Genomic DNA, 144179 nt, shown 5'->3' on the forward strand with positions numbered 1-144179 from the left:
TAGAGCCTAGGAGTTCAAAGCCAGCCTGGCAACAAAGCAAGACCTTATCTATCTATCTACCTATCTATCTATCTATCTATCTATCTATCTATCTATCTATCTATCTATCTATCTATCTATCTCTGTCTGTCTGTCTGCATGCTTGCCTGCCTCCCTGCACGCCTACCTCACTGTCTGTCTATCTATATCTCTGTATATATGGATGAATATGTATATGAACATATATATATATATACACATATATTCTTTTGATTCTGCGCCTTCAAAAGTAATTTGTGAAGGCGAAGAGAGACTGGCATGACATAGTCTTTACATTGAGCATTTTGATCACTTTAAATTAATGCAAATCTAAATATCATCATCTGATCCTATTCACTATAATACATTAAAAGAAATACATTGCTGGGTACTGATGGCTAATGCCTATAATCCTAGCTACTCAGGAGGCTGACATCTGAGGATTGTGGTTTGAAGCCAGCCCAGGCAGGAAAGTCCATGAGACCCTTATCTCAATTAACCACCAGAAAACCGTAAGTGACACCGTGGCTCAAGCAGTAGAGTGCTCGCCTAGAGCTGATGAGCTCAGGCACAGTCCCCAGGCCCAGAGTTCAAGCCCCATGACCGACAAAAAAAAAATCCATGATGAAATGGTATGTTTTGTTATTTTTTTTTCATTGTGATCCATAGATACCATATCTTGGTATTTTCACTTTCAGAAGCATCTTATATCTCTGCACATGTTGGAGAATATAATTTGACAGGTTAATTTGAATGCCAAAGATTGTCATAATTTAATATTACCAGGGAGAAATGAATATTCACTTTTCCAAAAATACAGAAGGAAATGATTTACTCTTGGAGAACTTAAGAAATGATACACATGAATATTTTAAACTTAATGTCATTTCTATGAATCATAGCTGAATATTGTAAATTTATAGACTAGTGTTGAAAATGTTTAGATTTGGGGAAATCTTCGATATTTTTCCCCTTCGATATTTTTCTTCTTGGACCATGAATCTGAGCTTTTCACCTTACTTCTGAGCAAAGGTTCAATAGGAGTAGGTAAACTAAGTTTGTGTACTACTAAAACATCATTAATTTTATAAAGTTACTACATGTATTTTTGTCAGTGCAATATTCAAAAAAGCCAGGAAAATGTTAAATTAAGGCATACTTAAAATAATTTTGCTAAGTGTTGTTCATGAAAACAAGCCCTTGATATTTGACTTTAAGTAAATCAGTGTTTCTTCGAGTTGTCAATATTATTCTACAAATAATTAGCATTCTTTAGGGAAACTTTATTGCTGGTTCACCATAGAGAAAAGCTGTAGAATCTTATTATTCAGTGTCCTTTTTAAACATAAGGTTCTGATTATTTTGAAATGTGTAATGCCTTGAAATTTCTTCCTCTTCTCTTTTAAAATCTTTGACGACTGAGTTCCTGAAAATTATTCCTATGAAATTTGTACTCATTTTCAGTGGTAATTGCCTAATAGTCTTAACAACCAGTCTTGAAAAATAGACAGGAAAATAGCTTCTATACAAGTGGTTTTAGAGTGAATAGCTTTTTATGGAGCTGGGCGCCAGTGGCTCACGCCTGTAATCCTAGCTACACAGGAGCTTGGGATCTGAGGATCATGGTTCAAAGCTAGCCTGGGTAGGAAAGTCATGAAACACTTATCTCTAATTAAAAACCAAAAAGCCAGAAGTGGAACTGCGGTTCAACTGGTAGAGTGCTAGCCTTGAGCACAAAAGTTCAGGGACAGTGCTTAGGATCTAAGTTAAAGCCCAAGGACTGGTTCAAAGAAAAAAAAAAAAGAAGGAAAATATGGCCTTACTGCCTCTATCTATCCTGTTATTTGGAGTCTTATATATTTCACACATAAGGACTAACTTTTTTTGAGTTATCTCCTGAGTTGGAGACTACTGTGGTTTGAAGGTCCATATGTTAAAAGCTTGTTTTCTAGCCTGTGACACTACTGGGAGGTGGTAGAACCTCAAAGCAGTGAGGCCAGTGGAAGGAAGTTAGGTTATTAGTGTATGGCGTTGAAGGGGCTATTGGACTTTTGACCTCGGTCTCCTTCTATCTCTCTTTTATTTTGCTTCTCTTACCATGAACTGGACATTATTTTTTTTGTCACTGAAGGCTCCAACAGATGGGGTCAAGTGACCTTCGAAACTGTGAGCTAAAATAAATTCTTCTTCCTTATAAGTTGATTACCTTACGGATTTTGTGACAGGGACAAAAATATGACTAACAGAGATCAGGCTCATGTTATAGCTTGAATACTACAGTATTTTGTTCTTCAAGAAGATTCTATCATGATGTCCAAGATGATAAAAGTTTCTTAAACTACTTCATATTCCATCCTTTTCATGTATGTAATAAATAGTCAATATAAATATGCTGAGTTAGTGTTTTAGTTGTTGCTTTTACAATTACTAATAACTAATGAATTTCTAGACCCAACTACCAACTTAGAGAAAATAAAGAACAGAGGAAGATGTTAGTTCACCCAAAACTGTGATGAATTTTGAGTCATTAACCTATGTGTTTAATATAGTTTACATAAAAGTTTTTTAGCTTAGTTTTTTTTTAAACAATGGCTTTACAAAATTGCTGAAAATTTAACAATGAGTTTGAGCAAGCTAGGTATGAACTGTTCAGCATATGTGTAATAATTCTGCTTTCTTGTGTTTTCATTTTAGTTGTTTTTTTTTTTGTGTGTGTGTGTAAGTCCTGGGGCTTGAACTCATGGCCTGGGTACTGTCCCTGATCCTCTTTTACTCGAAGCTAGTCTCTACTACTTGAGCCACAGCTCCACTTCCAGGTTTTTTTTTGGTAGTTTATTGTAGTTAAAAGTCTCACAGAGGGGCTGGGAAGGTGGCTCAGTGGTAGAGCTCTTGCCTTGCATGCATGCGGCCCTGGGTTCGATTCCTCAGCACCACATAAGCAAAAAGAAAAAAGCTGGAAGTGGCGCTGTGGCTCAAGTGGTAGAGCGCTAGCCTTGAGCTGAAGAGCTTATATTGTCCTCTTCTAGTATGGAACTACATGGCAAAAGGATAGCCAACGTGGAGTCAGGAAGCAGGCTTTCCTCACCAGACACTGAATGTACCTGGTGTCTTGATCTTGAACTTGCAATTTCCACAACTGTATGCAATCAACTTCAGTTTGTTTATAAGACACCTACTCTCTGATATTCTGTTGTGGTGACCCAAATCAACCAAGATAGGCATCATCTATGGCTTCTCATTATGAGAGAAAAGAATTAAACTTTTTCATTCCAAACTCAATTCTACAATGACACTCACACACATTTCCCATCTCCAGTCTTCCCGTGTGGCTATATGCTAATTTTGCCTCTATCGGTGCATGGGAATGTTATTTAATGCTCATATATATAATATGTTAGGATGACTTTTCCTTTCCTTTAAGATTGCTTGGGATTTCTTTAGGTTAATAAGTATCCTAGCTAGGCATTTTGTGGTTCATACCTGTAATCCTAGCTACTCAAGGAGGCTTGAGATCTGAGGATTTCAGTTTGAAGCCAACCCAGTCAGGAAAGTCATCTCAAATTAACCACCAAAAGGCCAGAAGTGGAGATGTAGCTCAAGAGGTAGAGCACTAGCCTTGAGCACAAAAGCTCAGGGAACAGCACCCAGGCCTTAAGTTCAAGCCCCAAGATGGGCACCCCCTCAAAAATTAAAGTGTCCTATTTTTCATGTTTGGTTTCTAAAGTACAAATCCTCTGACTTTTGGTTAAGGACCTCTCCTTTCCTATTCAGACACATCAGAGTTTTTTTTTTGTTGGTCATGGGGCTTGAACTTTGGGCCTGGGTGCTGTCCCTCAGCTCTTCAGCTCAAGGCGAGCGCTCTACCACTAGAGCCACAGCGCCACTTCCAGCTTTTTTTGCTTATGTGGTGCTGAGGAATCGAACCCAGGGCTTCATGCATGCAAGGCAAGCACTCTACCACTGAGCCACATTCCCAGCCTACACATTAAGATTTTTATTTCATCTTCCTAAGAAGTCTATTGTGGAGCCCCCTTTCTTGCCCCAATCCAGATTTGTTTCTCCAGCCGGGCTCTGTAGTTGCTTGAGATTTCTTTCCCTTTTATTGTGTTCAGATTCCATTTTTTGGCTCCTGTGTTCATCTTGATTTGTTCATATTCCCATGTTAGTGAAACAATACTCTCCAGTGTTTCCTGAGAAACGCTATGGAGGGTACAATTTCTCTAATCTGGCATGATTGAGAAATGTCCTAGTCTACCTATTTGGCTTATTTGGGGATTCTAGGTAGGGAATTTATATTCCTCTGAATTTTTTTTTTTGTCAGTTGTGGGGCTTGAACTCAGGGCTGGGTGCTGTCCCTAAGCCTCTTTGTGCTCAAGGCTAGTGCTCTACCACTTGAGCCACAGTGCCACTTCTGGTTTTTGAATAGTTAATTGGAGACGAGAGTCTCACAGAGACTTTCTGCCCGGGGCTACCTCTGAACTGCCATCTTTAGATCTCAGCTTCCTGAGTAGCTAGGATTACAGGCGTGAGCTGCCAACACCGGGCTTATTCTTCAGAATTTAGAAAGCATTGCTTTATTATCTTTTAGCTTCTATGTTGCAGTTGAGAAGACTGATGTTGGTCCTTCAGGGAAAAGTGGTTTCTCTTCTCTGAAAATTTATGGGATTATTATTCATTTCTTTGTCCCTAGTACTCTAAAATATTGCAGTGAAATCTTGTAGTTTTGATTTTCTTCTGGGAGACAGTCTAAAATTCAAATTCATCTCTTCGTATTGAAGCTTTAAAACTCAAATTTCTCTAGTTATGTATACACATATATACACATATATATTCATTCTATTATTTTGTAAATGTATTTTGCGTGTGTATATGTGTGTGTGTGTGTGTGTGTGTGTGTGTGTGTGTGTGTGTGTGTGTGTGTGTGTGTGTGTATGGGCTTGAACTCAGGGCCTTGGCATTGTCCTTCAGATTTTTCGCTCAAGGCTAGTGCTCTACCATTTAAGTCACAGCTCTATTTTTAATGGCTTTTTGGTGTTAATTAGAGATAAGAATCTCACAGACTTTCCTGCTCAGTCTGACTTTGAACAATCCTCAGATCTCAGCCTCCTGAGTCACTAGCATAATGGCATGGCTCTGAACTCTTATTAGTTGCATTTTTTGGGGGGGAGGGGTCTGGTCATGGGGCCTGAACTCTGGGCCTGGGTGCTGTCCCTCAGCTCTTCAGCTCAAGGCTAGCGCTCTACCACTTGAGCCACAGCGCCACTTCCGGCTTTGTTCTTTTTGCTTATATGGTGCTGAGGAATCGAACCCAGGGCCTCATGCATGCAAGGCAAGCGCTCTACCACTGAGCCACATTCCCAGCCCATTAGTTGTATTTTTGAGGCCTCTACACTTGGTCTATTTTCTTCTGTTTTTTTTTCCCCCTCTGCTTGTACCTGTGTCTTTCATGCTCACAACTTTCCTCAGATGTTCAGTGATGGCTTTCTTTTTTTTCCTCTGGTTTTTTTTTTTTTTTGTCAGTCATGGGGCTTGAACTCAGGGTCTGGATGCTGTCCCTGAGCTTTTTCCACTCAAGGCTAGTGCTCTACCACTCTGAACCACAGCACCACTTCTGACTTTCTGGTGGTTAATTGGAGATAAGAGTCTTTGGACTTTCTTTCCCAGGCTGGCTTTGAATTGTGATCCTAAGATCTCAGCCTTCTGAATAGCTAGGATTATAGGTGTGAGCCACCAGCACCTGGTGGACTTTCTATCTTTAAGAATGAGGCCCCAGGGAAGTGGTGCTGTGGCTCAAGCAGTAGAGCGCTCTCCTTGAGCTGAAGAGCTGAGGGACAGCGCCCAGGCCCAGAGTTAAAGCCCCACAACTGACCAAAAAAAAAAAAAAAAGAATGAGGCCCCAGAAAACGTGATCAGAGGCTTCACGCAGAGTGAAGCTAATTGTCTGTAGGATGCTCTGTCTGAGCCATTAGTTGTGGAACTACCTTGCCCAATACTAATTTTTTGAGGTTTTTTTTCTTTTTTGGGTCAGTCGGGGGCTCGAACTCTGGGCCTGGGCGCTGTCCCTGTGCTCTTCAGCTCAAGGAGGCGAGAGCTCTACCACTTGAGCCATCGCACCACTTCTGGCTTTCTGAGTGGTTAATTGGAAAGAAGAGTCTCACGGACTTAGGGACTTTCCTGCCTGGGCTGGCTTTGAACCGAGACCCTCAGATCTCAGCTTCCTGAGTAGCTAGGATTACAGGCATGAGCCACCAGCGCCTGGCTTTTTTTGAAGTTTTTTTTTTCTTTGTTAGTCAGACTTTCCCAAGAAGTCACTTCTAAACTTCCAGCACAATGTAACTCTAACTTCCAGCATGATGAGTACCTCAACAGGGCAAAAGGCAAGAGGGTTCGACATTGAGCATGAATGCTTTTGCTTAATTCCCATTTGGTATTGTACCCTGGTGTATCCTTAGGTGTATCTTTTGCTTTCTAGTCCATAGAAGTATTATTTTGCCCTTTCCATGCAGGGATGTCTAGCCTTATACTTAAATGAAGGAAGGGCATTTGATTGACTACAAGCAAGGTGCATTAGTTTCCCAGGGCTGCTGTAATTAAATATCCCAAACTAGATGAGTGAAAACAACAGAAATGTGTATTAGCTCAACAGCTTGAGAGGCTAGAAATTCAAGGTCAAAGTCTGCAAGCTCATGCTCCCTCTGGTGGCTTGCTGGTAGTCTTTGACATCCTTGGTTTATTTAAAAGCCACTTCCATCAGAATCACATGGAGTCCTTTACATGGCTGTCTTCTTCTAAGGACAACAGTCAGACTGGATTGGAGTCCGTTACTCAAATAGGACTTCATTTGAACTCACTACAGTTGTAATTAGGACCTCAAGCATATTCTTTGGAGGGGAAGATACAGTTCATCTCCCTAATGAGAGGAAAGGATTTGCTATTCTAATTTTTCCTTCTCCTTTGTTGCTGGGGATGGAAGCCAAGGCCTTGCACTTGCTAGGCAAGTGCTCTGCCACTGGGCTGCAGTCTGTGTCCTCTGTTTCCCTTTCCCCTTAGTTTTTTTCTTAAATAGTAACCTTTGTTTTTAGTGGTACTGGGGTTTGAATTCAAGGCCCCAGGCTTGCTAAGCCGCTGCTGTCCGGCTGAGCCCTGCCTTCAACAGATTTCCTCCCTGCACCTTTCGTCTTACCTTCTCAAGCAGCACCTTCTTTCTAAATTCTTCAAATTAGATCTCACCTCACAATAAAATCTTTAAGGAGAAGAATCTTTCTAATCCCTCTGTAAGTGAAAAGTGGAGAGAGATGGAGGGAGGGGGAGAGGCAAGGGGAGAAGCGAGTTGCTGATAAAGCCCATTCTGTATTACAGCTCTCTACCTCCGAAGTGGATGAATGATCATCAGTTTAGTCCTCAGCGCTCACAGAAAGAATGGCTGAAAGCAATGTGAAATGCATACAGACGGCTGTATAGAAAATGGTAGAGACATAAAATTGAACAGAATGAAGTGACAATGGATACTCTGGCTCATGAGAAAATAACAGACTGATCATTCTGAAAGATTATCTTACTTCAAGACTCACAGAACCAGAAAGCAATAAGCAAAAATACAGCGGATTTTATTTTTTTACAGGGGAGTGCCAATCCTAGGGTTTGAATTCAGGGCCTGGGCACTGTCCCTTGAGCTTTTATGCTCAAGGTTAGCACTCTACCTCTTGAGCCATAGCTCCACTTTTGGATTTGTTTATCTTTTTTCTTTTTTTTTCCTGCTGGTTCTGGGACTTGAACTTAGAGCCAGGTACTATCCCTGAGTATTTGTGATCAAGGCTAGCACCCTATTATGTGTGCCATAGCTCCACTTCCAGCTTTTTGGTGGTTAATTGGTGATAACAGTCAGATGGTGGACTTTCTTGCCCAAACTGGCTTACTGCAATCCTCTGATCTCAGCCTTCTGAGTAGCTAGGATTACAGGCGTGTACCACCAGCACCCAGCTTATGTCTTTAAATTGTTATACCTATCTTAGTTAACAATGCAAAAAAAGTCTTTTAAAAGGCACAGTTGGTGGGGCTGGGAATGTGGCTTAATGGTAGAGTGCTTGCCTAGCATGAAACCTTGGGTTTGATTCCTTAGTACCACTACACAGAAAAAAGCTGGAAGTGGTGCTGTGGTTCAAGTGGTAGAGTGCTGGCCTTGAGCACAGAGAGGCTTGGGGATGGTGCCCAGGCCCTGAGTTCAAGCCCCAGGACTAGGAAAAAAAGGCACAGTTGGGCTTATAAGGAAAATCCTCAGACGTTCAAAAGAGAAGCTATAAATTAGCAAGGGTGGTATGCAACGGATGCCCTGAACACATTTGCTAACACTCGCAACCTCAAGTTGGGGGTATCAATGGCCTCATATATGTGGAAGACAAGATCTTGGGCTTAGGGAAAGTAGGGGGTTGGAATTGAGACATCTGAATAAGGTCAGACTTGCAAAGGCCAGTAAGGTCAAAGAAATGGAAATCAATGTAGCTCAGTGGCAGATGCTTTCCTAGCATGCATAGGGCCCTGGGTTCAGTCACTGATAACACACACAGACACAGACACACAGACACAGACACACAGACACACACAGACACACACACACACACACACACAAAGAAAGCTATAAGTAAATGAAAACTGTTGTCATAGTGTGGTGATGGGACTTATGTGTAATTCTGCTTTTAATGGGATTTTCTGTGAGGTGGTTATGCTGTTTAATGTGTGTTACAATGAGACAAAATGATAACTCCATGGGAGGCATGGAAAGGGGGGTAGACAAAGGGTGAACAAATGAAGCAATGCTACTCGCTGGATACTAAGTTGAAAATGAGCTATACAAGTGTGGTAGAGGTGGAAGAGAAAATTTGGGAGAGAGCGAGGGAAGGGGTGACATTGTACAAAAAGAAACATACTCTTAATCTGACTTATCTAAGTGTAACCCCTCTGTCCATCACCTTTATTATAACAATATGCCTCCATCAGAAAGAATGACATTGCCCCATTTGTTAGGAAATGGAAAGACTTGGAAAAAATTCTATTAAGTGAAGTAAGCCAGGCCCAAAGAAACATAGGTCCCATGGTTTCCCTTATTTGCAATAACTAGTATATGTCTGAGACAAGCAGAAAAGGTCAGATAAGTTGATGTTAGTTGAAATGATGAACCCCAAGAGAAGGACTCAGATGGTTTTTCTTTCTTGCTATTTTCACTGTATTTGATGTTGGTATAATTTGGGGAGGGGAAGGGAAAAAAACACATTGTTTAAATAGTGACACAGGCGGACCTATTGCAACAATGAGATGTACAAGACGTTATGTTGAAAAACAAACTTTACAACTTTGGTGCAGGGAGCGGGGGGGACGTGGGAGAAGAGATAGAGATGGGCAGGGATGGGAAGGGGAAACAAAGGAGGAGGCAACAATGTTTGGTAAGAAATGTGCTCATTACCTTGCCCATGTAATTGTAACCCCTCTGTATGGTATTTTCACAATTAAAAAATTAAAAAATGATAGCTAATGAGCTATGAGACGTGGGTGCCCTGAAAAGTAGAATATGCCCATTTTCTTCAACTTTTTACTTATCTTGCTACCTGACATTTGCTTAGGTTTTTTTTGTTGTTGTTACATGTATAATGCACTACAGCTGACTGAGACTGACATTCAATTGATCAGATGAGGGACTATTTCACAAATTAATGGAGGAGAATTTGTGTGACTCCTGGGGCCACACAAGTGTTTTCCTATTCAACCATGGATCTAGGACACTTTGAAACAAGAGTATTCTTCTTGATTGGATACCAAAGGAGTCTATATTCATATTAAAGAGTACATGCCTATGTTAAATACTTCCTAGTGGGAATCATACACATTAGCTTCAATATTCTCCATCAGCTAATCAATGATTTTAGTAGAGGATAAAATTATTTTATAAGCAGCTGTGCCTGAGTTATATCAGAGTCAACCTCTGTGTCTACAATGTTAAGCAACTTTTTAAAATTATATTTTTAAAAGTTGGATAACTAGCCCGGCACTGGTAGCTCACGCCTGTTATCCTAGTTACTCAGGAGGTTGAGATCTGAGGATCTCAGTTCGAAGCCAGCCCAGGCAGAAAAGTCCCCGTGAGACTCCTATCTTAATTAACCACTCCAAAAAAACCCAAAAAACAAACAAACAACAACACAAAACTGGGAAGTGGTACCGTGGCTCAAGTGGTAGAGCGCTAGCCTTGAGCACAAAGTGGCTCAGGGACAGTGCCCAGGCCCAGAGTTCAAGCCACATAACTGACAAAAAAAAGTTCAATAACTGAACTCTGTTTACTTGCCACAGTCTCTGGTAAGATTTGCTACACATTCAGTAGCCTGCATCACAGAAGAAACCAATAATTTGCACTGTACTCAAAATGTGAATTCACCAATTCAAAAGGAAATTGGTAGATATGACTCAAAGCCATGTATATATTCGAAAACTATCCAAAATACAGTATTACAGCAGCTGCAGAGCTCTGGCTCCAGGTGCTTCTCATGTTCACTAATAATAAGTATGCTGCACCATGCCTATTGTAGGAACAAATCCGAGGTCATTTTTATTATAATTTAGAATAGGTCATTCACAAGCTGGGGGCTATACCAAGAAATGCCTTTCATGATGTGAATTCAGATATTTTTGCTAAGTATGGTCTGTTCAGATATTTGTTAAAATAAGAAAAAAAACTCATCATCTTTTTTGGGGGGAGGGGGGTCCGGTCGTGGGGCCTGAACTCTGGGCCTGGGCGCTGTCCCTCAGCTCTTCAGCTCAAGGCTAGTGCTCTACCACTTGAGCCACAGCGCCACTTCCGGCTTTTTTCTTTTTCTGCTTATGTGGTGCTGAGGAATCGAACCCAGGGCCTCATGCATGCAAGGCAAGTGCTCTACCACTAAGCCACCTTCCCAGCCCCCCCCTTTTTTTTTTTTTGCCAAGACTGGGGCTTGAACTCTGGGCCTGGGCACTGTCCCTAAGCTTTTTTTGCTCAAGGCAAGTGCTCTACCACTTGAGCCACAAATGCCACTTCCAGCCTTTTAGAGTAGTTTATTGGAGATAAGAATCTCATGGAGTTTCCTGCCCTGGCTGGCTTTGAGCTGTGATCCTCAGATCTCTGCTTCCTAAGAGCTAGGATTACATGCATGAGCCACTGGCTCATGGTATCTAGTTTGTAGATACCTAATAGAAGTTACTGATCACAATAAAGTCTTGTCAGTAAACAAAAAAGTGACACCTAACTGCACATTGATGGCTTATATCTATAATTCTAGTTACTCAGTAGACTAAAATCTGGAAGATTGAGGTTTGAGACCAGCCTAGCAGGAAAAGTTGTTAGACTCCATCTCCAAAATAACCAGCAAAAAGCAGGGCATGGCACAATTGGTAGAGCACCAGCTTAGCAAGCTTGAGATCCTGAGTTCAAATCCTAGTACTGCCCACCAAATATTTGCACCTCTGGTAATACAAAAGAGCTTACAAATATGTCATGGATTTGGTTAAAAGGATATTTTTATCTGTCCTTTATACACAAGTAAGCATTTTGGTAAACATTTTTTTTGGGGGGGTCTGGTCATGGGGCTTGAACTCTGGGCTTGGGCACTGTCCCTCAGCTCTTCAGCTCAAGGCTAGTGCTCTACCACTTGAGCCACAGCGCCACTTCCGGCTTTTTTCTTTTTGCTTATGTGGTGCTGACGAATCGAACTCAGGGCCTCAGGCATGCAAGGCAAGCACTCTACCACTGAGCCACCTTCCCAGCCCATGGTAAACATTTTTTGATTTTCTGTCAATTAGCTCTATACCATCCATCATAATTGTTAGATTAAATTAGGTAGCCAAAGAAGAGAACACCATGCGGTAATGAGATAGGATAGAGAACTTTATTCCGAACTGCTGCCCAGCTGTGCATTGTTGGAGACGCATGGCCAAAGAGGTGCAGAGCTGCTTAGCTTGGGGTTATCAAGGTAAGGGGTGGAGGAGAGGGTGTGGCTAGATGAGGGAAGGTGTGGCCACACTGGCAGGGAAAGGGGGGGGTAACTGCCTCCAGGTGTGCCAGTTACCTAGGTAGTGCAGGTATTGAGCGTAGACTTAGGAGCAGGGAGGTGCCATGGCCCCGGGCGGACCTTACAATAATGAACTCCGATGAACACTCAAGTCTTGATACCACTTAAATAACTTATTTTCTTCTTGTTCTGATTCGTCTGAAGTGGATCTTTCAACTTTCACAATATCAAAAGATGGCGTGGAGAAGACTGTCGTTCCTATTACTATTGGTTTTTCACTTGGTTTGACTGTTTTTTGCTCCTAGGTGGAATGATAAATAAAAGCAGAAAGTGCTTTATATTTGGCTTATATTACTATATATATGTATGTATCTATTTTGGCTAAGTATGGCCTGTTCAGATATTGGTTAAAATGTAAAAATTGAATAAAATTAATTAACTCATCATTTTTTTTTTTTTTTTGCCAGTCCTGGGCTTGAACTCTGGGCGGGGGCACTGTCCCTAAGCTTCTTTTCCTCAAGGCAAGGGTTCTACCACTTGAGTCACAGCTTACTTCTGGCTATTTTGTAGTTAATTGGAGAGAAGGGTCTCACTGACTTTCCTGCCTGGGCTGGCTTCAAACCTTGATCCTCCGATCTTAGCCTCCTGAGTAGGTAGAATTAGAGTTGTGAGCCATTGGTGCCTGACTTTTATGGTTATTTTTCAGATAGGGTCTTGTGTTTTTACCTAGCACTGGCCTTGGACCATGATCCTCCTACTTTGTGCCTCCTGTATAGACAGGATTACAGGTATAAGCCACCATACCTGGCTTGTTTGTTAACAGTTTGTCCTGGCTGGCCTCAAACTGAAATCCTCACAAGTAGGTAGCTGAGAAATTATAGTCATGTGCTAACACACCTGGTCCTTTAAGAATTTTTAAAAATATGTGTTAGAGTACTATCAAAGGTATATAGTATACCAAAGGTGTTTCGGCCTTGAACTTGTGGATTTGAAAAACCCTACTTACGAAAATAGAATTAGAGGCATTTAAACATATTGTCCAAAACAATGGCTTTAATGAAAGTGAAACTTACAGTCTTTGCATACATCTTTGCTTCCTTATCCTTTACATAACCTTTTTTCATTTTGTCAACTCTCATTTGAGCCAGTTTAGGATAACGAGTGGTTAGTTTCACATCAGCTGGCTGCTGATACGGACGATATAAACTACAGACTCTTGACAAGGATGAGCAGCTAGAAGACAGGAAGAAAGTACACACAACAAAGCGGACATGAAAGCAAGTTCCAAAGTGGATTAAATCAAATGCTCTCTAGCAAATATATCATACACCTCAATACATTGAACAACATTGCTTGTGAGCTTTTAGGTTAAAGTTCTCATTCCTGCTTGAGTTGGCATTGTTCTTTATCTGGCACTTGAGGCATATAGATGATAATGAAAAAGCTAAACCCTGGAATCAATTGAAAATAAGCTTTTCAGGAAAATACTGTGTAATGGCCATTATAATCTTATTTTTTAATATCATACACTAACATCAAAAATCTTTTATGCAAGGTACCGGTGGCTCATGCTTGTAACTCTAGCTACTCAAGAGGCTGAAATCTAAGGACTACGGTTCAAAGCCAACCTAGGTAGGAAAGTCTTTAAGACTCTTATCTCCAGTTAATCACCAAAAAGCTGGAAGATGAGCTGTGACTCAAGTGGTAGAGCACTAACTTTGAGCAAATAAGCTAAGAGACAGGGCTCAGGCCCTGAGTTCAAGCCCTAATACTGGTACACACACACACACACACACACACACACACACACACACACTTGGCTGTGTTCCCTTCTGTTTTGCTGCTCAGACTCCTTCTCACCAATGGATCCCAGATACTCAAACTCAAATCATTATCTAGAGGGTTTGCTTGTGGGAAATCCCAAATGAAAACTGCATTCAAAAATACCTTGATGATTTTTTTTTTTGTCAGTGGTGGTGCTTGAACTGTGGGCTTGGGCGCTGTCCCTGAGCTCTACAGCTCACGGCTAGCACTCTACCACTTGAGCCACTTCCGGTTTTCTGGTGGTTCATTGGAGATAAGAGCCTCATGGATTTTTCTGCCCGGGCTGGCTTTGAACCTGGAACCTCAAATCTCATTCTCCTGAATGGCTAGGATTACAGGCGTGATCCAATGGCACCTGGCTTATTTGGTTCTTTTATAAAATTAATTTTGTGAATTGTTATTAGAAAGGTGGGGCTGGGAAGGTGGCTCAGTGGTAGAGCGCTTGCCTTGCGTGCATGAGGCTCTGGGTTCGATTCCTCAGCACCACATAAGCAGAAAAAAAAAAGAAAGGTGATATACACAGGGGTTACAATTTTATAAGTCAGGTAAGGAGTACCTTTCTTTTTGGACTATGTCACCCCTTCTCTCGCTCTCTCCCAGTTTTCTTCTCCCATCCCTGCCCACAATTCATATAGTTCATTTTCAACATAACGTCTAGGGAGTAGCACTGCTGCGTTGGTTCACCCCATGTCCCTCCATTTCTCTGCCCCCTTTTCCCCCAAAGACAGGTAACGAACTAACAAGACAAAAAAAATCCCTTGTTTCCATGTCCTGGAGTTCATTTTGATAAATAATATTTTATATGATCAGAGGCACACCCTTGTGTTCTTCCCCTAAGAATTTCCTCCTTTGGTCTCACTGTGTGTGACTGTCTAGCTTATTTGGTTCTTACATGACTCATTCTGGGACAATCAGTAACATGAATCCAAATAGCTGGAAACCCAGGGCTATAAATGGTGGCAAAGACAGTTATATCATTTATTTGACCTTGGTGATAAAAGGATTAAGTTCTATATTAGATGATTATATGTTTGAGTTAGAAAAAAATCTGTTTTACAATTACAGACTGAGCCCTAAACCAGGCCATCTGTCTGGCAAACGTATATCATAAAATAACTGAGTTAAATTATGTTATTGGGTCAGTACTTCTTATCTCTGTTCTTCAAGAACTCTAGCATATTTGCTTGACAGCGGGTCATCAGTATCTTCTTCATGGTCTAAAGGAGTCTTTTTCATTTTAAATATGCATACGAGAATAATTACCAAGTACTTTTCTCTTTCATCATTGCTTGTTCTTAAGAAAGCCAGCTTCATTTGTAAATAAAATGGGCTATGAGAGTCGTACTAATGGAAAGGAACAGGAATGGAATTGGCAGTCACAGTCTGCCTGGGTTATTCCAGATCGAAACATATCTATTTTGCTGCAACCTACACCTTCAAAACGTGCATCGGTTCACATGCTATAAAGAAGGGAATTGTCCCTTTAATTTATAAGCAATTTATCCTAGGCCAGGGGAGCCAGAACAGCAAGAATGTAATTAGACTTCAGCAGAAAAGCAAAAGGCCCTTGGCTCTGTGCTGCATAGGCAGTGGGAGCCCTTTAAGTTATATTTATGAAAATAAATATTAACATCCGCACCCAGGGCTCTTACTAACCACACCCCATCCACCCTTACCACCTCCCCCACCCCGGTACCGGATGGCGCTTGCTTTCTGCAGGTTGCACTGCCTCTCACATCCACTTAAAAGTAGTTGAATAATAGGGAGGTAGGGAGAAGAAGGAAAGAGAGATCAATAGCGAGGGTCAATCTGACTAGGGTAGAATATACACGTGTGTGATATGCCACAGTGAAAAGCCTTTGTACAGTTACTATTCACTCACAATTGAATAGCAGCAATATAACACAGGATCTATGAGAGGGCTGGGTACCACTAGGGGTGGGGAGGGGAAGGAAAGCAAATATGGCTGAAGTGCTTTATACTCATGCATGAAATGGCACAATGACATGTGTTGAAATTGTTTTAAGAAGTGGGAAGGGAATTAAAAGGAGAGTGATAGAGGGGTAAGTTTGATCAGGGTGGGCATGTATGAAATAGCACAATGAAACTCCTTTGTACAGTTAACATATGTCATAAGGAACGCAAATGTGTTTTCTTTCTTGCTATTGTGTCTAACGTATTTATAAGATGATTTCTGTGTTGCTTTGTATGTCCCTCCCCCACGGTATAACCCCTGCTTTCACTGTATATGATGTTGGTATAATTTGTGGAGGGGAAGGGAAAAAACAAATCGTTTAAATAGAGATACAGGTGGACCCACTGCAACAATGAGATGTACAAGTCGTTATGTCAAAAATGAACTTTACAACTTTGGTGTGGGGGGGGCAGGAGGATTGGGTGGGGGTGCGGGGGGAGGATGGGAAGGGATGGGAAGGGGAAACAAAGGAGGAGGCTACAATGCTTGATAAGAAATGTACTCATTACCTTGCCCAGGTAATTGTAACCCCTCTGTACGGTATTTTCACAATAAAAAAAACAATTAACATATGCCAATCAAAGTGTAAACAGAAAAGAAAAATGAGCCAATAACTGATTGAACTCATAACATTTATAAATCACAAATTTATAAAATCTATACATTACAAATATGCAAAATTTGAAAATGTGATTTCTTTCTCTTCCCTCTACAACTCCTTCCTTTTGTCCCTTCCTTTCTTTCTTTTGTGCCAGTACTGATTTCTTTCTCCTCTCTCCCTCCTTACCTCCCTGCCTTCGTTCATCCCTTCCTCTCTTTTATGCCCGTACTCAGGACTTGGGCACTGTCCCTGAGCCTTTTAGCTAGAGGCAAGCCCTCTACCACTTGAGCCACAGCTCTACTTATAAATGTTTGCTGCTTAATTGGAAATAAGAGTCCGCCCAGGCTAACTTTGAACTGGGGTTCTTAGATCTCAGCCCTTCTGAATGGCTAAGGTTTCAGGTATAAGTTATGAAAATGTTGTGATTTCTAGATAGAAAACAACCCAAGGCTCTATGTCTATGTGCACTCTGTCTACTATCTGTTCTACCTAAAGATTTTCCCTCAATCCCTGAACAGTTTTTCTATTTGCTGTCAGCCTCCAGCCATCCTGAATTGCTCATTTGGTAGCACAAGTTATCTCCCTGGGTACTGACTGACCTTTTTTTAAGGGCTCTGTTTGTGAGATTGCATACTTTTTTTTTTTTTTTTTTTTGGTCAGTTGTGGGACTGAATTCTGGGCCTGGGCGCTGTCCCTGAGCTCTTCGGCTCAAGGCTAGCGCTCTACCACTTAAGCCACAGCGCCACTGCCAGTTTTCTGGTGATTAGTTGGAGATAAGAGTCTCACAGACTTTCCTGCCCAGGCTGGCTTTGAACCTCCATCCTCAGATCTCAGCCTTCTGAGTAGTTAGGATTACAGGCGTGAGCCACCGGTGCCCAGCCGAGATTGCATACATTTTAAGCAATCTGCCTCAACTGTCTTTTCCCACATAGGCCTTATTGTTATCACTAGTGAGTGCTTCGGAAGAATGTGAGCACTTTGAAAAATGTAACACCAAGGACAGTTTTCTTTTACCTCATACCAGAAACCACCTGCATCTGCTGCTGACGCATCTCTTCTGTCTGTGGTTTCTGTAACAGATACTTCATTTTTTTCTGTAAACGCTCTGAGATGACACCAGTCTCCACATAATTAAGTATGTCATACATCATCATTGCCTTGGGAATGTTTTGAAGGGTTAATCTTCGCCAGTAGTTATTCCTGCCACCAGATGAGGCAGGGATTTCATCAAGAAGACTATTATACTGCATAGGAAAAAAACAATTTGGGGATTATTGGTTTGTGTACTTTATAATGGTTTCATACACAATTCCCAAGGTTCCATTTAAAGATATTCCTTTGTCTTTTCTCTGAACTCTATGGACAGTTCTATAATTCCTACCAACTAAATATCTCAGTTATGTCTATAACTTAGATCTCGACAGGAATGCAGGATTCAGGTCACCTAGTTTATGCATGTAGGAATATGTTCATTCAATGTATAAACATATTATAGCCCATAAACTGGGCACTGATGGTCCATGCCTGTAATTCTAGTTACTAGCAAAAAAAAAAAAAGTACTTCACATGAAAGAAACTCTAATGCATTTTGTAACACTTAGGGATATGACAATTCATCAAGGAATAGGGGGAGAAATGCTTGTTCCCCACTATAACTTACAGAAGAAAAACAAGAACGCAAGCATTCTTCAAGTTTCTTTCCATATCTATAAGCTGATTTTTCCCCCCACAACCTTTTGTTTCTGGTTATGGGTTAAACTCAGGGCCTCACTCATGCTGGGCAAGGACTCTACCACTAAACCTCAGTCCCAGTTCATCCCCCCCACCCCCCCAGCCACCAGCTTCACTGAGATTCATATAGCATTCAATTCACCCAACATGGATGGCTTTAGTATATTTAGTGTGCTAAATGTGTTGAGATTTCTTTCATTTGCTTATGTACTAATAACGCAGTAGAAGGTTTAATGTTTATTTTTAATTTAGTCTAAATATATATTTTGAGGCAGGGTCTCACTATATAGCCAAGGCTGACTTGAAATTCCCTACAAATCCTGGTCTGGCCTTGAGCTCACAATCCTCTGACTTTGGCCTCTTGAGTGCTGGGATTACAGGCATGCACTACCAAATCCAGTTATCTTTATTTTATTTTTTTGGGGTCCGGTTGTAGGGCCTGAACTCTGGGCCTGGGCACTGTCCCTCAGCTCTTCAGATCAAGGCTAGCACTCTACCACTTGAGCCACAGAGCCACTTCCAGCTTTTTTCTTTTTGCTTATGTGGTGCTGAGGAATTGAACCCAGGGCCTCATGCATACAAGGTAAGCGCTGTACCACTGAGCCATCTTCCCAGCCCCTCAAATCCAGTTATCTTTAATGAGTTGACAAAAATGTTTACAAGTCATGACACAATTACAATTTTCCCCCGCTGAGTATGTGTGCTTTGATTGATTTCAGTTTGCATGGTCACTGTTATAGTCCCACAGTGCTGTACAAAGTGAGAATGCCAGCCAGGTACTGGTGGCATTCTCATACCTATAATCCTAGCTACTCAGGAGGCTGAGCTCTGAGGATCGAAGTTTAAAGCTAGCCTGGCCAGGAAAATCCATGAGACTCTTATCTCCAATTAACCACCAAAAAGCTGGAAGTGGAGCTGTGGCTCAAGTAGTAAAGCACTAGCCTTGAGCAAAAGAGCACAGGGGCGGTGCCTAAGCCCTGAGTTCAAGCCCCAGACCAGCACCAAACCAAACCAAACCAAACCAAACCAAAACTGAGAATGCTTGTGTAGTTTATTTCTCAGCAGTGCCAGAGTAAAATGAGTCAACATCTCAGACCATCAACAACCTGCTTTGCCATTTGTTCACTGTGGGATCATGGGCAAGATTTTGGACATTGTTAAACTTCATTTTTTTTTCTCATTTGTATAAAGGTTCACATGATTTACAACCTCAAAGATTAATGGAGATAAACTGTGTGTTAAGAGTTAAAAGCAATTTCATCCATGGGCTCCAGAAATACCCATAATCATCTTATCTCTCTTTTCCAACATGTCTATTTGGAGACATCAATTCTTGACATATTCACAATCTGCAAGTATGTGACCCCTGTCCTTAGCAAATTGGCCTCCTTAGCACTATTTGTTTCCAGGTCCAATTTCCTAATCCCATAGGTTAAGTCTCTCTAAAAAAGAAAGAAAAGAAAAAGAAAACACACTTGAGTCTCTAAAGCACTGCATTAATTTTGTGGGTGTATAATGAAACAAGTGAGTTAAAGCTAAGGGCACATATGCCATTATGATAGGCCAGAATTTGGGGATCCCTTGTTTCTTTAGAACTTTCCAAATGAGAGTAATGACATCACCTGCCTCTTATGAGAATAAAAGATGTTAGTGTTACAGAAACATTTGTGATTACTACTACTGCTACCACCACCACCACCACCACCACCACCACCACCACCACCACCACACCGCTACTATTCCGTTTAAGTGTCCTGATTCAGCACTGTTATCCATCCAGTAATGCAAACCAACAACCTAGGAGCTACAAAAGTCATCTTCCTTTAGTTTCCTTCTTAGTCTGTCACTCAGGCTCATTGCTTTTACTTTATTTATCTTTTGTATCTTCAGACTCACAGCCATAGATCATGCAACCACCAATTCTCCTAAATTCAAACAGGGGGAAGACTTGTTGATTTCATCCATTCTCTATACTGAAGTGAAAGGGACTTCTTTATTCTTTAGATTTAACCTTCCAACCTTCCTTTCCTTCCTTCTTTCCTTCTTTTCTTTCTTTCTTTCTTTTTCTCTCTCTCTTTTCTTTCTCTTTTTTCTCTTTCATTCTCTCTCTCTTTCTATTTCAATGCTGGTACTGGGTCTTGAACCAAGGATCTTGAGCTCCCACTTGTTTTTTTCTCTCATAACTGGTACTTTACCACTTCAGCCACACCTTCAGGCCAGAATTTTTTGGCTGGGTAACTGGAGATGGAGTCAAGGGAACAATTCTGTCTGGGCTGGCTTTGAACTACAATTCTCAGATCTCAGCCTCCTGTGTGGCTAGGATTCTAGGAGGGAGCCATCAGTGCCCAGCTTGATTATCTTATTTCTTCAAACACTTCACTACTCTTTGGCTCTCATATATCTCTTCTAGTAAATGTTTCTATCAGCTTTAAAAAAATTTTTCACTCGTTTCTCATTGAATGCAGAAAGAAGAAAATGTATCCTTGATTACAGCCCCAAAGCCCTTCGTGATCGCCTATCAGCCCTGTGGTAATCCGGTGTACTCTCAAGCCACAGTGACTTGCTGTCAGGCCCTGCTGCCATCTGCTCACCCTCAGACTGATATGCATAATCAATCATGCCCGGCAACCATTTCCCACTTTTCCCTTGCTCCTAGAGTCTTGACTCTTTTTTTTTTTGGCAGGTATGGAATAACAATACACTCAGGGAAGGAGAGCTCCAGCACATAAATCATGAATGTACTAAATCAATCATGGAAGAGATGCCATTTCTCTTTATCAGTGATTGGTGTAGAGGAGCCTATGATTCAGTTCTAAATAATGTGACCTGAATAGAAATTTGTTGGAGGCTTCTGGGAACTTTTATCTTTCTTGAGCTAGACAGCAAGATGCAGCTGGGCACCACTGGCTCACGCCAGTAGAATCCTAGCTACTCAGGAGACTGAGAACCTGAAGATGGTGGCTCAAAGCCAGCAGCCAATCAGGGCAGGAACATTCATGAGCTCCTCTTTCTTCCAATTAACCACCAAAAGCTAGAAGTGGAGTTATGGCTCAAGTGATGGTGTCAGCCTTGAGTGAAAAAAGCTAAGGGAGAGTGCCCAGGCCCTGAGTTCAAGCCATAGTACCTGCACAAAAACAGACCAGAACAAAAGATGAAAAACAAAACGAACAAAAGATAAAGAGCAAGATGCTAGAAGTTCCTGTCTTCTTGTCTTTGAATGGAGTTGAAGATGTGATGGTCATCTTGTAGCCATGTGAGAAAAACCAATAAACCTACATAGAAGCTGACTCAGAACACTGTTATCTTAAGCTACCGAATTAGCTAGCCCAGAAACCACCTATTCAGGTAATTCTTTCCTATTTGTTCAAGCCTAATGCAGTTGGACATATTCTGTTACACCAGAAAGCTTTGAAACAATAAGAAAACTTCCTTACTATGTCAAATCCTTATTATTTTAATCCCACGCAGATTTTTACTTTTATTTTTTATTTTTCCTAGGCTCTGTTACTGAGCTTCTTTACTCAAGGTTAGCACTCTACCACTTTGAGGACTGGCAAAAGAGAGACAGACAGACAGACAGAGACAGAAAGAGAGAGACAGAGAGACAGAGAGAGAGATGTGTGATTTTTTTCTTGGAGGATCAAGTCAGGAAGATTTTTGTCCTTTGTTTCTAAGTATGCAACTTGAAATTACTTACTTGCACATAATCTTTCTGGGTGACAATATCCTTTTGATCAGTTACTTTAAACTTCTGGTAATAACGTTCATCTTCCATAATCTGCTGATAAAATTTCTTTTTCCCCATCATATTGTAAGCACTGCACATTCCCTATAAGGAAAATAGGAACACATATTTTACAATGGTGGTATATTTCACTCTTTTGGAAGTATTAGGGTTTGAACTCAGGGCCTCATGTTTTCAAGGTAGGCATTCTATTACTTGAACCATGCTCTCAGCCCTATATTATTTTTTTTCAGGCACTGTCTTATCTTTTTTGCTCAGGCTGGTCTTGGACTGCAGGTCTCCTAGTTAAACTACCTGTGCAGAAGTGAATCACCACATCTGACTTTTTTGTGGAGCCTTGCTACTTTTTTCCCTAGCTGGCCTTAAACTATAATCCTCCTGATTCCTACCTCCCCAAGTAGCTGAAATTACAAATATAAGCCAGTGCATCCAGTTGAAGATAGTAGTATAATACTTTTTCTGATCAGATGTAAAGCACACACTCGATATATCCTGAGCCATTCGTCCAGCCTTTTGTCCTTAAGTTAAATCTATCTATCTTGTATGTATGTATGTATGTATGTATCTATTTTTATTGTGCCAATTCTGGGGATTGAACTCAAGGCCTGGACACTATCTCTGAGCTTTTGTGCTCAAGACTAGCACTCTATCACTTGAACCACAGCTCTACTTCTGGCTTTTTGGTAGTTAATTAGAGAGAAGAGTTTCATGGATTTTTCTTTTTCTTTCTTTTTTTTTTTGGGTCCAGTCGTAGGGCCTGAACTCTGGGCCTGGGCTCTGTCCCTCAGCTCTTCAGCTCAAGGCTAGCGCTCTACCACTTGAGCCTCAGTGCCACTTCTGGCTTTTTACTTTTTGTTTATGTGGTGCTGAGGAATCGAACCCAGGGCCTCATGCATGCAAGGCAAGCGCTCTACCACTGAGCCACCTTCCCAGCCCCTTTCATGGATTTTTCTACTTGGGCTGGCTTTAAACCATGATCCTCAGATCTCAGCCTTTTCAGTATCTAGGATTAAAAGCATGAGCCACCAAAACTTGACTGCTTATTTTTTTTAGCCATACTGAGGTTTGAACTAGAGCTTAGTGTTTTGCTAAGCACGCATTCTACCATTTGAACCAGCCCTCCAGCTCCTCCTTTGAAAATAACCCTTGTGTTGGTTACTTTCAAGCTCAAGTCTTGATGTATGCTTGGGGCAGCCTAAGCTTTGATCTTACCAGCTCATTCTCAGGTCTGAGGATGACAGCTATGCCAGGGCAACTAGCTATTGTGTTTCCCCTGTGGCTGGTATAACAGGTATGTACCACCATACCTAGCCATTGATGGAAATGGAGTGTTACAACTTCTATGTCCTGGTTAGCCTCAACCTATGATCTTTCATCACCCCCTAAGTCTCTAAGATGGCAGGCTTGAGCCACTATGGCCAGCAAATTATTTTTCAAATAGGGTTTCACATATATGCCTGGCCTAGCCAGGCCCAGCCTTCTATTTATGATTCCCACATAGCTGAGATAACAGATGTGCACCACCACATTGAGCTATTTATTGGTTGAGATGGGGTAGGGCGAGTCTCATAAACTTTGTGCCTGTCTTGTTTCAAACTGCAATACTCCTGACCTCAGGATCTTGAGGAGCCAGGATATAGGAGTGAATCACCACATATGGCATAGAGATTTTTATTTATTTTTGTGCAGGTCCCGGGACTTGAACTCGGTGCCTGGCCACTGTCCCTGAACTTTTGTGCTCAAGGCTAGCATTCTACCACTTGAGCCACAGCTCCACTTCTGGCTTTTTAGTGGTTAGCGTGTGTTGGAGGCTTTCCTGCCCTAACTGGCTTTGAACCATGATCCTCAGATCTCAGCCTCTTCAGAAGCTAGGATTACAAGTGTGAGCCACCAGCGTCCTGGCACAGGTGTTTTTAACCTACTTACTATTTGTTTCTATAGCTTTAGTTGCACAATTTTAAAATGCAGCTAGAGAATTAGAGTTCACAATCCTCAACAGATCAGTTTTGCTTTTAAAATCAATTTCTCTCCCTTTAAAACGTTCTTTCCCTTTAAAAGATGAAAAAAAAAACCCTATAACCTCATTTGTACTGTCGATGCAAGGAAAACTGATCTGGTGAGTAAGCAGGTTGCCCTAGGAGCTGCAGTAATACATAATACTAGGACTGACTCTTTTCTGTGTTAGTACATTGTTCTCAAATGGAAACATGTACGTTTCAAGTTGCTTAGGCCTCCCTCCCCTTCAGACTTCATTCTCAACCAAAGAGAAGCAGATAAAAGATTTTTTTCTTTTCTTCTCAAATGTCAACAGTTTCTATTCAAGGAAAGCATCTGGGAGATCAGAGACCAAAGAATGACAGAAAATAAGGAGGCTCAAATGCTGTCTCGATCTATTAGCACCCAGTCTTAGTTTCCCTATCCTTGTGCTGAGAACTGAACATAAGAGAGGGGGAGATTAAGTATTCCCCACATTTATAAGCACACGCTGACTCTTCTAACACATTTATGTTATCTGTTTGTGCTTCTGTCCACAAAGAGTCTGCTTATGTAGAAGGAGGCTGAAATTCAAGAAGAAAATACAAATATCTTTTGGTTCCAATTTCTCTTTCCCCTTGCATCTCAGAATGTGTTATTTGTGAAAGTATGGTGCTTCTGATAGGGAGGAAGTAAAAGAGTGCTTCAAAGATCAAAACCCAGAATTTATGTTCCTTTTACTTAGCACACATCACAATAGTTAGCCTGCACATATTTTCTACTCCAATTTTCACTTTTGTTATCTGGAATCTTCCTGATTATTTATTTTTTTGTGGGGTGGGGGAGAGCGTGGTAAGTGCTGGAGTTTGAACCCAGGACATGTCATTTGCTAAACTTGCTTGGCTTGTATTCTACCACTTGAGTTCCATCCCTAGTGTGACTTTTTGTTTTGTTTTGTTCTGGTCCTGGGGCTTGCTTAAACTCAAGGCCTGGGCACTGTTCCTGAGCTTCATTTTGCTCAAGGCTACTGCTTTACTACTTCAGCTATAGCTCTACTTCTGTTTTTTTTTCTTTTTCTTTTTTTTTTTTTATTACTTTGGTGGATATAAGAGTCTCACGGGCTTTTCTGCTGGGGTTGGCTTTGAACTGCAATCCTCAGATCTCAGGCTCTTGGGTAGCTAGGATTACAGGTGTGAGCCATTGACACTTTAGTTTGACTTTTTGATAGTTAATTGGAGATGGTGTCTCCTATTCTCAGACTTTTCTGCCTGAGGTGGCTTTAGACCATGATCCTCTAGGTCTCAGCTTCCTGAATAGCTATGATTGTAGACATGACCACCAGCAGCTCTTCCTGATTTCATTTTTTTCTTTCTAAATTCCAAAGCTGAGAAAACATGTATGGAAAATAAAAAGAAGGTATGCCAGTGCAATAATCCTAATGTGCTAAATTGAAGGGATAGAAACAGTTTACTGAAAATATGAGAGGGAACCTTCCTATACGTAGATCATTTTTGCCTTCCAATTCATTCGTTTCTTTATATAATAAACATCATAAGGAAATATAATATTGGCAAATCTCTCCATTATGCTTTCTTACAATTGATTTCCTGTGGGTTGCAATTAACCAGCCCTATAGTGACACTGAAGGTAAAACACAGTTCTTTGTACCCTGGACAGATAAGAAGACGTACTTTAAGACTTTCTTTAGGTGTAACTACATTTTATTTAGCTGAGATTACTTAGAAAAGATCATTATAGTGTGTTACTCCTACTGTCTTCCTCAGCAAACCAACACCCCGTACCAAGACCCAGTTTTCTTGTTTGTATATCACCTTAACTGTGATGGCCCGTTCCAGTCCCTTGGCTCAAGAAAACCATGCCCATTTTGAGAGGGTATTGGAAAAAAGTTTTCTGTCAATGCCAAGATGTCCTTTGTCAAAAATCTGCTGTGTATCCTGAGGTTCAGGAAAATAGAAACCAATGAGCAAGAAGAGCTGGGCCTTGGGAGAATAGAATGGGTGAAATCTAAGTGGGAATTCCAGGATACTAGTCAACATGAGTAGGATTCAAGAAGTCGGTTCTGTTCTTAAGGGGATTCTTGTCCATGCTGGCCTAGGCCTAAAGCAAGGAAGACTCTGTTTGGGAAAAAAAGCAAGGCAAAAGGGGCCTGATGGTGTGGTTCAAGTGTACAGTGCCTGCTTAGCAAGTTTAAGAGCTTGAGTTCAAACTCCAGTACCACAAAAATAAAAAAGAACAAAGAAAGTTTAAAAAATCTATGTGTGGATTATCGCCACAGATGCAGAAAAGGCCTTTGATAAAATTCAACATTCATTCATGCTAAAAGCTCTGGAGAAAATAGGAATAGAAGGAACATTTCTAAAAACAATAAAAGCCATTTATGACAGACCAATAGCCAATATTATACTTAATGGGGAAAAGCTACAACCAATCCTCCTAAAAACAGGAACAAGGCAAGGATGTCCACTGTCTCCACTCCTCTTCAACATAGTCCTAGAACCCTTAGCCAGGGCAATAAGGCAAGAAAAAGACATTAAAGGGATCCGCATAGGGAAAGAAGAAGTGAAACTATCCCTTTTTGCAGACGACATGATACTATACCTCCACGATCCCAAAAACTCCATCCCCAAACTTTTAGAAATCATAAGTCACTTCGGCAAAATAGCAGGATACAAAATAAACCCACAAAAATCAGTTGCCTTCCTATACACTGATAACGCACAGGAAGAGAGGGAAATAAAGGGAGCAACCCCATTCACAATAACCTCCCAAAAAATAAAATATTTAGGAATTAACCTAACCAAAGATGTAAAAGAACTATTTAATGAGAACTATAAAAAGTTAAAGAAAGAAATTGCAGAAGACACTAGGAAATGGAAAGACCTCCCATGCTCCTGGATAGGCCGACTTAATATAGTAAAGATGGTGATACTTCCAAAACTAATATACAAATTCAATGCAATTCCTATTAAAATCCCAATGACGTACATCACTGAAATACAGAAAACAGTCCAAAAATTTATATGGAACAACAAAAGACCTAGAATAGCCAAAACAATTCTAGGGGATAAAGACAATATGGGAGGGCTATCCATGCCGAACTTCAAACTCTACTACAGAGCTATAATCACAAAGACAGCATGGTACTGGCACAAAAACAGACCCGAAGACCAATGGAACAGAATAGAAGATCCAGATATAAATCCACAGGCCTACAGCCAGCTGATATTCGACAAAGGAGCCAAAGACATACAATGGAAGAAACACAGCCTCTTCAACCGCTGGTGCTGGGAAAACTGGGCAGCCACATGCAGAAAACTAAAAGTGGACCCCAGCCTATCACCATGCACCAACATCAACTCAAAATGGATTAAAGACCTTAACATTAAACCTGAATCTCTGAAACTACTGCAGGACAGAGTAGGAGAGACACTTGAACTAATAGGCACAGGAAGGAACTTCCTGAACAGAGTCCCAGGGTCACAACAAGTTGGAGAGAGACTCGACAAATGGGACTACCTTAAAATAAAAAGCTTCTGCACAGCTAAATCTATCGCAACTAAGCTAGAAAGACAACCAACTAATTGGGAAAAAATATTTACCAGCAATATATCAGACAAGGGGTTAACATCCTGTATATACAGGGAACTCAAGAAACTAATCCCTCCCAAACCTAACAAACCAATTACTAAATGGGCAAGGGAACTAAAGAGGGACTTCTCAAATGAAGAAATAAAAATGGCAAAGAAACACATGAGGAAATGTTCATCATCCCTGGTGGTGAAGGAAATGCAAATAAAGACAACCCTGAGATACCACCTTACCCCAGTCAGAATGTCCCACATCCACAAATCAGCCAACGACAAATGCTGGAGGGGATGTGGAGAAAGAGGAACCCTATTACACTGCTGGTGGGAATGTACACTTATACAACCACTTTGGAAAGCAGTCTGGAGGGTCCTTAGAAAGCTAAAGATTGACCTCCCTTACGACCCAGTCATACCACTTCTAGGCATCTACCCTGAACAACAGGAACCAATATACAAGGACACGTGCACCTCCATGTTTATTGCAGCACTGTTCGCAATAGCTAGGATATGGAAACAACCTAGGTGCCCCACCACAGATGAATGGATCCAAAAATTGTGGTATCTATACACAATGGAATATTATGCAGCCATTAGAAATGACAAAATAATGGCATTTGCAGGGAAATGGATGGAGCTAGAAGGAATCATGTTGAGCGAGGTAAGCCAAGAACGAAGAGACAAACGGTACATGGTCTCCCTCATAAGTGGATGCTAAATCCAAAAGGTTAGGTGATACGACAAAACAGGACTTAAGAAACAAAGAACTCCCGCTCATCTGGTTGAACCACTACTAAATATCCTCATGCTGCTGATCACAAATATGGTATATAACATGTGAACACTGTTATATATTACAGACTGTGGTAGACAATTTGCTCCAGGGAAGTTAGAATGAACTTGTGACTTTGAAATTATGTAATCATTTAATCACAATCAAAAAAAAAAAAAAGAACCTCGGGGAAGGGAGGGAGGGAGGGGATGGTAGGGGGAAAACAATGGAGGGGGTAACAATGTTCAAGAGGAAGTGTACTCATAACCTCACTCATGTAACTGTAACCCTCTGTATAGTAGCTTTACAATAAAAAAAAAAAATCTATGTGTGGATATATATATTTTTTTGTCGGTCATAGGGCTTGAACTCTGGGCTTGGGCGCTGTCCCTGAGCTCTTCAGCTCAAGGTGAGCACTCTACTGCTTGAGCCACAGTGCCACTTCCAGTTTTCTAGTGGTTTATTAGAGATAAGAGTCTCACGGACTTTCCTGCCCGGGTTAGCTTTGAACCGCAATCCTCAGATCTCAGCCTCCTGAGTAGCTAGGATTACAGGTATGAGCCACTGGCGCCCAGTTTATGTGTGGATATTTTTATGGGAAAAGTGAGGATATACAGCAAACCATTACTAATGATTAATCCAAAAGAGTGATATATCATGACCTATTTTCTTTGTAAATCTCTGGGCTAGTTCCATCATTTTCCAACAGTTCTTTCAGAATTTAAAGAAAAAAAGCCTGTTTCCTGGCCAGGGAACAAAAAAACCCCAACAAAATAAAAAATTTAATGAAGTTATAACACAATATTCTAATGAGTTCAAATGTCCACACAGTGATTTCCTGCCTCTAAGATTCTCAATTTCTCAAGCCTGGACACAGGAGAGGTTGGGCTGGAATTACCCAGGAGAATTTTAGTTCCTGGAAATGCTCCATTATACAACCTCAGGAAAGAAACAACTGATATTTTATAGGGACAACTGTTAGTTTATTCCATAAATGAATGTGGCATGAATTTATCCTTCAAATGTAAGCTAAATTTATACTATCCCATCAATCCACATAATGAAGAACTATTAATGTTTTTGAAGCAGTACATTGCATTATGAAAACATGCAGCTCATTTGATACATGTCCAAACCAGAGTTGATTGCTTGAGAACATGGAGCAAAGTAGCCCCTTTCCTTTTCTAATACTCTTCAGGGTCGAAATACTGCTATGTTGAATGGGACCAGATACTGCCAGGCCGTACAATCTTCAGCACTGAACACAGGTCACAACTCATGATTTCACATTGGCCAAACATTTTGTGTAAAATATATCCAGAAGAGGCTTTTTTTTTTTTTTTTGCATTACAAGGATTCAACCTAGGACCATAAACATGGTAGGCAAGTGCTCTACCACTGAGCTACAACTCCAGACATGGAAAAAACTAACCTTTGCTGTATGGGTTAGTAAATAGGAGAATTTCTACCTTTTAAACTCAATTACAGTTAGGTTAAAGATTAAAGGAATTAAACTTCTGCTAGAACTCCTTGCTACTAAAAGTATGGTTTGACTGGGTGCCAGTGTGTCATGCCTATAATCCTAGCTACTCGGGAGGCTGAGATCTGAGGATTGTGCTTAGAAGCCAGCCCCATGAGAAAAAAGTATCCCTGTGAGACTCTTATCTCCAATGAACCACTCAAAAACCAGAAGTGGCGCTGTGGCTCAAGTGGCAGAGAAGTAGTCTTGAGCTGAAGAGCTGAGGGACAGCGCCCAGGCCCAGAGTTCAAGCCCCACAACCAACAAAAAAAGAAGTTGAATTAACATAAAATGTACTTCATGGAATATCACCTCATTCGACGCCATTAATACGTTTTTCCCGCTGAAATACTTGCATTTACAGCTATCAGTCTGAAGAAAAATTTTAAACACTATGTAGGGTGGAAAATGTTCACCATTAAATCTGAAATAAAGACAAAAATGAGTTATATGCCATCAGTTTGGGGGTTTCATTATTTCTTCCCCTTGGACTTAAGGTAGTTCATACCATTTCTCAAATATAGAGCCAAAGCTATATGCCAAGAGTATGTAAAAATACAGTGATGAGCCAGTTTCTGGTGGTTCACACTTGTAATCCTAGCTACTCAGGAAGCTAAGAGCTGAGGATCCTGGTTCAAAGCCAGCCTGAGCAGACAAATCTGAGACACTCTTATCCCCAATTAACCAGCCAAAAGTCAAAAGTGGAGCTGTAACTCAAGTGGCATAGTATCAGCATTCAGCAAAAAGGCTAAGAGAGAGTGAGAAGCCCTAAGTTCAAGTTCCAATACTAGTACAAAAATCATAAGTAAAAATGCAGAGTGAAGCCAGGCCTGTGGTGGCTCACACCTGTAATCCTAACTACTCAGTAGGATGAGATCTGAGGATTACGATTGAAAGTCAGCCTTGGCAGGAAAGTTCATGAGATTCTCATCTACAACTAACTACCCAAAAGCCAGAAGCAGAGCTGTGGCTCAAGTGGTAGAGTACTAGCCTTAAACAAAGAAAGCTCAGGGGCATTGCTCAAGACTGAGTTCAAGCCTGGAACCAGAAAAAAAAAACCCACAGGATGAAAAGACCTACACGTTGGTGTGCTCACAACTATCCTCATACCTATGTCAGACCAGAAACAGAGTGGGAGATGAGACTTACTCTCATGGCAACTTTATTTCTTTGTTATTTTTGATGTGGTACTGGGTTTTAAACTCAGTACCTCATACTTACTAGGCAGGCACTCTACCACTTAAGCCATGTTGTCAGTCCCATCTTCCTTTATTGCTTCTGCTTTAGCTTTTTGGATAGAGTATCATACTTTCTTTTTTTTTTTTTTTTGTCCGGTTGTGGGGCCTGAACTCTGGGCCTGAGCACTGTCCCTCAGCTCTTCAGCTCAAGGCTAGTGCCCTACCACTTAAGCCACAGCACCACTTCCGGCTTTTTTCTTTTTGCTTATGTGGTGCTGAGGAATCGAACCCAGGGCCTCAGGCATGCAAGGCAAGCGCTCTACCACTGAGCCAACTTCCCAGCCCATCATACTTTCTTTTGCTAACTCCCCACCTCCTCTGGGCTGGGGAGGCTGTCATGAAACTGCCAACCTCCCAACCTCCGCTTCTCAAGTAGCTGGGCTTGCAAGTGTGAACCATGCCCATTCTCTCATGGCAACTTTTGGCCAGTGTCATGCCTTAGATTCTTCACATAACTGATGTAAATAAAGACAACACATTTACTTTATAATTATATCCTGAGAAGTTGTGAGGACTTAAAATAATTTCTAAGACTTCTTATTCACTATGTGCTCCTTGGAATAAATAAATCAGCATAGATATATTACCTGAATCTGACTTTATACTTCATGCTAGGATCTTTGACAAGTTGGGCCTCTAAAGGACTCACTTTCTTCAGTATTTCATATGATGCAAAATATTCCTGAAATAGATGATAGAGCTATAAATAGAAAATAAATACTGTCCTGACCAATTTGCTGACATAACAGAGGATGAGTGTCAAAGTGTTCAGAATACTGTCCTGGGCTTGGAATTCTGAAGAGGTAGTTTCCTTTGTTTGTTTTTTTGGGTCCGGTTGTGGGACCTGAACTCTGGGCCTGAGCTCAAGGCTAGTGCTCTACCACTTGAGCCACAGTGCCACTTCCGGCTTTTTTCTTATGTGGTGCTGAGGAATCGAACCTAGGGCCTCGGGTATGCAAGGCAAGCGCTCTACCACTGAGCCAACTTCCCAGCCCTGAAGAGGTAGTTTCCTATCTTGGCTCTTCCATTTATCATCAGTGCAGGCTTGAATCAGTCGATTAATTTTTTGGGTCCTCAAATTTGAGTATCTGTCCACAGGCATTTTTATCTCCCTAGGACAACACTTTACAATTTACTGTAATTACTTACAAACTTGCCCGTGTCTCTACTATAGACTTTAAGCATCATGAAAGCAGGGATAGTTTCTTTCTTCTTTCACTATAGTTCTAATGTCTAGTACAGTGCTTGAAATATACTAGATGCACAACAATCATTTGAGGTTGACTGAATCACTCTAACATGAGGATGGCTACTGTAAGCTACTTGATTTTTCTTTCTGTTTATGTGGTGCTGAGCAATCAAACCCAGGGCCTCATGCATGCAAGGCAAGTACTCTACCACTGAGCCACATTCCCAGCCCTACTAGACTTTTTTTTTGGGTGCTGGTCCAGGGGCTTGAACTTGGGGCCTGGGTACTATGCCTGAGAGTTTGTGCTCAACTTTAGCACTCCACCACTTGAGCTATAGCTTCACTTCTGGCTTTTTGGTGGTCAATTGGCGATGAGAGTCTCATGGACTGTGATGGCTTTGAACCATGACCCTCAAATCTCAGCCTCCTAAGTAACTAGGATTACAGGTGTGAGCCACTGGTGCCCAGCGAGTTACTAGATTTTTAGCACCCTTTAACATTCATAATCTTATTTAATTATAACAACAGTAATAGTATTAGAATACTATTACCCTTTTTACAAAGGAGAAGGTTGAGGCAGGGTGTTTTTTGTAATTTACACATCAGAATGAAGGTAGTAAAAGGGAAACTTAGATATTAGACTCTTGAATGCCCACTCAATGATAGTCAACCTTATGCTCATGATAATCACATAAGATGTGTAATAAAAGGCTCTTTATGACTGGGATTGTGGCTTAGTGGTAGAGTGCTTGCCTAGCATACATGAAGCCCTGGGTTTGATTCCTAAGAAAAAAGTCAGAAGTGGTGCTGTGGCTCTAATGATAGAGTGCTAGCCTTGGGCAAAAGAAGCTCAAGGACAATGCCCAGGCCCTGAGTTCAAGGGCCAGGATGGGTAAGAAAAAGACTTTTATAAGAGCTACCAGTGCCCAATAAAAATTATTTTACTGTGGCTATCATACTAATGTGGTTACTGGAATTCTGAATTATTTTACTAGGGGAATATATAGTATTATATAAGGAAGGCTTCATATTATGCTGGGATTGCTAGAGTTGTTTTTGAGGGAAGGTATCATATACATTAAAAAAAAACCTGTGGGGCTGGGATGTAGCTCAGTGGCAAAGCGCTTGCCTAGCAAGTGCAACGTCCTGGGTTCCATCCCCAGTACCAAAAAAGAAAAGACAAAAAAACCCAAAAAACCTGTGGAGGGGCTGGGAAGGTGGCTCAGTGGTAGAGTGCTTGCCTTGCATGCTCAAGGCCCTGGGTTCGATTCCTCAGCACCACATAAGCAGAAAGAAAAAAGCCGGAAGTGGCGCTGTGGCTCAAGTGGTAGAGCGCTAGCCTTGAGCTGAAGAGCTGAGGGACAGCACCCAGGCCCAGAGTTCAGGCCCCACGACCGGACAAAAAAAAAAACCAAAAAACAAAAAAAACCTGTGGACATGAAATCCAGAAAGCTCCTTTCTTTTTAAAAATATTTCTTTTTGTTAAGTACCTGTACAAAGGGATTTCAATTCTACAGGTGAGGTTGACTACAATGCATCTTGATTAATGTCACCTTTTTCATAATTCTCCCTACCTTTCCCTATCCCATACCTACCTTCAAGTTGTTTAGTTCAAGTTTTACATAATGTACATTGAATATAATGTCCCATTTGCTCACCCTTCTTCCTTAAATCCATGTGGACACCCTTAATGATCCCTTTTGAAGAACATGTTCCAGCTTCCTGGTATTGGTGTTGTTAAATGTTAGTTGTTCAAAGGAATTACACTGTTAGACTCCTCCCCTAAGTATAAATCCTTTACATGATTTGTTATTTACTCAACTGGGATTATATTCTTTATACTGTTCTGACATCTTTTTCACTAACAACCTATCTTGGTTATCTTTCTATTGCAGAGTCACATTAATTCTGTGAGGTTTAACACTGCCAAACTTCCTTGCCGTAACACTAAAGTTAAAATGAAATTGTATATATTATAGAATACATTCACAGAAATGGGATTGTTGGCAGAAAGCAAGAGCATTTTTATTTTATTTTTTGTGATTTTTATTTATTTTTGCCAGTTCTGGGGCTTGAACTCAGGACCTGGACACTATCCCTGAGCTTCTTTTGCTCAAGGCTAGCACTCTACACTTCCGGCCTTTTCTATTTATGTGGTACTGAGGAATCAAACCCAGGGCTTCCTGCATGCTAGGCAAGCACTCTACCACTAAGCCACATTCCCAGCCCACTTATTTTAATATACTGTCCTTTTTTCATATTAGCATCAATTAGTTGTACAAGGCAGTTTTGTTTTGACATACCCATATATGCATAAAAGTACTTTTAATCAGAGGGTTTTTGTTTATGTTTCTAGTGCAGAGGACTGAACCCAGAGCCTCATACATACTTAGCATACAATGCTACCAGTTAGTTACTCCCCCAGCCCCTAATTTAGAGGTTTTTATTGTTGGAAGATCACCGTCTCACATCTTCAAGTAAGTAATCAAATTAAAAAACTGAGAAACTAGTCAGTACTGATGGCTCAAGCCTATAATCCTAGCTACTCAGGAGACTGAGATCTGAGGATCACCAAAGCCAGTCCATGCAGAAAAGTCCCTGTGAGAGTCTTATTTCCAGTTCACTCCAAAAATAAAGAACAAAGAAACAACACTGGAAGTGGAACTGTGCCTCAACATGGTATAGCATTAGCCTTGAGCAAAAGAGCTCATGGACAGCAACCAGGCCCTGAGTTCAAGTCCTATGACCAACAAAAAAATACACACACACACACAAACGCAGACACAGATACACAGACACAGACACACAGACACAGACACACACAGACACACAGACACAAACACACACACACACACACACACACACACACACACACACACACACACACACACCAAAAGTAAGAAACTGTCAGGTGACAGTGGTTCACGTCTGTAACCCAAACTATTCAGGAGGCTGAGATCTGAGCCAGCCCAGGCAGGAATGTTCATGACACTTACCTCCAATTAACCATCCAAAAGCTGGAAGCAGAGCTATGGCTCAAGTGGTAGAGTGCTAGCTTTGAGCAAAAAAGGCTCAGAGAGAGCACTCAGGCCCTGAGTTCACACCCTAGAACCAGCACAATAAAAAATAATATATACATTTCAGAAAAAGAAGCAACAATCATTCATATTAAAAATAAATTCAAAAATATGCATTTAGACTTAACAAAAGAAGCAATTCCAGAACCTTACACATCATTATGTCTAAATAGCAGAGACAAAGATAGCTTGCTATTCTATCTTTAATGAACAGACCCTTCAGCTTGATAAGCAATTAAATCTGCCAGAGATTAAAGATAATAAAAATATAATTAAAAATAAGTCTGCCAGAGAAAATAAAAAGAAAAATACATACCGCTGCACAGATTGTATGTTTTAGAAGTCGAAATAATGATTTGTCCAAATAAGTGAGCCAATTTCTCTGTATTATTTGAGCTGAAAGTTTTCTAATAATTATGAGAAGAAAAAGTTAGTTAATATTACATACTTATCATTTTTCTAAAATCTTGGAGAACTTTCAATTTCTGCATCCTTCTCTTGTACTTCCCCATCTCCCATGCTCAGACTGACTTAATGAGGAACACTTGGATATGCTAGTTGGAATAGGTCATTTGCAGAATCTAGTCAGAATGAGATACAAAATACTTAGGACTATTTCCCTTGTATTAAAATTTTCTGGCTAAAACTTTATCAAAAAGCATATATATAATGAATGTATCATTAATAGGCAAAATTATTTATGCCTTAAGATGATTTCATTGCAGTTAGTACTTAACACTATCCAGCCTGCTGTTGGTGCCTCATGCCTGTATTCCTAGCTACTCAGGGGTTTGAGTCCAGCCCAGGCAGGAAAGTCTGTGAGATTTTCATCTACAAAACTACAAAAAAAAGTCAGAAGTAGCGCTGTGGCTCAAGTGGTAGAGCACTAGCCTTGAGCAAAAGAAGCTTAGGGTCAGTGCCCAGTCCCTGAATCCTAGCTGAGGACAGGCACAAAACAAATAACAACAACAAACATCCCCCCAAAGTCAGTGTCTGTCTAGTTCAAATGTAATGAAATACTAGGTGCAATAACCAAAGTTATAAGAGGCCTAGTTTTCTATTGCAAACTGATAAGCATGATGTAGAAGGTAAAACTTCCTTCCTTGGCTGGGTGCCAGTGGCTCACACCTGTAATTCTAGCTACTCAGGAGGCTGAGATCTGAGGACTGCGGTTTGAAGCCAGTCATGTAGGAAAGTCCATAAGCCTCTTATTTCCAATTAACCAAAGAAAAGCTAGAAGTAGAGCTATGGGTCAAGTGCTAGTCTTGAGCACAAAAGCTCAAGAGACAGTGCCCAGGCCCAGAGTTCAAGCCCAGGACTGGAAAAAGAAACATAAGGCTCATCTTGGTCAGGTCATAGAATTATTCCACTTTGGCTGGGTGCCAGTCTCTAATCCTAATATTCAGGAGGCTGAAAGCCACAGGCTCAAAGTGGCTCAAAGTGCTATCCTTGAGCAAAAAAAGCCACTCAAAAGTGCAAAGCCCTGAGCTGAAGCGCCAGTACCAGCATGCAAGGAATAGATAATAATAAAACTGTTCCACACATTGTAGCAGGATCAAATATGTGTGTGTTAGTGTGCTTTGTAAATTATAAAATAGTAAAATTCGAATAGCTATTCAACTTGAAGGTTTTTTTTTTGTGACATTGTGAATTGAACTAGGCTTTTGTGCTTTTAAGTTGGCAATCTGCCACTTGACCACATGCCTCCAGCCCCATTTTATCTCATGTGTGTGTGTGTGTGTGTGTGTGTGTGTGTGTGTGTGTGTTGGCATTATGACTTGAATGCTGAGCTCTTGCATGACTTGGTTGCTCTACCATGTGAGCTGGCTTTTTTTTTCTTTTTGGTTAGTTGGATATCGAGTCTCACTGACTTTCTGACCATGTTAACTTCAAACTGCATGTACTCCTCCAAATCTCAGCTTCCTGAGTAGCTAGGATTACAGACGTGAGCTACTGATATCCAGCTTTGTCTTCTTGGTTACTTTGAGGTGGGGGGAATTGCTTTCTGCCCAGGCTGGTCTAGGCTGTGATCCTCCTACTTGTGTTTTCCTGTGTTGTGTGCAGCTACACCCAACCACTAGTTGAAATGTGTGTATGTGTGTGTGTGTGTGTGTGTGTGTGTGTGTGTGTGTGAGCACACACATGTGTCCTAAGGCTTGAACTCAGGGCCTGGGTGCTGTCCTTGAGTTTTCTTTTGTTCAAAGCTAGTGCTCTACTACTTGAACTATAAGTCTACTTCCAACCTTTTTGGTAGTTACTTGTAGATAAAAGTCCCAAAACAAAGGAGGAGGCTACAATGCTTGATAAGAAATGTACTCATTATCTTGCCCATGTAATTGTAACCCCTCTATACAGTATTTTCACACACAAAAAAAAGTCCCAAAGGCTTTCCTGCTCAGGCTGGGTTTGAACTGCAATCCTCTGATCTGTCTCCTGAGTAGCTAGGATTACAGGTGTGAACCACCAGTGCCTAGTTAAATCTCACTAACTTTTATGCCTGGGCTGGCATCAAATAGAGATCCTATTTTGTCTCTCAAGTAGCTAACAGGCTTAAACCATCACACTCAGCTGAAGGTCATTTTAAAGCACAAACATCTTTCTAAACTTACCCAACAACACATTTTTGAAATTATCTGGGTAGATTTGGGTAAGTTTGGAAATTGTCCAGTTGTAGAAATGACAAAAGGCTAAAATGGGTACTTACTCTTGTTTTGCCTTTGCCTTTTCTAGTTTTGCTGTTTGTTGTTCCTGGCTTTCAGCTTCTGACTTCTGAACAGGAGTACGTGATTCTCTTGAGATTTTCACTTTCGGAGCAGGAGTATGTGATGCTCTTGAACTTTTCATTTTCCCTATAATACAGCGATTTGAAAATATTTAAAGTAATCCATTAAGGTCAGAATCTATATTCTTGCATCATTTGCACTAGATTCAAATGCTATATGATTACACTGCTAATTTTAGAACCTTTTCAAAAGAAAGGCAGTGTATGTCTACAGTTTTCATTTTTGTGCACTAAAAATATTCTGTGGTATGTGGGAAAATCTGTGAGCCTTCCTAAGTTGCCCTCTCTCCAATCACATCCTCTTTTTACCCCTCCTCCATCCTACAGCTAGAATTAACTTTCAAGCAATAATTCAATCTTATTGCTCTCCTCTTATTACTTCAACCAACTTGCTGGAGACAGGAGGCAGCTGGATAACTGTGAAATCCATAGGGCCTAGTGGAGGATTTTTATATTCTTTTTTTTTTTTGGGGGGGGGGGTCCGGTCGTGGGGCCTGAACTCTGGGCCTGGGCGCTGTCTCTCAGCTCTTCAGCTCAAGGCTAGTGCTCTACCACTTGAGCCACAGCCCCACTTCTGGCTTTTTTCTTTTTGCTTATGTGGTGCTGAGGAATCGAACCCAGGGCCTTAAGCATGCAAGGCAAGCACTCTACCACTGAGCCACCTTCCCAGCCCTGGATTTTTATATTCTTATTTGTAAACTTTTCATCCTAGTTTTGTCAAATAGCTCTGAGACTTGGGGCAAATCAATGAACCTCTTGGTGGTTCAATTCCCTTCTTGGAAAAGGAAGAGGCTGTGTGCTAAATTATGTGATTCTACCTCTAATTTTTTTAAGTTATGCTTTAAAGTATTCCTCTAATTTGGATACCGCCTCCCAAATTCTTAGTCATGATATCAAAATATTTTCAAAACAAAATTCTAGTAATATGAATCCTTTATGCATTTAATAAGAAAGCTAATACATCCTGTATTTTTGAAGTAGTCATGACCACAAATGGTATTTTGAACTACCTCTTATAACTAACACGGCATGAAAAACACCTCTGCTTTCAATTGGTGACAAAGTCACAGGTACTGCTAATGTTACTGTGGTTTGTTGCCTACACTATAATCAAAAGAAATGCTAATATTCAGTTAGAGGTTAGTGAAAATGAAATTGTCATTTTCCTCCCATCTGAGTTTACCCCTGTAAGTATAAGTGCTCCTGCTCAAATTTAGCACTGAGCTTCCCACGTTTATATGTCTGATGTGAGGCCTTCTAAGACTGCTGTTTCTCCTTGGGAATGGGGATGGAGATAGGGATTGGGATGGGGAAAGGGATGGCTTGGAAAATACAATTCTCCTAGGAACTAGAAAAACAGCCCTTAATTGACACCTGGGATTTGGCTTGGCACTTAGCTAGGTCTTAGTGTTTCCACTTCCTACTACAGCTCATACTTCTAACATCACAGCAAAGTTCTGCTTCCTTGAATTCACTCCCATATACTATGACAAATATAATACTCTTGCTAAAATGCCCTAGTTTCCTTGAAATGTGCATGTTTTTTCCTAGTAAGAAACTCAACCTCTTCTTTTCACAAAAAAAAAAAAAAAAAAAAAAGAACACAGGAAGAAGAAAAAAAAAGAAACTCAACCTCTTCAGGGACAAATGTGTTCCTACTGGACGTTTTTTGTTTTTGTTTTTGTTTTTTGCCAGTCCTGGGGCTTGAACTTGAACTTAGGGCTTGGGCACTGTCCCTGAACTTCTTTTGCTCAAGGTTAGCACTCTACCACTTGAGCCACAGCACCACTTCCAGCTTTTTCTGTGTACATTGTACTGAGGAATCGAACCCAGGGCTTCATGCATGCTAGGCAAGCACTCTATCACTAAGCCGCATTCCAAGCCCTCTACTGGTCTGGTCTGGGTACCTGTCTAGATTGAGCTTCCATTTTCTATAAGATTTTTTTTTTTTTTTTGCCAGTCATGGGGCCTGAACTCTGGGTCTGGGCACTGTCCCTCAGCTCTTCAGCTCAAGGCTAGCGCTCTACCACTGGAGCCACAGCGCCACTTCCAGCTTTTTCTGTTTATGTGGTGCTGAGGAATCGAACCTAGGGCCTCATGCTTGCAAGGCATGCACTCTACGGCTGAGCTACCTTCCCAGCCCTTCTATAAGATTATTATAGAAATAGACTGGAATATGAAATACACTGTTCTTATGAGACAGCCCAGGAATATTTTAGGCTACAGCACAGATTGCAAAGGGTTTGAATCCTGGCTTCTGACTTCATATAAGTGATTTTTTTGTGTGTGTGCCTGTCTTGGGGCTTGAACTCAAGGCCTGGGCACTGTCCCTGAGCTTTTTGCTCAAGGCTAGTGCTCTATCTCTTGAGCCACAGCTCCACTACTGTAACTTTTGGTTAATAAGTGTCTCTCGGAGTTTTATTCATGGGCTGGCTTTGAACCGTGATCCTTAGATCTCAGCCTCCTGAGTAGCTAGGATTTCAGGCGTGAACTAGCGGCTCCCAGTCATATTAGTGATTTTTATTCTAGTTAATAGCTATTAATTGCCATTCTTATACCATATTAACCAATAAGTGATTCCTAGTGAAGGACTTACAAGTGAAGAAAAAAATCTTGTCAAGAGCCTTTCACGGCTAAAGGACGTGGCAAATTGAAATTCAAGAAATACTCAGTCTGCAGCCAAAATGAAACGACCCTTTGTGAGGTCAATCCTAACGCTCAGAGCGTGGACTCTAAGAGGCCTTCCAAAGCCTTCCGGGATCACCCAAGCGCCCTTGCCGGGTCGATTTAGGCGCCCCGGAGTCCCAGCCCACGCCACTGGGCGTCCAATAGGACTGGCATCGAAGGCCAAGCCCCAGAGCCGCTGCGCACCTCCCTCCCCTTGTCTCTGCGCGCCGCCCGCGTAGAACGGACGCTTTGTGTTGCCTAGCAACAGCCAGCGAGAGAGGAGTTGAAGCTTCCTGGAGGGCGGGTCTTCCGAACGCCTGGCCACCTGGACGCGACAAATTGCTGCTGCGCGACGCTGCTTTCAGCCTACTTGGTTTGAAGAAATTCTTCATTGAATTGAACTGGCAGTACTGCCGTCACAAACACCTCAGCCCGCTTGCGGTCGAGGGAATCACGGCCCTACCGGGCCTCCGTAGTCGCTTTTCTATAGTAGGCGGGGCCGAGGCCGGGGTGACCCTGCCGGAGCCGCCGCTGCCAGCGACATGTTCAAGGTGAGAACGTGGAACGGGGTTACTGCTGTCATCGCCCCCTCCCGGCTGTCTGAAGTCCGTCCTACGCCCTCGTGGGGCTTCTGTGGGGACCAGGTCCGGCTCGCCGCAAGGCTGTTCCCGCCTCCGGGTCGGCGGCGTCCTGGCCCCGTGGTTCAGTCAAGAGTCGGTTTTGGGCGAGTGGCTGCCTGGTGGAGGCGTGACCGCCCGGGGTGGATGGGATAGGTGTTTTGGGGGGCCGTGCTTTTGTGAATAAAACTCTTGGAAAACTTCAAGTACTTCCCTCCACAGACCCCCCACCCCCGCCCCTGGCTTGCCCTTAGGGATCATGGGTAGGGTTAGGTCAGCTTTGGTTGCTTGGCAGGGTCTGGTTTCTAACCTGGAATGTGTGTGTGGGGGGGTCATCTTTGGAGGAGCTGCTGCAGGCTTTGAGGGGCGCTGGTCTGGAAATGGCTGGAGTCTTACTTTGCTTGCCAGTGAACTTTACTAATATGAACAAGTCGACTCCCTTAGGGCTTGAACTCAGGGCCTGGGTGCTGTCCCTGAGCTTTTTTTTTTCCCCCATTCCAGGCTAGCACTCTACGACTTTGAGTCACAGCTCCACTTCCTCGTTTAGGTTTTTGTCTTTTTTTTTTTTTTTTTTTAATTCGTCTCCTTTGAAAGAGGATTATTTGAGTCTTTCAAAAAACCATGGTATCCTAGTGCTAATAAAGTCCCCAAATTGTACCTTTCTCATTTAAAATTCCACCGAGCTTCAATATGGTTTTGGGCGCATTAGGAAATGCTACAGAATCGGATTGTGGCTGTCCATTTCTGGTATTGCCACTTTGTAGTCATGTAGTCTTGTTTAAGTCATTTGCCCTCTGCCTGTTTTACTATTGGTGAAATTAGGGTAATAACCTCCATGCCACAGTGTTTTTACAAGTAAGTTAGTTTATGTAAAGCCATCAGAAAAGGCCCTGGTATGTTGTCAGTTTTTACTTTTAAGTCAGCTAACTCTTTAGTCATCAATACAGATACCATAAGCAACTTACCATTCGTTTGATATTTGTGTTAAACACCAATTCATGCTAACCGTGCAGCTCGGTTTTAGGGTTACCCTGGGGAAGGCATATATTGTGGCCTGTTTCAGTTACATGGATACCAATAATGTAGTTTTGTAGTAAAAAGGAGATCCTCGATCCTTCAAAGGCTCTAATTAGAGCCCAGGAGGTTTCTAGGGCATTAAAAACTATTTTAGCCAATTACCAGCTGAAATTCAGCATTTCCTTCATTTAACAATGTGGGCAATGGTTTTGAGTTATCTACCAATAACTAAAATGAACCACTGAAAACCTTCAAACAGTAATGTCTCGTACAGTCTGTTAGCTGGCTGGGCAGTTATATTGGGAGTTATATTAGTGTTACCATAGTGGCTTAATTAAACTAGCTGCTTGGCTGAACAGTGCTCTTACTCCTTCTAGGGAGCATTGTGTTCCACCATGTGTCTAGTTTGGTTTCACATGGTTACTGGATTCTAGGAAGGCAGAACTCCATGCCCATTTATCTGCATCCTATTTGTTGATGATAAGCCACATCCAGAGTTGCTATGGTAGGGGACTATAAAAGGGCATAAATACAAGGAAGAGTGGTTGATTGGGGGCCATTGATTGAACATGATGCTACAGCAAGAAACCCCAGTCATATTAGCAGTACTTGCCACTGATAAAAATCACAGCACCAATTCAAAGCAGACATTTTCCCATCACATTACAGTTGTTGCAGATCTCAAAATACCGTTTATACTCATCGCTGCTTCGAAATTATAGAGGTTCTTAGGGTTTACTGTTTTTGCTAGTACTAGAGCTTGAACTCAGGGCCTGCACTTGCTTGGATTTTTTAGTTCAAGGCTGGCACTCTACCACATGAGCCACATCTCTGCTTCTAGCTTTTTGCTGGTTATTGGGAGATAGGAATCTCTTGGACTTGTCTTCCCTGCCTAGCTTCAAACTACAATCCTCAGATCTTAGCCTCTTGAGTCGCTAGGCTTATAGGTGATGTGAGCCTTCAGTGCCTGGCAGATTTTTAAAAATTTGATAGACTAATAAAGAAGCATATATCCTGTATCAGAAGCTTGGGTTTAAAAAAATCATATATAATTTAATACAATTGTTTTATGCAATTAGAAGTATTCTGATTGACTAAAAAGGCAAGAAATCCCTGAGGACTTTAGAGGAGGCTTCACAGAAGGAACATTTCAATTTAATTTTGAAAGATAGGTATGAATAAGTCAGCTGAGTAAGCCTAGGGGTGTAAACATCAACAGCGGTCCTTGATTTCAGGAAGTGTTTGTATCTTAGTTTGATCCATTAAGGGAAACCTAAAGTCATGCCTGCTGAATATGTATTTTGAATAGGAAAAGATCACAACAAACCTTAGAGGACACTAAAGTGTAAGGAGTAAGTGAAGGAGGAGGGGAGACCAGGAATGGGGGAACTCTTGAGAGGTAGATGCTTAGAAAAGTTTTTTAAAAAGAAAAATTTAGCCGGGCACCAGTGGCTCATGCCTGCAAGTAATCCTAGCTACTCAGGAGGCTGAGATCTGAGGATCTCAATTTGAAGCCAGCCCAGACAGAAAAGTCCCTGTGAGACTCTTATTTCCAATTAACCATTCAAAAACTGGAATTGGCACTGTGGCTCAAGTGGTAGAACACTAGCCTTGAGCACAAAAAGGCTCAGGGACAGTGCCCAGGCCATAAGTTCAAGCCCCACAACCAACCAAAAAAAGAAAGAATTTTTTTTAAAGCTCCTGTAATGAGATCAGTATTAGAATTAGTCCTCAGCACTGTGATTGGAGGAGAGAAAGGAGGGGAAGAAAACTAAAGGAGGAAAAGTTATAAGAAGAAAACTAACGGAGGAAAAGTTATAAGATCGATCATGTTAGGATGCTTTCAGCAGAGGAAACTTAGTTGTTTCAATAGTAAGGAAAATTATCTCACAAAGTCCAGAAGAAGGACAGACCCTGGGCTTATTGATTCAGTGATCAACAGTGCCATCAGGGACTGGTCTCTTGGCTTTCCACAGTAATATTGGTTTTCCTTATGGTTACGAGATGACTGTTAGTAACATGCACTTTTTTCATTCACTAGAGCAAGAGGAGAGAGGACAAAACTCCAATGCTTGGACTATGTTCTTCCTTCAGGTCTGATTGGACCACCTTGGCTTAAGTGTCTGCCCCTGATCCAATAGCAAGTGACTGGAGAAAGCCGTTCTCTGATTGGCTTAAGCCAAACACCAGTACTTTACCTTAATCACTTGAAATTCATGAACACCACGTGGTTCTTTTAGGAAGGAAGAGGTGTAGTCTACAGAGTAGATCTGAAACTAATTGTCCTTGTCTGTGAGATAAATTAGATGAGTGTGGGCAAGTGTTCATTGATTTGTGCACTTCAGAAAGCACTCATAACTCTTATATATATAGGTTTATTGTTTGGAATGAAAGATAAGCATAGATTGAGGAGTAACATAAGTAAATGGACCCACAGTTTACTGGCTAGGGAAGGAAAGAGAAGATGGCAATGAGAAGGAAATGGTAGATGAAGATTCTAGAGTTGTTTTGTGTTCGTTGGAATATACAGTATTTGGCTATGTTGACGTCTAGGGAGGAATGTAGTTTTGTTGTTGTTTTTTGTTTGTTGTTGTTGTGGGGCTTGCATTCAGGGCCTGGGTGCTATCTCTGAGCCTCTTTGTGCTCAAGGCTAGCACTCTACCCACTTGAGCCACAGCACCACTTCTGGTTTTTGAGTAGTTTATTGGAGGTAAGAGTCTCATAGGGAGTTTTCTGCCTGGGCTGGTTTCAAACCGAGATCCTCAGATCTCAACCTCCTAAGTAGCTAGGATTACAGGGGTGAGCCACTGGCGCTGGGCTATTGAAAGGAACTTCCTAAGGTGAGAGAAACTCCTTTTTGTGAGATGGAAAGAAGTATGGGAATGGTTAGAGTTTAGTGGTTCTCAGTTGAATGGAATCACCGCCTTTAGAGTATATTTTGGAAACTCCTTGGCTGGTTTTTTGTCTTTAATTTAGTTGTGTTGAGCATGTATTACATGAGCCATGTATTATACTGAAGAATAATTCTTTTTTTTTCTGGTCCTGGGGCTTGAGCTCTGGGCCAGGTCGCTATCCTACAGCTCCACTTCCGGCTTTTTGTGGTTAATTGGAAATAAGAATCTCACAGAATCTCTTTCCTGCCCAGGCTGGCTTAGAACTGTGATCCTTATAACTCAGCCTCCTGAATAGCTAGGAGTACAGGTATGAGCCAGTGCACAGCTGAAATAGAGGTCTTATAAATCTTTCCTTTTATTACCATCAAATCAGTCTGCTGGTATCTTTTTTTCAGGATTTAAGTGTGTATTTATTAGTGAATGAATGATACATTTTATTTCAAAATAGCAAAAGTAGCATTAGATGTTTGTTATATAATGGTGATTTTCAGCCTGTCAAATATTAATGTTTATATGACTCTTGTTAAAATCCAAATAACAACTGAGCAGGTCTGGAAATGGTGCCTCAGATTTTTTCTTTTTCAGTGAGTTTCCATATGGTAAGATGCTGCCTGTTCCCTATCATAATTTGACTAGTCAAGACTTGAGTCAAAGAAGTAATGGATGTTTGTTGTGGTTGTTTTTATTTTTTATTTTTTGGTTGGTCGTGGGGCCTGAACTCTGGGACTGGGCGCTGTCCCTCAGCTCTTTGGCTGAAGGCTAGCACTCTACTACTTGAGCCACAGTGCACTTCCGGCTTTTTCTGCTTATGTGGTGCTGAGGAATTGAACCCCAGGGCCTGATGCATGCAAGGCAAGCACTCTACCATTGAGCCATCTTCCTAGCCCTATTTTAATTTTTTATATAGGTTATATACAGAGGGGTTACAGTTACATAAGTCAGGTAAAGAATAGATTTCTTGGGGCTGGGAAGGTGGCTCAGTGGTAGAGTGCTTGCCTTGCATGCATGAGGCCCTGATTTTGATTCCTCAGCACCACATAAGCAGAAAAGGCCAGAAATGGCACTGTGGCTCAAGTGGTAGAGCGCTAGCCTTGAGCTGAAGAGCTGAGGGACAGTGCCCAGGCCCAGAGTTCAGGCCCCACAACTGGCAAAAAAAAAAAAAAGATTTATTTTTGGACAGTGTCAACCCCTTCTCTCATTCTCTTCCAGTTTTTCCCTCCTGTCCCCAAGTACATGTTGTATACTTTATTTTCAACATAGTGTCTAGTATCACTGCTGTATTTGTTTACCCTTTGCCACTCCATTTCTGTGCTCTCCTCTTACCCTCCTAGAAGTTCTTGTGTTTTTGATGTGGATGATTTTATGATTGTGGTAGGATTCATGACAGAAAAATAAGAAAAATAGAAGAAGAATAAAAAGGCCCGAGAGCACTGCTACCACACGTCTCTTCTGAGTGGAGACAGAGTAAATGGTAGAATTAATCTAGCTTTGGAATTAACAGCTTGGTGCAACTAGGCCCAGAGGGCAAAGGAATCGATAGTGTAAATGTTGGTGGAAAAGTACAATGTATGTAGCTAATTATATGCATATCTAATTAGAATATTTTAATTATAAGTTTTGATTTAGCTATTCATCCTGAGGCCAGTAGGGGGCATTTGTGGATTAAAAAAACATTTGAAAAGTTTCCCAGTATTTGCTTTCTGTTGTAGGAGGCAACTTCTGTGCTGCTACTAGAAGTTTGAATATTGAATACATATACCCAGTCCTACTCCACCCCAGATGCAAGTGATTAGATTTTACTCATTTTACTTATTACTCTTCAACTGTGTGCCAGGCATTATGCTGGGCCTTACTGAGTACAAGTGAAATGTCTAGGTTTTTGTTTAGAAGGTACTTCACCAATCTGCCTATGCATCAGAATTCTTATTTTATTTTGTTTTATTTTGGGTCCAGTCGTGGGGCCTGAACTCTGGGCCTGGGCGCTGTCCCTCAGCTCTTCAGCTCAAGGCTAGCATTCTACCACTTGAGCCACAGCGCCACTTCCAGCTTTTTTCTTTTTTCTTATATGGTGCTGAGGAATGGAACCCAGGGCCTCATGCATGCAAGGCAAGTGCTCTACCACTGAGCCACCTTCCCAGCCCCTGCATCAGAATTCTTTAAGGCCACAAATAGTCCACAAGGCCTTGTGCACATCTTTTATTACCCTTTCTTAGATGAGGTCTAGGAACCTATAGGGTTTTTTTTTTTTTTTCTTTTTAACCTAGGAGAATGTGAAACTTGTTTCAGAAGTTCACATGAGGTTATTGGCACAGATGTAATAAAAGCATTTCAGTGCAGTGAATCTCAACCTTGACTTCATGTTAGAGTTACCTGGGAAGCTTTAGAATATCTCCATGTCCTACCAGGATCCCAGAGAAATAACATAAGAATCTCTAAGGGTGGAATTTAGGCATGAAGTTTTTGGAGCAGTCATCCAAGCTTGAGAAATACCGATTTATAGGGAAGTGTACCAGCAGGGGGCATCAGAAGTCCTTAAAGAGAACATCATTGCACTGACTTTGAAGCTAGGAGCCAAGGTTAAAAAGATCTTTCAAGGAGAGAAGAAAAAAGCAAAGACACAGAAGAGGATTTAGTACAAGGTCAAGACCTTGTTAATGAAAGAAAAATACTAATAAAATTTTCATTATCTGCTGCCACAAGAGTCATACTAACTTCAAATTGTTGTGTAGATTAAATTCATTCAGATCCCAAATTTAGAACAGTGTTTGGCACAAAGTAAGTGTTCAGGACATGTTAGCTGTTTTTAGTTGCCACCTTATAGGAGGCTGGTAAAGTTGTGTTATGGTAGTGGCTTAAAAACTTGTGCTGGGTGCTGGCGGCTCATGCCTGTAATCCTAGCAATTCAGGGGACTCAGATGTGAGGATTGTGGTTCAAAACCAGCCCACGCAGTAAAGTCTGTAAGACTCAGCTCCAAAAAACTACCGAGAAAAAGGCCAGAAGTGGAGCTATGGCTCAAGTGGTAGAGTGCTGGACTAAAGAAAAAAAAAAACCTGAGGGATACCACGCAGTCCCTGAGTTCAAGCCCCAGGACGCCACAAGACAAAACCCAAACATAATAGTTGATTGGAGGTGGTGGAGGAGGATTCAAGGTTTTTGTCTTAAAACAATTGGATGATTGTTAAGTCTATCCATCCAGATTAAAAAAAGAAGTGTAAAGAAACTGTGGTTGTGGAAGGTAATAATTTGCTTATTGGGGTCATCAACAGTTGGTATCAGTTGATAGATCCCAAAACTCCAGATGGTCATTGTGGGCTTGTGATTTGGGAATCAGCCCAAGTTCTGTTAACTGAGAGGCCTCTGGGTTGAGAAGATAGTTTAGTGAAAGCTTGTGTGAGTCATTTCCTTCCTAAAGAGCAACCATGTGACCTGTGCTCTAAGCTTACCACACCATGTTGCTGGAGTGAACGTCGTTAGGTGTAAGTCATTATTACCTCACAAATTCTTTGTGGCTTGATTGGATGCCTGTATTTCTTGTCTTCCTGAAACTCATTTTCTTACCATGTTATTGGTATGTTACTAGTACAAAATAAGGGGAGAATTACAATGTTAAGTGGAAAGAGAAGTTATTTTCCAATTTAAGAAAGAACATGCTAACGTCTGTAGTTGAATATTATTTTAAGGGCTACATATTTTTTTTTGTCAGTTGTGACGCTTGAACTCAGGGCCTGGGCTCTGTCCCTAAGCTTTTTTGCTCAAGTCTAGCGCTCTACCGCTTTGAGCCAAAGCCACTTCTGGTTTTCTGGTAGTTAATTGGAGATAAGAGTCTCACAGACTTTTCCTGCCCAGGCTGGCTTTGAACCACAATCCGCAGATGTTAGTCTTGTGAGTAGCTGGTGTGAGAAACTGGTGCCTGGTTAGGACTACATACCTTGAAAGATGATTTCAGAGACTTTTATTTTCCTTACAATATCATCCTCTTGTGGGGAGGTCTTGGAAATATAGTGAATACCATTTTACTTGCATAAATCCCTTTTTATGGGCAGAATTGATTTTTTTCTATTGTACTCTATGAAGAAGTTGAATATAGATCATAAAGAAAAAAAATCTAACTTTAAGTGCTGGCCACAGTCTGAAAGCACAGGTTCAGATTTTGGTTGTGTTTTTGCTGACTTCTGACTGAACAACTCTGATGAAGTTTTTTTGTTTTTTTTTTTCTTTTCGAGTACTGGGATTGAACCCAGGACCATGAGTATAAGTAAGCACTTTACCACCCAGCCCTTTTATTTTTACTTTTAGAGATGGAGTCTCTCTAACTTTACCCTGCTTCTGCCTTCTTAATTGCTGGGATTATAAGAGTGAGCTAGCCTATCAAGCTTTTAATTTTTAGTGCTGGTACTGAGGCACTTGGCTGAAGTTCTGCCTTTTTGCTAGTTAACTATAGATAAGAGTCTTGGAGCCAGGCACTGGTGGATCACTCCTGTAATCCTAGTTTTCTCAGGAGACTGAGATCTAAAGAACGGGATTGAAGCCAGCCAGGGCAGAAAAGTCCATGAGACTTTTATCTTCAATAAACTACTCAGACAAAGCTAGAAATAGTGCTGTGGCTCAAGTGGTAGAGCACTAGCCTTGAGCAAAAGCAGCTCAGGGACAGCACCCAGGACCGCAAAAAAAAAAAAAAAAAAGTCTCGGATTTGTCTGCCTGAGCTGGCTCTGAACCTGGATCCTAAGATGTTGGCCTTTAAGTAGCTAGGATTATAGGAGTCAGCCATGAGTCTCCAGTTCATACTTGTAATAAGGTGTAATAAGGTTTCGTAAAGTCACCGCTGTACTGTGAGTATACTAATTTGCCCCTCTATATCTCCAGGGTTGTTGGGAGATTCAAATGGGATGGCATGTGTGGAAAGAATGGTGAACTACAAAGTATTTGTGATGTAAAGTATCTCCCCTTTCTCTCGCATCATATCCATCCATGAAGTGATTTATGGTTGCAAGTTAGTGCTTTGGACATAGGATGGCAAAATGTGGCTAAAACATGGATAAATCCACACATTACTTGGAGGTAAATTCTGCTTGGACACTATATTCTTCCATCTACCTCTAAAATTCAACTAGCCTTCCTATTGCAACTTACATTGGAGAAGAAGGAAGTTCATGAAAGATGCCTCAACAGAATTGGGGTGATCAGCAGATTTTAAGAAGATTTTTTTTAAAAAAGAAGAGACAAAATGAACAAAGGAATGGGGAGAGTAGAAATAAAATGGAAAAGCTAAATCATTTGCTAGATATTTACAAGAGACTTGTTGATGTTTGTGGACTTGAGACAATCTGTATGTGTGTGTGTGTGTGTGTGTGTGTGTGTGTGTGTGTGTTCTATTCCCATGTCCTTTCCAGGCTAAATTGGTACTTCTTAGAGGCTAAGAAATGAACTTTGATATTTGTGTGGTATATTTAAGTTTACTGCAAGTAGTTGTATTCACAATAGCCAATTTAAGAATCAGGCTAGGTGCCCATCAGGAAAATATGGGACAAATGTACAATGAGGAGAATTCAGCCAGAAAGAAAAATTAAATTATTATTTGAAGGAAAATAGAGGGAAGTTGAAACCATCAGGTTAAGCCAAATAAGCTAGACTAAAAGATAAATGTTGAGTGGTTTTTTAAAAAGAAATACATGCATGGAAATATGATAACGAAACCTAGTATATTGTATAATTGATATATGCTAATACAATTAAAAACAATAAAAGTATTATAAGCATTTAGATGTATAAGACATCTCTAAAGCTGGGTGTTGGTGGCTTACCCCTATAATCCTAGAGAACTCAGGAGCCTGAGATCTGAGGATTGTGGTTAGAAGCTAGCCTAAGCAGGAAAGTCCATGGGACTCTTTATCTTCTATAAACTAAGAAAAAAAAGCCAGAAATGGAACTGTTGCTCAAGTGGTAGAGCACTAGACTTGAGCAAAAAGAAAGAACATGGACAGTGCCTAGGACTTGAGTTCAAGACCTAGACTGGAACCAAAAGTCAAAAAAAAAAAATAAAGCAAATCTCTATAGCAAAATACCTGTTTCAGAAAGTTAAGGTTGACTTCATAATATGACAGAAAATGCATGCATATTTGTATATACATGTGTGTGTGTTTGTGTGTATATGTGTGTATATTGCCAGTCCAGGGGCCTGGACACTGCCCCTGGTCTTTGCCCAAGGCTAGCACTCAACCACTTGAGTCATCAGCTTCATTTCCAGCCTTTTAGTGGTTAATTGGGGAGATGAGTCTCATGGATTCTCCTGCCTGGGCTGACTTTGAAGCATGATCCTAAGTTCTCTGAGTAGCTAGAATTACAGATATGAGCCACACTGGCTTCTGGCTGAAAAAAGTATTTTTAAATAGGAATTGATGTTTGTCTCAGTTGATTTTCCTCAGTAGTACTTAAATGGAATTTTACAGTTAGTTAATACAATATGAAACTTTATGTAGTTTTTTTTTTTTTTTTATGGTACCTGTCCTGGGGCTTGAACTCAGGGCCTGTGTCCTTGAGCTTTTTTGCTCAGGGCTAGTGCTCTAAAACTTGAGCCATAGCTCCACTTTGGCATTCCCCCCCCCCCCTCCGTGGTTGGAGATGAGAGTCTCATGGACTTTTCTGCCCATAGCTGGCTTTGACCTGCGATTATGAGATCTGTCTCCTGAGCAGGTAGGATTACAGGCATGAACCCCAGCAGGTGGCTTATTTTATAGGAGAAAAAGAATTTCCATTTTTAGGTCTAGTTTAGAAATTGGTTTTTTTTTTCTATAGTTTTTACTTAGCTTCCTGCCAGATTCAGTTGGAAACTTCAGTAGAGCCAGTTCTTTTAGATTTGTGTTCATAGTACATTAAGTTTTTTGTTTTTGTTGGACCTGGGGCCTGAACTCTGGCCTGGGCACTGTCTCTGAGCTCTTCAGCTCAAGGCTAGCACTCTACCTCTTGAAACCACAGCGCCACTCTGGCTTTTTTCTGCTTATTTGGTGCTGAGGGAATTGAACCCAGGGCCTGATGCATGCAAGGCAAGCACGCTACCCACTGTGCCCCTTCCCAGCCCCTACATTAAGTTTTTGAGAAACAAGAGTTTAGATCAGGAGTCACAGAATTTTCAGTATGTTGAAAGTCTGTTACTTTAAATATATATTTTTATGATACAGTTTTAAGTATTGTGAATAGCCTAATTGTATTTGATGGAATTTTATTTTAGAGGCGATGGAGGTACAGTCATTCCCTTCAGACTTCTATCTGACTTTTGGGAGCAGCACACTGGCTCCCCATCAAGGATTTCTTTGCTTGGTTCTGTGAGGATGAGGAGACTCCCTGGGAAAAGTATCAGAGATTCTTTTCAAATAGTTCTATTTATTCTTCCAACAGTCTTTTCAAAATAGGATATGAAAATGATAAAGGTTCTTTTTTCCTCCTTTTCCCTCATTCCACAAACGTCAGTCTTTTGAAATAGCAGCTTGTTTACCTCTACGTTGGCTGATCTGAACCTCCTTTGGCTGGGCTGTGTCATGTGACTTAATGACGTAGGTTAGATGGGTGTGGCAAAAAGAGGCACAAAATGATTCAAGGACTGACTGGCAAGTCTCCTAACCTAAATTGTCTGTTGGTCGCTTATGTCACTTGAGAAATATTGACTTTTCGCCTGTTGTAGAGTCACACTGTTTAGGAGCTCTGTTAAAGTTGCTGTGTATAGTCCTAATATTTACTTCTCTTGTTTTACTTCCTTGTGTGTGTGTGTTTTTCGTGTGTGTCTACGACAGTCCTAGAGCTTGAACTCAGGCCTGGGCACTGTCCCTGAGCATTTTGCGACATACTACCACTTGAGCCACAGCTCTACTTTAGGCTTTTTCAGGTGGTTACTTGGAGATAAAAGAAGTCTCATAGATTTCCTGCCTGGGATGGCTCTGAACCTCATTCTTCAGATCTCAGCTTCCTGAGTAACTAGGATTATAGGTATGAACCACTGGCACCCGGTTTATTCCTTGTTTTTAGAGAGATTTCCCACTATAAGTATGCATTATCTTCAGCTGGATTGTCTTGTACGTAAGGTTCTTTTGTCCAGAATTTGCAGCTTGCTTGCTTTCCTTCTTCCTTCCTTCCTTCCTTCCTTCTTTCTCTCTCTCTCTCTCCCTCCCTCTCCCTCACCCTCTCCCCCCTCTCTCTCTTTCTCTCTTTCTCTCTCTCCCTTCCTTCCTTCCTTCCTTCCTTCCTTCCTTCCTTCCTTCCTTCCTTCCTTCCTTCCTTCCTTTCTTCTTTCTTTCTTTCCTTTCTTTCTTCCTTCTTTCTTTCCTTCCTTCCTTTCCTCTTCCTTCCTTCCTTCCTTCCTTCCTTCCTTCCTTCCTTCCTTCCTTCCTTCCTTCCTTCCTTCCTTCCTTCCTTCCTTCCTTCTTCTTTCTTTCTTTCATTCTTTCTTCTCTTTCTTTCTTTCTTCTTTCTTTCTTTCTTCTTGTTGATCGTGGGCTTTGATTCTGGGCCTGGGTGCTGTCTCAGTTCAAGGCTAGTGCTCTACCACTTAAGCCACAGCGCCACTTCTGGTTTTCTGGTGGTTGATTGGAGATGAGAGTCTCACGGACTTTCCTACCTGGGCTGGCTTTGAACCTCTATCCTCAGGTCTCAGCCTCCTGAGTAGCTAGGATTACAGGTGAGAGCCACCATCGCCAGCTTTGTAGTTTTCTTTAAAGAACAAAAAGCATAAAAATAACCAAAATGAGTTTGAAGCAATTTTCCTCAGAGTTCACAGTTCTCTGTGTAGGTTGTCTTTTTAAAATGAAACCTGGGTTGAAATAAATAATACATTGATAGGTAGTTCTTCTTATTAAATGATATACCTTTTCTAGTTGCTTGAAAATACAGGTGTATTTGCAAAGCAAGGCTTGAAGTAAATGTTCCTCTACATTTTTTTCTTTCTGTATTCCTTTAACTCAGAAAGATTTAGTGGGTCTTAGGATTCCATTTGAAGAGACAGAATATATATATATATATATATATATATATATGTATATAGTATATAGTATAATACTATATACTATAATTAAAAGTTATTTATATTATGTTATAGTATATATAATATATATTAATAGAGTTTAGGCACCGAGCAATCTATTTTTTTGTGGAATGAGGAAGTTAACAAATTTGGGGCCTGGTAAATTATGAATCCTCTGTGTTCCAAGTCTGGGAAACCAGTTCAGTCATACTGGATGACTCAAAACCTGCCTAAATGAGCAATTGTCTCATTCTTTGGCCCTAAGGTTTCTTTCCTGTTTATAACAGGAGTTTGTTATTTTTCCACATAAATTTTACAAAATTTGATAGAATAGAAAATAAAAGCTTGAAGTGAGATATATTTTCTTTGCTTCATTGGCCTCAATGTTCTCCAAAGATTAAATAGAACTTAGTTTTCTGAAAGGGAAAAAAGATGATTGTTATTCTTTAAAAAAATAGCCTTTTTTTTTCCTTTGCTTATCTCTTTAGATCATAGTCTGTTACTGCATAAGGAAGAACTTGGAAATATCAAGTACTCTATAACAAAAGAACAGAACTGAATGTTTTCACAGAATAGTTCTATGTTTATTATATTGGGAAGACAGCTTTTTCCCCTTGTTTAATGTATTATTGTACAATACTGGATTTGTATGTATGGCATCTGAGACAGGAAAATTGCAAATTTGATTCCATCTTGTGGTTTCTGTTATTGTTGATAAATGAGCACTCCCAAATTTACACATGCAAATCAGTGCCATCAAAAGTCATTCAGATATTTAATTTTTAATTTTGCTTCAGAATTGAATTATTAGTATAAATTTGTGTTATAAAGGGATTTTATTGTGGCATTTCTTTACATGTGCACATTGTACATCTTGAGAATACTCATAGATTCCGTTATAAACTTGTCAGTGATGAATCTATCAGAATATCACTGATCAAAAATTTGTACTCTCTTTATGTGGAATAATCTTCATACTTTGTGGCAAATTCTTTTTTGTTGTAATGATGATGGAGTTTGAACTCAGGCTTGCTAGGCAAGTCTTCTGCTACTCAAGTCACATGCTCCACTGGACCCTTTTTCACTTGAATTATTTTTTGGATAGAGTCTCATGTTTTTTGCCTGGACTGGTCTTGAATCACAGTCCTCCTATGTATGCATTTCAGGTAGCTCTGATACCAGTGTTTGCCATCCTGCTTAGCTTGTTTATAGAGATGGGGTCTCACTAACATTTTTCCTGGGCTGGTCTTGCATTATGGTCTTCCAGTCTGTACTATTTGACCTGAGATCTTTGTGGCAATTTTTAAAAAATATCTTCAGGAGCCAGCTATTTTTACTCTTTGCATATTAAAACACAAATCTTTATTGTAAAAGCTTAAGAAATTATGTATAATAATAATCACCTCTAATACCATCACTCATATACAACACTAATAACATGTTTTTGGTTTCTGAGCATACTTAAATATATCTTTCACATGTATGACATTTAAAAACTCAGTGGAATTACACCATAAATCTTTGTCTTCCTTTTTTAAAATAAGTGATTTGTGTGTGTGTGCTGGTGGTGCTGGTGCTTGAACTTGGGGCCTGGCACTCTCTTGAGTTTTTTTTTTTTAAATCATTTGTCTTTTTTTGTGTGTGTGAAAATACCATACAGAGGAGTTACAATTACATGGGCAAGATAATGAGTACATTTCTTATCAAGCATTGTTGCCTCCTCCTTTGTTTCCCCTTCCTGTCCCTTCCCATCCCCGCCCCCATCCCCCCATATCCCCCCTCCCCCTGCCAAAGTTGTAAAGTTAGTTTTTTCTACATAATGACTTATATTTCTCATTGTTGCAATGGGTCTACCTGTATTTTGTGCTCAAAACTAGTGCTCTACCACTTTGAGCTTTACTTCCAGCTTTTTGCTGGTTAATTGGAGATGAGTCTCACGGACTTTCCTGGCTTCAAACTATGATCCTCAGATCTCAGCCTTCTGAGTAGCTAGGATTACAGGCATTAGCAACCAGTGCCCAGCTACAAATGCCACTTTCTAATATGCTTTCTCTTCCTTATGTTAAGTATACTGAGACTGATACTTTGATATGTTTAATATTTGATGTGAAGTCATTTAGAAATGGAAGCCATAATTATATCTTAAAAGTCATAGGAGGGGCTGGGAAGGTGGCTTGGTGGTAGAGAGCTTGCCTTGCTTGCATGAGGCCCTGGGTTCGATTCCTCAGCACCACATAAGCAGGAAAAAAAAAGCTGGAAGTGGTGCTGTGGCTCAAGTGGTAGAGTGCTAGCCTTGAGCTGAAGAGCTGAGGGACAGCGCCCAGGCCTAGAGTTCAGGCCCCACGACTGGACCCCCCCTCAAAAAAAAGTCAGAGGAAATAACCAGGCAACTGCTACGTTTTAGTGGAAAATATGGATGGCTATCACTGAAATAAGTGGGGGAAAAAATCCATTACCTTTGTCATCTTTAGAGGATGTCTTGCTGTCTTTAGATTCCTTTGAAGCACTAGAGACAAATCATTAGAAGAAAATTGAAGGGAAAAAAAACCCCAAAACAAAAATCAAACAGTTTGATGTTGACTATATTGCAAACTAGAAGGCAGGGGCCACATTCGCTTAGTGTGCCTGACATGAAGTGAGGTATGCAACAAATATTTGTTTTTGAAATGAAATTCGAGTTGACCTCTTCTAATTGCTATGTCATATGTAATCCTGCTTAGCTGGCCAGATTTGTTTTTGTAATCATCAGCCTTTGGCAAGCTTCAGTGAGAAAGAGAGCAAGTTGATTTTTTTTTTTTTTTTTTGCCTGTACTGGGGCTTGGAACTATGGGCTGGGGTACTGTCCCTGAGCTTTTGCTCAAGGCTAGCACTCTGCCACTTGAGCCACTTTTGTCTTTCTCTGTGTTTAATTGGAGATAAGAATCTCATAGGCTTCCTGCCCAGGTTGGCTTTGAACTGAGATCCTCAGATCTCAGCTTCCTAAGTAGCTAGGATTACAGATGTGAGCCACCAGCCCCGCTAAATTAATGCCTTTAACATATGGCAGCTTCTATCTTTACATCACTTGTTAGTGCCCCATCTAAGCAAGTATAGCCCAGTTTCTCAGCTTCCGTTCTCTCTGTGGGCTGTGTGAAAAAAAGTTGATAATGTCCCACGGTATGATGATGTCTTACTGGGGAGTTGAATCACACCACACAGCAAAATTTAGCCACCATAGGCCAGAGAACTCAGTGACACTGCTCTTGAAGTTTGCAAAGGCTGAGGGTCTCCAGTTCACCTTTTTTTGAGCCAAAGTTTAGTTTTCCCTGCCACATGAGCTTTCAGCTGTACTCAAAACTGCAGACAAATCAACACATTAGGGTCATCTAGTAACTGAAGAGCATAGTCCCAGAAGGGCGGAATTGGGAAAAAAAAAAAAAAAAAACAGCCCTTAGATTTGGTCTGTAATTTAGCAGTCATTGGTGATGCAGCTCTTAACAGAGGAAAAATTGACTTTGAACTAGCAAACCAGACTCACATAATCCCACATACAGCATATATAATCAATTCTTGGAAAGGTGCATGTGCAATTACTTTTCTATGCCAAATTTGTCCTGAGTGGTAGAGTGAGCCCTAGCAACTAAGGATTCTCAAGGACTGTCACTTGAGACAGGGAGCACTCAGCCTAGAGATTCGAGTCTTCCACAAATGTCCAGAAGAGGTTTCACTTTCAGGACATATATTCAGAGGAGGCAGATCCGTGTTCATGTGTTTCAAGGCAGCCCCACAGGAGTACTGATGAAAGGAAAGCTGGTCAAAAGCAAGACTTTGTAATTATGCCCCATGTCTTAGGAGTTAGTGAAGCCCCTCCATCCTCCTTTCCCCTCTCCCCCTTCCATTACTTCCTCCCTCCTTTGATAAATGGGACTGAGCCCAGAGCTCCATGTATGCAAAGCAAATGCTCTACTACTTGATCCATCCATACTCACTTCTCCCATCTGCTCCCCTCTCCTCCCCCTTTTCCTTTCTTTCCTTTCTTTTCCATCTTTCTTCCTTTCTGGTCCTGGGGCTTGGGCTCAAGGCTAGTGCACTACCACTTGAGCCACAGCTCTTTGTGGCTTTTTGGAGGTTAATTGGAGATAAGAGCCTCATGAAATTTTCTGTCTGGGCTGGCTTTGAACCAAGATCCTCAACTCTCAGCTTCTGAGTAGCTAGTATTATGGACATGAGACTCTAGGTGTGTGTGTGTGTGTGTGTGTGTGTGGTGTGTGTGTGTGTGTGTGTGTGTGTGTGTGTGTGTGTGTGTGTGTGTGTGTGTGTGTGTGTGTGTGTGTGTGTGTGTGTGTGTGTGTGTGTGTGGTGTGTGTGTGTGTGTGTGTGTGTGTTTATACAAGATTTGAATTCAGGGCCTTTTGTTTGCTAGTGGGTACTCTAGCACTTGAGCCATTCTGCCAGTACCTGTGTGCTTTGTTTCTGAGACAGGATCTTGCTAAATTGCCAGGTCTGACCTTGAACTACTTCTTCAGTAGTGGTTTGTCTTTCTTCAAGTACCAGACTTTCAGTATTGTCCTTAGTTTTCTTTTTCTTTAGATTTTTCTTTGCCTTCCTTTTATGCTTTCCCACTTTCCAAGGGTGATTTCTGCCATTTTAACAGCCTCTCCTGAAATTCTATTTTTTCTTATTGTGAAAATATTGTACAGAGGGGTTACAATTACACGGGCAAGATAATGAGTACATTTCTTATCAAGCATTGTAGCCTCCTCCTTGTTTCCCCTTCCCATCCCTTCCCCTCCTCCCCCCCGCCCCCCCAATCCTCCCCGGTCCCCCCTCCCCCCCCCCCCCCCCCCCCCCCGCACCAATAACAACTTGTACATATCATTGTTGCAATGGGTCCACCTGTATCCCTGTCTCCTGAAATGCTATTTTTTAATGGGTTGGCTTAAGTAAAGACAGGGCACACCATGAACCCAAGCTCTGTGGACACTAGAGGTTTCAAATGCAAGGAGGGGATACCAGCTTGAGCAGATAAGAGAGGTATCAGAAACAAGGTCCTGGCGAGTGTCAGCTTGGCCTGGTGGAAAGTCCCCAGAAGGACAGAGAGCAGTGAGTCACATGCCTCCACTGGGCTTCAGGGATGGGGCTCCGTGGGAACTGCTGGGGACTCTGTCTGGGTCACTCAAGTTTCCGACGGGCTGGTTTCTTTTTTAAAAGAGCCAGAGTGGTTGGGGAAGAGCAGTGTGCTAAGTTGTGGATTTAAAACCCAGAGCCCTCTGAAGGTTGGAGCAGTTTTCTAGGAGGGATGTTGATCTCTTTAGTTATGGGTACAAAACCCTTAGTGGCCAGTGCCAGCTGTAGTTGGCTAAGTATTATTGCCTTGAGATTTAAGATGTTTCAGTATGGACATTTAATACTTAAGAGGCTATTACTTATTTTTAAACCAGTTAAAATGATAAAGCCACTGTGTGTGTGTGTGTGTGTGTGTGTGTGTGTGTGTGTGTGTGTGTGTGTGTCTGTGTGTGTGTGTCTGTGTCTGTGTCTGTCTGTCTGTGTGCCTGCTTGTCTGTGCACATGTGTGTGGGGCTCGTATGCACACCGGTTCCAGGACTTGAACTCAGGACTTGTACACTGTCGCTAAGCTGCTTTCCTCAAGGCTAGCACTCTACCACCTGAACCACAGCTCCATTCCCCACTTTTTGGTGGTTAATTAAATAGGAGTCTCATAGACTTCCTGCCTAGGCTGGCTTCAAACTGCTATCCTCAGATCTCAGCTTCCTGAGTAGCTAGGATTACAGGCATGAGTCACTGGCACCCAGCAATAAAGCCACATCTTGAAAAATAGATTTCAAGGCGGTTGCTGCTGTGCTGTTTATGCCTATAATCCTAGCTACCCAGGAGGCTGAGATCGCAGGATCCTGGTTCAAAGCCAGCCAAGTCAGGAAAGCCCGTGAGACCCTTATTTCCAATTAACTACCAAAATAGCTAGAAATGGAGCTATGACTCAAGGGGTAGAGCCCTAGCCTTGAGCACAAAAGCTCAGGGACAGTGTTCAGGCCTTAAGTTCAAGCCCCAGGACTGGCACAAAAAGAAATTATTTTCAATTCAATTTGCTCCTGAAATATAGAAATTTTCTTTTGTGTGTGCTTCGAGACATTTTTGTTACATTTTATCTAATATTGTATGTTTTATATTACAGAATAGCTTCGTCTTTTGCATTACAGAAATAGCAATTCTCAAAATACGATTTTCATACTACTTAATCATGCCTGACTAGACACAACAAGGTCAACCACTCTTCATTTGTCCCCTTTTCCATCCCATACCTATGTCTTATTGGAGCATCTCTTCTGTGCCAGGCTTTGCTATAGCAGTAGGGATGAGAGTGAGACACTTCATCCCCAAATGGACTCTAATCTGATAGGGAGAACTTGATAGATGCAAACAAAAGGTTGAATTCTCCCTACTCTTGGAAGTGGCGCTGTGGCTCAAGTGGTAGAGCGCTGGCCTTGAACTGAAGAGCGCAGGGATAGCGCCCAAGCCCAGAGTTCAAGCCCCACGACCAACCAAAAAAAAAAAAAAAAAAAAAAGAAGAAGAAGAAATGTCTCCCTACTCTTAAGTACTTCTACATAAAGATAGATCAAGGAGAGGTTATTTTAGACAGGAGTCCACATAAGTTTACCCAGGAAACTAGATAATAGCATGAGGAAAATATAGGGAGTTTATGGACAAGGGCAGAGTGAGAGAGATGAGGTTAGAGAAGGTGCTTATGGCTGCCCAGAACAGCTCTATGGTTCTAAAATCCTAGATAATGAATCCAAAATAATTTCAGCTGGGCACCCCATAGTTTATGCCTGTAATCCAAGCTGCTCAGGAGGCTGAGATCTGAGGATGGCAGTTTGATGCCAGTTTGAGGCAGGAAAGGCTGAGAGACTCTTATCTCCAATCAAACACCAAAAAAACCCCCCAAAAACCTGGAAGTGGAGCTGTGGCTGAAGTGGTAGAGTACTAGCCTTAGCAAAAAGGCTCAGGAACCTTTAAGCCCAAGGACAAACACACACACAAAATTTAAGCAAGGATAGAATATAATCAAGATTGTAGTTTAGAAAGATCATTCTTTTTCATGGTGTTTTGAATCTTTAGCAGACCAGAATACTGGTTAAGTTGCTGCTAAACAATTCAGGAAAGAAGTGAAAATCCAAGGAAAGATTACACAGGAAAGTATAAAGAGGAGAAAGTAGAACTGAAGTCATTTACTAGGCAAAACTAGCAGGCTTAGTGACCAATAAGATGAGGAAGGGCTATAAAGATGACCTCAGTTTCTTTTTATTATTACTAATTAATTAATTGTAAGTGGTCAAATAAAAGTCGTACATACTTCTTGTGTATAAACAGGACGTCTTAAAACATATATCCATTGTGGAATGCCTGAGTCAAGCTAATTAACTTGTACATTACCTCACATATTTACATTTCTTTGTGGTAACTAAAAGTGTTGAACTCATAGAAGCAGATAGTAGAGTGAGGAGCTGGGAGGTGGAGGAGAGAGTTGCAGAGATGTTGGTCCAAGTATATAAAAGTCATATTAGTTCTATGTAAAACTTAAACAGGAGGAGTAAGGTTGAGAAGTCTGTTGTGTACAATAGTGACTCTAGTTGATAAAAATAGATACTATATCCTGGAAAACTGCCGTCTAGATGGCAGGTGACCTTGAAGTTTCTGATGAGATTTTCATCGTTCCTGAGACTGCAAGTAGAGAAAGAAGGCTGGTCTGAGGGCCAGATGATGAGTTGGTTTTGGACTTGTTCCAAAGATTAAATGGACAGATACTACATATAGATTGATAATCTAGTTGTCTAGGTATAATTTTTTTTTGGGGGGTCCGGTCGTGGGCCTGAACTCTGGGTCTGGGCACTGTCCCTCAGCTTTTCAGCTCAAGGTTGGCGCTCTACCACTTGAGCCACAGCACCACTTCGGGCTTTTTTTTTCTTTTTATGTAGTGCTGAGGAATCGAACCCCAGGCCTCATGCATGCAAGGCAAGCGCTCTACCACTGAGCCACCTTCCCAGTCCCTGGCTTGAAATTTTAAGTCTGTGAGAACGTACATTTTATGTTCTGACTTCCTCAGTACTTCAGGCATGCACTTATTTCTCATAAAATGCAATATGCCTTTCAGGGCAGAAGTGAATGAAATTATGAATATGCTCCTGTTATTACTTCATAACTTGGGGAGAAGGCTTATGATGGCTTCTGTGTTTCAGGTAATTCAAAGGTCCATGGTGCCAGCCAGCCTAAGCCTGCTTACCTTCAAAGTCTATGCAGCAGCACCAACACCAAAAAAGGATTTGCTTCACAAAAATTCCATGAAGATCGATGAGGTAACGCCTTTTGAATGTCTGATTTTAGTTACTGTAAGGGTTTTTACAGGTTATAAATCAGTAGGACAGAAGATTTTGGTGTTTTTATTGGTGAAGTTCTGGAGATTAAATCCAGCACCTTGCAGATTCTAGCCCAGCACCCTATTCTTGAGCCCTCCCTTTAATCCAGATACTGTATATTTAAAAGGAAGAAATGTGTTTTCTTACACTTTGTTTTCTGTGTCCAGGTGTTGTGGCATAAGAGAGTGCGACTACAGAGTCCCACTTACTTGGGAAGCTCAAATAGGAGGGCTGAAAGTTTGAGGACAATCGAGCCTGCATAGTGAAGCCCTGTCTCAAAATAAAATTTAAGAAGGGTAGCGGGTATAGCTCAGCACACTTGGCTAGTGTGAGCAGTACTCTATTATTACAAAAAGGTTACCATTTCATAAGTCAGATGAATACGTACAATGTCACCCTGTTTTTCGCTTCTCCTCCACAGTATCCTCTGTAGTCTAATCTTACTGTTGCCAAGAAAATTACTAAGCTGATCCAGGCACCGGTGGCTCACACCTGTTAATCCTAGTTACTCAGGAGGCTGAGATCTGAGGATCACATTCGAAGTCAGCCCAGTCCTCAGAGACTCTTATCTCCAATTAACCATTCAAAACTCAGAAGTGGCGCTGTGGTTCAAAGTGGTAGAGCACTAGCCTTGAGTAAAAGAACTCATGAACAACACTCAGGCCCTGACTTCAAGATAATTACTAAGCTGTACCCTTGTCAGCAGATGAACTTTAATAATACTTAACTGAGAACATAATTAAGGAGTATTTTATAGATTTTTTTTTTTTGGTGTTGGTCCCGGGGCTTGAACTCAAGGCCTGGACACTGTCCCTGAGCTCTTTTTTGCTCAAATTGCTCAAGGCTAGCACTCCACCACTTGGGTCATAGCTCTACTTCCAGCTGCTTTTGTGGTTAATTGGAGATAGAGTCTCAGGGACTTTCCTGCCTGGGTTGGCTTCAAACCATCATCCTCAAATTTCAGCTTCTTGAGTAGCCAGGATTACAGGTGTGAACCACCAGTGTCCAGCCTTTTACAGATTTTTCTTTTTAGTGTGGAACCTGCCATATCACATTAGCTGATAAGCAAGACTCACTTTTCTAAGTAGCCTGACTGATTCTGGACCAATTATCAAAGCAAGAAAACGTTCACATTCTCCAAGAAACTAGAAACATGAATCCTTTCTGCTTCTTGTCTTTGAATTTGGCTATGGACAAAGCTACCTTCAGTCTCCCCTTTGGAGTTACTTGAATGATGTTTACATAAAGCTAATTAGCTTATCTTTTGCACTTTACTCTCTTCTCAAGCCTTGGGAACAATGGTTCAAATGACAGGGGTCAGAAGTCAGCCAGCAGTGGCTGTGAGAAGTTTCTACTCTGAGGGGGAACAAACTGTCTCTCCTACTTTTCATGAGTCCACACTGTTCATTCTCACTGACTAACCAGTTATTCATTTACTTTCACATGTTTTTTTAAACCTCCATATACCCTTTAGAGTAGGAATAAGGAACCTATTTTTCTGCCAAGAGCCATTTGAATATTGATAATAACATTTGAGGGCCATTACAAAATTACCAATATAGGCAAGAGGCTGTGAGCAGCAGATATTTCCTACCCTTGCATTAGAGTTATAGAATCATTTTTCCGAATGAAGTCTGAGGTACAATGCCACATAGCAGAATTAAAAAGAGTTAAGGGTGTAGTTCATGCTAGAGTGCTTGCCTTTTGTGCTCGAGGCCCTGCATTCAGTCCACAATACCACCAAAAAATACAACAAAAACAGATAGAAGGGAGCTGTTATGCTTCCTAGCAATGGATTTGGAGGGCATAGGACATTTTGGAGGCCTGCTCCCTTTTCCTTGTCCTTATCAAAGCAAGGTACAACGATCATCGGAAATCAAGTTATAGATTTCATATAACTCTTATGGTCACTGAAATTTATGGATTAACAGAAATATTATAGTATTTCTAATATTTGTATGTATACCTACAAATGATGGCTTATTATATGATCTCATTAATGGATATGATGTTTTGATTTTGTTTTAATATCTGCAGCTTTCACTCTACTCAACTCCTGAGACTCACTTTAAGTATGTGGAGAAACCAAGAACCCAACTTGAAGAAAACATCTCAGAGCTTCGACAGCAGTTTGAACCATATACAAGTTGGTGTCAGGTATGGCTCTTTACAGTCAGTAGTGAAAGTCTGCACTGAGAAGAGTCTTAAGTTGACTACATGTTTTTGGAAAATAGCAGAATAGAGCTGGGCATCCGTGGCTCATGCTTATATTCCTAGCTCAAATCTCAATATCATGGTTTAAAGCCAGCCTGGGCAAGAAAGTCCATGAGATTCATTTCCCATTAACTGTAAAATCTGGAAGTGCATCTGTGGTTCAAGTGGTAGAGTTCTAGCCTTGAGCACAAAAGCTTAGGGATAGCACTCAGACCCAGAGTTTAAGCCCCAGGACTAGCACAAAAAATGGCATAATAGAAGACCCAAATTAAGGGTTCCCAACTTGCCAGGCACTGGTAGCTCATGCTTGTAATCCTAAGATTACAAGAGGCTAAGATCTGAAGATCACAGTTCAAAGCCAGCCTGGGCAGGAAAGCCTATGAGACTCTTATCTCCAATTAACCATCAAAATGCTGGAAATAGAGCTGGGCAAAGTGGTGTATAGCCTTGACCAAAAAAGCTTAGGAACAGTGCCCAGGCACAGAATTTAAGCCCTAGGACTGGCACCCAAAAAGAAAGACAGATAGAGATAGACACGTAGACAGATAGACAAAGAAAGAAAGAAAGAAAAAGAACGAAAGAGAAAGAAAGAAAGTTAAAGAAAAGAAAGAAAGAAGAAAGGAAGAAAACCTACAAGTCAATGTCTAGAGTGACATCCTAATTCTTTTGCTAGCTTAATCCTTTCATTGTCCAAGTACTGGGATCATTCTTTTAAATGGCCTTAAATAATAAATGATGACCTTGCGGGAGAACTGAATATCACTTCATTAAAATCCAATATTATTTTTTTCCACCCATTAGAGAAAGAAAACCTACATATCAATGTCTTTTGCTAGCTTAATCCTTTATTTGTGATGGTACTCAGGTTTGAGCTCAGCCTTGCACTCTACTACTTGAACCACAGCTCCACTTCTGGCTTTTGTAGTTAACTGAAGAATCTCACAGACTTTCCTGCCCAGGCAGTCTTCGGACTGTGATCCTCAGATTTCAGCCTCCTGAGTAGCTAGGATTATAGCCATGAACAACTGGTTTCTGCCTGGTTTTTGTCCTTTTGTGGGTGGAAAACAGTTTGTAAGTGGTAAGTAGTTCCCTAGTGACAGACATATTCAAGTGATACCCCTGTGTCTTATTCACCTTCACTACAGAGTTCACTTATTTTCACTATAGAGTTCTTGAAGGTGGGTACAGTCTGGTTGTCCTCCAAACTGAGTTATTTGCTCTTATGTCACATTATAGTTGGTTATTCCTGCTTCAAGTGAGTATGTTCCAATTGTAGGCCCCCAAATGGGTAGGGAACCTTTTCTCCTAAGGGCCATTTGAATATTTATAACAGAATTATCAGGCTATATAAAGCTATCAATATCGGGAGATGGGTTATAGGTAGCCAATGAGAGCCAGCCAGAAGTGTACATGTCTGTCCTGCAATGTAACAAAAGGTTTTACAGACCTTATATGGCCCTTGGGCTGGACGTTCTCCCCCTTCCTCCCCATGCAATGACAAATTAGGAAATAGAGTTAGTAACAAAGACTGATTTAATCTCCTAGGGACAGAATTCGCTCTGTAATTATCAAGAGGATTGATTTTTCTGTTTCCTTCCGGTTTTTTAATTTTTATTTTTTTGGTTAGTCATGAGGTTTGAACTCAGGGTCTAGGCTCTGTTGCTAAGCTTTTTTTTGCCCAAGACGAGCAGTCTATCACTTCTGGTTTTCTGGTGATTAATTGGAGATCAGAATCTTTCAGACTTTCTGCTCAGGCTGGCTCTGAAGTGCCATCTTCAGATCTCAGCCTCCTGAGTAATAGATGACAGGCATGAGCTACCAATGTTCCGCAGTTTCCTTCAGCTTTTTGTTTTTTGGGGGGGGGGGGGATCCGGTTGTGGGGCCTGAACTCTGGGCCTGGGCGCTGTCCCTCAGCTCTTCAGCTCAAGGCTAGCGCTCTACCACTTGAGCCACAGCGCCACTTCTGGCTTTTTTTCTTTTTGCTTATGTGGTGCTGAGGAATCGAACCCAGGGCCTCAGGCATGCAAGGCAAGCGCTCTACCGCTGAACCAACCTTCCTAGCCCCTTCCTTCCGTTTTAAGAGTGAGAAGTCTGGCGGTGAGAAGGCTAATGAAGAGAGTGAATAGGATAAACGTCGTTGAAGTTCTTTATATACATATGGATGAAAATAGGACAACAAAAGCTGTTGAAATTATTTTAAGAAGGGAGAAAGTGATAGATTGAGATTGATGGAGTGCATTGTATACATGTGTGGACATGCCACCATGAAATCCCTCTCAGAATGAGAAGTTTAAAAGTTCTCAGAACCACCATCTTGGGCATCTTTGCTCCCTATGGCAATAGTAAGCCATTCTTCCAAGTAGTTTGTAGTGAATAGGACATTGCAAAAGAAAAAAAAAACCCAGAAAACAAGAAAATAGGTTTCTGTTCAAAAGCTGTTAATAACTGATGCTAGAACTTGATGGTAGAGTGCATGAATAGCCTGCCTGAGGCCCAGCACCAAGAAAATGTCAACACTTTAATAATATATTCAGTAAAGGCAAGTATTTGTATTTGTGCCAGTCCTGGGGTTTGAACAGTCAGGGCCTGGGCTACCACTCTACCACTTGAGCCACAGCTCTACTGCTGGCTTTTTTTGGTGGTTAAATAGAGATAAGGGTTGCACAAACTTTTCTGCTCAAACCTCAATCCTCAGATCTCAGCCTCCTGAGTAGCTAAGGTTAGAGGTGTGAGCTATGGCACTGGGCTAAGACAGGTATATTTATTCTGTTACTTTCTAATCAGCCTAGCCTACTTACTCCATTTCTTTTTATCTTCTTAGGATAGATACTGTGAAACTAAGCCCAAGGTGCTGCGTATGATTCAATGGGGGTTAGGTAAGTTGATTTTTAGTTAGACATAATGAGTTACTTCATTAACATTGAACTGTTTAACTGGTGTTCCATGAATGGGCTGTGGAAATTGTATGAAGAATTTTAGAGGAATGTGATTTTTTTTCTGGAAAGATCAATTATTCTCAGATTACAGAGGACTAATATCATCTAAATGGCTTCTGCATTATTAGGATTGTTGGGCTGGCAAGTACTGATACACTAGATTTTTTTTTTTAAAAATGAGACCAGAAGTAGTGGCTCATATCTGTAATCCCACCTACTTGGAAGGTGGAGAATGAGAGGCTTATGGTGTAAGGCTAGTCCCCACAAGAAGTTAATGAGACTCCCATCTCAACAAACAAGTGGGGTATGGTAACTCATGAAGTCTAAGCTATGAGGGAACCATTGGTGGGAGGATGACAGTCTAAGACTGCCCTGGGGGAAAAAAGCACAAGATTCTACCTGAAAAATATCCCACAAAAACAACACCCACAAATATCCCACAAAACACAACACTTTCCAAGTACAATGTACACACACTAAATCATTGGTATATTTTCATAATCACAGTAGTTCATTTGCACTACTGTTGTCACATGCTATAGAAGTTTAGAGGCAGAAAGGAACTGCCCTGGGATCCTGGGAAATATCTTATTGCATAATGAGAAGTGTGCTTACATGTTTTCCATTTGGTTTTCATTGCTCTTGATGGTTTCTCACTTATGGGCCACTTATTACATGCACTCATAAACTGAGTTTATAGTCTATGTTCTGAGCTCAGTCAGAACTAGTAAATTAATAGAGATAGTGATACTATTTCATTCCTCTTGCTAGGCATCTCAGCAAATCAAAACCTTGTTTGTACAAGGTTTTGTGTGTGTGTGTGTATGTGCGTGCGTGCGCGGGAGCACGCATATGCGCATGCCAGTACTGCAGCTTGACCTCAAGACCTTGTACTTTTACTTGGCTTTTTCACTCAAGACTGGTGCTCTACAACTTCAGCCATACCTCTGCTTCCATTTTGCGGGATTTGAACTGAGAGTCTCTCAGATCTCAGCCTCCTGAATAGCTAGGATTACAGGCATGAGCTGTTAGCACTGGTAAGATTTTAATCGTTTCTTGATGGAACAAAACAAATGTGTGACTAAGGAGGTCTCTTCCTTGTCACTTGTCTTTTTCCATTGATTCATCGCAGTAGACATTGTTTATAATATTTTGTCTTTTTTTCCTTCTCTTGAATTCTTTTTTTTAAGATTTTTATTAGCATTTATTAGCTGTGTAAAAGAGTTTCATTGTGTCAGGCACTAATGGCTCATACCTATAATCCTAGCTATTCAGGAGGCTGAAATCTGAGGATCGTGATTCAAAGCCAGCCTGGGCAGGAAAGTCCATGAGACTCTTATTTCCAGCTAACCCCAAAAAGCTTGAAGTGGAGCTATAGCTCAAATGGTAGAGTGCTGCCCTGAACAAAAGATGCTGAGGACAGAGCCCAGGCTCTTGAGTTCAAGTCCTAGGATCACCCAAAAAAGTTTCAATGAGATATTTCCATATATGCGTACAATGTGCCCCATCAAACTCACGGCCTTCATCACTCTTCCTCATCCCGTCCTCTCCCCCTTCTTAAAACAAATTTTACTAGATTTCATTGCTCTTTTTTCATGCACACAAAGACTCTTAAAGAAACATTTTATTATGAGTGGTGGTGTATGCCAGTATAGCCAGTCCATTTTCCAGCAGTCATAGCTAAGTTATGTTACCAGAAGCCAGGCTTTCGCTTCAAGTACTGTCTTCCCCAGTCTTTGTGATTTACCCACTTTGGCCTAGCTTGCCAAAGCCAATCTGGGTATCCTCCTATCAGCTGCTCTCTGTGCATGTTCAGAGTTCAGTAACACTTAACTAGTAAGAATAAAAGGAAGTAGGGAATTGCTTCAAAAGACCTAGACAAGAAGAATGAAAATTCAAAGTAGGTTAAAGGGCAAACAATTGAAAAAAACAGATGGGAATAATGCATGCAGAGCATGAAGTCTTATAATAGATTTAAAATAATTGCCACACTTCTCAAAGAACCTAGGGGAAAGAAAATTGCCATGTATCTGGGTTATGTGAGGGAAAGGATTACTATTCTAGTTATTAGTTCAGTTCAGCTGACATTTGTTAAGTCTCCATTGTGCCAGCCATTAAAGATCAAAGTTGATTAGGACTGTGGTCAAAGCCAAGCACCTATTATTCTAACACTTGGGAGGCTGAGGCAGGAGAAGCACAGTTCTAGGCCAGCCATAGCAAGATCCTATCTCAAAAAGTTATTTAATTATTTTAGTGTTGACCTGGGACTTCCCCTGAAGTCCTGGGTGCTACCCTTTAGCTTTTTTGCTCAAGGCTAGCACTCTATCACTTGAGCCACAGTGCCACTTCTGGCTTTTTTTCTGACTAATTGGAGATAAGACTCTCATGGATTTTCCTCCCTGGATGGCTTTGAACAGCGATCCTCAGATCTCAGCCACCTGTGCCTGGCTTCAAAAAAAAATGTTGAAAAGACAGCAGTCAATCATGGATATCGATGTACTCAGTCATTCTCAAGATATAGAGGAAGGAGACTAGTTGAGTAAAAATTGGGGAGACAAGCTGTTAGGGAAGGATTTCTGAGGTGAGTCCACAAAGAACAGTGTTAGCCACATCAGGGCTGTGAAGATGGGACACTGGGTATCAGTCTACACAGCCATCAAGGTGGGAGTTAGCACAGAATTTTCCAGAAGGAGGTGTAAGCAAATAGGCAGTGCTGAAGATGAGGTTGAGGAAGAGACATGACAGTTTTCTGCATCAGGACCTGGCTGATTTCATTTGTTAAGCCATCAGCTCTTAGAAGTGATTATAATAGGTACCTGTTGGATAATTGTCCACTATTACCGCTGGGAGGAGATATGCGTAGGTCTATGCAATCTACCATTAAGGAGCTTATGTTCTCTGTGAGGAGTCACAGAACATACACCTGAATAATTAAATGTGAGGAACCAAATATGAGTTGCTGAATATAATTAAATGTGAGGTACTAAAGTCAACTGGGACTTTAGAGGAGGAGGAGGAGAGGCTGATGAGATAAGGACCCACACTGGCTCTTATTTGGTGAGATTGGTCCAGAGGAGAGAAGAGGAAAGGAAGCATCATGCAAATTATCCTAAGGTATGCTTAGGCACAGTAAGAGGCTCACATGTTGTATTTTCTTTTATTTATTACTTATGCTGTTATCACCAACAGTGGCTACTTCCTACATGAACTTGTACACCATAAGGATACTGATTTCTCCAAGTTTAATGTATTTGGTTCCTGAAAGAATATGTTGAAGAATTTGAGCAGATCTAGGCAGGATAGCACATGCCTGTAATCCTTACACTCAGGAGGTAGAGGCAAAAGTGTTGTGAGTTTGAGGCCAGCCTGGGCCGCATAATGAGCCCCTGTCTGAAACAACACCAACAATGACCAAAAAAAAGTCTATTAGCAGAAAGCAAAGAATGTATGGTTTGCATCCATTAGATACTGTATATACTAGCTATATGTAAGACTTTTTGTTTTGTTTTTTAATGAGCAATTTGTGGAATTATTTCCTGATCTGCTTCTGTTGTAGATAGCTATAATTTTCTCCAAAACGCACCTCCTGGATTTTTTCCAAGACTTGGTGTTATTGGTTTTGCCGGATTTGTTGGATTTCTCTTTACTAGAGGTAGGTGAAGTTTTGTCTTTATTAATTTTTTATTTTTTTAGCTGTTCATGTGGGAGGGAAGATAAACATTTAGTTCTTCTCTTTTTATTTTAAGATACTGAGTTGGTTCCTGAATATGGCCTTCGTAATATATAATTAATATGGTGGTTAGCAATCATTATTTGACTTTATATTTGACTTTAAGCATACATATATAAATTGCATACTCTTGGTAAAAAAAAATTATTCTTAAAAATCCCATTTACTTGCTTCAATTCCTATTGCTCTTTAGTATAGTTTTTCATGCCTAATCAAAAAGCTTTCTGAGTACTTCACCAACCAAGCTACCAATCACAATAAACTTTTTCTTAAATACAAGTTTATTATTATTAAGGTGTTGTACAGAGGGGTTACCATTCAGAGGTCAGGTAATGACCAAGTCAGGCATATTTCTATTTGGACAATGTCACCCCTTTTTCACGTTCCCTTACTTTTCCCCTCCTACAATAAATTTATTATTGAGAGTTTATTAACTTGATGTGTCATGTTTATAGTCAGTGTTGATGTAACAACTTTAAAATGCTTACAATTAAAAGTTAATGACCAGTGCAGGCAGAAAAGTCTGTAGGACTCCATCTCCAATTAATCAGCAAAATGATGGACTGGAGGCATAGTTCAAGTGGTATAGTGAGAATGTAAGGCCCTGAGTTCAGAACTCTGTTACTGACACCAAAGGAAGGGAATAAAAAGAATTTTCCAAGAAATACTGTTAATTAAACAAATGCATCTCTTTTAGCTTCTTAGAATTCTTTCTTTTGATTCAGTTAATGTGAAGTTAATTGTTTTGTTAATTTGCTTTTTTCTCTAGACATACTTTCATTATCTTAAGAGTTAATGTTTATCGAGCCTAGTATTTTCTGAAAGGAAATCAAGTATTATGGTTTGTAGCAGTATCAAGTAGATAGTATTTTTCCCACTCAGTTCAACAAATACTATATGCATATGATTTTTATCTAGCAATGAGATGGTCCTTTCAGAATCAATACTAGGGAACTATTTGTCAAAGAACTGCGGGATTTATTATTTTTATTATTACTGTTAAGAGGAAAAGTTCAAACTAAGAATGTGGCTTGTATTTGTAATCCTGTCTAGTTGGAAGGTTAACCTCAGGATGATCATTGTTTTGATAGAGGCCATTCTAAGCAAAAAAGTGTATGAGACACCATCTTAGCCAATAAAAAGCTGGGGGTGATTGTTCACCACTCTCATCCCCACTGCATGAGAAGTACCAATAAGAAGATGGTGGCCTAGGCCAGCCTGAGAGAAACAATGAGACTCATATTTGAAAAACAATAAAAGCAAAAAGGACTGAAAAAAAAAAAAAGTTAATGAATTAGCAAGTTAAAAATAGTACTCTGGGAGCTTGAGGGTTGGGAAGAGTTCAGTGGCAGTGTACTTGCCTAGTGAGTGCTGGGTTCAATCCCAAGCACCAAAAATTATTACTACTTTCCATTGCTTGATTACAGAATAAAATTAGAAATAAAGGCTGGTAAAAGGCTTTTCTCTGATGAAATTAGTTTTTATGAACTGTTTAGTTTCACTGATTGTAAGATATATTGACAATTTAAATTTAATTGTAAAATATATTGATATATTGATAATATAAAACTTAGATGTTGCAAAAGTGCCTAATAGAGCTATCCCAATACAGAGAATGCTGTAATCTAAACCTCATGAAAGAGAACCATATTTTGATACGTCTCAGTTTAGAACTCTTCCTCTTTAGGCATTATGTTTATTTTCAAGTCTGGAGGGCAGGTGTACTGTTGCTGCTCACAGTTTCCCTATAATATGAACACCTGTTATAGTCTCCAGGCCGTCCTCCCATCTTGAAAGTAGTAACTAATAATAATAATAGGAATAGTGCTAGACACTGGTGGCTCACGCCTGTAATCTTAGCTACTCAGGAGGCTGAGATCTGAGGATGGCAGTTTGAAGACAGCCTGGGCAGAAAAGTCCCAGTGAGGCTCTTATCTTCAAATAACCACTCAAAAGCCAGAAGTGGAGCTGTGGCTCAAAGTGGTAGAGTGCTAGCCTTGAGCAAAAAGAGCACAAGGACAATGCCGAGGCCCTGAGTTCAAGCCTCACAACTGACTAAATAATAGTCATAGTAATAATAATATTTCTAGATCATTTTTAGTAGTCAACTGCCAGCCAACATTTTTTCCACAAACTTCTTCCTCTGTCTTTCTTGCAAAGCTATTCAGAAAAAGGGTTCCCATTTCATTTAGACAATGGTTGGGATTGATAGGCATCCCACGGCCAGGGTGCTAGTGTAGAAGGGCCTGGGATGATTATCATCAGAGGAGGTCACCAAGCAAGGGGACCAGGGTGATAAGCATGCCTTTGGATGGCCAGAGCAGTATACAGATGCCTTCAGGGAAGTTGGTACCTTAAGCTGGCAGTTGCAGTATGAACTCAGGGGTCCCTCCTGATAAGGTTCCTTGAGTGCATCTGCTAAGTTATGTGAGTAGCATGCCCATGACTTTGGCAGCAACCGGAGGCTCACAGAGAGATGGCTGTTATCACTGGTGACTTCCCTACACCTCTCACTGGCTTTGTGGGAGGAATGAGTATGAAGATTGAGGAGAGGAATATGCTCATACCTCCTTTCTGAGGTTCTGGGAAGGCCCTCCCGCCCAGCTCATTGAGAGGTCTGGCAAAAGTTTGTGGTCCAAGACCTACCACTTGTGGGGGGCTGGGAAGGTGGCTCAGTGGTAGAGCGCTTGCCTTGTATGCCTGAGGCTCTGGGTTCAATTCCTCAGCACCACATAAGCAAAAAGAAAAAAAAAAAGCCAGAAGTGGCGCTGTGGCTCAAGTGGTAGAGCGCTAGCCTTGAGCTGAAGAGTTGAGGGACAGCGCCCAGACCCAGAGTTCAGGCCCCACGACCGGACCCCCCCCCCCCAAAAAAAAAAAGAACTACCACTTGTTACCTTTCCCAAGAGAGGTGAAAAGGGCTCCTAGATGGTACCCATTTGAACTACCCAGGTGCTCAAGTGGACATGAGAGACCCCAGGGTACCAGGATTTTCTTTTCTAGGATAATCATATACTTTCAATATAGGCAATAAGACTTGCAGAAAAATAATTAACCGGCTGGGCATCAGTGGCTCACCCCAGTAATCTTAGCTATTCAGGAAGCTGAGATCTGAGGATCATAGTTCCAAGCCAGCTGGGGCAAGAAAGTCCATGAGACTCTTATCTCCAATTAATCACAGAAAAAGCCAAAAGTGGCCCTGTAGCTCAAGTGGTAGAATGCTAGCCTTGAGCAAAAGGAGCCCAGGGACCGGGCCCACTTCCAGAGTTCAAGCTCCAAGACTGGAAAAAAAATCAAGTTTAAAACCAATTTCCACCACTTCTATTATTATGTGTATGAGCCCATGTCAAAAACAGTGTTCTCAGTGGAGACTATTTCTTGGATCAAGTTCATATGCTTCTGTTTTATCCCTTATCAATTGTTTTTCCCCCTGATTCTCAAGTTTCTCTAAACTCATCATCCTGCTGAGTATTTTCATCACTCCTCTTCTCCATCTGCTCCTCAGCTCTATCTCCTCCTGCAGCTGGCTTGAGATCTCAACACAGCTGTTTTTCCTTGAGCCCCCTTTTTTCATTTGCGCCCCCCTTTTCCTGGATTTCTGTGTTGTCTTCCCTTCATTTATCCTGCCATGTTCTTAAGCTGCATGCTTAAATCATTTGCAAAAAAGGTCTATTGGAGACAAATTTCCCAAGACCTTGAGTGTCTGCCCTCATACCAAGGGACAGCTGGGATAGTGATGGAAATTGCTTTCCATTGAAACTTCGAAAGATGTACCTTCTAGCATCTGGCTGTTGCCGATGGAAATGTAGATTACTAGTCTGGATGCTTGCTGCTTCTGAAGTGACTTTGTTTTCCTTCCTAGAAGCTTTGAGGGTCTTATTTTAATATCTGAATGTTCTGAGAGTCTATGGTGCCATAAGTAGATGTGGATGTTTCCATTCCTTGGTTGGATATTTTGGTAGTTCGTAGCCTTCAGCTGGAGGATGATATCTGCTTGGTCTTTGACAATGCACTCTCTTTTTCCTTTCTGAGCTCATTAACTAGCACATTGATTTTTTTTTTTTTTTTTTTTTTTGGGTCCGGTCATGGGGCCTGAACTCTGGGCCTGGACGCTGTCCCTTAGCTCTTCAGCTCAAGGCTAGCGCTCTACCACTTGAGCCACAGCACCATTTCCGGCTTTTTTCTTTTTGCTTATGTGGTGCTGAGGAATCGAACCCAGGGCCTCGGGCATGCAAGGCAAACGCTCAACCACTGAGCCACCTTCCCAGCCCTGTTTTTTTTTTTTTTTTTTTGTTGGTCATGGGGCTTGAACTCTGGGCCTGGGTGCTGTCCCTCAGCTCTTCAGCTCAAGGCTAGCACTCTACTACTTGAGCCACAGCACCACTTCTGGCTTTTTCTGCTTACGTGGTGCTGAAGAATCGAACTCAGGGCCTCATGCATGCAAGGCAAGCTCTCTACCACTGAGCTACCTTCCCAGCCCCAAATTGGGTTATTTTTAAATGACCTTAAATGTCTCCTATATTTCATAATTATTTTATTCATTTTGAGTATTTAACTTTTTCATTTTCATGAGCTTTTCCTTGTTCTCTGAATGTCTCATGTTTTTCATTGAATTCTTTTTTTCTTTTAATGTAGTAGCTTCTTGAATTTATTTGATCATATTTAATAACAGGTTTAGTTTTGTTTTGAAGTTCTATTTCCTGTAGGGTAAGGTTTTTTTTGATTTTTTTTTAATTCTTGCTTGTTTCTGTCTTTCTCTTTTATGTTGTAGGCTTTCCTCCAAAGTCTTGTTTGTCTGGTCATGTTTCAGAATGAGGCAGCTGAAACACTAGTAAGAAGTCTTTTTGCATAGATGGGGCTTGCTAGCAGGGCAGGTTCTAACCTTAGATGAGGTTACCTGGATCCAGGGCCACCAGTGAGAGGAACACTTTGCTAACAGGCACCCACACAGACTCAACTTCTGCTGAAGGCTGACACTCTACCACTGGAGCCACAGCTCTGGTTCTGGGTTTGTGTTGGTTAATTGGAGATCGGAGTCTCACAGATTTGTTTTTGAACTTGCTCTGAACCCTGATCCTTAGATCTCAGTCTCTTGAGTAGCTAGGATTATAGACATGAGCTACTGTGCCCAGCCCTATCCTGTTTTAAAAATTGGGCCTAGCTAGAAGCACTTTGGCACTGAGATGGCATGTGAAAAGGAATGGGTCAACTTGGCCCTGCATAGGACTTGGACTTGTCCTGTTGTCTTGATCCCTGGTTGCCATCACTACTCCCTGTAGTACCTGCCAGCTCTGTGTAGGGAAGCTCCGCTCCTTCTTTGGCCGCAACCCCTCCTTAGCATTTCCTGCTCTCTTATTCACATTCATTCCCTAATTTATGAAAATTTGTTAACACTTACTTGCTGGTCTTGGGGCATGAACTAAGGGTCTAGGCACTGTTACTGAGCTTTTTTGCTCAAGAACATCACCCTACCACTTGAGCCACAGCTCTTGCTTCTGGCTTTTTGGTGGACATAAGCATCTCATGGATTTTCCTGTCTAGGCTAGCTTTGAACCATGATCCTCGTATCTTCATTTCCTTCGTAGTGAAGATTACATGTGTGAGCCACCAGTGCCTGGCTAACACTTTTTTATGGTAGTGGAGAATGAGCCCAGGGCTTTGTACTTGTTATATAATCATTCTACCTAGGAGCTATACCCTCAGCTGATTAGCACTCGCTCTCTGCCGATGCCCCTTTGTTTCCTCTTCATTATGGGCTCATTGCTCTGTGTTTTCTTCTTTACTGTTTATTTTAATGGAATTTCAGAAAGGAGAGGAATGGGACAAGGAAGGTAATTTACTTTAAAACCTCTAGGAACTAAAATACTGGCACTTGTAAGTTTTTCAAAAGTTTTTTATCTGCTTCCTTAGAAATGATTGTTCTTTGTTTTCCTTTAAAATTTTTTTGAATTGTTATTATTAAGGTGATGTATAGGGGTTTACAGTTAGATAAGTCAGGCAAAGAATACATTTATTTTTGGACAGTGTCACCCCTTCCTTCACTCTCTTACAGTTTTTTTCACTCCCATCCTCAAATAACAGTTCTTTTTTGGGGGGGAGGGGGTCCGGTCATGGGGCCTGAACTCTGGGCCTGGGTGCTGTCCCTCAGCTCTTCAGCTCAAGGCTAGCGCTCCACCACTTGAGCCACAGCGCCACTTCCGGCTTTTTCTTTTTGCTTATGTGGTGCTGAGGAATCGAACCCAGGGCCTCATGCATGCAAGGCAAGCGCTCTACCACTGAGCCACCTTCCCAGCCCCCAAATGATAGTTCTTAAGCCAGGTGTGGTGGCACATGCCTATAATCCCAGCATTTGAAGTACTTGGGAGGCTGAGGCAGGAGGATCATGATCTCAAGTGTAAATAGTGAGTTAAAAGCTAGCCTGGATGACATAAAAGAGACTGTTAAAATAATCAAAAAAGAAATGGTGGTTCTCTTGAGAACATTTGTTGAGTTAGAGATGTCAGTCATGAAAGGCCACATATTATATGTTCGCAGTAGGCAAATCAATAGAGATAGAATGCAGATGGTTTTTGTTGAAGGGTCGCAGGAGGGAATTGGGGAGTGACTATTAATGAGTGTCCCTCCCTCACTCATCCTTCCCTCTCTCCTTCCTCCTTATCTGTCTGTCTATCTGTTGCCAGTCTTGGGGCTTGAACTCAAGGCTGGGCACTGTCTCTTAGCCTCTTTGTGCTCAGTGCTAGCACTCTACCACTTGAACCACAGCGCTATTTCCTGCTCTTGCTGAGTAATTCATTGGAGTCTCACGGACTTTCCTGCCCAGGCTGGCTTTGAACTGTGATCCTCAATCTCAGCTTCCTGTGTAGCTAGTATTATGGGCGTGAGCCACTGGCACTAGCCCTCCTCCTTATTTTTCTTCCTCTTCCTCTTCTCTCTCTTTCTTACTCAGGGCCTTATGAATGCTAAGCACATGCTGTTCCACTGAGCTACACCAGCCTATAGGTAGGGGTTTCTTTTGCGGATGATAAAATTGGTTTTGATGATGGTTATACAACTCTGTGAACATACTAAAAGTCCTTGAATTCTATCCTTTAAACAGGAAGATTATATGAAGGATATCTCAAAAAAATTTGGTGTACATACTGTTATTAAATATATCCTCTCAATTTAGGGCCAAAGAAATCTTACTCAATATTAAATGTTTAAAGGAGATGGTGATGTTGATTATAACAATCACCTAATGGTGTATGCCACCTTTTATTTATTAGGCTCAAAAATAAAGAAGATAGTATATCCACCTACTTTCATGGGATTCGCTGCCTCTGTCTATTACCCACAACAAGCAATTGCGTTTGCCCAGGTAAGTTACTACTCAGTCGGCTATAGTGTTCTTCATTCTTGTTTGTGTGGAACTTATGGGTTTGCTGCTTAATTTTGTTTTATTTTGTAGGGTTTTTTTTTTGAGGGGGCCATTCTTGGGGCTTTAACTCAGGGCCTGGGCATAATCCCTGAGCTTTTGTGCTCAAGGCCAGCTGCTACTTGTGCCACAACTCAAGCCTTAGCTTTCCTGCCAGGGTTGGCTTCGAACCAGTCTTCAGATCTCAGCCTCCTGAGTAGCTAGGATTATAGGAGTGAGCCACCAGTTCTGGCTAGTTTTCCTTCTTATTCTGTCATTTTTGCTATCCTTTTTTTTTAACTATGTGTTTTGGTTTTTATTTGCTCTCTTCATTTTTTTCCCAGTCCTGGGGCTTGAACTCAGTGTCTGGGCACTGCCCCTGAGCTTCTCTGTGCTCAAGGCTAGCACTCTACCCCTTGAACCACAGCACCATTTTCGGCTTTTTCTGTTTATGTGGTGCTGAAGAATCGAGCCCAGGGCCTCATGCATGCAAGGCAAGCACTCTACCACTGAGCCACCTTCCCAGCCTCTTTTCAGTTTTCACTTTTTCTTTTTCTTGTCTTTTTTTTTGTCTGTTGTGGGGCTTGAACTTAGAGCCTGGGCACTAAGGTTTTTCACTCAAGGCTAGTGCTCTACCACTTGAGCCATAGTGCCACTTCCAGCCTTTTCTGAATAGTTTGAGATGGTAGTCTTTCTTGCCTGGGCTGGTATTGAACCATGATCCTCAGACCTCAGTCTTCTGAGTAGCTAGGATTACAGGCATGAGCACCAGCGCCTGGCTCTTGCTATCTTTTTACTTGCTTATGTTTCACTGATTTTTTTTTTTCTGTACCAATCCTGGAGCTTGAACTCAGGGCCTAGGTGATATTCCTTAGGGTTTTTTTTTTTTATTTTGCTGGCACTCTAGCATTTGAGCCACAGTTCAATTTCCAGATTTTTGGTGGTTAATTAGAGATAAGAGTCTCCTGGACTTTCCTGTCTGGGCTGGCTTTGAACCACGATCCACAGATCCTAGCCTCCTGAGTAGGTAAAATTACAGATGTGATCCACTGTTGCCCAACTCATTGTTACACAGACATCCTATAGTAGTCATTTCCTTTAGAAATAGGAAAAAAGAAAGCTGAATATTCTCTTCTTTACCAGTCACATATGGAATAGTAGCAAATGCTTTCTCTTTTGTTTCTAGGTCACTGGGGAAAAGCTGTATGACTGGGGTTTACGAGGATACATAGTTGCAGAAGATTTGTGGAAGGAACACTTTCATAAGGTAAAAAATAATCATTTTCACTGTCTCCCATTTGGCTTAAATGTGTGTTTTTCTAGATGTGTAAGGTGTTGGATAACCCTATTGCTTCACTTGCCTTTTTTTGTCTGTTTTTATTTTTAGCTTTTTCTATTTGTTTTTGTTCTAAGTTTCTAACTTAGAATTTTCTAGTAGTGTTTATTATCAGCTAAGTCGAATAAGTGTTGATTGTCCAAGGCATTTCACCTCGGCCTTAGACCCTAATTTCTACTCTATTCTATTTATAGTTTGCTCAAAGTATGGCATGTTATGTACAAACTTTTATCGGGCTGGGAAGGTGGCTCAGTGGTAGAGTGCTTGCCTTGCATGCATGAGGCCCTGGGTTCTATTCCTCTGTACCACATAAGTGGAAAAAGCTGGAAGTGGCACTGTAGCTTAAGTGATAGAGCACTAGCCTTGAGCTGAAGAACTGAGAGACAGTGACTAGGCCCAGAGGTCAGGTCCCACGACTGACCAATAAAAACAAAACAAAACAACAACAACAACAAAACTTTTAGCAAAAGTGGATTCAAAGGGGAATATACTCTGCTCCTTTAGGGGGTAGGGAGACATCATTGAGATACCCCTCTTCTTATTACCATAATCTTGGTTATTTCCTTGAGCAATAATGAATCTGTTTATTTCCCAGCTGGGGCAGGAGCCATGGTGTGTTGAGAAGCAGCTACCTGCCACAGGCCATATTCTTTGTGCCATGAGCAACGGAGGGAGGAGCTTGTGTAATCATAACGATGTGTCACCTTTCATCTTTTCTCCCAGCCACATGGCCTACTATGGCCATGAGTGCTGGGATGTCCTCTTTCTCCTGAAAAGATAGAATGTGTATGGAACAGAGATCCTATCCTCTACACATTCAGAGGCAAAGGCAGCTAAGGGAAAAGTAGGGTTCTTATATTCATAGACCTTCTACATTATAGACTGAGGGAAGTTCATTTTAACTCTGGTTGTTTTACTCAAAAATACTCTTTTCAGAAATATATAAATCAAGCTGATAGCTCATGCCTATAATCCTAGCAACTTTGGAAGGCTGAGAAATAAGGATTGAGGTTCAAAGCTAGCCTAGGTAGACAAACCGGAGAGAGACATATCTCTAATTCACCAGCAAAAAGCCAGGAGTTGAGGCATGGCTCATGTGGTAGAGGACCAGACTTAAGTAAAAAAGCTAAGTAAGTGCTCAAGTCTCTTGAGTTCAAATCCCAGTACCAGCAGAAAAGAAAAAAAAGAAATATATAAATTAATGGGTTGAGCCGGGCACTGGTGGCTCATGCCTCTAATTGTAGCTACTCAGATGGTTGAGATCTGAGGATCATGGTTCAAAGTCAGCCGGAGCAGGAAAGTCTGTGTGACTCTTATCTCCAATTAAATCACAGAAAAAGCCAGAAGTGGAGCTATGGCTCAAGTGGTAGTGTATTAGTCCTGAGCAAAATGTACTCAAGGACAGCGCCCAAGCCTAGAGTTCAAGCCTCAGGACTGACAAAAATTTTTTTAAAAAATGAAGCCAGTCACTGGTGGCTCACACTTGTAATCCTAGCTACTCAGGAGGCTGAGATCTGAGGATCACAGTTCAAAGCCAGCCCAGCCAGAAAAGTCTGTGAGACTCTTATCTCTAATAAACCACTCAGAAAACTGGAAGTGGCACTCACTCAGAAAACTGGAAGTGGCGCTGTGGCTCTAGTGGTAGAGTGCATGCCTTGAGCTGAAGAGCTGAGGGACAGCGCCCGGGCCCAGAGTTCAAGCTCCACTACCGACAATAAAAAAAAGAAAGAAAGAATGGGGTAGAGATATATAGCGCAGTGATAAAAGTGTGTGTTTAGCATATACAGGAGCTTGGCCAAAAACTAGCTCAAAATAAGATCTGTAATTTTGAAGAATTCAGAACTAACATTACAAAATAAAAGATGATCCCTTCTCAATGTATATATAATCTTCCAGTGAAATCTGATTTTTGTACTGATGGTTTCCAAAGGAATTAGTCACTCTTGGGTCCTTTTAAACTAGCTCTTGAGTGGGAAGTTCTGGACCACTGTCACGTGTCCCCTGGCAATCCTTTTTAAAGAATAAACAGTTTTATTTTCACTTCTCTGACATTTTCTTTGGAAGCCTTCTTTCCTGTTTAAAAAATGCTTTTAACAAGTCCTCACAAAATTTTTATTTGGGAAAGGAAACAGAAATGTCAGGAAAATAGTATACAGCCTAGAAAGAAGCACAGAAAATGAACCTGAATCAGCCTCCTCCAGAGCACTGTCTCTTTAACCACAGACTTTGGCACAGCAAAGCCAGAGAGGGTTCCTGACAGGGCTATGGTGTCTGCAGACAGGCATACGCACTAAAGCCAAAGGGGGGCATTGACTTCTCGAAGTGTTCAGTCTGGGCCGGGTGCCAGTAGCTCACACCTTTAATCCTACCTATTCAGATTGAGATCTGAGGAACATGGTTCAAAACCAGCCAGGGCAGAAACGAGAGACCTTTATCTTCAATTAAATATCAAAAAGGGTCTGGGAAGGTGGCTCAGTGGTAGAGTGCTTGCCTTGCATGTATGAGGCCCTGGGTTCAATTCCTCAGCAGCACATAAGCAAAAAGAAAAAAGCTGGAAGTGGCTCTGTGGCTCAAGTGGTAGAGTGCTAGCCTTGAGCTGAAGAGCTGAGGGACAACGCCCAGGCCCAGAGTTCAGGCCCCACAACCAGACCCCCCAAAAATAATAATAAATAAATAAAATAAATATCAAAAAGCTGGAAATGGAGTTGTGGCTTAAGTGGTAGAATACTAACCTTGAGCAAAATAGCTCAGGGATAAAACACTCAGGCCCTGAATTCAAGCCCCAGGAGTGACGCCCGTACAGACAGACAGACAGACAGACAGACACACACACACACACACACACACACACACACACACACACACATCTGGTAGAGGGCTGTGGTTGTAACACAAATTAGAAAGGCTAGTATTTGGTAGTGATTTGTCAACCCTTTTAAAACTACTGAGAGGGCTGGGAAGGTGGCTCAGTGGTAGAGTGCTTGCCTTGCATGCGTGAGGCCCTGGGTTCGATTCCTCAGTACCACATAAGCAAAAAAAAAAAAAGCCGGAAGTGGTGCTATGGCTCAAGTGGTAGAGCGCTAGCCCAGACCCAGAGTTCAGGCCCCATGACCAGACCAAAAAAAAAAAAAAAAACTACTGAGATTTAAATGTGAGTCATTTGGGAATAGAATGGCTAAGATTTCTAATTAGTTGGTGATTGGTTTGCATTTCTTTCTGTGCTACACCTTTCCCCTGCTCAAAGTCAATAAGGACTTAAAATGTTCTCCCATTTGTTTACCCTGCCAGCTGTGTGTTCTCAATAAAGGCAGTAAAATTGATTTGAGAACATTAAACATTTACTACCAGTTTTAAATGAAAAAGTAGCAGAAGGCTCTTTTAACATTTGGTTGGTATGGATTTTAGAAATTATTTGATATTGAAGGGCCATTGGTTTTCTATCTCCTACCCCCCACCTGACTCTAAAACAGGAATTTTTGGGAGCCCCTGATGCTGAGTATGTGGGAGTGGGGAAACTATGATGTTCTACATCTGTCAGTTCACTCATTAGCTGTAGTATTCCAACAAGGAATATCTTATCCTCTACTTTTCCTCGTTTACTATTTAGTTACCCAGTCATAGCTATTATACAAAAAGCAGAATAAATGTTTTATCTTTTTGTGCATTTATTTCAATATTTTTGTCAATTGGAAGTTTTCTTTTTAAAATCTTTTTATTATCTTGAAGTAGTTGGACAGAGGTGTTGCCATTCAACAAAACACTTTATGACTACAATGGCCAGTGCCACCCCTTCAGCGTTCTCCTCCATTCCTCCCCTAACCACCCCTTCCCTCCCCTAACCACCCCTTCCCTCACTGTTCTTAATTTTGTAGGATACGCATTGATTTTTTTTTTTTTACTGCATTCTCCCTCTTTCTTCTCTTCATTGGTAAATATCAGTATGAATTAAAATATTTGCTCTATTTGAATATTTTATCATGCTTGTCCTTATTTGCAGTTCAGAGTGTTCCATTTTGTTAGTAGAAGCTGACTCTGGACATTTATTCGTTTTTTTTTTCTTTTTTCTTGTTTTGGTCTGAGACTGGGACTCCAACTTGGTACGTGATGCCTTTGCTCATTGGCTAGCACTTTACTAACCGAGCCAAGCATCCAACCTCAACATTTATTGGTTTCTTATTGAAATGTCTGTTTTAAGTCTTTGACCATTTTTGTATATAGATCACTATCTTGTTCTTACTGATTATAAGTAGTTTTTTCCTATATATTAATATTTTGACTCCAAGTTTTTAATTGTCTTCTTAATTTAGGGCTTGTGTTTTCAATTTTTAGCTTTATTTTGGAGGGGAGGGTAGTTTGAAACAAGGTCTTACTATGTAGCCCAGGCTTGCTTTGAACTCAAGATCCTTCTGCTTCTGCTTTGTGCTGGGATTATAAGTGTGGACCACTGTGCTCAGCTCAGGTTTCTTCTTTTGATAAACAAAAGTTTTCATGTAGTTGGCTTAATGAATTTCACTCTTTTACTCCACGAGCTTAATAAAAGCATGAAACGTTTATTGATTATTTATTGCTCATCTGAAACCCTTTCAGAATAGTTGCAATGTAATATCTGGATATCAGAGATGGAGGCTATAATGGAGGTTCGGCTCAAGTGGTAGAGTGCTAGCCTTGAACAAAAAAGCCACGCCATAGTTCAAGGTCCTGAGTTCAAGCCTTAATACTGACATAAAAAATAATCATAACAGGGCTGGGAAGGTGGCTCAGTGGTAGAGCGCTTGCCTTGCATGCCTGAGGCCCTGGGTTCGATTCCTCAGCACCACATAAGCAAAAAGAAAAAAGCCGGCAGTGGTGCTGTGGCTCAAGTGGTAGAGCTCTAGCCTTGAGCTGAAGAGCTGACGGACAGCACCCAGGCCCAGAGTTCAGGCCCCACGACCGGACCCAAAAAAATAAATAAAAAAAATCATAACAGATGGAGGCTAGTTGTGTATGTTGGTCCTTATGGTCACAAATGGCTCCTTTGGATTTGTCTTATAATTATTAGCTAAACATAACATTGTATCTGAATAAAGGTCATATTTTAGTTTTTCACTAAATTTTAAAAAATGAGTTACTATCAAAGAATTACAGAATGACTGTTAACGACCAACAATAATTAATTATTTCAAAGGCAGGGAAATACATACAAGAGACTATGAACCTGTTCCCCCACAGGAAAACCGAGCAGAACTTTTAAGGCTGAGGTTTTAATAGTTTTATTTCAGGCCCTGCTGACTCAGCAGGAAAATAAATGCAAGGGAAGCAGCAGCCACCACCCTGAGTAAACACATTCTGCTTTCTCTTCCTCCATTCCAAATTCCTCAGCTCTCTAAACACATCTATGTCTTCCACTGAAAGTAAGTTATGCCATCTTAAAATATTTGTCTTTGAGACAAGCCTAACATAAAAGGATAAAGACTGAATGATTTTACTTACATGAGATGTCTAAAATAGTCAAGCTCATAGAAGCAGAATAGAATGGCGATTGGCTGGAGTTTGGGAGCCTGAGGAGTCGCTAATTGATTAGCCTAACGTTTCAGTTGAATGAGATGGATACAGCATTGTGCCTTTTGATGACAATGCAGTGTCATACTCTGCAAAACCTGTTATAGGTTAGGAGTGTAGCTCAGTAGTACAACACTTGGCTTAACATCAAGTCCTTGCTTCCTGAATCTCCCATACAGCTAAGAGCTGTGTATCTATTAAGAGGGTAGATCTTGTAGTTAGTGTTCTTAATGCTATAAAATTAAAAGGCAAATACGGCCAATGTGGTAGATTTTCTGTAAAGCTAAAGTTATTCTGAATTTGTGCCTTTCCAACTTCCTAAAATTCTAAGAGATAGCACAGTTGTTGGTGGGTCATGCCTGTAATCCTTGCTACTCAAGAGGCTGAGATTGCAGTCTGGACACAAAAGTGTTGAGACTCTTATCCAAGTAATCAACAAAAAGCTACAAGTAGAACTGTGGCTCAAATAGTGTAATATCAGCCTTGAGCACAAAAGCTAAGGGAAAGCACCCTAGCCCCAAGTTCAAGCCCCAGTACTGTCACAAAATACAATGAAATTCTAAGAAACAAAAGTTATCACTTTTCTATTTTGTTAAAAACATCATCACTTATCAATAGTAAACAGCTAGAAATCCTGAAATGTGGAGGTGGGGGGTGGGAACTATCTCCTCTCAGGAAAAGTGTATACTTTTGGTACCTAGAAAGATTGGCTTGCAGGATGGAGTTGTACAAAGTACCCTTGCCTCAGCCTAGCCTTAAAACCTTGGGAAGTTATTCTGATGGCCTGGGAAGTGAGGATAGGACTTCCTAGTGCTGTTTTGCAGATTTGATGAATTCACCCATGTGTAGAACACATAAAATGAACAGACTCTAACACACACCAACCATTGACAACCACCCAGATGACTAACACCTGAGAAGATACAGTCTGTGGAATCGTAGGTACATGACTAATGCTAGCATTTGGGAGTCTGAGGCAGGAGGATTGTGAATTTTGAGGCCAGCCTGAGCTATATGGCAACACCCTTTCTCAAAGAAGTCTTTGTATAATTACTGTGATTTCCTATTGCTACTCAGACAAGTGACTATACATTTTCAGGCTGAAAATAATACAAAGTAATTATCTTAGTTCTGCAAGTGAGAAGTCCAATACTAAATTAAGGTGTCAGCAGAGTTGCATTCCATTTTGGAGGCCCTAAAGCACAATTTCCTGCTTATTTAAATTGTTGACAAAAATTCAGTTTCTTGCTGTTATAAACTCTGCTCTGTTTTGCTGGCTAGTGAGTAAAGCTGTCCTAGTTTCTAGAGAGACCTTGACTCCAAGCCTTCTTTTTGCATCTTCAAAGCCAGCAACAATAGGTCAAGACTTTTTGAAGTCCCCTTTCTCAGTCCCTTTTCTTCTGTCTCCTTGCTTTCTGTTAACTTTTTGTGTGTGTGCTGGTCCTGGGGCTTGAACTCAGGACCAGGTCCTATTCCTGAGCTTTTCTCCTGAAGGCCAGCATTCTACTACTTGAGCTACTGCTCCACTTCTGGCTTTTTGATGGTTAAGTGGAGGTAAGAATCTTGTGGACGGGCTAAGAAGGTGGCTCAGTGGTAGAGTGCTTGCCTTGCATGCATGAGGCCCTGAGTTCCATTCCTCAGTACCACATAAGCGAAAAGAAAAAAAAAGCCGGAAGTGGCATTGTGGCTCAAGTAGTAGAGCGCTAGTCTTGAGCTGAAGAGCTGAGGGACAGTGCCCAGGCCCAGAGTTCAGGCCCCACGACCGGACCCAAAAAAAAAAAAGAAAAAAGAATCTTGTGGACTTTTCTGCGCGGGCTTGGCTTTGAACTGCAATCCTCAGATCTCAGCCTCTCAGGTATCTAGGATTACAGCCTTGAGCCGCTGGCAACCAGTTTCTGTTAACTCTTAAAATTCAACTGGGCCTGCCCAGATAACCCAAAATAATAACCCTACTGTAAAGGTGACTGTTTATTAAGCTTAATTCTACTACAGCCTTAATTTCTCTTTGCCATGTCTGTTAGCATAGTCATAAGCCCTGGAATTGGAGTACTGTTTTGCCTAAGATATTTCAATGAAGGAATCTTGTTAGGATCTTTAACAGGTCATTTATCCTTTTCCTTTTTCTTAAAAAAATTAAACGTCATACAGTAGTAGAGTAGGTCAGGTTTCTTGAGCTTGGTCTTGAGTATTGTGTTCTTTGCTCTGGCAAAGTCCATTATCATTCCCCTTTTAGATGTGAGCAAGTCGCACTTTGGAAAAGTGATGAAAATAATTCTGCTGGTGGGTGAGGACTCAAACAGTTCAGCCATAGCTTCAAGGTTTGGCTAGCAATCATGCTCACATGGCAGTGAATAGTAATTAGAAACCAGTGCTTTGATTTTTGTTTAAAGCTTTCAGTTTTTCTAACATTGTTATTCATGTTCATGGACATGGTTAAAAAGAAATTTTAAAAACCACGACCATATATATTAAAATTGGATTGTAAGGAAGATCATTGAATTATAAAGTACTATTAAAATAAAGTGATGTCTTTGAAAATAAAAAACCCTAGATTTTTGGCTTGTGCTAAATCACGAACTGCCTTTTGAAGTGAGAATGTTGTTTTCTCTGAGATTACAGCGGCCTCTGCCAAGAGAGCTCGAATTTGTAATAGGGTGGGTGGATAAGCCCAATATTTTTTTAGTGACATATTTGTCATGTTTTGTTATATATACTAAAGAGAAAGAGCTTGGCAGGTTTGAGTAACAGCAAAAAGGCCCATAGGGCTGCGCTGTGGTACTTGTGTGTGTACTCATGCGTGTGCATATGTGAATTCACCTGTGTACACACCTGGAAGCAGGGATGGTGAATGGAGGGCCACTGGTGCTGAGTTCTGCAGAGCTGTGTTCAGAGCATCAAGTAGGCCTGTGTATTTGAATGTTGCTCCACCCAACATAGTGCGTATGGCCTTGCTTCCCATAACTCGATCAGCAAGTAGATGTGGTGACCATTTAATTTGTTATCCAAATGAAGATACTTAATTAATTAATCTGGAATAACAGCTACAGAGCAGTACTTACAGACCAGTTCCTAACCACTCTGATAAGCAGTAAAATTACCTAGAAACCATACTCTGAAACTAACAGGGTCAGCCATATATGTCTTTCAGAACCTTCCCCTACCTCTTTTTTTTTTTTTTTGTCTGTAGTGGGGCTTGAACTCTGGGCCTGGGCGCTGTCCCTGAGCTCTTCAGCTCAAGGTGAGTGCTCTACCACTTGAGCCACAGCACCACTACTGGTTTTCTGGTGATTTATTGGAGATAAGAGTCTCACAGACTTTTCTGCCTGGGGTGGCTTTGAACCACAATCCTCAGAGCTCAGCCTCCTGAGAAGCTAGGATTACAGACGTGAACCATTGGCACCGGCTCCCCTTTTCCCCTTTTGAGTCATATCTATCACTGAGAAAGGGCCACCAAGTAACCTCTACAGAACAGAAGCCAGCCCCATTGCCTGCCCATTGGTAGCCTCATTGGTTTCAGACTCCAGCTTTGGCTTTTTGATGTCAAGCAAGTCTTATTAATGTGATTTCAGGTTGAAAGTCTTAAAAACATACAGGCCTTAAACATTTTGCACATATGCTTTTCCCAGTGGAAACTTTGCCACACCATACGACTCCTGATGGACGACATGACCTAGTTACATGTTCCCAGATGGCTCCCGGCAGAGTGGGTGTGGTCCAATTTTAACCACTTTCAGAGTAAGCCTGTGTGTTTTGGGTGCGTTGGCCCCTGTGGTGGATATAGTTCAAGAAGCCTTCCCTTTTCACCAGTGGCATAAAGTACTAGTACATCTAACACTTTCAGGAACTAAGAAATCTTTTCATTGTTGACTTGATTTTTTAAAAAACAGAATCTACATGAGAATTAGCGGGACTTTATTTCTTGCTCTCTTTGCACACATTGCTGTCTACAGCAGGGCTTTTAGGAGAGCTCAGCAAGGCCCCTACAGGGAGTTGTAGTAACTCCTTCATTTTACTGAGGAATGGGTTATTTTGTATTATGACTATTTTTTGTGACAGTCCTGGGGCTTGAACTCGGGGCCTGGATACTGCCCTGAGCTTTTGTGCTTAAGAATAGCTTTTGTGCTCTGCAACTTGAGCCATTGCTCCATTTTCAGGTTTTTTGGTGCTTAATTGGAGAGAAGCGTCTCATGGACTTTCCTACCTGGACTGGCTTTGAACCTTGATCCTCAGATCTCAGCCTCCTGAGTAACTAGGATTACACATGCATAAGATGTCAGCACCTTGCTGTATTATAACAATATTAAACAGTAACTGTAAGCCTAGCTGAGAATTTGGGATCTCATTGTCTTCCCAGATCTTTCATTGACACCCTAATAAGCCCTTTCCTACAATGCCTTGACTTCCTCTCCACCCCAAAAAATAGTCATATTTAATATTTCTATCTAGCCAAATACTGAAGACACTGTGGCATTTCACATTTCTTTTCAAACTTCATCTAAAATCTCATTTCCATTTTTCTAGCCAGGAAATGTGAAGAATTCACCTGGAAATAAGTAGAAAACTCCATATTCTGCTCATTTATCAGGTAAAGAACAAGAAAAACTCTGGTTATTTTCAGTATTTTTAGCGCCAGGTGAAATGACTTGTCTTTAATTAATTTAATTTAATTAATTATAGCAGTTTCACCTTGATGTTGAAACATATTTTATCCCATCTTTAATTTATGGACTTAAATGCTATAGCTTATTTAATTGTGTTTATTCCTAAGTAGTTCCTGGGTTTTCTAGACAAGCTAGAACCAGACAGAAATCAGAAAATCAGTGAGGTTGCTTTTTATTTCATATAACTCACTGTTACTTATTCATTTATATATTTACTTATCAATCAAGCACTTTTAAGTACAGAAAAATCTAGTTATACTAATAGTTGTGTATGTATGCAGAACTGTGGAGGGGCACCATTGCCTCATGCCTATAATCCTATTTGGGAGATAGAGAAGTTGGGAGGATCACGGTTTGAGGCCAACCTGAACAGGAGTTTATGAGACCTCTTTTCAACTGAGAGCTGGGTTTGGTGGCATGTGCAATAGAACCATGAAATAGGCACTGGCCTGTCTCACAAATGATCAGCACAAAAAGGGCTAGAGGTATGGCTTATTGGTAAAATATTTGCCCCACTAGCTTGAGGCCCTGAGTTCAAACCCCAGCATAACAAAAAGAATTTATATAATAGCTTTTATATTTCCTGATGGTTAGAAGATTATATTGAGTTTTAAATAACCTAGATATTCAACTCTAGAAAGGTTATTTAATTATGGCATATTCGTGAAGAGGAATATAGTTCTATTTCAGTAATATCTTAATTGCATGGGAGCATGGATACAATTATTATTAAATAGAGAAAAGGGGTAATATGGTACATTATTTGACCAAGAGATATAACAGAAAAAGCTTCTATTCACTCTTGCAAATTACTCTTCCACTTCAGCCATGCTCCCAGTCCCAGAAAATTAAGTGTGCATATTTCAGGTAGTAGGATGATTCTTTACTTTTTTTTTTTTTGCTTTCTCATAACTTTATATATTTTAAATTATTTTGCAGTGAGTATGAATTTTCTTTTACATTTGATCTTAGTCAAAAAGGGTGAAAAGCTTTTTAAATTTTCTCTTATAATCAGATAAAAACATTGTACCTGGAGTGGGACACTGATGGCTCACACCTGTAATCATAGGTACTCAGGAGGCTGAGATCTGAGGATCATGGGTTGGAAGCCAGCTTAGGCAGGAAAGTTATCTACAATTAAGCACCAAAAAGCCAGAAATGGAGCTATGGGTCAAATGGTAGAGCACTAACTTTGAGCACAAAAGCTCAGGGACAGACAGCATCCAGGCCCTGAGTTCAAGTCCCAGGACCAGCACGCGCGCGCGCGCACACACACACACACACACACACACACACACACACACACACACACACACACACACACACACACACACACACACAGAGAAAATATTATGCTGGAGATTACCCCAGGACCTTGCACACACTAGGCAAACTTTGCCAATGAGCTGTACCCTCCACTCATATAATCAGAAATTTTATCAGAACACATTGTTATGTTTATTGTAAATCATGGCTACTATTTTAAATTCATGAAAACCTGACTTTTAGCGTTTTTCCTTCTCAGTCTGTCTCCACATTTTTAGAGAGCTAGAAAGTGACATAACAATTTGAGAGACTGTCTCTCAGGCAGAATCCCCTGTAGCCGTGTATGTTCCCCTTTTTATACATCCACTAATAGGAAACACTCCGCAGGGCAGCTAGCCATTTTTGTACGGCTGTGATTTTTGGGAAACGGTTTCTTACATACGAAGCAAAAATATGTCCCCTTGTGACTCCCACACAGTGGTCCTGATCTTGTTTGAGGGGGTCACCGAAAATAATTACAGTTCTTCTTTCACATTTATAATAACCCAACCATGGGTTCCAGCCTTGGCACCACAAAAAAAAAGAAAAAAATTACACACACACACACACTAGCTCTCAGGTTCCAGCCTTGGCACCACAAAAAAAGAAAAAAATTACACACACACACACACACACACACACACACACACACACACACACACACACACACACACACACACACACACAGAGTAGCTCTCAGGTTCCAGCCTTGGCACCACAAAAAGAAAAGAAAAAAATTACAAACACACACACACACACTAGCTCTCAGGTTCCAGCCTTGGCACCACAAAAAAAAAAGAAAAAAATTACACACACACACACACACACACACACACACACACACACACACACACACACACACACACACACACACACACACACACACACACACACACACACACACACACACACACACACACACACACACACACACACACACACACACACACACTAGCTCTCAGCTGTTGTTACACAAATGAGTTAATGACTTTATCCCAGGATCTTGTTAAAAGGCAGAGGTATCTCAGCCCGATGTGCATGGGATGTGCCAGTAGAAGGGAAGCTAAAGGACGAGGAGCCGGAGAACCACACGTGTCCCCTACAGACTTTACATTGAATATAGTTGTTTTTCTGTATAGGGACAATGAGACATAAAATGAAAGTACTCATTTCAGTTTTCAGAGATATTCTGAAGTAGACTTCAACGTACTGTATCTACAATCTTACTTTTCTAACCTTTCTTTTTAGCTCTTCATTATAGTTTTTAATTATAAAAGCAAAGCAATTTATAAAAGATAAATTAGTCTTATCTTACTGGGCTCTTGGTGGCTCACGCCTGTAATCCTAGCTACTCAGGAAGCTGAGATCTGATGATTGTGTTTTTGTTGTTTTGTTTTTAGGTTTGTTTTTTTTTTCTTCCTAGTCCTGGAGCTTGAGCTCAGGGACTGAGCACTGTCCCTGAGCTTCATTTGCTCAAGGTTAGCACCCTACCACGTGAGTCACAGTGCCAGTTCCGGCTTTTTCTATTTATGTGGTACTGAGGAATGGAACCCAGGGCTTCATGCATGCTAGGCAAGCACTCTATCACTAGGCCACATTCCCAGTCCCTGACAATTGAGGTTTAAAGCTAGTCTTAGTAGACAAACCTGTGAGACTCATCTCCAGTTAACCTATTAAAAACCAGGAGGTGGAGGTGTGGCACAAGTGATAGAACACTAGCCTTGAGTGAAAAAACTAAGCAAGAGGGCAAAGCTCTGAGTTCAAGCCTTAGCACTGACATAGAAAGGAAGAAAGGGAGGAAAGGAGAAAGGAAGGAAGAAAGAAAGAAAGAAGCAAGCAAGCAATCTAGAGGAGACTCAGTTTACCTTTCATGTGTGTTTGAATTTCTGTGTTTTTTGAATCCGTGGAAATAGTTGTTTGGTCCTGGGGTGGGGGCGGTGGTGTGCTATGCCATTTAGACAATTGCTTTGTATTCGCTATTTAATTGTGCTTGGATACTCAGCCAGGTGAGAGTCTAATAGTACTGCTGGAGCACAAAGCCTTGCTGAAGACTAATTTAACCATTTAAGAAATTGGGAACATTACAGTTTTCTCTGGCTCATGATCCTCTCATCACGTAACAGTAATGTTAATATTTTATATGGTTTTCTTTACTTAAACTTAAGACGTTATCAAAATACAAAAATTTACTTATATTTTTATTACTTCTGGTTCCATTTACTTCATGTTTTTCTTTTCTTTCTTTTAGGTATAGGTAAACATTGGAAACTCCAGACAGCAAATCAGTATTTCTACAGAAAAGTGGCAGAGAAGTCAGTATTGAATGTAGTAAACTGGCTTTCTTCTTCAGGAAAATCTATACCAGGCCTTCTTTGTTATCTTGGTTGATGCCATACAAGTGGGCTAATCTGAATCTTTTCACTTAGAGACAATAATGTACAAGCCTTAGAACTCCTTGTTCTCAAGTTGCTATTTATGTACATAATTAAAACCTAAATTTAAAAATAATCGTCCTGTTCTCTTTATTGATATTTTCAGGGGACAGGTCCAGCGTCTCTGGTGCTCATGTGCATGATGTGGTATGTGTATGTATGAGTGATTAGTGTGTGTGGCATGTTTCTGTGTGAGTGCATGTGGGGGTGCACAGTGTACATGTGCTGTTAGACAACTGTTAAGTCCTCTTAGGGCAATAATCAGCTGTTGTAGTCTGCAGAGGCTGAGTTCCCAAACCCAGAAGACAGTAGAGGAGAAGGAGCTTTGGATGTTTTGCAAACCAGCAGAAGGAACAAGACTTGTAACTAGCAGTTTTCCTGCACTAATTAGAAGCATACAAAAGAAAACAGTAATGGTGACCTTTGTGTGGCTGTCACCTCCCAGTTTTTAGGGATCTTCCGGTTCTTGAATGGCAGTGAGAGAGTCATAATGAAGTAGTGTCTATAGATGAATGGAGATGTAGCTGTGTGCGTTGGCTCTGTTGTGTGTGGTTTATATCCTCCTTTGTGGCTCTTGAATGCACAGTTCATGGAACTCTGTATTCCCAGGGTGAGTGGCACCAGCAGGAGCCTCTTTTCACTTGTCAGCCAGCCAAGAAGGATGGCCTAGACCCAGCATGTGAAAAGAAAACAGAATTTCCAAATTTCAGTCCTATTTAGAGACTATAAGCCCTTGTATTATGGTATCATCAGTTTAATCCCCAATCCGTGGCCCTTGAGAATTGATAGCAGCTAGGAAGATAACAATGCATGAATAGACATGTACATGTTAATGTTAAGTACTTTCTTGTATGTGTGCTGCTCCTAGAGCTTGAGCCTAAGGACTGGGCACTGTGCCTGAGCTTTTGTGCTCAAGACAAGCTCTCTCCCACTTTACCCCCAGCTGCACACCTGCCCTTTTTGGTGGTTAATTGGAGATGAGATAGTCTCATGGACTTTCAGGCGGACTTCTAACTGCAATCCTCAGATCTCAGCCTCCTAAATAGGATTACAAGCGTGAGCCACCAGTGTGTAGCTCTCATGTTAAATATTTTAATAGAGCCCAAGTAGCAGAAACAAGTCTCGGATTGTTACCAGATCTACGAGCTGCAGCAAAATTTTTCCCTAAGTAAAGTTCCTTTTGTGTTACTACAGATTCTTCAAGTATTTCAAGCTGTTTGTAAATTATGAGTACACTTAATTATTTTAGGTTTTCTCCATTTGACTGGGCTTCCTGAAGTGTCACCTAGGGAGTGAAATCCCATGCGATTCTTCATTGAGATTGCTTCATTTGCAGAAGATTACAGACATGACCTAGCATAATTTGGAGATTATTAGTCAATAGGTACTTAAGTGCCTCCTACCTGTAAGGTATTATTTTCCATTGCTAACACTTCTGTCAATGTTGAAATGTTGATTGAAAATACTTTTCCATGGGCTGGTAGGGTAGCGGAGTTGTATCACGGAGTCCCCAAGTAGTGTCTGATCTGGAACTTCATAACTGGAATTGCTGAGTTGTCTTTGAACTATTTTTTTTTATTTACAGACTATTGCTCAAAGGTATCTATGCTTGTCTTTTGTGGTTGCTTGTGTTCAGTGCTTCCTTTTTTAATATTTAATACATTTTGCTTACTGTACTTGGATCCTAAACTAGAGAGAATATAAAATAGGGCTGGGTGCTGGTGGCTCATGCCTGTAGTACTACCTACTCAGGAGGTTGAGATCTGAGGATTGCAGTTTGAAGCCAGCCATAGTTGAAAATCTGTGAAACTTCTCCAATTAACCACCAGAAAACTGGAAATGGTGCTGTGGCTCAAAGTGGTAGAGTGCTAGCCTTGAACAAAATTGCTCAAGGACAGAGCCCTGGCCCTGAGTTCAAGTCCTGTGACCAAATAAAAAAATAGCATATTTGCGGTATAGCTCAGTGTGTGAGATCTTTTTTTTTTTTTTTTTTTTTTTTTGAGATCTTTTGTACTAGTCTCTTGAGTGCAGGTCCTTTAACTTAACAGCTTTTTCACTCATGGCTGATGTCCGACCACTTGAACCATTTCTTTTGGCTTCTTGCTGGTTAATTGGAGAAAAGGGGTTTGATTTGTCTGTCTAGGCTGGCTCAACTGCAACACACAGTTCTCAGATCTCAGCTTCCTGAGAATCTTAGAGTCTCAGGAAGAATAGGCATGAGCCATCACTGCCCCACTAAAATTACACGTTTTAATATCTTGAATTTCTCCAAATCTATACTTTTCAAAGTGCTATTTTGTATCTTTCCTCCTTTATTCCTAAACTCAGTAAGTTTTCCCAGTCCTGGGGCTTGAACTCAGGGCCTAGGCACTGTCCCTGAGATTCTTTTTGCTCAAGGCTAGCGCACTACCACTTGAGTCTCAGCGCCACTTCTGGCTTTTTCTGTTTATGTGGTACTGAGGAATAGAACCCAGGGCTTCGTGCATGCTAGGCAAGCACTCTACTACTAAGCCACATTCCTAGCCCCAGAACTCAGTAAGTTCTGTTTTTTTTTCTGTCTCAATGTGTACTAGTATTTATTACTTATTTATTTATGCTGGTCCTGGAGCTTGAACTCAGGGGCTGGATGCTGTCACTGAGCTTTTGTGCTCAAGGTTAGCACGACCACTTGAGATACAACTTCACCTCTCTTTTTAGTGGTTAATTGGGAGATAAGGGTTTTACAGACTTTCCAACCAGCTAGCTTCCAACAACAATCCTCAGATCTCATCCTTCTGAATAGTTAAGATTACAGGCTGGAGCCACTGGCACCTAGTTCTATTTACTTTTATATGTTGTTTTTATGTGTGTGATACAGTTTTTGTCCTGGCATAGTAACAACTCATATAATGCAAAGCATTTGCCCTAACAAATCAATGACGTTACATTTGCAAATATTTTAAAGAAAATCTGTATGTGTTTACACATGCACATGGAAAAATGTGACTTGCTCTAGGTTAAACAAGAAGTGAGTGACCATTAAACTTTGGTCATGTGAGTAGTATTGATTTTTGCAAGTGTGAAAATTGAATTCAGAATTCTTGACTTCAGAGAAAAGCTGAATGGGCATTATATTGCCTTGTTTAATTAGTGTACTTCACATTCATTATTTGGGAAGGTCTTAATATTTAAAGAACAGTCTTCTAGCTGAGTGCTGGTGGCTCACACCTGAAATCCTAGCTTTTCAGGAGGTTGAGATCTGAGGATTGTGGTTCGAATCCAGCCTGGGCGGGAAAGATCATGAGACTCAATAAAATACTGAGAAAAAGGCAGAAATGGCTTTATGGTAGAGTGCTAGCCTTGAGCACAAAGAGGCTCAGGGGGAAGAGGGGAGCTGGGAATGTGGCTTAGTGGTAGAGTGCTTGCCTAGCATGCATGAAGCCCTGGGCTCGATTCCTCAGTACCACATAAACAGAAAAAGCCAGAAGTGGTACTGTAGCTCAAGTGGTAGAGCACTAGCCTTGAGCAAAGAGAGGCTCAAGGACAGTGCCCAGGCCCTGAGTTGAAGCTCTAGGACTGGCCAAAAAAAAAGGGCTCAGAGGCAGCGCCCAGGCCACAGTTCAAGCCCCAGGACCTGAAAAAATAAAAGTTTTAAAAAGAATGGTCGTCTCTTTGAGCAGTAGGATTTATGCTTCTTATATAAATGAAATGATTTACTGAAAATATGAAAGTTTGTTCTTCTTAGTTCAGTTCACACAGTCTAATGCAGAAAGAATTTGCAGAAAACCAGCAATATATCCGTGGAACTAAACTCAGATCTCAGCCTCCTGAGTAGCTAGGATTACAGGCCAGCATTGAACTATTTTTCAAGGCTTACTTTTCATTAAAGATAAATTTATTTGAAATAATGGCTTTGATTTTCACCCTGTAAACCTGCCTGATACTTTGTTGTTGTTCGGGCTGTTAAAGTTTCAAGTCAGAAATTAGCCAATATATAGTAATAAAGCTACAGTACAAATTAGGTCAAACTTCAGACTTGATCAAAGTTCAGGCTTATTTATGTCTATAAAATGACCAAGGAAATGTCTGGGTAGAAGAGTTTGTTCTTATAAGCATTTTGTTCACTTGGTGGTACTGAAAACTTCCCTTGTATTTTGTATTTAAGGGGCCTTTATCTTTTCAGTCAACTCTAGGGCTTTGTTGCTGCATTCTGGAAAGAAAAAATAGCAAGAGGAATGACTCTTCTTCCTGCTCACTCCAGCCTGTGCAATAACCTGACTCAAGATCTGTATAGACCATGTGAAAACTCCTGGGAGAAATGCCAGGGAGCCTCCCCCATTCAGTGCTGCCTTTGATGGTAGTGTAGAAAAGGTAAAGATAGAGAAAATGCAACATTCACAGACTGTTCCCCACACCCCCAAGGGAAGTCATAGTGAGTCTTTCAAATGCTAGGATGTTGCAATGCTGGCAAGTTTTTAGAAGTGGGCCTAAATTTGTGTACGATCAGCAGAATGATCTTAAATGCTTTCTTCACTACAGGGAACCATCAGCTTTTAAATATCAGCCATCTAAATTATCTTCTATATCTCTTCTAATTTATGAGAAAATGGCCTACAGGTAATGGTGGTATCTGAATACACACATTATTTTCTCCTGAAACCCCAGGAGACCAGAAGAAAGAGGTTTTAAAGACAGCGTTAGCCCACAAGGATAAAGAGTTGGTGAGAGTTTGATCAGTGTGTATTGGGTTAGGGTTAGATAGAATTTTTATTGTGTTATTGCAAAGTAGGGTTTAATGACTGGGTTGCTAGAATTTGCTGTATGTTTCAAAAAGCTAGAAGAAATTAATTTAATTTCAAATAAAGATAAATATTTAAAAATGATGAATGATTTATTTAAGCATTAAATATCAAACCATCCCATAATACCCCATACATATGTATAGCTTTTATGTTTTTACATACCACTTAAAAACTAGCCAGGTATGATGGTTCACACCTGTAATCCCAGCACTTAGGAGTCTGAGACAAGAGGATCATGACTAGATTTAGACTGGCCTACACAGTGACACACTGTCATAAAAGGGCTGGGAGCTAGGCGCCGATGGCTCACACCTGTAATCCTAACTATTCAGGAGGCTGAGATATCGAGGATTATGGTTCAAAAAAAAGCTAAGCAGGAAAGTCTATGGGACTCTTATCTCCAATTAACTATCAAAAAAAGCTGGACGTGGAGCTATGGCTGTAGTGGTAGAGTATTAGCTTTGAGCAAAAAGAAGTTCAGGTACAGTGCTCAGGCCCTGAGTTCAAGCCCTAGGACTAGCACACAAAAAAAGTGGGGCTGGGAATGTAGCTTATTCCCAATGGGAAATGTGTGATTACTGCACGCAAGGCCCTGGGTTCTATCCTCTAGCACCCCTCAGAAATTTTAGTTTCAAGCCAGGTGCTGGTGGCTCACATCTGTAATCCTAACTATTCACTAGGCTGAGATATGAGGATCACTGTTCAAAGCCAGCCCTGGCAGGAAAGTACGTGAGACTCTTACCTCCAGTTAACGACCAGAAAACCAGAAGTGGAGCTATGGCTCAAAAGTAGTAGAGAACTAAGCTTGAGCAAAAGAGCTCAGAGACAGTGCCTAGATCCTAAGTTCAAGCCCCACAACTGAAAAGAAATTAATTTCAAAATTGACAAAACATTAGGACAGGAAAACAGGTATGGGCAGGGAGGAAGGGCAGCAATGGAACTTGTGCTGCAGAGGAATTTAGAGGAATTGTTTGATTCTTAAAATTTTGCCCATGTAACATTGATACAAATAAAAATAATCCAAATACAGCGCTTACAAACTCTATAAAAATAAAGAGGTTAATATTAAAATCTTATGTTTACTTGGTAAATTTAGCTGCTGCATCCATTGAAGCCCTTCCTGAAATGAAAGCATGCAGTCCATCTCTCCCTATTTGGGGCTGTTGATTTTTGGTGTTTGGGATCAAGTGTAGGCCTCACACATGCTAGACAACTTACTCTACCACAGATCAACACACCCAGCCCTCCCCTTCCTATTATTTATTTTTTATTGTGAAAATACCGTACAGAAGGGTTACAATTATATGAGCAAGATAACGAGTACATTTCTTATCAAGCATTGTAGCCTCCTCCTTTGTTTCCCCTTCCCATCCCTTTCTATACCCCCATATTATTTTTTTATTGTTATTATAAAGATGAGGTGATGTACAGAGGGGTTATAGTTATGTAAGTCAGGTAAAGAGTACATTTCTTTTTGAACCACATCACCCCTTCTCTCTCTCCTAGTTCTCCCTGCAATCCCCACCTACAAGTTGTATAGTTGATTTTAACATAGTTGTATAGTTCATTTTACCATAGTGTCTAGTGAGTACCACTACTGGTTTTGTTCTCTCTATGTTCCTCTTTTTTTTTTTTTTTTGGTCAGTTGTGGGGCTTGAACTCTGGGTCTGGGCACTGTCCCTGTGCTCTTCAGCTCCAGGCGAGCGCTCTACCACTTGAGCCACAGCGCCACTCCCAGTTTTCTGGTGGTTAATTGGAGTCTCATGGACTTTCCTGACCAGGGTGGCTTTGAACCATGATCCTCAGATCTCAGCCTCCTAAGTAGCTAGAATTACAGGTATAAGCTACCAGTGCCTGGCTTAGACATTGTCTTCTACATACAATAACATGAATGAATATTAATGAGAGAGCTAGAAGGTGCTCCAAAATCCCAACCTTGGGCTAACCCTTGCTGGACCTGTTAGAAAAAGTCCTCCAGGAAATAGTGAACATACAGAGCATGAGACAGTCCTAACGCAGCAAAAATGGATCCATTCAAAGCCAATGTTTTACCAGGCTTGTTTGTGTATATATTCATCCAAAGCCTGGTTTACCAGGCTTGTGTACACAAAAAAAGTGAAATTGATGCCTCAATACATTTCACTTATGTTCTAGACAAATATACTAGGAGGTTCCTTTTGCATGAAATCACTATCATGGATATCTGTGTATTATGATGCTGCTTGTGATTTTTGTTGCATGTACTTTGTCTTCAAATTTGAATTGTAAATGGTATTTCTTCTCCCTGCCCTCTATATCAGATTCCACAGATCATGCATTCAGTGGGCACTTAATAAATCTAAGCACATATTTGAACATATATCAGGATATCAGGTTAGTACTGATGGAACACTAAGAGAAAATACCTTCCCTGCCCTCAAGTTAAAGTCTATGAGAGGAGATCAGGTGTGAACTAACAAGGGGAAAACATCCATGAGGACATTACAAACCTAGAAAGGGATTCAAGAGTCCAGAAAGTCGGTTCTTCCGAAAGTTATGAGTGATGATGTACTCAGTAAGAGTACAAGCAAGTTTAAAAGGTTTTAGCTGGGTATGGTAGTACTCATCTGTAATTTCAGCTACTGAGGAGGCAGAGATATGAAGGATATGATTTGAGGCCACCGTGGGCAAAATGTTAGCAAGACTATCTCAAGCAATAAAACACTGTCTAATAAAACACACAAAAAGGCCAGGAGTGGAGCTGTGGTTTCATGTGGTACCTTAAGCACAAAAGCTTAGGGATAGCACCTAGTTCCTGAGTTCAAGGCCTAGAACCAAAAAAAAAAAAAAAATGACGTCGAGCTGTGGCTGTAGAGAATTAGCCTTGAGCAAAAGAAGCTCAGATAACACCCAGGCCCTGAGTTCAAGCCCCAGGACCGGTACACACACAAAAAGAAAACAATATTGTTGCCGGGCACCAGTGGCTCATGCCTGTAACGCTAGCTACTTAGGAGGCTGAAATCTGAGGATTGGGGTTCAAAGCCAGCCTGGGCAGGAAAGTCCATGAGAGTCTTATCTGCAATTAATCACCAGAAAACCAGAAGTGGTGCTGTGGCTCAAGTGGTAGAGCTCTAGCCTCGAACTGAAGAGCTAAGAGACAGCACTCAGGCCTGGAGTTCAAGCCCCAGGACCAACAAAAATAAACACAAAAACAACAACAAAAAACCACAATATTTAACAGGAATTCAAACATCTAAGAGTAGTGTTGTTGGAAATTCCATATGTCCTGCCTTAATAGAAATATTTAAAATTAATGTTTGCATAATAACATGCCACTGTCCATTACATCTAAGTCTCTGTCTCTTTTTGTGGGGAGTGGAGAAAGAGTTTATGTAGTTTGAGCTGACCCCAACCTGGTTATATAGGCCAGGTTTGCTTAGAATTCATAATCATTAGGACTCAGCCTCTTGAGTGCTAGGATTACAGGTATGCACCTCCATGCTTAGTTTAGACATCTCTTTTTTTTTTTTTTTGGCTAGTCCTGGGGCTTGAACTCAGAGCCTGGGCACTGCCCCTGTGCTGCTTTTACTCAATGCTAGTGCTCTACCATTTGAGCCACAGCACCTCCTCTGGCCTGTTCTATTTATGTGGTACAGAAGAATTGAACCCAGGGGTTCATGCATGCTAGGTAAGCACTCTACCACTGAGCCATATTCCTAGCCCTATATTTAATAATCTCTTGAGGCTTAACCATACCACTAAATGATATTTACTTGAGAGTAATATGCTTGTTTATTTTTGTGCTGTAACTGGGGCTTGAACTCAAGCCCTCGGGCTCTTCCTTGGCTTTTTCCCTACCACTTAAGCTACACCTCTACTTCTGGCTTTTTACTGGTTAATTAGAGATAAGAGTCACTCAGACTTGTCCACCCAAGCAGGCATTGAACCTCAAGCCTCACATCTCAGGCTCCTGGGTAGCTAGGATTACAGGCATGAGCCACTGGTACCTAGCTAATATACTTAATTTTAAAATTCATAGATAGGAAAACTCAATTTAATGAAATGATTACAAAATCAGAATATGGACAAAACTAAATCTGGATACTTTAAGTAAACCTAATTTTTTTTTTCAGTCATGGGGCCTGAAATCTGGGCCTGGGTGCTGTTCCTCAGCATTTCAGCTCAAGGGTAGCACACTACTACTTGGGCCACAATGCCACTTTTGACTTTTTCTGCTTATGTGGTGCTAAGGAATCGAACCCAGGGCCTCATGCATGCAAGGCAAGCACTTTTCCACTGAGCCACCTTCCCAGCCCCCTAAAATTTAACTTTGTATGAGTGCTATGGCATATAGACAGAAGAGAGTTTGCAACAGGCCAGAGCTTGCTCTCTTTAGAAAAGCCTCCTTATAGGACAGAGTACCCTATGTACATGAGGCTGGCCACCAAACTATATCGCGTCACATAAATCGTTTGAACAAACACCTGGCTTCCTTGTGGGAATCTGGACTTTTGGCAGTTGCCAGGCAAAGAGAGAGAGAGAGAGTGTGTGTGTGTGTGTGTGTGTGTGTGTGTGTGTGTGTGTGTGTGTGTGTGTGTGTGTGTGCTCACACACACACATAGTGAAGTAAAATAAAATGCTTGGTGAGGAGTATCTGCTAGGCTTGCTTTATTGTCTATAAGCAGTGCTTCAAGCTCCAAGCTGTGTTGAAGAGAAAGCAGAGGTTTGGGTGTCTTTGTCCTCTTCTCTTCCTCTCACGTACCCTTTGAGTCCCTTGAGTCCATTTGGCTTATCTTAGGGATCCTCCCTTTGAAATAGCCTATTCTAATGGTGTTTGTTTTGGTTCATTTATGTTGTGCCATCTCCCCTCAGCTTTACAGAACAAATATAAATAAAAGCACTATTATATTTACATTAAATATTTCCAGGTCACAAGACATTACAAAAACAATTTTTATTCATCTTCCTTGAGAAAGTAGTTTTTGAAAGCCACAGAAAACTCTTAAGCTCCTTTGTTTGGACCAAATTAGTGATTGTTTTTTCTCTCTCTGATTCTAACAGTAGAGTCTTTCTTGCCTCCCTCGCTCTATGGAGGCAAGCTGTTTTGGGCTGGTTCATAAGTAAATAGGTCATAATCTGCAGTCCATTCAAAAGTGACGTCTTTATGAAAGCATTTATTTGTCCTACAGAGAAAGCACTGGCTCATTTCAAATATTGTTCTCTGCTGAGCTCAGAATGCTAGAGAGCACACATTGCACATTTTGTTTTAAATACAATAGTATAACTGTTCCTTTTTTCTTGATGGTGGTACAAATATTTCCCTGGGAAAGCACTACCAAATAGGTAGGACTTTTAGAAATTTGTGTGGAATTATACACAACAATGTCATAGCTAAAAAAAACAAAACAAAAAAAACCAAAGCTTCCAGAAGACAAGACGAGTAAGTCTTGGTGGAGTCCTAAATCAAGACCATGGGGTAAGATGTGCTAAGGTGGTGTTTTCTTAGATACCTCAGAAGCACAGTTTGACAAAGTAGATAAATTATACTACTGCAAAGATCATAAAGAATAACTATTTAGAAAGACTAATCCTTGGGCTGGGAAGGTGGCTCAGTGGTAGAGCGCTTGCCTTGCATGCATGAGGCCCTGGGTTCAATTCTTCAGTACCACATAAGCAGAAAAAGCCAGAAATGGCACTGGTGCTCAAGTGGTAGAGTGCTAGTCTTGAGTGAAGAGCTGAAGGACAGCATCTAGGCCCAGAGTTCAGGGCCCACGACCGACAAAAAGAAAAAGAAAAAAAAAAACTAACCCATGGAATATGTGAAAAATTATAAGCCATATATCATATCTGGCTTATATAGAATATATGAAGAATCTTTAGTCTTCATCAGTAAAAAAGGAAAAAAAAGATAGGAAAGGAACACTTTTTTCCAAAAAAAAAGATATAAAAATTACCAAAAACACATGAAAAGGTGTTTACTATCATTAGTTATCAGGGAACTGCACATGAAAACCACAATGATAAGTCACAGCATGACGATGGCTGAACCAAAGAACTGTTGACAAAGACTGGGAGCAAATCATCTACAGTAACAGTACCTCAAACCATTAAACATAGGCATGGTAGTGCATGCCTGTACTCTCTGTTACTCAAGAGGCATAGGTAGAAGGATCATAGTCCAAGGTTAGCCCAGGCAAACCCTATGCTGAATTTTAAAATGGAACAAAACTAAATGCAAAAGGATTTGGTGTGGGCTGGGCAAGGTGGCTGACACCTGTAATCCTAACTACTCAGGAGGCTGAGATCTGAGGATTACAGTTCAGAGCCAGCCAAGGCAGGAAAGAACGTGAAACTGTTATCTCCAATTACAAAAAAGCCAGAAGTGGCACTATGGCTCAAGTGGTAGAGCACTCACCTTAGGCAAAAAGTAGCTCAGATCCAGAGTTCAAGCCCCAGTATCATAAAAAATAACAAAAATAAGAGCATGGAGGTTTGGCCCAGTTGATAGAGCACTTGCCTAGGAAGCATGAGGCTCTGACATCAATACTCAATATCAGCAGAATAAAAAATTTAAGCATAGAGTTCCGTGACCCAGAAATTCTAGTCCTAGGTGTATATAAAAAGAAACGAAAACGTAATTTTTACAGAAGAACTTGTATACAAATGACCATAGCAGCATTATAATAGCCATAGTCGGAGGGCTGGGAAGTGGCTCAGTGGAAAAGTGCTTGCCTTGCATGCATGAGGCCCTGGGTTCGATTCCTCAGTACCGCATACGTAGAAAAAGTCGGAAGTGGCACTGTGGCTCAAGTGGTAGAGCGCTAGCCTTGAGCTGAAGAGCTGAGGGACAGCGCCCAGGCCCAGAGTTCAAGCCCCACAACCAGCAAGATAAATAAATATTAATTAAAAAATATATATATCCGTAGTTGAGGCGGGGGAGGGGGGGACTCAAATGTCTATCAGTTGATGAATGCATGAATAAAATGTATTTGTATACTGGAAGATTATCCAGCCATATAAAGAACAAAGTATAAAAGAAAAAAGAACCAAGAACTGATACATGCTACATTGAAAACATGTCACAAAATAGCACACAGTATGTGATCCCACTTCCTTGAGGTTTTCAGAATAGGCAAATCCGTAGTGCAGGAAGCAGACTAGTATTAGGACTAGCTTAGGATTCCCTCTTCCCTCCCTCTTCCCTTTCTTTCCCCTCCCTCCATCTTTCCCTTCCTCCCAGTACTAGGACTCTCTCTCTCAAAGCTGGTGCTCTACCATTTGAGCCATGCTTCTGGCTCTTTGTTATTTAATTCGAGAGAAGAGGCTTATGGATTTGTCTGCCTAGGCTGGCTCTGAACCGTAATTCTTAGATCTCAGCCTCTTGCATGGCTAGGATTATAGGCATGAGTCACTTGCTTGTTGTGATTCTTTTTGAAAATTGTTATTTTCTTTTATTATTGTTATTATAAAGGTGATGTACAGAGGGGTTACAGTGATATAAGTCAGATGATGAGTACATTTCTTTTTGGAGAATGTCACCTCTTCCCCATCCCTCCCTTCTCTATGCACAAGTTGTGTAGTTCATTTTTGTTTGTTTTCCTGATGATTGTCATTCTGACTGGAATGCAATAGGATCTCAGTGTAGTTGTTTCTTGCATTTCCTTTATGGTTAAGGGTGTTTAACACTTCTTTATCCATTAGCCATTTGTGTTTCTTCTGCAAACTCTTTGCAGTTCACTTGTTCACTTATTAAATGGATTATTTGTTCTTTTGGTATTTAATTCTTTGAGGTCTTTGTATGTTCTAGATATTAGTCCTTTACCCATTGAATATTTTACTTTCCTTGTTGCATCATCGCTACATATTTTATTTGTCTATGTTTTATTTATACTATCTCTCTCTACCTCACTAACACACTAAGAAGCAGTACTTCTCAAAGTCTGCTTCTCAGCCATTTGTTTATAGTCCTTATGAAGGTCTCAGCTTCTTGCATAGTGCTTGGGACCTAGTGGAATACAGTATGTTTTTTTTTCATTTAAATATGATAAAGATTTAACTTCTTATAGCCACTCAGCCTCCACGGCATGCTAGTTTCTCAGCTTCCTGTTTCCCTCTCAGTCCTGGGCCTCTGGGCCCTTCCTGCCTCCTGAACTCCTAACCTGGCATGGTCAATCATGTGATCATCTGGTAATGACCACAAGGGTAGGAATGTAACCTCTGGCTAGATTCTTTGAGAGAAGCTGACCTGCTCAGCTATGAGACTAAGCCTGGAGCACGGGAAACAAAAAGCTAAGGAAGAAGGCCAGGCACTGGTGACTCATGCCAGTAATCCTTGCTACTCAGGAGGCTGGGATCTGACAATTGACAATCGATAATCGCAGCCTAGCCTGGAAAGACTTCAAGACTTTATCTCCAGTGAACCACTAACAAAGCCAGAAGTGGAGCTGTGACTGAAGTGGTAGAGTGCTAACCTTGAACATAGATGCTCAGGGTCAGTGCCCACGCCCTGAGTTTAAGTCCCAGAACCAGCACACAAATCAAAAAAGATAGCTGGGTGCCAGTGGCTCAAACCTGTAATCCTAGCTACTCAGGAGGCTGACATCTGAGGATCGCTGCTCAAAGCCAGCCTGGGCAGGAAAGTCCGTGAGACTCTTATCTCCAATAAACCACTAGAAAACTGGAAATGGTGCTGTGGCTCAAGTGGTAGACTGCTAGCCTTGAGCTGAAGAGCTCAAGGACATGCACCCAGGCCCAGAGTTCAAGCCTCACAACTGACCAAAAAAGCTAAAATTTGAAGAGCAAAGTATGGGAGTCCATGTAGGCAAGTTCAGTGAGCAATCTAGTTCCTTCAGATAGTCTTATAGCAGCCATAGCACCACAGACACTATAAAGCTCCAAGCAGGTTTTGATGTGGTAGAAATACACAGATATGAAATTTATTTCCATACATATTTGATAAATACTTCCTGAATGCCAGTAAGTGACAGTCGTAGCACTGTAAATGAAAAAGATGAGTAGAATATGGCTTTAAATCTTCAACCCTCACAGACTAGTGAATATATGCTATTTTTATTTCTCAGAACACCCTTCTTCGGAGTTTGACCCTGCTCCTGCTGTGGGTTTCAGGGGTATTGTTAATCCTGGATGTATTTCTGAGCAAAGCTAGATCCATCTTGGGACTTCCTGTTGGTTTGGGGCAAAACCATTTCCTTAGATGTTCCAAGTGGTTTCTACCACTGGCAACCAAGGTCCTGTTTAATAGGACATTCCTACAAGGTATAGGTGAGGCGATCTGTGTCCTCTTTGTCTTCCATGGCCATATATTCCCATTTGCTTTGTGTTTTACTGGTACCAGGATTTGATCTCAGGGCTTTGTACTTGCTTGGCTTGCTTGCTTGACTCACGGCACTCTACCTACTTGAACTACATTTCCAGCTTGGTTATTTAGGAAATGAAGTATCTCGGATTTTTTTCTGCTGAAGTGGCTTTGAACCTTGATCCTCCAGATCTCAGCCTCCTGAGCAGTTAGGATTATAAGCCTGAACTGTAATCTGCAAGATTACTTTTGCAGGTCTTACATGCTTCTCAAATTCAGTGGTAGTACTAGGGTTGGCACTTAAGGCCTCTTGCTGGCTAGGTAAGCACTCTACCACTTGAGCCATAGCCACAGCCCTTGCTGCTTTAGGTTATTAGAGTCTCATGCTTTTGTCCTGGCTGGTCTTGGACCTTGATCTTCCTACCTCTCCCTCCTAGGTAACTAAGATTACATTTCTGAAGTACCACACCAAGACCCTTCACTTCTCCTGCAAGGCAAATATATGCCACTTAGCCAGTTTGGCCCACTGATGTCCTTAAAGCAGCTGTGAAGGGAAACCTCCATCTTATCCTGTGGGGAAAAGAGGTTGTGACATTTTAAGTCACACTGAGAATCCAGAAAACATGGAATGCAGTGTGACTGATTATTGTTTCAAACTGTAGGAAGCTATTTCTCTGAAAGGGGAAAAGTGCACTAAGTATAGAACAAGAGAAACACCAACCCAGTGCTTTCAACTGAGAACTGAATTTCATTAGAGTCATAGTTACTGTCAATTGTCTCATTGGTGGTTCTGTTTGGACTGAGATCTGATTTTCTCTTCAGTTTTCACAGTTGGCATTCTTACTTCCCCTTGTGTAACTTTTTGGGGGAAAAATAAATATGAATCAGATTTTGTTTTTAGCTCCCAACAAAAAGACTTTAAAAAGTACAATAGAGCAGACCCTGATCAAAACATTGATATCCCAGTGGAATATGTTACAGGAATGTGGTAATTCCTCTGCCTTGCTTTGTTTCACATTTGTGATTGGACAGTTGGTCATGCACCTGTCATCCTTCCAATTCCTTTAGCTCTTTTTAGACTTCCTCTTTTCTGTTGTTGGGTTTTTTTTAAATGCTATTGACAAACATGAAGCCTATTGCTGGATGTTTTCCAGACAACTTTGTGACTACTAATCTTCTGCTATGTTTGGATCTTTAGCAACCTTCCCAAGATTCAGAGAATGGTCAGACAGCCTTCCAAAATTGTCTTCCCTTAAGCTAGGTGCCAGTGGCTCATGCCTGTAATCCTAGCTATTTCAGGAGGCTGAGATCTGAGCATCTTGGTTTGAAGCCAGACCAGGCAGGAAAGTCCATGAGACTCTCATCTCCATTTAATCACCAAAAAACCAGATGTGGAGCTATGGCTTCAGTGACAGTATACCAGCCCTGAGTGAAAAAGCCAAGGACAGCACCCAGACCCTGAGTTGATACCCTAGGACCAGCATACATACACAAAATCCAACTCATCTCTGACGTCCAGGTAGCACATTGGACCAGTGACAAAAAATATTTAGGGAGTGGGCCCTGGGCATCAGTATTTGGGTAAATATCCCCCAAACTGAGACTAGTATGCCTCTGGGGAAAAGCAAATTGCTATTCTTTCCACACCCCCTGCAAGTGTCATGATTTTAAAATGTACTATGTTTTTGTTGAAGAACAGCACATGAGCTCTCATTTCAAAGTTGAAGTGCCACAGAATCCATGAAATTTATGGTTGAACAAGGACTTAAGGGCAAATATCCCTAAAGGACCATTCGCCATACAAAAAGGAACAAACAGAAGGCTGCGGCATAGCTTGAATGATAGAGAGCCTCCCTAGCAAGCCCAAAGCTCAGAGTTCTGTCTGTAGTACTGAAAAAAAACACAAATAGAAGATAATATAAATCAATGTATTCTCAAACTAATTTCCAAGTATAGAACTTACGACTTTTTTGTGGGTCTTGCAACTTGAACTCGGGGCCTGGGCACTGTCCCTGAGCTCTTTTGCTCAAGGTTGGTGTTCTACCACTTTGCACAGCACCACTTCCTATTTGATGAGTAGTTTATTAGAGATAAGAGTCGTCTCCAGACTTTCCTGCCTGGACTCGCTTTGAACCATGATCCTAGGATCTCAGCCTCCTGAGTAGCTAGAATTATAGGCATGAGCTACCAGCACCCAGCAGAACTTCATACTTTTTCAAAGAGCACTAGACCTGCTTTTTCTTGGGGTGTTGACTTGGACGTTCCCATGCAATTTTGAATCTAGTGGTTCTACTGAATATGGAATGCTGTGTGACTCACTGGGATGTTTACTCTTTGGATTCTTTAACAGTCTACCTCCTGATCTCCTACCTTTGATGTTAACTGGCTAAAGCTGTGGTTCATTTCCTGTTATGTGTTAACTTTGGAATTAAATGCACATATGAAGTCAAAGCAACTGAATGGCCCAGGTCAGCTGTCCTGTTTAGGATCACATCTGTGGTTTTGAAAGGCCCAAGTCCAACAAACTGGCTTGTCTTCTCTCCTTCCTCCCCCTAGATGGAGGCCTCTCCTTTGAGGGCAGGCTTACTAAGAGAAGCCTCCTGTTGTCTGGGCCAGGAGTTCACTTTTTCTATGCTGAATCACATATTTTGCTGCTTGGGAAAGGTATATGACCAAACTAAAGTTGAGACTTTGTCTCAGTAGCATGTAAGGCCTTGTATTGAACATCCTTTACTCCTAACATTCTGAATATAACAATATGGTACATGCTGGGTGAAGTGGCTCAATTCTGTAACCCTAGCTATATGACGGGGGGGGGGGGGGGGAGGGAGATGAAGAAGATAAGAGTTCAAGGCTAGCCTAGGTAAAAAGTTAATGCACCCCACCTCAACCAATAAAAGCTGAGTATGATGGTATACATCTGTTATTCCAGCTACATGGGAAACATAAATAGGAGCATTAATGTCCAGGCTGGCCCAGGCATAAATGTGTGAGACCCTATTTAAAAAATAAAAGCTCAGGGATATGGCAAAAAATAATCTCATTCTTACCCAGCAAGTTTGAGGCCCTGATTTCAAATAAAAAATATATAGTAATGATATGGTATAGATTTGCTTGTTGATTTGTAGAAGGAGTAGAGATGAGGCATTATGGGCAAGTCATACAGAATTTGGAGTCAGAGATGCTTGCTTTCACTTCATTCAGTTCAAAATACTAAGATCATAAACTTGAACTTCATAAATTGGTTATGCAAACTAAATGAGATCATATAAATTATACACAGTAAATGTTGTTCCCCAAGCAGTCACCTATATGATCATATATTAGAAAAAATCATAGTTTTATTATATTTTCTGTCATAGAAAAGTATTGTCATTACTGATCTGATCTGGTACTCTACTACTTGCCAGACTTGTTGATTAGAAGGTAGATAAAACCATAACATGATCTGTTAGCAAGCCATTTAGGAGCTAGACAGGGAAAAAACTAAACGCAAATAATCGAATAAGTAACATGAGGCAGTTAATAAGCAGAGCGATGTTCTTTTTTTAACTGTTATTACTAAGTACTTATACAAAGGGGTTACAATTTTGTCAGTCAGGTTATGAGTAAAATGTATCTTATTCTAAGCTGAGAATGATCCCCTATAGCCTAGAGTAGAGCCTTGGGCTGCAAGTTCAAGGACTGAGGAAGAGTAGGAATTCCTGGAGGGAGAAACACCACAGACCTCTATGCAGTTAACACAGTGTGTTGCTCTGCTTCACACGGGTCTAGTCTGTTAGGAGAGTCAAACCTCTCCCCATTCTGAGGATGCCCAGCTTGGTTTACAAATTATTTAAGTTCACATGAAATAGGTCGACAGAAGACACAAATTTAACTTCTATTTGATATGGATACTCTCACAAAAACCCAAGGAAGTGCCCAAATCAGTGTATTTTTTGCATTAGGTTGAACAAATAAGAGACCATTGTGGAAAAATTATGGGTTAACTAAAGGAAAAGAATTATTTTAAGAATGCCTGTTTGTTGAGGACAAACAGACCACCAGAACTCCCATTGAAGGATGTTTGTTTTCTCCTGGGCCAGAGAGGGTATCTTTCCAACAGGAGATTTGCTCTCCTGTTTTCAGGGAAGAAGGAAAAGAAGTTTAGAATGCCTGCCCTTCTTTCATCTGCTCTCTTTCAAAAGGTGCATTTGTCTGAAATAATCCTTATGTCAGTGGCATGTTGTGCCACTTCAGCTGCATTTTGTGACAGGTGCACCCTTGAGCCAAGTAAGATGGGAGCCAATGGCCACAGAATACAGATTTCAGCTTATGATTCAAGGAGAAATAGCAAGAGCTATGAACTCCTGCATTGTCCTCATTCACCAGTTCTGAGCCAACTCCTGGGGATCACACAGATGGCAGAGCATCATGACTGTCCATCTTATCAGGACACCATGCAGGATGTATGGGAGTTTGGCAAATGAACAAAAGAAAGGAAAATGGAGCTTCAGATGGGCAAAGGCTCTAGCAAACCAATATTTGACATTTTATATACTTTTCAAACAGGAATCTAAAAATATGATCTGCTTGATAAAAAAAAAAATATAGTAAAAAGTCTGAGCTACTTAGGATGCTTTGATCTGAGGATCAGGTTGGAAGCCATCCTGGGCAGGAAAAGTCTGTGAGATGCCTCTCCAGTTAACTACCAAAAACCCACAAGTGGAGCTATGGCTCAAGCAGTAGAGTGCCAGCCTTGAGCGAAAACTGCTAAGGGACAGTGTCTAGGCCCTGAGTTCAGCCCCAGAACCAGCACAAAAAAAATTTAAAAAGTGTTTATTCTGTTCTTCATCTCTCTTCCCAACTGCTTAGCATATTTTCTCTGATTTCTCACAACCCCTTTCAGTTTCCCCCACTCCTGCTCCTTCCTTTTGCAATTCATGTGATTCTATTTTTGTTCTTGTTGTTTGTTTCGCCAGTCCTAAGGCTTGAACTCAGGACTTGGGAACCGTCCTTGAGCTTCTTTTACTCAAGGCTAGCACTCTACTACTTGAGTCACAGAGCCACTTCTGGCCTTTTCTGTTTATGTGGTACTGAGGAAATGGAACCCAGGGCTTCATGCATGCAAGGCAAGCACTCTACCATTAAGCCACATTCCCAGTCCATGTGATTTCTTTTTTTTTTTTGGTTGGTGTGGGGCGTGAACTCTGGGCTTGGGTGCTGTCCCTCAGCTCTTCAGCTCAAGACTAGCACTCTACCACTTGAGCCACAGCGCCACTTCTGGTTTTCTGGTGGTTAATTGGAGATAAGAGTCTCACAGACTTTCCTGCTCAGGCTGGCTTTGAACCGTGATCCTCAGATCTCAGCCTCCTGAGTAGCTAGGATCACAGGCATGAGCCAGGGGCGCCTGGCGTGATTCTATTTTAAGGGACTTTTTTCTTTCTCATCGCCCTTATCCTTTATACTTATCACCATGTCTTGTTTTGGAGTTTTCTAAAACCAAGCATTAATAACAGCAGCTCCTGAAGGTTGCTAGGATGTTATGTGCTGTGTATACTGAGAATGCTCATGCTGTGGCCCTGCTAGCTAAACTGGCCTTCAAGTACAAGTGGCTGCAATGATGATCTGATTCAGTTTTTTTAAAAAGGAAGAAGTTAGGCATGGATCTAATAGCACCCTCCAGGATAACTTCAAAGAGAAGATTTCTATCTAAATATTTTTATCAAAGTAGAATTTGGGGGCTGGAGGTGTCTCTTACACCCAGCATTCTCAAGGCCTTAGATTCCATTCCCAGCACAGCAAATGTGTTTCTTTTTCAGTCAGAACAAAACAATTCCTTTCCAGACCATTAAATCCTGAAAACATGCTTGATAGAAAAATTTCCCAAGCTATATGCGTGTTTTCTGTTGTTTCTTTTCAGTAGTCAAATAGCTAAGGCAAACATTTACTGTGTGAATTCTAACAGTACTCTTCCCCTAACAGGAAATGAAACTGACAATGTTTCACAAAGCAGACGCAGTACCTAAACTGATGAAGAAAACCTGCTGATTCATGAGAAGAAATTTGTCTGAAATGTTACCAACTGGACATTTGTGCGCAAGTACTTTTAAAACTAAATTGACTTAAAAATCAGCTTCTGTTAGAGGCAAAGCCATGTAATGGTGTGATCCATAATTTCAAATGTATTTTAAGAATTTTTTGCTTTACCAATCCTTCCAAAAACATGTTAGGAAACTTGGCTAGGCTCAGTGCAAAATGATTGACATGTGCAGTGACCTGGATACATGCCTTTACTAGAAAAGCAGACAATTTCTGTGTGATGTAAGCATTAAGTGAACATAACCCGTGCAGAGAAACCCACTATAATGAGATTACCAAGAAAGTAGTGACCTCAGGGTGGTGACTCAAAAAACAACAAAAAAGGGAAGTTATTTTATTTTTTTATTTTTTGTTTTTTAGGATTTTTTTGGCCAGTCTTAGGGCTTGAACACAGGACCTGGGCACCATCCCCGAGCTCCTTTTGCTCAAGGCTAGCACTCTACCACTTGAGCCTCAGTGCCACTTCTAGCATTTTCTGTTTATGTGGTACTGAGGAATTGAACCCAAGTCTTCACACATGCTAGGCAGGCAATGTACCATAAAGCCACATTCACAGCCCAAGGGAGGTTATTTAAAAACACACACACACAATTTCTGCTCAAGCACAGGTTGCTCATGCCTGTAATCCTAGCTACTCAGGAAGCTGAGATCTGAAGATGGCAGTTCAAAGCCAGCCCAGGCAGGAAAGTCCATGAAAATCTTATTTCCAATTAACCACCAACAAGTCAGAAGTGGAGCTGTAGCTTAAATCGTAGAGTACTAGCCTTGAGCACAAAAGCTCAAGGACAGTACCCAGGGCCTGAGTTTAAGTCTCAGGACCAGCACACACACACACACACACACACACAAAATAGAATTTCTGAACTATGTGCTGATTCAAAAACATGCAAGTCACAATGTTTTGACATTTTGGTATATGGCACTAGTTGTTGGAAGTGGAAAGAGAAGTCTGAAAAAATGTAGCAAGTTTTGATTTGGGGAGTATCTATATTTTAAAGACAGAGGTGTATTACATAGCATTCATGCTACATGAAGCCAGCACTTTGGTACATCTTCAGGGTACATGTAAAGAAGGAATGGGGCAAAGGATAAAAGGTAGTATAAGGAGTGCCAGGCACAGTTTGGTCTGGGTACTATTGTCTTAGCGTTCTTTGAAGGGTTCAAGTTGTTATCACTAGTCAAGATAAAGGATTCATCATTGCTGGGAGTATATATTTTGTGAACCGTTTTTTTGTCTAAGACCTGGACGCAAACTCGGTGTCAGAGCCTTTCACTCATTGGCTGGCACTGTACCCCCTGAGCCGTTCCTCTAACCCCTGTTTCTTCTTTAGGCTACTTAGGAAGTCAAATACTTTACTCTGTGTCAGAGATTTGGAGAATTTTTCAAAGAGTGTAATTTTGTTGTTATTAAGGTGTTGTACTGAGGGGGTGTCCTTATCATAAGCCAGATAATGAGGACATTTCTTTTTGGACAGACACTCCTTCCTTTGCTTTCTCCCTCCTGTCCCTGCCCACAAGTTGCATAGTTCATTTTCCACATAGAGTATAGTGAACAGCATGATTGCATTTGTGGAGGATTTTTAAAAATAACTACTTTGTTGTTGATTATTATTTTTTTGGCCAGTCCTGGGGCTTGAGCTCAGGACCTGGGCACTTGTCCCTAAGCTTCTTTTGCTCAAGGCTAGCGCTCTATTACTTGAGCCATAGCACCATTTCCAGGTTTTTCTGTTAACGTGGTACTGAGGAATCGAACCCGGAGCTTCATGCATGCTAGGTAAGCACTCTACCTACCACTAAACCATATCCCCAGCCCCTGAATACCTTTTATATTAGTCTTCCAAGTTATTTTTAAAATACATTTTTGTGCCAGTAATGAGGATTGAATTCAGGGCCTTGAGTGCTGTCCCTGAGCTTTTTTTTTTTTTTTAAATTTAATTTTATTTTATTTGTGAACATACTGTACAGAGGGGTTACAATTACATGGGCAGGATAATGCATACATTTCTTACCAAGCATTGCAGCCTCCTCCTTTGGTTTACCCTTCACATCCCTTCCCAGCCTCCCCCCTGTCCCTGAGCTTTTTTTGTTCAAGGCTTGCAACTCTACTACTTGAGCCACAGCACCACTTCCAGATTTTTGGTGGTTAATTGGAGATAAGAGTCTCATAGATTTTCCTACCAAGGCTGACTTTGAAGCATGATCCTCAGATCTCAGCCTCTTGAGCCTGAGTAGCTAGAATTGTAGGTATGAGCCATTGGCACCTGACTCCCAATTACAGTTTAAAGTTCACCTTGTAATTCTCCATTACTTTTACCCACTTTATACCTACGGCTTTCTCTTGTAGAGAAACTGGAATGCAAAGTACTAGATGATTTTTCTCAGAGTAACAAAAAATAAAAAGGCCAAGTTGTGCTGGGTGTTGGTGTGTGGCTGACGTGTAGAACACTTGGCTAATAAGCACAAGGCCTTAGGTTCAATCCCCAGTGCTAAAAGAAGGGGCCAAACTATAAATGGAGAGGCTGAGGGTTTTTTTTTTTAACCTTCTGCCTTCCCTCTTTCTCCATATAGAAATGGACACAATGGGGCTAGTAGAGATCTTGTGTAACCCTGAAAGCAAGGAAACAGAGGGGAGGGAAGGAAAAACTCGCTTAGAGGTGGCAGAAGTTACATTAATCTGAGAGATAAGGGAGTAGAGTGGTGTAGGCCTGTCATCTCAGTACTGAGGAGGCTGAGACAGGAAGATCATGATTTTAAGTCCAGTTTGGGCTTCAAAACAAGACCCTGTCTTTAAAAACAACAACAAAAATAAAGCCAGCAGAGAACTGAGGAAGAGTAGGAGTTAATTAAGTGCAAGCAATGGAGATCTTCAAAGAGAAATGATATGGTGCCAGGAAATTATATTTAATAAAGAATGATTGGAGGACTGAGTATCTGATGTGTCTTGTCTTTGAGTCATCAAAGGCTGGCTCCGTGGATGACATTGTATTCCCATCTACAGCGGGGAGAATTAAGGGCACAAGTGGGTAAATGGAAACAAAACTAAGCTCCCTGAGCATTTTAACAAATAGAGCTTTTAACTTTTTGGTTTTTGTGTGCGTTTTTGGTATTGGAGCTCCAACTCAGGGCTTAACACTTGCTAGACAAGTACTTTACCGCTGAACTACATCTAGCCCAACACGTAAGAGTTTGTAAACTATGCTTTGAGCTGCCATGTTGATATCATTTCCCCATCACTGAATGTGTCCAAGCAGATGCTGGACTGACACCCATCCAGGAGCACTAGAAGAAGCAGTCATGCACTAATTTGAATATTTGTACTAATTTGAATATTTTTGCTTACATAAGCGCTAAAAGAATGTGAACAATTCTCCTATTTTGTCTATTTCAAGTTCCATTTGGGGCTAGCTCAATGGTAATATGTTTGAAGCCTAACCCCATCCCTAACCCCCTTCCCAGATGGCAACAACAACAAACCAGTCAGCCCAGTCGATCTAATTTGCTGTGTGTCTGTGAGCCAGTACTGTGGCTTGAACTCAGAGCCTTGCACTTTTGCTCTTAGCTTCTTTTTTTTTTTTTATTTTGCACAAGGCTGGCAGTCCACCACTTAAGTCATACCTCTGTCTCTGGCACTTTGCTGGTTAACTAGAGATAAGTGTGTCACAGATTTTTTTTGGGGGGGGGGCAGAGTTGATTTTGAACTTCAGTCCTCAGATCTCAGCCACCTGAGCAGCTGAGATTACAAGTGTGAGCTACCAGCACTTGGCTTCAACCTAATTTTTTAAAAGTTATAGGGCTCTGGGTGTAGCTCGAGCTGCACCTCTAAGTCCCTTTTTTGCTTTGGTTATTTTCAAGGTAGGTCTTGGTTTATGCCAGGGCTAGCCTGGGCTGCAATCCTCCAACTTGTGCTTCTCTGGAAGACATCGTTGTGTCCAGTTGGTAAATAAGATGGAGTCTTTTGAACTTTTATGACCCTGCTGGCCTCAGATTTCTATCTCCCACCTCCGCCTCTGATATAGTTAGAATACAGGCTTGAACCACTACACAGCGGTTAGATATAGTTAGAATACAGGCTTGAACCGCTACACAGCTCTTTAGTGTGAACTCATGATGTCTTGCTTGCTCAGCTTGCTTATTTGGATGGAGTTTTACCACTTGATCCATGCCTCTAGTCCAGGTTTTTGCTGGTTCTGTTGCAGCTGGAGTCTCACAGACTTTTCTCCCCAGGCTGCCTTTGAAAAGCAATCCTCCAGATCTCAGCCTCCTGAAGAGCTAGAATTACAGGTGTGAGTCACCAATGCCTGTGAAACAGATCTTAAGGAAAGAATTTCAGAATAAAAGCAGCAAATCCCAAATGGGAAAAGATTCAATGAAAGAGGTGTTGGCAATACATCTGAGAAGAAGAGATGGATGAGTGGTCTGGGATGACGTCTCTTGAGATTGTGCCATTTAAGATGAGGGCTGGTGAGAACTGATAGTTTAGGTGAAGAGGAATGGAAATGTTCATTCAGACTTATTTTGAGGTACTGAGGATTAAACCCAGGACCTCCTGCTTGCTACCACTTAAGCTATGCCCTGGCCACAGACTTTATTTCTCAATTCACATAAAAATTAAATTTCTTTCCAGGCCTTGGTGGCTCGCGCCTGTAATCCTAGCTACTCAGGAGGCTGAGATCTGAGGATCATGGTTCAAAGCCAGCCCGGGCAGGAAAATCTGTGAGGCGCTTATCTCAAGATAACCACCAGAAAATCAGAAGTGGAGCTGTGGCTCAAAGTGGTAGAGTGCTAGCCTTGAGCAAAAGAGCTCAGGGATGGCGCCCAGACCCTGAGTTCAAGCCCCACAACTGACAAAAAATAAATCTATCTTCTTCTTGTGCCTAGATAAAGCAGTGTATCATTTGAGTAAAATAAGTTGCATATCCTTTCCTTTTTTAAACAAAGGGTTTTTTCTTTTTTCTTTCCAGATCTTGAGAAAGAGGATTGTCTGAAACTTGGGTCAGGATTAAATGTTTATGCCTGATACAATTTGCTTTCTTGTTTCAGAGGTAATCAGCAGTCCTGATAGCATGCTTGAGTAAGCTCTTTTTGCAATGTTTGGTTACCTCCCAGCTGATTGACTGCTGACACACTCTAGCCAACAGTTTGCTTATTGTAATCCTTCTGTTTCCAAGAGACTGTAATCTTTGTGGCGTTTGAAATACAACTTGAGCCTGTGTGGTGGTGAGTGAGTGCCTGTAGTCCCAGCCACTCTGGAAGTTGAAATGGAAAGACTGCTTGATCCCAGGGCTTCAGGCCAGACAGGGCCACATAATGAACCCCAGTCTCAAAAACAAAAACAAACCCCTGATCTTGTGCTCCTGTGCAATCTGAGAGGGTGGTAACGGTCAGGGGACTGTCCGCTGGGAGCTGTACATTCTTGAATGCTGGGTTTTGTGCCTGGAGGTTATATGCTTTGGGCCATCAGGGTGACTGAGGGAGCTACTTGTCTTGAGTCAAGCGAGACAGACTTAGAAGGTGGTCATAAGGAACGGGGTGTGACTACCTCACTTCAGGAGCATTTTTAAGCAGATTCTTTCCAGAAAGAGTATATATGGAAGTATAGATTTAGAACCTGAGTCCTTTATAACTCAACCCCTTACCAAAGTTCTTTTTCAGCTGGGCGCTGATGGCTTACACCTATAATCCTAGCTACTCAGGAGGCTGAGATCTAAGGATCTCAGTTCAAAGCCAGCCCTGGCAAGAAAGTCTGTGAGACTCTTATCTCCAACTAAATCACAGAAAAAGCCAGAATTGGTGCTGTGGCTCAAGTGGTTTTTGCCTTGAGCAAAAGGAGCTAGGGGATAGCGCCTAGGCCCAGAGTTAAAGCCTCAGGACTGACAACAACAACAAATAAGTTCTTTTTTTAAAAAAATGTAATTATTTAATTTTTAAATTTTTTATTGTTATCATAAAGGTGATGTACAGTGGGTTTACAGTTACATAAGTCAGGTAAAGAGTACATTTCTTTTTGGACAATGTCACCCCTTCCCTCTAAAAACATTCTTATATGCCTTTAAGAGGCAACTGTTGGGCTGGGAAGGTGGCTCAGTGGTAGAGCGCTTGCCTTGCATGCCTGAGGCCCTGGGTTCGATTCCTCAGCACCACATAAGCAAAAAGAAAAAAGCCGGAAGTGGCGCTATGGCTCAAGTGGTAGAGCGCTAGCCTTGAGCTGAAGAGCTGAGGGACAGTGCCCAGGCCCAGAGTTCAGGCCCCACGACCGGACCCCCCCCCCAAAAAAAGAGCCAACTGTTTCCCAATTTAACAGCCCTAAGGTAGATGGCCACTACATTGCTGAGTGCAGAGGCATGTATAAATGACTCTAGAGTGAATTATCAGAGATCATGTCAGGTGGTTTCTCTGAGGTCTATAGGATCCTTTCCCTCTGTCTCTGGGAGTGGGTGCAGCATCCTACATCTTTTTGTTTCCCCTATTGGAACTCAGAAAACACTACCCCAGAGTAATACACTTGGGTGTGCTGAGTACATAAGAACTGGAGGACACTGAGAAACTGAAAGGACTTCAGAAGCAACATCTCTTTCTTCTCATGTCGCTCCTCTCCTTTCTTCTTCAAGGTAAACCATAGAAACTCTAGTCCCACTGGGCACTGGTGGCTCACACCTGTAATCCTAGCTACTTAGGAGGCTGACATCTGAGGATCCTAATTCAAAGCCAGCCAGGGCAGGAAAGTCCATGTGACTTTTATCTCCAATAAACTGCAAAAAGCCAGAAGTGGAGCTGTGGCTCAGGTTGTAGATTGCTAGCCTTGAGCAAAAAGAAGCTGAGAGAGAGAGTACCCATGCCCTGAGTTCAACCCCTGGGATGGACCAAAAAAAGAGCCTCTAAGGCCAGGTGCCAATTGCCTGTAATCCTAGTTACTCAGGAAGCTGATAGCCGAGGATCCTGGTTTGATGCCAGCATGTCAGAGAAGTCTGTGAGACTTACCTCCAGTTAACCAAAAACCTTTATAAGTGAGATTGTGGCTTAAATAGTAATACTGTTGGCCTGAGCCAACAAACTTAAGACATAGAGATCATCCTTGCATTCAAGCTTCAGCCCCCCCCCCCCCCACACACACAAATTATACTCTCTGAAAGGGAGGTCTTTGATGGAGTAGATGAGAAATACACTATTCTGAATTTGTCCTCAAGGGGTTGAAGCATGTGAAACCTAAAGGGTTTTGTTTAAAAAAAATAAATCTCAAACAATTATTATTTGAACCAAAATGTTGTATATATTTCATTAGAAGAAAGGCATAGTCTTTTTTTATTTTTTGACAGTCGTGGGACTTGAACTCAGAGCCTGGGCACTGTCCCTGAGCTTCTTTTTGCTCAAGGCTAGCACTCTACCAACTTGAGCCACAGCACCACTTCCAGCTTTTTCTGTGTATATGATACTGAGGAATCGAACCCAGGACTTTATGCATATTATGAAAACACTCTACTAAGCCAAATCCACAGCCCTCATCTTATTTTTTAAGCATACTTTTGGTTTTATCTTTTTATCACTTGCAAATGTCAACTTTAAAACATCACTTCTTCTTTTGGTCCAAATCTTAGAAAGATATATATCTTTCTTACTTGTCATTGGCCAGAAATACCTAGGTTTTAAAAAGAGTCACAGCTTTATTTCCACTGCGTTGTAGTTAGAAAACAATAATCATGAAATATATGAAATTCAAACCGAAGCTAATACACCAGGAAAAATACTAACACTATAACCTGGGTTGCAAAACTTGTTTAGCAAGTTTCAGCTGGAGGTTAATTAAAACCTGCTTGGAAACCTCTTAAAACACTGCCTGGAATGTGAACCACACACCACCACCACCTGGATTGTTCCCTCAGGAGCTTTCTCCTCCTTTCTCCCCTGGATTTCTGGTGGGAACATTTCCCCAGAGTTCCATTTGGTTTGGCCTGAGACCACAGTGCCTTTGACATCTGACATCTGAGGATCCTAGTTCAAAGCCAGCCAGGGCAGGAAAGTCCATGTGACTTTTATCTCCAATAACTACAAAAAGCCAGAAGTGGAGCTGTGGCTCAGGTTGTAGATTGCTACAATCCTTAGGGAGGAAGAGCAAGAGGAAGACAGTGTGAGCAGTCTCTAATCCACTTAGCCCCTGTGGATGCTGGGGTGTGAGGGAAGAATTTCCCCAGGGTTTGGATTGAACCCAGGGGCCTTGTACCTACTCTACACTTTTTTTTTTTTTTTGTCGGTCGTGGGGCTTGAACTCTGGGCCTGGGCGCTGTCCCTCAGCTCTTCAGCTCAAGGCGAGCGCTCTACCACTTGAGCTACAGCGCCACTTCCGGTTTTCTGGTGGTTTATTGGAGATAGGAGTCTCACGGTCTCTCCTGCCCGGGCTGGCTTTGAACCGCGATCCTCAGATCTCAGCCTCCTGAGTAGCTAGGATTACAGGCGTGAGCCACCAGCGCCCGGCCTCTACACTTTTTTTTTTTGTCATTCATGGAGCTTGAACTCTGGGCCTGGGCGCTGTCCCTCAGCTCTCCAGCTCAAGGTGAGCACTCTACCACTTGAGCCACAGCGCCATTTCCAGTTTTCTGGTGGTTTATTGGAGATAAGTCTCACAGACTTTCCTGCCCTGGCTGGCTTTGAACCTTGATCCTCAGATCTCAGCCTCTTGAGTAGCTAGGATTACAGGCGTGAGCCACCAGCACCTGACCCTCCTCTACTCTTGAAGCTATACCCTCAGCACCTAAATCTCCATGTTAGCAGATACAGAATTATGTGACAATGTTCCACACAGGACAGGAGAGCAAGAGGAAAGATCAAAAGCAGCACAGGAAAAGGGAGAAATGTGGCCTGCCATTTGACTTGCCTGGTAGGCCATATTGACCTGGTGGAACATTCTGGAACCTTAGCTGTACTATTCTCTCAAAAGTTCCTCAGGTTACCGCTATTACTGCTTTTGCCCAGGCTTGTTCAGAGTAGTTGTCAGCTAACACCCCGTTGGTGGATAAGCATCTGCGAGATGTGCAGGAAACAAGGGCCAGTATAATTATAACATAATGCCATAACAACATTGCTCAAGACTGTCTCTGTACTGCCTGCCAGAGTACATAATGACCACCTCGCTGACAGGCATTTGGATGGTGATTAGTGTTGGATCTTGTCTGAGAATCAGGCTTCAAGCCAGAGAATCTAACAAATGATTTTTTTGGGGATTTTTAACTCCTTGGAGGTGTGTGTGGAAATTTTAGGGGAAGTGATTTTAGTTTCTGGTAAGCTAACTCAGCTCTGATTTGACGAAGGGAAAATGAAGTTGGCTGAGCGCTGGTGGCTCATGCCAGTAATCCTAGCTCCTCAGGAGGCTGAGATCTGGTAATTGTTGCTCAAAGTCAGTCCAGGAAGGAAAGTCTGAAACTCTTATCTTTACTTAACTACCAGAAAACCAGAAGTGAAGCTGTGGCCCAAAGCAGTAGAGCACTAGCCTTGAGTGAAAAAGCTTAGGGATAGCACCTGGGCCTGAGTTTAAGCCCCATGACCACCTCCACCCCCCTAAAAAGTAGGATAGTTCTGAACCACTTTGCCTTGCCTTGAAACAGGTCTTCGATGGAAAAGTAGACTTTGTGTAACAGAAGTGGGCTGAAAAGTGTTGGGGAGCAGTCTTGATAGAAAACTTGCATTGAAACATAGACATGTTTTTCATATTTCAAATAAATTCTCTTAGCTGTAAATCACCAGTAGTATTTAATGGCAAAAGGCCGCCATGTAGGGCTAAACTAGACACAGAATATGTCTTGTACCTGGCCTTGAATTCAGGGCCTCATGTTCTGACAACCAGTTTGCTCACAGCTGATGCTCTACCATTTGAGACATGCCTCCAGCCTGGCTTTTTTGGCCAGTTTTAGGGCTTAAACTCAGGGCCTGGGTGCTGTCTTTGGCCCTTTTATTCCCTCAAGGCTAGTGCTCTACCATTTGAGCCACAGTTCTACTTCAGGCTTTTGTATTGAAGAGAAGTCTCACAGATTTTCCTGTGTATCCTCAGATCTCAGCCTCCTAAGTAGCTAGGATTACAAGTGTGAGCCACTGGTCCTCAGCTTCCAGCCTGGCTTTTTGGTGTTTATTTTTGGAGATAAGAGTCTTCTAGACTATTCTGCCAGGGCTGGCTTGAACTGTGATCCTCCTGATTTCTACCTTCTGAGTTGCTAGGATTACAGGCATGAGGCAGAGGCACCCTGCTAATTCACTTATTTAACGAGTGTGAATTAAGTGCTCACTGTGTACCATGCATGGAGGGAGGCCCTAAGGATACAAAGATTAGGAGACATGGTTGCTGCTTCCCAGAATGCTTATAATCTGGGGAGGTAAATATTTATGTTGACACATATGCCAAAAGTATAAGTAACTAAATCAGTCTGAGGTCAGATGGTAGAGATCAACCCCTTAGACTACTGGCAGTAGTCAGTTGATGAAGCACAGAACTGTTTGGTAGCCTAGACCTGCATCCCTGCAGTGGATTCAAGTTGCTTAACCTTTCTAAGCCTCCATTTACTTATCTTTACAATGGACCTGATTCAGTGCAACTGAAGCTGACTCGTATGGGTTTAGAAAAACATTGTGTTAAAGACAATCTAATAATGATTGTTTGAACCATTGATCTATGAAAGACTTGGCTGTGCAAGATCTTCTGCCTGGGCTGGCTTTGAAAGGTGATTCTCAGATCTCAGCCTCCTTAGTTGCTAGAATTATAGGCCTGAGCCTATATATATATATATATATATATATATGATTTCCCTGTGTAGTCCAGGCTGGCCTCAAATCTGGATCTTCCTTCCTCTACTGAGATTAGAGTCCTAACCATTTTGAAACCTTTTCTTTGTTTTAGTTACTGAGTCCCTGGATAAAAAAGAAAGCTGGGAAGCAAGCCCCTAGAAGGGCTGTCAGAACCTTCCCTCAGGGAAGCCAGAAGTGACAGCCATACCTCTCAGCCTCCCGTTAAAAGGACCTCCCTGCTGAGCCCTTGTCCTTATCAAAACAGAGAACTGTGAACACTACCTGCCCACACTAAACGTTGATTCCCCTGGGAACTCTGGAGCTCTAAATGTGCCAGCCATTGATGTCAAGTCTGAAGAAGGAAATAGACCCTGTTGAGCCTGGGACAAGTTCACAGCAGGAAGCAAACAAAAGCTCCTGGAGGAGGTGTGTCCAAAGGCCTCTGGGAGCCAACTTCCCAGAGCTCTTCCTGGACCTTTAGGGAAAAATCTCAGCTGCAGTAAGGAAAAAAAAAAAACACAAAAACGAATGGCAATACATTAAGACACAGGAAATGTTAAAAATGCCTTAGTTAATAAGGATCCTTGAAAGAAGAGGGGAGGGCCAGGGGAGGGGGGCAAATTGGAAGGTACTGGAGAATCCAGTTCATCCTTTGGAAAACTAGTAAATGAAAGGGGGAAAAATAGCACTTGTCCTCCCTTTTCTGGGTGAATTATACCTCAGGGTAAGAAAATAGGAGATGAGAAGATATTCTCTTTTTTAGAAGTATCCTGTTCATAAATGAAGACAGAAGAGTAGACTATCATCACTATGTTGCAACCTGTAGAAAAGCAATGGCTGTGTATTCTATTTGTTAATGGCTCTTTGCAGTATAGGAGGAGATGTGAGCCATTATCTACCTCTGTTTTTCTATGCCAGTACTGAGGCTAGAGTTCAGGGCCTGAGCTCTTTTGCTCATCACTGTACCATTTGAGCCACAGTTCTGCTTCTTGCTTTTTGGTGGTTACTTGAAGATAAGAGTCTTTTGAGCTTATGTTTCTGGGTTAGTTTTGAACCTGAGCTCCTCAGATCTCAGTCTGCTGAGTAGCTAGGATTATGGGTGTGAGCTACCAGCACCAGACCATTGCACACCTCTTTTCTTTGCCATTCTTTCTTTTTTTCATTGTTATTATTTAGGTGATGTACAGAGAGATTGCAGTTACGTAAGTCAGGTCAAGAGTACACTTCTTTTTGGACAATGTCAGCCCTTCCCTCTTTCTCTTCCAGGTCCCCCCATCCCTACCCACAAGTTGTATAGTTCATTTTCAATATGGTGTCTAGTGAGTACCCCTGCTGCATTTGTTCACCATTTGTCTTTCCATTTCTGTGCCCCGTTGCCCTCTTCAAAATAGATAAATGAACAAATAAAACAGAAAAGGAAAAAAAGAAAAGGAAAACAGCAACAAAGAAAAAAACCCTCTCGTTTCCATTTTCTGGAGTTCATTTTGACCAATATTATTTTATATGATCGGATGCGCATAGGCATTGTGCCTTTGTGATCCTCTCCTAAGAATGTCCTCCTTTGGTCTCACTGTGTGTGAGTATCTTGAGTCCTGTGTAACTTATCATGTCCAGTTATATTTTAGATCTAGCTTCTGCATATGAGAGAAACAGCCATTTGCCATTTGTCTTTCTGACCTTGGCTTTCCTATCTTAACATGGTTTGTTTTAGGTCCATCCATTTCTTTGTAAATGACATAATACTATTCTTCCTAAAGGCTGTGTAAAATTCCATTGTGTCTATACAGCATTTCATTATCCACCTCTTAATGAAACAAATATCATCTAGCAAATATGCTTGACAAAAATACTCAAACCTGAATCTGATCATATCCAACTTCTGACAAGGTTTAACACATCTTTTTGCAATGCTAGAAATCAGACGCAGGGCCATGTGAGTTCCACTCATGCATTCTATCTCTGAGCCACATCCTCGGCCCCTGGCACTTTATTTTAACCTAAGAGAAACATTGTTGCATAATATTATATCAGTGTTTTTCACATTTGAGTAACCTGGACCTCTTTAAGGCAAATAGAATTCTCTCACAGACCCTCAGTGGTGACTGGAGTTATTTTTCCCCTCTATTACTACAAACATACAACTTCAATGTGAATATTTTATGTTCCTCCATCTTATACAACTGTGAGACCAATCTCCATTTACAAATCAAATGCAAACCGAACTACCAAGCTAATAAAATTCAGACGAACAGCACCAATTTCATGGGAAGGAAGACATTTTGCTGAACCAACATTGTTTATAAAGGTGCAAGGTCTGATCACTGGGGTGAAAGGTCTTTGCTTTCAGCACTGTATAGAATGGGTTGACACAATTCTCCCAACCACTTTTCTCAAAAAACTAGAGAAAGTTCTTCATGCTATGAGGTGGGACCCACTTGGTCTTTGCAGGAACTCACCATTAACTGACTGGTGCCAGGATGAGCAGTTGGAGTCTCAGGGGAAGGCTTTTTCTTTGCTGCCAGCACTGAGGCCTGAACTCAAGAGCTTTGTGCTCTTGCTTAACTTTTATCCATTGAAAGTGGGAGTTCTACCACTTTGATCTGCATCTCTACTTCTAGCTTTTTGCTTGTTGATTGTAGATCAGTCGCTCACATATCTGTCCTGGCTGGCTTTGAACCTGTGATCCTCAGGTCTCAGCCTCCTGAGTAGCTTGGATTATAGACATGAGTCACCAACACCTGAGCAAGGTATTATTATTATTATTGTTGTTATTGTATTTTGTTGGTTGTGGGGCTTGAACTCTGGGCCTGGGCACTATATCTGAGCTCTTCAGCTCAAGGCTAGCACTCTACCACTTGAGCCACAGCCCACTTCCCATCTTCTGTTTTGTTTTTGTTTGTTTGTTTGTTTGTTTTTGCCAATCCAGGAGCTTGAACTCAGGCCTGGGCACTGTCCCTGAGCTTTTCTGTGCTCAAGGCTAGCACTCTACCACTTGAGCCACAGCTCCACTTCTGACTTTTCCTGTTTCTGTGGTACTGAGAATCGAACCCAGGGTTTATGCATGCTAGGCAAACACTCTACCTCTAAGCCACATTCCCAGATGGTGGCATTATTATTATTATTGGAGATAAGAGTCTCACGGACTTTCCTGCCTGGGCTGGCTTTGAACTGCGATCTTCAGATCTCAGCCTCCTGAATATCCAGGATTACAGACAGGAGCCATCGGCGCCCTGGTTATTCTTTTTAAAGAGCTTTCTAATGTGCAGCCTGCATTGAGAACAACTGATTTTTGATAATCTAGAAAATATGTATATAGATTGCTCTTTAGAATATGTCAGGAACATTCCCTTCCCCCTAACCAGAGGTTTAAGAAGTTGGATTGGAGCTTGGTTTCCAAGCATAATTGGGTAGCATTGTGCAATTTAGATTCCCGGAGGTTTAGTTTCTCAGAATACAAAGAAACTACTAAGCTGGGTGTGATGATACATGCCTGGAAGCTTTCAGCTTCTTGGGAATCTGAGGCAGGAGGCTTGCTTGAACCCAGATGTTCGAGGCCAGCCTGGGCAACAGAGCTAGACTCTATCTTGGAAAACAAAAGGTAACTTATAATAGTACCTACTTCATAAGGTGGTTGTGAGAAATAATAATGTATATAAAGTATTAAGCTTAAGCCAGATTGGTACAAGTGTGTGCACACACATATGTATGCATATGATTTTTTTTTAGATCATGCCTCCTACAATGTTGTACAGGCTGGCCTTGAATGTCTGGACAAAAGTGATCCTCCTGAAGAGCTGGGATTACAGGCATGTGTCACTCTGCCCAGTAAGATTTGCTTTATAGCTCAGTTGTATTTATTTATGTATTTATTGTCGGTCATCGAGTCTGAACTCTGGGCCTGGGCACTGTCCTTCAGCTCTTCAGCTCAAGGCTAGCTCTCTACCACTTGGGCCACAGCACGACTTTACAGCTTTCTCTGCTTATGTAGTGCTGAGGAATCGAACCCAGGGCCCCCATGCATGCTAGGCAAGCACTCTACCACTGAGCTCAGTTTTTAAAAAGGTGTCTTTGTAACTGAGTTAAACATTCGGTGGATAGTGGACTGATGTTGTGAGGTTTCCGTTTCTAAATTTGCCCTTAAGTGCATACAAAAACTTCATAAAAGCCTTTGTCTTGACAACACTGGGTCTTTAAGCCTAAGCACTAAGAAGAAAGAGGAAACAAAGACATATTTGTAAATCACTTGGTAATTTATCTTATTCATATATTTAACCACAGTCAGCATGTAGTTGTTTTCCTCTAAGAGGCTCAGTTTCCAAAATACAATTTTCAAAATATTTTACTTCCTCACAAGGCTCTTTGTGTTCAGTTACCCTTTGGTTTTTGCCAGGGCCTTTTGTGTTACTTGCCATTCTACCAGGGCTCTGGTTGAGAACTGATGCCGTCAGCCTGCTTTCAAGGCTGGCTCTGAGTCACCAGTAAATCTCAAAGCACTCCTGTGTTTAACACAATATGTGTTCATACTTTTCTGTGCGACTGCCTTCCAGACTAGGATACTGATAGATGGGAATACAGGGCAAAAATCTCCTTCCATTAGAGAGCTCAGTATTTATTTCCTGGAAAATACAGATACAAAGGATTGCTTTTCAGGTATCTTATGACTGCTTTTGGAAAACAGTCTTGGACATGATTCTACAGTGGTTCTTAGCAACTATCATTTTCGTTATCATGGAAATTAGTGAGTTTAAAAATGTAGGCCAATGTAATGAGTACTAGGAGTTCACATATCTAAGGAGAAAACTAGCTTTTCTCTGCCTCTTAGGTTGTTTCCAGTCCTTGAGAAAGCATTTGTTTACTTCTCCTTGGTAGTTTGAAAGGCTCCTATTGTTTCTGTATTGTAGAAGTCGATTAAGTTATTGTAGTACCACAAACTCACTCTCCAAATAGGATGTCAATTGATTTGATTTGTTCCTGGCTCAAACTTTTTGTTTGCCAGTTTTTATTTATAAAATTGAGGAAATTGTGCAGTTTTTATTCCTGTCCCATTAGCAAAGTGACCCACTTGCTTTACCTTCAGAAAGTATCTCCTGTGAGATAAGATTGAGGAGTATGTATTTTTCCCCCAGATTCCTTTTTGTGTTAGTACTAGGGCTTGAACTCAGGGCCTACGTGCTGTCCCTGAGCTTTCTTGCTTATACATGAGCCACTGGTGCCTGGATTTTATTTTTCAAGGTTTTTAATGCTTCACAATCCCACCATTTGATTCACTTGTATAACAATGGGCTTATTTATTTTTGGCCTGTTGCTCTGTGTGTGTGTGTGTGTGTGTGTGTGTGTGTGTGTGGTGGATATTGAACTCAAGATCTGGCCTGTTGCTGTGTGTGTGTGTGTGTGTGTGTGTGTGTGTGTGTGTGTGTGTGTGTGCTGGATATTGAACTCAAGGTCTCACCAAAGCTAGGCAGGTACTCTAGCACTAAGCTACAATCCTTTTTTTTTTTTTAATTTTATTTATTTTTTTATTGTGAGAATACTGTACAAAGAAGTTACAATTACATGGGCAAGATAACGAGTACATTTCTTATCAAGCATTGTTGCCTCCTCTTTGTTTCCCCTTCCTATCACTTCCCATACTCCTTCCCTCCCCTCATCCGATCCTCCCCCCACCTCCCACCAAAGTTGTTAAGTTTGTTTTTGACATAACGACTTGTACATCTCATTGTTGCAATGGGTCCACCTGTATCCCTAGTTAAACGATTTGATTTTTTCCCTTCCCCTCCACAAATTATACCAATATCAAATACAGTGAAAGTATGGGTTATACTGTGGGGGAGGGACATACAAAGCAACATAGAAATCATCTTATAAATATGATAGAAACAATTACTAAGCTACATTCCTAAACCTAAAATCTCTTTTCATGTGCTAGCGTCAACTCAGGACCTTGGGGCTGTCTCTGAACTTTATTTTTTGCTCAAGACTAGGGCTCTACTACTTTAGCCACGGCTTCACTTCCAACTTTTTAGTGGTTAATTGGAGATAAGAGTCTCACAGGCTGAGTGCCAGTGACTCCTACTTATAAGACTAGTTACTCAGGAGGCTGAGATCTAAGGATTGCAGTTCAAAGCCAACCCCAGCAGGAATATCTGTGAGAGTCTTATCTCCAATTAACTACCAAAAAGTTAGAAATGGAGCTATGGTTCAAGTGGTAGAGCATTAGCCTTGAGCAGCAAACCTCAGAGATAGCGCCCAGGCCCTGAGTTCAAGCCCCAGGATTGGCATAAAAAAAAAGATTTTTCCTTTCCAGGCTGCCTTCGAAACAGTCCTCAGATCTCAGCCTCCTGAGTAGCTAGGATTACAGGTGTAAGCCCTAGGCACTTGACCCAGACCCAAAGACCTTTTTAACCAATTGTAGTAATCCAGTGATGTTTGATGAACATTTTTATTAGTGGCCAAGAAAAATGTATAAGAAAGGATTAGTAAAAATGCTCACACCAAACAATTAAATCAAAGAGTAGTTTATTAAAAAAGAATCAAAACAGAAACTCTAAGTACCAGTGTGTACATTGTACACATTTAAATGACTCACAAGAATGAAGTTTTTTCAAATATATTATGATCACACCACCTTGTTTTGTTTTGTTTTTTCTTATCAAAAGCTGTTCAAGGAGAATCCTGACTCCAAACTGCATCTATGACTGCCATTTTAAACAGACCGTATTTCAAACATGCGACAACGCCACTGGTAATAAAGCTTTGGAATGGGTGCTCATTCTATTATTTCACTACAAGTAGGATAGAAAGCAAGGTAAGTTGAGAATTTATTTTAAAATAGAATGGAGGTTGTCAAATTCTACACTAGCACTCCTCACTCCTCTGCTGCCATTTTTAGCAAGTACTCCTTGTCAATCTTGAAGAGTCTCCACCCTTCTTCACTGGACAGATCAGAAGCCCCTCTTCTCTTATAGAAGTTGATAGATGGTTCATTCCATTCTGCCACCAAGAAGTGCATACTGCTGCAGCGACACTTCATGGCAACCTATTGAGAGAAAGCATAAGCTCAAGTGATGTTTCATCTCCTTTCCAATACCTGATTTGGAGTCAAATCATCCCATGAGCCCATTACCATTACAGATTCAGAAACCAAAAAATCTAGGACATACCTGGCTTAGATTCTTCAAAATTTCTGATCCTATACCAAAGCCTAAAAGAAAATGGAGTATAATTTTTAGAAGTCCCTGTAAAGATTTATGGCCCTGATGTTTCTTTAGACTCCCCCTTCCCATTCCCAAACACAACTGTACCTCTATAATCACTCATCACAAAGAAGTCTTCAAGATAGAGTAACTTGCCAATCCATGGGTCATAGGTAAAATAGTACATGGCAAAACCAACGATGCTGTGTCCTGTAATAAGAGTATGTCATGAGCTATAGAGCAGAAAACCAATCCATTAAAGCTGTAGCGGCAGAATCAGAAGCCTATCCTAGAGTTTAAAGAAATATACATGCATGTATAGAGAAACAAGTAGCCACCAAGCAGGACTGCCACCTGACTTAGGCAAGTGCAGTCTAGGCCACCATTGCTCTATCTCTCTGTTCTCAAACATGTATTTGCAAAAAGCATACATTACAGCTAGCCAAAGCCAGGCTAGATCCATAATCTGGCTATGCAGTCTGCAGAAATCTCACTCAGGAAGTGAGAATGTTTTCATTGCCAGAGAAAAACTGCTGTGATCTCAAGCTAAACACACACAGTATTCACATCCTAATGATATACTGCTATGCCAAGTTGGGAAAAAATGGTTTACACGGCAGTTCAGAATAGGAGCTATTTCTAATTTACCAATTCTTGCTTCCTTAAAATTCAGAACATCAGGCCAAAAGTACAATGTTTCATTTCAGAACTTGGCTTCCAACTTAGAAAATTTCAATTTGTTTTCCCCAGTTTTAAAGCCAGAAGCAGCAGCAGTAGCCCTAACCCCAAACAGGTATTATGTAACGCCTCCGAAAACTACCTCATCCCTTAATTGGTTGCTCATTTCTTCTAGCTTGGGGAACAGATGGTAGAGAAAAAAAAAGCCCTTAAGAAAGCACCCACCCAAACAACTTCCTCTTTTAGCTGGCTACTGATCAGTCAACAGGAGCCAGCAAAAAAAAAAAAAAAAAAAAGAAAAAGAAAAAGAAAAAAGAAAGAAAAAGAAAAGAAAAACAAAAAGAAATGGCATCCGACTCCCTCATAAGGGGTGCCTATCTATTTTCCAAATAGAGGCAAAAGTTTCAAATTAAACTTTCTAGCCATTTTCTAGTTCTTTGCAAACAGACAGGAAGCAAGTATTATAGTTTCTGATCTACTGTGTTGTAAGTGTGTGGTAACAGGGCCTTACCTCATTTATCATGATCATCTACTTTATGTGTAAAGGATCTTTTAGTTACCTCCCCGCCCATCCATGTACACGGAAGGGCCATGTACATGGCGAAGCTAGAGACTGTAACCTGAAGATTGGGACAAATTAAAGAAAAAAATGTGATTTAACGCAATTACAAAAAAAAAAAGGTTAGGTTAGGGTCAAACAAGAACCATTTTATGAAATTGAATTACAACAAACAACATTATACCTAACTCTTCCGGGTTTCCACAGCACTCTGATATTTAAACAGCTCTTTTCACCCGCCCTATTATAAACTGCAGCACATCTTTCTTTCTCTCTCTCTTTCTCTTTCTCTCTCTCTCTCTTTCTCTCTCTCTTTCTTTTTTGGCCTCAGTAAAGTTGAAGACTGGCTATTATTTCCGGCCAACTTCACAGTAAGTAACTTCGGCCCGTGTAGTTAGAAGGTCTACTCAGCAGACCCTAAGATTTTTACAACACTTGGGCTCTCTGGCTTCGGGGGGTTACCTTCCGGAGTCCAGTGCTCCTTGGGCACTTCTGCAACCAGGCAGTGGTAAAAGGGGTGCTCTCCGAAACCATCTTCTAAAAGATCTGCAAGAAAGGGGGGCAGCCGAGACGGTGTTAGTCTGTGAAGGTGATAGGTACCCCACACCCGTCGTCTCCCCTCACCCCGCCACGGTTAACGTTACCTTTTTCAGTTAATATGACTTGGTCTTCCATGTATTCATATTTAGCCAGTTCCTGGAGGCGGTGCACAAAGAAAGAGAAGTAGGGAAAAGAATCATGAGACTCTGACCTCAAAGGATTACAAGGAAAGAATGGGCCAGACAGAGTTGGGGTGGTGCCACATTCCGGTCCCACCAGGCTTCGGGTTGGGGGTGCGGGGTGGCGAACAGAACAGGGGGGGAAATCTGCTGATCTCCCGCACCAGCTCAGACCCCCCCCCCCCCCCAGCCATGGTCTGAGCCACATCTCCACCCTCGCCCTGGGATGAGTCCCGGTGGTCCAACCTTGATCAGCCGCAGGATGTCACCGCAGTCAGCTGCGGTGGCTGGGCGAATCACGAATTTAGCCATTTTCGTCTTTTGCTTTTCTTCCCTTTGCGGACTAGGCCCCTGTACTTGAACAGCAGGAGGAGGTGGTTCCTCATTCGTCTCCCGGGAGCGTCCTCTTCTCAGTCAGGCTGGCACCATGACCCGGCGAACCTCGGTAAGTGACGAATGTCCTTCAGCAGAGTTGCAACCCGTAGCAGTGTGCTGAACCTTGGGCCGGGCGCTGCTTTTCAATGTGAAGAAGCCCCGCCCCGGGCCGTGAGACAAAGGCGTCGTGTCCAATGAAGGCGCGACTTGCAGCGCCCCGCCCTCCTTTCCGGGCACCTCCTTCTCTTCCGGGCTCCCGTGTGAAAGCCTTGCGGGTGGGGGTGGCGGCCAAGAGCGTGTAGTGTGCTCTGTAGCGGCGCCCTCTAGTGGCGCCTCGCGGAGCCTTCTCGGAAACCCGATCGGAGTGGCCCACATGTCCTTCAGTAACCTTTGTGTAAGGAGAGGGGAATTCCCTTTGTGACTCCGACTAGCCAGTGACCTTACAGCTTTGTACTCTGGGGTGTGAGGAAAACAAAGCTAAGAGACCTGGTCTTTGGTGATGGGAGGAGGATTCGGGCAGCCCTTCTCAGAGTGCAGTCCAGTGGACTCCAAGGGTCCCAGTGCCCTTTGCCTTTTTTGCTATTGGAATTTTCCACAGGCAACTTGATGTGTGATGATGTCATCACTCTGATGACTAAAAGAATGTGTGCTTGTATGTTCTTGTGTTTTCTAAAGTTTCCTAAGCTCTTTGGACCCCTCAGTAATTTCTTTTCTTTATGGTTATAACATTTAAAGTTAAATGCTTTGCTTTTTCCTTCTTAAATCTCTGATCTCTTTTGTGGAAACACTTTCCTTCTAGCTGAGGTACATTCTTCTTATTTCCCTTTACTGAAGATCTGCTTATGTATAAAGCTCCCAGACTTGATTATCTGTGTCTCTAATTCATCTGAAAATTCTTGTTCTTTTTTGTGCAAATACTGAGGCTTGAACTTAGGGCCTAGTCACTATCTTTCCATTTTTTCCCCCACTCAACACTAGAACTCTACCACTTGAGCCACTGCTCCACTTCTGGTGTGGTGTGTGGTGTGTGTGGTGTGTGGTGTGTGTGTGTGTGTGTGTGTGTGTGTGTGTGTGTGTGTGTGTGTGTGTGTGTGTGTGTTTAATTGGAGTCTCAAGGACTTTTTCTGCCTGAGCTGTATTTGTATCATGATCCTCAGATCTCAGCCTCCCGAGTAGCTAGGATTATAGGCATGAACTTTATCTGAAAATTCTTGAAAAACTTAATTCACTGCTTATAGACTTTGAGTTTTGGGAATTTTCTTTCAGTGCACTGACATGTAACTATCTCCTGGCTTCTATTGGCTGTTAAAAGTTGTAATGCTACCTTGTAATCATGATGCTTTTAGTTCCTTTAACTTTTTTTTGGGGGGGGGTTGGTTGTGGGGCTTAAACTTCAAGACCTGGGCACTGAGCTTTATTGCTCAAGGGTAACACTACCACGTTGAGCCACAGGACCACTTCCAGTTTTCTGGTGGTTAATTGGAGATAAGACCCACTGACCCACTGCCTTTGAACGGCAATCCTCAGATCTCAGCCTCCTGAGTAGCTAGGATTACAGGAATGAGCCACCAGTGCCTAGCTAACTTTTTATTTTGAAATGATTACATACATATTTACAGGATGTGCAGTGACATCATTGCTCTGATGACTCAAAGAATATGTGAGTGTATGTTATGTTTTCTAGACTTTTCAAAGAGAAGCTATTTGGATTTGATAAATGTGAAGGGTACTAAGATCAACATGTTTGGAAACAGTTGGATTAGAGTATATCTATTTCTAGTTGTACTTGCTGGGACAAGTATTCAAGCCTCTGAGTAATGACTGTTGGTTTTTCTTTTCCTTTTCCTTCCCTTCCTTGTCCTTCCTTTCTCTTCCCTTGCCTCCTGTCTTTTTTAATTTATTTTTTAAATGCTGGTACTAGGTCTTGAACTCTGGGCCTCATACTCTCACTTGCCTTTTTCTCTCAAGGCTGGCACTCTACCACTTTGACCCACAGCTCCATTTCCAACCTTTTACTAGTTAATTATAGATGAGAGTCTCATGAACTTCTCTGTGCAGGATGGCTTCGACCTTTGAGCCTCAGATCTCAGCCTCCTGAGTGTCTAGGATTGCATGTGTGAGCCACCAGTGCCCAACTCTATCCCTCCTTTTTTCCTGTGGTATTAGGAATTGAACTCAGGGCCTCACACTTGAAAGGCAGGCGAGGATTCTACCACTTGAGCCACAAACATGGCCTATTTGGATATTAGTTTGTTTTTCAGATAAGGTTTCATGTTAACTTTGTCCAGCCTAACTTGGGTCCAGGATCCTCCTACCTCTCTGCCTCTTGAGTCTCTGGGATTACATGCATTTGCTACTATGATCAGCTGACTTTTCTTTTATAACTCATTTCCCAGATAGACCCTGCTAAGGCTCCTTTTGTAATGGCCCTGCCTGGATTCCCTAGTGAGTCACAGGATGTTTTTCTATGGTGAGAGAAAATGCAAAAGGGGCCTGCAGCATCTTTAGTGTGCAGATGAGGGGTTGTACTGTTACCAAATGACCACTCCTAATATTCAACAAGTGACTAGGCTTTTTTAAGCAATATCCTGTATGCAGGAGGGCGGTCTCTTATTACTCCTCCCACTCTTCTGGGAGTCAATGTATAGTGACTCACTGTGGGAATTTATGCAAGGTCTTTTTCAAAGAACTTTAAAAATAGCATTGATTCCAATCTATCTAAGTTGCTGCTAGTAGTGCCCTTTTTGACACCTCACTAAATACTAGAGCCTAAGGAAAGCTAAGCACCAGTGATAAGCTAAGCTAAGCACCTCCTTGAAGCAAAAGCAAGCAAAAAGTTTCCTATTTGGATTGCCTTTTGTGTATGCGTGTGTTTGTGTGCCAGTGCCAGTACTACAGCTTGAACTCAGCCTGGACACTGTCCCTTAACTTTTTCTGTTCAAAGCTGGTGTATTACCAATTGAACCACAGCTCCACTTGAGGCTTTTTGATAGTTAATTGGTGATAAGAGTCTTCTGCCTGGGCTAGCTTTGGGCCTCAATCCTCAGATCACAGCCTCCTGAGTAGCCAGGATTACAGATATGAGGCACCCGTGCCTGGCTTGATGGCCCCCCTTTTTTTTAAAGAACAGCAATCCATCCTTCCATTTGGTCAACTTTTATTTGGTTAATAAATCAGCATGAAGTATTTATTGAGTCTTGCATTTGAGGCTTACCGAGTTTTGCAAGTAGCCCTGCAAGTGTGCAATTTACTTTTAGACATGTGTTTGTATTTTATTTTATTTTTATTGTGAAAATACTGTACAGAGGGATTACAACTACATGGGAAAGATAATGAGTACATTTCTTATCAAGCATTGTAGCCTCCTCCTTTGTTTCCCCTTCCCATCCCTTCCCATCCTCCCTCCGTCCCCCCAATCCTCCCTGCTACCCACCCCCACCAAAGTTGTAAAGTTCATTTTTCAACATAATGACTTGTACATCTCATTGTTGCAATGGGTCCACCTGTATCCCTATTTAAACGATTTGTTTTTCCCCTTCCCCTCCACAAATTATACCGACATCAAATACAGTGAAAGCAGGGGTTATACTGTGGGGGAGGGACATACAAAGCAACAAAGAAATAATCTTATAAATGCGTTAGAAACAAATGCATGAAAGAAAAAAAACATTTGAATACATATCTTAGGGTTCATTTCCCTAACATCACCTTATCTGACCTTTTCTGCTTGACTCAGACATATACTAGATATGGCAAATAAGGGAAACAATGGGACCTATGTTTCTTTGGGGTGTTTGTATTTTATTAACATCAATGTTAGTCTTTGTGACAAAGAGATGTCCTGTAACTGAAGAGGACAGAAAAGAAGGGAGAGTAGGAGGGAGGAAAAATGACCAAACCAGGTTGACTTGGGTGTTTGCCATCCATCGTCTCATTACAATTATCTTGAAGCAGGTTATGTGTGCTCCATCGTTACAGTTGAGAAACCTGGGACCCACAGGGGTTGCAGAATTGCCAAGGCCAGGAAGTGATAGAACTCTGAATGTTTATGACTTATGATGGTTTTATTGGCCCAAGGGCAATTGTTCTCCACCATGAATTTTCGTTTCAAGATGCCAAAAAAGGCAAGGCCTAGGAGTTCTTTATGGTATCTTACTTGGTCCACGTGGCCAGAAGTCAGTTATTTAAACACAGATTATTTTATCCCCTTGTTGTAGTTATCTATAGCCACCTCACAGATAACCCCAAACTGAATGGCTTAAAATATCATGCATTTATTACAGCAGTCTTTGGGGATCAAAAGTCCAGTTGTGTCAGAGTTGGGTCCTCTATTCAAGGTGGGCAATTCACATTGGGAACTGTCTGCTTCCAAGTTCACTTGTTGACCTTGACCGAATTGCTTTTTTCCCTTCTTTCTTGTGTGGGTACTGGAGCTTAGACTCAGTACCTGCATAAGAAAGGTTTGTTGTTGTTGTTTTTTGCTGGTCCTAGGGCTTAACCTCAGGCCTGAGTGCTGTCTTTGAGCCTCTTTATGCACAAGGCTAGCGCTCTACCACTTGAGCCACAGCACCACACTCAGCTTTTTCTGTGTAGTTTATTGGAGATAAGAATCTCATGGATTTTCCTGCTTTGGCTGGTTTCAAGCCATCATCCTCTGATCTCAGCCCCCTGACTAGCTAGGATTACAGGTGTGAGCCACTGGCACCCGGCTTGGACTCAAGTCTTGTGCTCCCACTTGACTTTCTTGCTCCTGGCTGCCTCTCAAGCAGTTGAGCCATGGCTCCAATTTGGCTTTGTGCTAGGTAATCAGAGATGTAGTCCAACTGATGTTTTTGCCTGAGATGGCTTCAAACCTTGATCCTCCAGATCTCAGCCTCCTAGGTAGGTAGGATTAGAGGCATAAACCATCAGTACCTCCCTTCCCCCTTTTAAATTAAGGTTAAGTATTTATTGGGTGTTTTATCTTAGACATGTCATGGAATTCTGTGCCAGGACCCAATGTATAATACTGAAAGGATGTGATTTTTTTTCTTACCTTAGCATCTCACTTTATTTGTATCATATTTCTATTATTAGTTATACCTAGGGAACTCATTTTGACATGTACATATATATATATGTATATATATGTATAAAGTACCTTAATCAAGCTTAACTTCTCCATCACTCTCCCTCCCCTCACTTTCATAAACCAATCTCAACAAACTTCACTGTTTCATTTGCAAAAAACTACACATAATATTTTGACCAGATTCATCCTTCTTTACCCCTTCCATTTACCTCCCTGCCTTTCCCTACTGACTCTCCCAACCAGGATCATTTTGTGCCCTTGTCCTCCAGATTTTAAGTGTATGTTAATTGTTCACAAGATGTTCAACATTAAATGTGTTCTCACATGCTAGACCGAAAGGATAAATATATTTGTAAACACATACAAACGATCATATGTACATAGGTGGAACATGTTTGCAATTGTGGGACTTTCTGAAGGGATTGGGAAGGAAGAGAATGATAAAAGGTGAGAAGTACTGAAATACATTGCATCTGTGAATGAAGATGGCAAAGCAAAAGTCACTGAACTCTGCAGAATTGTGTGTGTGTGTGTGTGTGTGTGTGTGTGTGTGTGTGTGTGTGTGTGTGTGTGTGTGTGTGGTCCCGGGGCAGTGTCCTTGAGCTTTGAGCCACAGCTGTACTTCCAGCTTTTTGGTGATTAATTGGAAATAAGAGTCTCACGGACTTTCCTGCCTGGGCTGGCCTTGAACTGTGACCCTTAGGTCTCAGCCTCCTCCTGAGTAGATAGAATTATAGGCATGAGCCACTGGTGTCTGGCTGGCTTCTGGCCTTTTGGTGGTTAATTGGAGATAATAGTCTCACGGAATTGGCCATAGCACCACTTCTGGTTTTCTAGTGATTTATTGGCAATAAGAGTCTCACGGAGTTTCTTGCCTGGGCTGGTTTTCAACTGTGATCCACAGATCTCAGCCTCCTGAGTAGCTAGGATTACAGGCATGAGCCACTGGCGCCCGGCTAGCCACATCTTTCTGTTGCTGAGTTTGAACTTTTAATACCTCCTGTGAGTTGAATTGTGTTTTTGTTTTTGTTTTTATTTTTGAGAGTGACTTATTTCACTTAGTATAATGTCCTCAAAGTTCATCCATATTGTAATAGAGGGAAAGATACCCTTCCTTTTAAGGTTGAAATTCCATAGTGTATGTATGCTATGACTTCTTTATCTGTTCATCTTTTGATGGACATTTAGGTTGTTTCAGTCTCTTGGCTAATGTGCATAATGCTGCTCATGGGTCTGAAAACATCTCTTCAAGATCCTGTTTTCAGTTCTTTTTGATATTTTCCAAGAGGTGGGATTGGTTATCAGCTTTTAGTTCAGTTTTTAATTTTGTGTGTGTGTGTGTGTGTGTGTGTGTGTGTGTGTGTGTGAATTCTGCATGCTGGTTTCCACAATGGCTCTACCATTTCACTTCCATCATCAACTGGTTACAGTTGGGCCACACTTTGACTAGCCCTTGCCATTTTATTTTACTTTTTGATAGTGACTATACACATTGATGGTGCACAAGCATTTTCTTCTATTCTATTTTCACTAATTGTCTCCTTTGATAAGCAGAAATTTTTTCCCCTTTTATTCTTTTTTTTAATTTAATTTTATTTTTTTGTGTGAACATACTGTACAGAGGGGTTACAATTACATGGGCAGGATAATGCATACATTTCTTATCAAGCATTGCAGCCTCCTCCTTTGTTTACCCTTCACATCCCTTCCCAGCCTCCCCTCTACCCCCTCACCCAATCCTCCCCCCCCCCCCCCCCCCCCGCACCAATGTTGTAAAGCTCGTTTTCGACATGACAACTTGTGCTTCTCATTGTTGCAACAGGTCCACCTGTATCCTTAAACAACTTGTTTTTCCCCATCTCCTCCACAAGTTATACTGACATCAAATATAGTGAAAGCAGGGGTTATACTGTGGGGGAGGGACATACAAAGCAACAAAGAGATAATCTTATAAATGCGTTAGAAACAAATGCATGAAAGAAAAAAACATTAAAATACATATCTAAGAGTTCATTTTCCTAACATCACATTATCTGACCTTTTCTGCTTGACTCATACATATACTAGATATTGCAAATAAGGGAAACCATGGGACCTGTGTTTCTTTGGGCCTGGCTTACTTCACTTAATATAATTTTTTCCAAGTTTTTCCATTTCCTAACAAATGGGGCAATGTCATTCTTTCTGATGGAGGCATAGAATTCCATTGTGTATATATACCACATTTTCTTGATCCATTCATCTACTGAGGGACATCTGGGTTGGTTCCATATCTTAGCTATGGTAAATAATGCTGCAATAAACATAGTTGTGCTGGTAGCTTTAGTGTGGTCTTGTCTGTAAAAATTTGGGTAAATGCCCAAAAGTGGGATTGCTGGGTCATAGGGGAGCTCTATGTGAAGTCTTTTCAGGAACCTCCATACATAAGCAGAAATTTTTAAGTTTGATATAGCCTTGCTTTTTTGTTAGCCATTTTTTTTTTTTTTTTTTTTGGGTCCGGTCGTGGGGCCTGAACTCTGGGCCTGGGCGCTGTCCCCCAGCTCTTCAGCTCAAAGCTAGTGCTCTACCACTTGAGCCACAGCGCTATTTCCGGCTTTTTTCTTTTTGTTTATGTGGTGCTGAGGAATCGAACCCAGGGCCTCAGGCATGCAAGGCAAGCGCTCTACCACTGAGCCACCTTCCCAGCCCTTGTTAGCCTTTTTTCTGCCATGATAGTTCTACATAATGTATCATAATCATGAGGTTGCTGCCTGTCATATACTATTGGTTATTAGGAAGTCACAGGTTCCCTCACATCCAGGAGGGAGGATAAAAAGTCATGAGCATTGGAAGGCAGGATCATAGAGGCCACTTTAGAATCCATCTACCAATTTCTTTTCTTTTATTGTGGTACTAGAGTTTGAACTCAGGGCCTCATACTTGTTTGACAGGCACTCTATCATTTGAGCTACTCTTCAGCCTGTTTTGTATGTGCGTATGTGTGTGGGGTGTGTGTGTGTGCATGCGTGTGCATACACGCTTGCATGCATACGTATCAGTATTAGAGCTTGAACTAGGGGCCTTGTGCTCTCACTTGGTTTTTGTGATCAAGAATGGTGGTCTACTGCTTGAACCATATTTCTGGCTTTTTGCTGGTTAATTGGAGACAAGAATCTTATGGACTTTTCTCCTGGGCTGGCTCTGCCCTCAGATCTCAGCTTCCTGAGTAGCTAGGGTTACAGGTATGAACCATTAGTGCCTGATTCTAGTTTTGGTTTTGAGACAGGGTCCTCCTCTTTTATTTTGGTCAGTTGTGGGGCTTGAACGCTGGGCCTGGGCGCTGTCCCTGAGCTGTTCATCTCAAGGCAAGTGCTCTACCACTTGAGCCACAGAGTCACTTCCAGTTTTCTGGTAGTTAACTGGAGATAAGAGCCTCACAGACTTTCCTGCCTCCTGGGTAGCCTCCTGGGTAGCTAGGATTATAGGTGTGAGCCACCAGCGCCCAGTTTAGAGTCTTCTGATTATGTAGCCCAGGCTGGCCTCCATCTCCTGAGTGTTGGAATTATTGGTGTATGCCACCATACTTAACATCTGCCACCTTTTAAAAAGGCAGTTAAAAACATATTCCTTATCCAGCATTTAACAAGTACTTATCAAGGATTGTATTTGGAGAATACTGAATAAATATGTCATATGCTGGGGTTTGAATAAGATTTGTCCCCTAGAACAGGGGTTCTAATCATATACCAATGCTATCAAGAAACTGGATTAATAGAGTGTAGAGTACCTGTTGTCTAGGAACATAAAGTTTGGTATTATAAGCCCTAAAGGTTCTAGTTATGGTTTGTTGGGATCCAGTCTCCCAGAGAAAAAGGACAGGTACAATCAGAACTGAAGCTAGATACACAGTGTTTAACCTTTTCAGTGTGACCTACTTTTCATGCAGTATATTGCAGGAAGACTTGTCACCCATCCGTCAGTTCAGGGATCAAGGCTCTAACTCCCATAAATACTTAGGAGATCTGAAAAGTGCAACCAGCCACCTCCTGAACTTTGAATCTGGGAATGGATGTTACTCAATAGGAAGATCATAGAAAATAATTACCCATTAGTGCTCCAAGTAGAAGACACCCCCACTTTTCCCTATGCCCTCTGGGTACATGCAAATAGATGGTAAAGTTCAGAATTCAGCTTGCAAATCTTTGTGCCATGTGCAAAGTAGTAATTATGGGTTAACAGAGAATCCAAGAAAACAGAGAATACTTCAAAGATAGAAATGCAAGAGAGTAAACGCCATCCAAAGCAGTCCTGTTTGGCCTAAAGAACCAGGAATGATTCTATTTTCTACCCTGCTGTAAGTGAACTTTGGCATGGTGCTAAAGACCTCAGGCTATTGCCTGAGAACTCACCCTCTTGGTAGAATGATGTAGAGAGAAGAGTACAGGAAGAT

The 144179-nt window shown here is 41.4% G+C and overlaps 3 protein-coding genes across 5 annotated transcripts; 1 reads left to right on the forward strand and 2 right to left on the reverse strand.

Annotated features, from left to right (window-relative positions):
- Positions 1 to 12165: 12165 nt before the first annotated feature.
- CUNHXorf58 (chromosome unknown CXorf58 homolog) lies at positions 12166 to 38138 on the reverse strand. The gene is made up of 8 exons (XM_042670193.1): positions 37999 to 38138; positions 35611 to 35701; positions 31616 to 31710; positions 30103 to 30214; positions 21873 to 22004; positions 17459 to 17688; positions 13118 to 13277; positions 12166 to 12345 (listed from the first exon to the last, which is right to left on the reverse strand). Exons 1-8 carry the CDS (start codon positions 38136 to 38138, stop codon positions 12166 to 12168), a joined length of 1140 nt encoding a protein of 379 aa, XP_042526127.1.
- Positions 38139 to 44448: 6310 nt separating this feature from the next.
- Apoo (apolipoprotein O) lies at positions 44449 to 94307 on the forward strand. Of its 2 annotated transcripts, XM_042670170.1 has the most exons (10): positions 44449 to 44471; positions 62516 to 62632; positions 64730 to 64849; positions 67728 to 67782; positions 71399 to 71494; positions 78835 to 78926; positions 80149 to 80229; positions 80894 to 80910; positions 90358 to 90421; positions 94051 to 94307. In XM_042670170.1, the coding sequence occupies exons 1-9, from the start codon at positions 44457 to 44459 to the stop codon at positions 90368 to 90370; spliced, it is 606 nt and encodes a 201-aa protein (XP_042526104.1). In that variant the 5' UTR covers positions 44449 to 44456; the 3' UTR covers positions 90371 to 90421; positions 94051 to 94307. The 2 variants fall into 2 exon arrangements, with proteins under 2 accessions (XP_042526104.1, XP_042526103.1); XM_042670169.1 differs by lacking the exon at positions 80894 to 80910 and having other exon boundaries at positions 44450 to 44471.
- Positions 94308 to 131654: 37347 nt separating this feature from the next.
- Positions 131655 to 134804, reverse strand: Sat1 (spermidine/spermine N1-acetyltransferase 1). Of its 2 annotated transcripts, XM_042670161.1 has the most exons (6): positions 134551 to 134804; positions 134230 to 134281; positions 134048 to 134131; positions 132457 to 132558; positions 132316 to 132356; positions 131655 to 132191 (listed from the first exon to the last, which is right to left on the reverse strand). In XM_042670161.1, exons 1-6 carry the CDS (start codon positions 134614 to 134616, stop codon positions 132021 to 132023), a joined length of 516 nt encoding a protein of 171 aa, XP_042526095.1. In that variant the 5' UTR covers positions 134617 to 134804; the 3' UTR covers positions 131655 to 132020. The 2 variants fall into 2 exon arrangements, with proteins under 2 accessions (XP_042526095.1, XP_042526096.1); XM_042670162.1 differs by lacking the exons at positions 134048 to 134131; positions 134230 to 134281; positions 134551 to 134804 and adding an exon at positions 133538 to 134038.
- Positions 134805 to 144179: the final 9375 nt, after the last annotated feature.

Source organism: Dipodomys spectabilis, unplaced genomic scaffold (genome assembly GCF_019054845.1).
Source record: "Dipodomys spectabilis isolate Male_0828 unplaced genomic scaffold, ASM1905484v1 ptg000526l, whole genome shotgun sequence".
Classification (NCBI taxonomy): domain Eukaryota; kingdom Metazoa; phylum Chordata; class Mammalia; order Rodentia; family Heteromyidae; genus Dipodomys; species Dipodomys spectabilis.

Bases quoted from the DNA above. Each gene is read 5' to 3' on its own strand.
- CUNHXorf58 (XM_042670193.1), bottom strand. From the start codon at position 38,138: ATGAAAAGTTCAAGAGCATCACATACTCCTGCTCCGAAAGTGAAAATC. The intron at 22,005-30,102 runs GTGATATTCCAT...TTTTCCTTATAG, and splicing joins TATTAATGGCGTCGAATGAG to GGAATGTGCAGTGCTTACAA. The intron at 12,346-13,117 runs GTAAGTTTCACT...CATTCCACCTAG, and splicing joins CAAAGATGTATGCAAAGACT to GAGCAAAAAACAGTCAAACC.
- Apoo (XM_042670169.1), top strand. The intron at 62,633-64,729 runs GTAACGCCTTTT...TAATATCTGCAG, and splicing joins ATTCCATGAAGATCGATGAG to CTTTCACTCTACTCAACTCC. The intron at 80,230-90,357 runs GTAAAAAATAAT...CCATTTTTCTAG, and splicing joins GGAAGGAACACTTTCATAAG to CCAGGAAATGTGAAGAATTC.
- Sat1 (XM_042670161.1), bottom strand. From the start codon at position 134,616: ATGGCTAAATTCGTGATTCGCCCAGCCACCGCAGCTGACTGCGGTGAC. The intron at 134,132-134,229 runs GTAACGTTAACC...CCTTTCTTGCAG, and splicing joins AGTCATATTAACTGAAAAAG to ATCTTTTAGAAGATGGTTTC. The intron at 132,559-134,047 runs GTAACCCCCCGA...CTCTTATTACAG, and splicing joins GGAGCACTGGACTCCGGAAG to GACACAGCATCGTTGGTTTT.